Raw genomic sequence first — 144,179 nt, forward strand, 5'->3', positions numbered from 1 at the left:
AAAATTAAATCTTGATCCTTATTCTGTACATAGAAGAATAATAGAATCATAGAGTTGGAAGAGACCACAAGGGCCATCCAGTCCAACCCCCTGCCGAGCAGGAAACACCATCAAAGCATTCCTGACAGATGGCTGTCAAGCCTCTGCTTAAAGGCCTCCAAAGAAGGAGACTCCACCACACTCCTTGGTAGCAAATTCCACTGTCGAACAGCTCTTACTGTCAGGAAGTTCTTCCTAATGTTTAGGTGGAATCTTCTTTCTTGTAGCTTGAATCCATTGCTCCGTGTCCGGAGCTCCATGTCCGGAACCCTCTCAGCTCTCACCTGGGAAATTCCCTCTCTGCCCCCAGCCTCCCGCCCTGGGAGATCCTTTCTACCCTGCCCCTCACACAGGGCCTTTCATCTTTCAATCCACCACTATCCTGTGTGTATCTTCTTTAATCCAATATAAAAATCTATTTTACTGTGATTTTGTTGAAAACTTTTAATGAAAATTTATTTTTTTAAAAATGAACCTCTATGGTGGTGAAATGGACCATCACTTAATCCCTTTGGAAATTGTACTGTGAATTCGACCAATTCAAGTGCACTTTTACTGCGAACATTTTTCCTCTCAGAATCGTATAAAAACAACAGGAAATGTATGGTTCCAGTCCAGAAGTCCTTAGCGGAAAATATTTGACCTATTATTAAGATTTAGGAATAGTTTTCATATGCAAGGTGCACTGTCACCTCGCTTTTGTTTGTCCTCATATCATTCCTGTGAGATATAGATCAATATTATTTCCATTTTACAAATGGCACTGAGGGATAAGAACTTGCTGGAGGCTACCCTGCAAGTCAATGACTGGGCAAATCTCTTATAATCTTTATTCAGTGAACTCACCACATAATAACTGTCAGCCCTAGACTTTAAACGAAGGTACAATCTTTAGTCTAAACAAGATAACATAAAAATGATTGGACGGTGACTATCACAGTATTGAGCCAAAAAGTTGTCAGAAGTCTTATTTTAAGAGAATGTTTTTGATATTTTGCCATTTGGGGCAGAGCAGTGCAGCCAGGATTTTATAGGTCTGTCTCTGAGTATTCTCCACCATTTTTATTTTTTACGATGTCCACCATTCCCTGCTCCACAATGTCCAGCAACAAGGCATTATGTAGGACACAAAATGGTGGCTAGACCCTCAACATCACTGCTGCTACTTCTACTTAGAGTGGGGTGGGTGAATAAGTTTTGTTGCTGCTGCTGGTAGTGATGGGCCTCACCCCCTGAGAGAAACTCTCAGCGAATTTCTACTTCCCCTAGAGAAATTTGGTGAAATGTCCCCCCTCCACTTTCTCTCCCACAAACAGAGTGGAATTTCTTGAGGGGACATTTGCACATATCGCTTTTGTCCAGAAGTGGCTCACTGGAGTGGGTGGGGCAGAGCTGCAGGTGAGTTACGAGGAGAGTGGCAAGGCAGTAGGGAGGTTGGTGCAAACACACCAGCAGGGCCAATCCAGTACTCCATCTTGGCATAGCTGCCAAGTCTCCCGTATTCCCCGGGAAACCCCCATTTCCCCAGCCGTTTCCCGCTGGCAGCCCGGATTTTAAAAAACCCCGTAAATCCCCCGGATTCCTAACGGCCTGGGGAGGCTCCTTCTGCGCATGTCTGGAGTCTCCAGACATGCGCAGAAGCGATTTCTGGCGTGGTGGCCATTTTGGAAATGGGCAGAGCATGTGAAGAAGTGACTTCCGGTGCTGTTCTGCCCAGTTCCAAAATCGCCACAGTGTGACTTCCGGTACTGTGGCCATTTTGGAAATGGGCAGAGCATGCATAGAAGCAATTTCCGGTGCTGCTCTGCCCAGTTCCAAAATGGCTGCAGTGCGATTTCCGGTGCTGCGCCGTTGCCGATCCTGGATTTTTCAATCTGGGAGTTGGCACCTATGCATCTTGTTGCACCTCCAATCTTCCCCTCCATTCCACCTGGTGAGCTACTGCCGATTATGTGTTCTCCAGGAACAGATGCATCCGAAAAAGCTGGTAAAAGCTCACCTTAGCCACTGAGGTAACCTGAGCCTCAAATGGCAAATCTGGACCCAGGAGTGCCCCACATTGGGCAAAGGTTTGATGCATTGCAGGAGGTGGACTAAATGGCTCTCAGGGTCCCTTCCAACTCTAAAATTCAGCTGTGTAAATAGGGAGTGTAACCCTGTCCAGAGCAGGCGACTGGCCTATCTCCCAGACACAGCTTGCCAGTACAACTTGTCTAATCTAAAGACATTGAGTTTCCGTATCCCATAAGCTAGCGTTTATGTGGAAGCTGCTAAGGCAAGGTGTTATGGAGGGAGTCCTGCCATTTTCATCAGCAGTAATCCTGTGAAGCCAAGCATCCCTAGTCCAAGCCCAAATTGTGAGGGAGCCACTTATGCATCCCAAAAAAAGAAGACAAGGAAGACACCAATTTGCAAAAAAAAAAAAAAATGCACATGCTAATTTATATGCCTAGATGCAGATTTAGAATCAATTACTATAATGTAAACAGATATACTGCGTGTGCCTGCTTTGTCTGCTCTCCAGATGCCCACTATTGATGGGAAATAGGATACTTTATCTTTAAACTACTCTAGGACCAGACATCCTTGCAAATAGGGAACTGTGCTCTGTAAAGTATGGCACATGGCCGCCTTACCTTTCTGGTGAAAGTTCCACTGTGCAATGCCATGCATGTCTTTTCCAAAGCGAGTCATGCAGAATTCATTAGGATTTACTCCCAGGTAAGTGTGTAATGCATTGTAGCCTTAACCTCCTGCTCCTAACCTTTGGTTCACTACACCACGAAGTCATAAACTGAATGCCAAGCTTAGGCGAGCCATAAGACATGGTCTACTATTTCAGGTTAAAACATTTCCAGAAAGCACTCTTCTATGACTGTTTTATTTAAAACAGGAGATAAATAGGTCTTCCTGCTGGAGCAATCTTGTTCTCTGGAGTACTGCTGCCGATATCCAGTTACAAATCACTTCTTTAAAAATAAAAAACGAGAAGGTCTGTTTGGCAGAAGCGACCAGGAACGAATGGGTAACACAGAGCAAAAGCAGTTGCTCTTTCCTCTTTTGTTAAATGGGAATATGCTATCCATCAGCGGGGATGAGGCAGAAAATTCACCCCCAGGCTGTATTGGAATGAAATGGCATGTAGTGTGAATGCATCTTGTCTCTATAAAGCTTTTTAGCTGAACAAATGAATTTTACAGAACTCCAGTGGTTAACTTAAACAGCCGGGGCGGCAGGGAGGGAGAGTGATTTAATAACCTAATGCTGGGAGTTGGAATTATGGGAGAAAGATGGCTGACGGTGGTACACAATGGCCACCGCCGGTGGTGTTTCTATTAATTTATATATTATTTATTAAAGAATTTATACACCACCCTCTCATAAGATATCATGGCATTGTATAAAAACATTTTAAAAAAACATTAAAAGGAACCATCAGTAAAATGACTAGCTACTAAAGAAATGTTTAAATACCTGGATAGGCCTGTTGGCATGATGATGATGATACCTTCAAGTGATGCCTGAAAGTCATCTTGTTACTTTGCATACAGTCGTTCCTTGGAAGTCGAACGGAATCCATTCCGGAAGTCCGTTCGACTTCCATAACGTTTGGAAACCAAAGCACGGCTTCTGATTGGTTGCAAGAAACTCCAGCAGCCAGTTGGAAGCCACAGAACCCGCGGCGGATGTTCAGGTTCCAAAAGAATGTTTGAAAACCGGAACACTCACTTCTGGGTTTCGATTGTGCGGGAGCCGATTTGTTCAGGAGCCAAAGCGTTTGAGATCCAAAGGTATGAATGTGCTTTAGCTTCTGGCTCCACCCACCATTGGAATGTGCCCCCTGGAAAGTTCCCCAAGTGGGAATGTGGCCCTCAGTTTGAAAAAGAAATATTCCCCACCCCTGCTCTACATAGCATAGCTGGCATCTGTCTTGCAGGAGGGCTCCCCCCCCCCTCCAGGACCTTAGCCAAAGAAAGGTATGTCTCTGCCCTCCTAACTGTGATCATTGCAGTGAGAGATGCCAGAGGTTGAACAGAGCAGCTTCAGCATGTAGGAGGAATGAATGCACTTGACTGCTTAACTATGGTAGGAGGGAAAAGGAAGAAAGACACTGCCTTTCCCCTGACTATGTACATCAGATCCAAAGCACCTTTCTGTCAATGGATTAAAATTCATTAATTCCACCATCTCATTAGTTTTCTTTATGATAGCCTTTATATAATGAAAGTTGACAAATGAGATTAGCTGGTGCAAATGAATTTCCAGTGGCAGGTGTATGCAACGGAAGGCATAAGTACCGTACTGCTCATGACATAGACTGCAATGCTTTCTGGTGGACACCCAACAGGCGTAGTTTCTGAATATGATACATTCATTATAGGATTAGAAGTCATTTGAAAAGGCATTCTGCAGAAGGCCATTTCCTTCTAATGTGTACGTAACCTGAGCCATCCACGAGCGATGGCCAACGGCAGGGATCAAAAGTATGTTTTGGAAACAGACAGAAAGGACATAAGAATTTGATGGTTTTCCTCTTGGGGTTCTCAAGCGATTTAGAGGACCCTATGCCTGACCTTCTGCAGTGATGGATCCAGCCATGCAGCCAGTAATGGATCTGTTTGTAAGGGGAAAGCAACATCTTCTTGACAGATTAGAGAAAATGAAATTGAAATTGAAACTGCAGCCTGCTAGAGCTGACAGATTGACCCTGAGCTCTCAAGTTATCCTTGTTCTAAAGTTGAAAACTTAAGTCTTCAAGCCACCAGGCAACTGCCAGGCTCCGAAGGCGCTGGGTATTTTTTACGACAAAGAAGAGAGAGAGAGAGAGAGAGAGAGAGAGAGAGCTTGACTTAATTTCGTAATGACACGCTTTAAAATCCCACTCAGCAAATCAGCGTAGGGTGCTAAAATTGAGTCCTACCTGAAAAAGAAAGATCCAAGTATCCATTCTAAATAGAGACTGATAGAAAGAAGCAGACATATGAAAGAGAAATGGAGTATGTCTTCTTATAAAACTGCTTGTCTTCTTTATAGCACCCCGCTACATTCTTTCCAATGGTCTCCAGTTAAGAGAGACCTTCCACTTTCCAGGTATGTTTGGGGTCCCCAAGTACATCATTCACATTGACTTTTCCTCATGCATGCTCTTATCTGGAGCAGTCACAGTTAAAGAAAAGCATTTTAAAAGCAATTAAGCACATTCTTTTAAATAATAATAATAATAATAATAATAATAATAATAATAATAATATTTGTATCCCACCTTCCCCTGCCGGAGCTGGGCTCACAGTGGCTAACATCATATCGTAGGGTTGCCTGAAACAGTTCAGTTACCAAATTCCTGGGTAAACAGGAATGTTTTCAAATTCCTCCTGAAAGTTAATAATGATGGAGACCGGCGAACCTCACTAGGGAGGGCATTCTGCAACTGGGAGCAGCCACTGAAAGGGCCGTCTCATGGGCCAGTGCCAACCAGGCCGCCCCTGGTGGTAGTGCCACCAATAAGGCCTCATTTTCTGGAAGTTCACTCCCCTGCTCAGCGCCTGGAGGCCCCAATCCTGCCACTCACCACCTGGCCTGGGTGGGGCCAAGGCCTTTAAGAACTGCTGCTGCTACCAGCCAGGAGGACTCCCCTGCTCAGCGCCTGGAGGCCCCAATCCTGCCACTCACCACCTGGCCTGGGCGGGGCCAAGGCCTTTAAGAACTGCTGCTGCTACCAGCCAGGAGGACTCCCCTGCTCAGCGCCTGGAGGCCCCAATCCTGCCACTCACCACCTGGCCTGGGCGGGGCCAAGGCCTTTAAGAACTGCTGCTGCTACCAGCCAGGAGGACTCCCCTGCTCAGCGCCTGGAGGCCCCAATCCTGCCACTCACCACCTGGCCTGGGCGGGGCCAAGGCCTTTAAGAACTGCTGCTGCTACCAGCCAGGAGGACTCCCCTGCTCAGCGCCTGGAGGCCCCAGTCCTGCCACTCACCACCTGGCCTGGGCGGGGCCAAGGCCTTTAAGAACTGCTGCTGCTACCAGCCAGGAGGACTCCCCTGCTCAGCGCCTGGAGGCCCCAATCCTGCCACTCACCACCTGGCCTGGGCGGGGCCAAGGCCTTTAAGAACTGCTGCTGCTACCAGCCAGGAGGACTCCCCTGCTCAGCGCCTGGAGGCCCCAGTCCTGCCACTCACCACCTGGCCTGGGCGGGGCCAAGGCCTTTAAGAACTGCTGCTGCTACCAGCCAGGAGGACTCCCCTGCTCAGCGCCTGGAGGCCCCAGTCCTGCCACTCACCACCTGGCCTAGGGCGGGGCCTGATGGGCTTTATAAAGGACTGTTGCCGCCGCTGCTGCTGGGCAGAGAGGGCTCCATTTTGTTTTGTTTTTTTTTGTTTAAATCCCTGTTATTTTTTACCTATGTTATTTTAAACTGTATTAAGGATGTATTCTTAGTTTTAGATTTTGATTTATGTCAAAATTGTTTTCTATTAGGTTGTGTATTTTTTGATGTGGTTTATGTATTGTTTGTGACTTTTGTAATTGTACTATTGCTGTATTGTTTTGATATTCGACTGGAAGCCGCCCAGAGTGGCTGGGGAGACTCAGCCAGATGGGCGGGGTACAAATAAAAAATTATTATTATTATTATTATTATTATTATTAAAACTTCCTGGGGCCAATCCATGTAGAGCTTTAAAGATGATCACTGGAACTTTTCACTAAGCATGACAACAAACGGATGGCCACTGAAGCTGATACAACAAAGGAATGCCATGTCCCCGAAACCCCGGTTCTGCTCACAAACCTGGCTGTGGCATTTTGCACCATTTCCAAATATTCTTCAAAGGTCTCTCCATGTAGAGCTCATGACCGTAAACCAGCCTTAGTGTAACCAAGGCATGCATGGGCGTACCCAGCGAGGGGCAGGGGGGCAGCTGCCCCCCCCCAGAAGCAAAAAAAAAAAAGAATTAAATGATTATAAAGTGATGAAACGAAACAAAATTAGGTAGGGCGATGGCGAATAATCAGTTGTTTACCACACTGAAATGGTGTAAAAACCAAGAAGTATCTAGAGCCACTGGTAGAGGAATCTATGCCAGCCAGCCATTGGGATTCAAGGGAGGGAGAGGTTTCTAGCGGGCTCTAGCAGAGAGAAGAGGGAATCTTCTAGAGCAGGCATCCCCAAACTGTGGCCCTCCAAATATTTTGGCCAACAACTCCCATGATCCCTAGCTAACAGGACCAGTGGTCGGGGAAGATGGGAATTGTAGTCCAAAACATCTGGAGGGCCGAAGTTTGGGGATGCCTGTTCTAGAGGGGTCTAGTGAGTTCTGTGTCACTAAACTGAGCCGCCCACTATTGGTTTAGCTTCTTATTTACATTTAGAAGACATCAAGGCTGCCTAAATGGATATAAGAAACTGGTTCCAAAAAGGTAAGTTAAGTAATTTCTGTAGAAAATTAAATTTTAAAGGGTAAAGACCTGCCTCAGAAGTACAATGGGAGAGGACAGACTGGCTGGGTTGTGTTTGATGAGCATCCATCAGAAATTCATCAAGGAAAATCAGGACTGGATTGAAATGAAAGTTTTGAACAAGTTTTCTTCAAACCCAAGAAAAATGATATTAGTATTAGACATGTAACTAGAATAAAAAAATTCAAGCAAATAATTGTAATAACTACCGTAATAAAGCACTGCTATAATTATATATTATTTTCTTTAAATTTTTGTTTCATTCGCCTTTTCCGTGCTGAAATGTCACAACCTGAACGAACATGGCTTGCCCCCCTCCCAGTTTTGATCCTGGGTACGCCCCTGAAGGCACGCATAACTATGGACAAGGTATGTTTGAGCTGATCTGCAGTTTGGACTTCCAAGTCTGTCTGCTACTACTTTGAATTATAAACTCCTTGAAAAAGTCCTGGGGGCTGTTTGGAAAAGACGTCACCACAATCTGATTCCACAGAACACAGTACACAGCTGTGTGCCCCCCCCCCTTCATTATTCCTTCTTGATCTAAGGCAATTACACCGGGTGCCGCAGCACTTAGGAGCTCATCAGAATTTATTAACTTCCATTCTCATCCCCAACAACACAACCCTTTTCCCTTCCCTTTAAACACTGGCAGCATCTTATTCAAACAGAATCCAGGAAAGGATCTGAAGGTCACCTAGCTAAAGGCTTTTTCAAATGTTGTCAAAGTGAGCTAAAATGAAGGAGAAACCTATTTGGGTCCCTCCAAGTGTCACTAATGGCAGATAAATATTTTTTTTAAAAAAAGAGTGGGCAAGGAGAAAAGTATCAGCCTACACTATTGTTAAAAAGGACAATTGCAAGGGAGACATCCCAGCGAAGCGAAACAGCACACACAGGCACAAATAGCAGGTTACTCCTCAGTACTGACAACCAACACAACAGCACATTGTGAATTCAGGCACTTCCTAGACCAGTGAACACAGCCATAGAAGCATGTGGTACTAAATCTGTGGCAATAATCTATAATCTACTATGGAAATTGTCTCTGATAGATGTAAATGTATCTTTAAGAAGCTTACATTTTGCCCTAACAGAAATATCTGAGTATTTCACAAGGTTGCGTTCTGCGACCTCTGGTCTTTGGGAGTGTAGAGCTCCCAAAATTCCTCCCTTTCTTTCTCCCCACCCCCCAGGGCAGAGCTGAAGAGAGGGGTCTCCCCTGCAAGAAACTGGACCACCTGAGTGTTCAGGGCATGTCAGGAAGTAGGAAGCCAATAGTCAGGGATGATAAGAGTTGCAGTCAAGCAACAAGTGGAGGGCCATAGGTCCCTCACCCCTGTTCTAAGGGGCCAGGGCCTTATTTTGCTGTGCCTACCGCTTCCCAACTGAGGACCCTCTCGGTCCACATGGGACACTGATTCTCCTTTATAAACAGATTGCATTAAAATCGGTGCCAAGCAGAACACAGAGCAAAACATTGCCCACTGTACATTTTGGCATGGTATTATGGTACGAAAAGTGATGTTTGGCAATATGCAAGTATGAACTGAAAAAGAGAAAGTGATTAAGGAAGCGTAAAATATAGATGTGGGCAGAAAATGGCACTGTTAACTACTCACTATTGACTGACACTAGCCCCTGGTATTACATGTGATACCAGGGCACTGGGCAACAAGATTGGGAAAGAGAAAAGTAGCCCTTCTGATTACTTGCACAGTTTATGGCAGGCATCCCCAAACTTTGGCCCTCCAGATGTTTTGGACTACAATTCCCATCTTCCCTGACCACTGGTCCTGTTAGCTAGGGATCATGGGAGTTGTAGGCCAAAACATCTGGAGGGCTGCAGTTTGGGGATGCCTGGTTTATGGTTTTGCACACAAAAAGAGTACAGAATGTAGGGGGAAGCCGCTATTCAAAGCATCATATCTCAAATTTGCATTACGCAGGAATCAACATTTTCCATTTGAAAGTCTGTGAATCTGTTTGAGGACAAGGCAAAATGATGGTCTGATGTTGCCCCTTTGGGTGATATGTCCCCACCTAGTTTCAAGAAACTGACATTTGCATGATCCACCCTTTGCAATGGACAGGGTGCCTCCTGGCTCTGGCAGGTATAAATCTTTGGGACGCTGAACCCTCCGTGTCATACGAGTTCACTTCACTGATGCTTAACAAACACGGAGATTTTCTTTTTCCAGCTAATGCGCTCGCGCCTAAAATGTTACATGCCAGTTCTTTTCTTAGACTCTCAGTATTGTAAGACCTGTTCAATGGTGTATTTGAAGCAGCTAATTTCCTGGCTCGCAGTCAGCCCTAACAAGTCTCAATCTGTATCCAAGCAACAGAGTCTGTAAACATTTCATATGTCTTACCCTCCCATCTGCAAAGAACAGAGCAGGAGAAGACATTCCAGCAACTGCACGGCTTGCATGGGTAGGAGTGCCAAGGCAGGGGAGAATGGGGGGGGGGCAGAACCCAAAGGAGGGTGCTTATTTTATTTTAAAAAGCAAACAAGAAATCTTGAGGTTCACTAAATTTCCCCCTCCCCACCGACCCACCCATATTAGCCCTGTATGACTTTGGCTGGTGCAAAATCTACCTGATGTGACAAAGGTATTTGCACTGTTGATAAACCTGGTTGGAATGCAAGCTCAGATTGAAGTTACTTTTACTTCACTGCTCCTGTTGCTTTTCATTTCTAGTTGGAAAGCATCTTGGAAAACTTTGAGGCTTCCACTGTATTCCTTGAACTGAAGTGGTCCAGGGAAAGGTATTCTCACATTATTAATTAAAGGCCGGGTGCTCAGTTAAGCTCTGTTGTAAATACAGGGCTCTTGTTTTGTTCCCAATGGTTTCCATGGGGCTCACACAGGAGAGCTATTTCACTCATAGACTAGAGAGGAGGGAATCTGTCCCTTCTGGCTCCTCTCAGTTTCTCATTTTCCCAATCTTAAATTCAGTCGCTTACTGTTCCACATCACTTTGTGCTACCCTGAGTTCCTTCAGTAGGAAGCAGAGAATATTAATTGAAACAACAACAATTTTTACAGTCCTCATGAAAATCCACCAGCATTTTTAGTGCACATTTCTCCTAATATACACATTTTTGCATGCAATTTCACCTAATGTATACATTGTTACAAAGCAATTTCCCCTAATATAATATGTGATTTTCACTAATATATGCATTTTTACTGCACGTTTTGCTGTAGTGTATGCTGGAGAACTGCCTTGAGAAATCTGGAGAAGGATTGCTGTGTTGTTTTGGGAAGTGCGAATTAGGTAAAGGTAAAGGGACCCCTGACCATTAGGTCCAGTCGTGACCGACTCTGGGGTTGTGGTGCTCATCTCACTTTACTGGCCGAGGGAGCCAGCGTACAGCTTCTGGGTCATGTGGCCAGCATGACTACGCCGCTTCTGGCAAACCAGAGCAGCGGACGGAAATGCTGTTTACCTTCCCGCCGGAGCGGTACCTATTTATCTACTTGTACTTTGACGTGCTTTCAAACTGCTAGGTTGGCAGGAGCTGGGACAGAGCAATGGGAGCTCACCCCATCACGGGGATTCGAACCGCCGACCTTCTGATCGACATGCTCTAGGCTCTGTGGTTTAGACCAGTGCTCCCCAACCTTTTTATCGCCGCGGACCAGTCGACGTTTGATAATTTTATCGCGGCCCGCTGAGGGGGGGGGGAAACGTTGATTGTTTATATTTTATTTAGATTGTTTTGATTTAATAATTTTAATTTAATTGTATTTAAATGTTCCTTGGGCGGCCCGGTACCAATTGATCCACGGACCGGGACCGGTCCGTGGCCCGGGGGTTGAAGACCACTGGTTTAGACTACAGCGCCACCTGCGTCAAATTAGGTAGGTTTGCACAAAATGAGTCAAAGTCCTCCTCCATCTTTAGTGAAGACTGGGGGAGGCCATCTTTATATTTTGTGTGCAAAGAGAATGAGTTTCTCCTCGGCAGATTTGGTTCACATTGATTACAAATCATTCCCTCGGCTTCCAGTGTTCAGTCTGTGTGAGTGTTATGTAGCTAGACAGCATCACTCATGCAGGCTTGGGGAAAGCCCGAGATTTGCAGAAGTCGAAAAATCCACAGCAGAGGAAAACTCTACCGGTTAGTAGGGAGGAGAACCCTTAGAATAGCCCAATGAGGACTGAGCATGCTCAGCAGCTACAGAATGTGGATTAACTGTTGAGTAGGGGTAAAGGAACCAAAAACCTCTGAGAGGGGGAATGGAATGGAGTGCCTGGAACCCTGAATAGAGTGTTATCCATGCTGCAACATTTTGTTGCAGGTCCTACCCGACTTTTGTTTTTTAGTCTCCTTCTCCATGTCTCTTTCTTTTCACTCCTGGTTTAAAGGTACAAAAGGTGAAGTACTCCTGGACGGTTAAGTCCAGTCAAAGGTGACTATGAGGTTGCAGTGCTCATCTCACTTTCAGGCCGAGGGAGCCAGCATTTGTCCACAGACAGCTTTCTGGGTCATGTGGCCAGCGTGACTAAACCGCTTCTGGCGCAACGGGACACCGTGAAGGAAACCAGAGTGCACGGAAACGCCGTTTACCTTCCTGCCGCAGTGGTACTTATTTATCTACTTGCACTGGCATGCTTTTGAACTGCTAGGTTGGCAGGAACTGGGATCGAGCAACGGGAGCTCACCCTGTCGCGGAGATTTGAACCGCTGACCTTCTGATCGGCAAACCGAAGAGGTTCAGTGGTTTAGGCCACAGCGCCACCAGACACATGGGTCCAGCTTGCTTTCTCCACTAGCCTTCTAGAACAATATTGTAAATGATGAAAGACATTTCTTTCACATTTTAGGCACTCACATAATACTGGAACAACACAATTGTACTATGGGGGGGGGTGAGAGAAACCGGCAAGTGAGGGCACATTTATGCCCACCCCCAATGGACAACTCACGACATTCCTGTTTCACCTGCATCTTTGTTGTGTAGCAAGCTGAAGTTATGGATATTTGCCCAACTCAGGTTAGGTACGGAACTGGGTTGAAGACACGATCCCAAAATGCTTGTTGGAAACACAATCTCTAAATTATAGGGAAATCAGGGCCAAATTAAATGCACATAATTAGCAATTGCACATGTGAATTTTTGAAAGTAAATAGCAAGTGCGGAACCCTAATCTGGTCTGAGAACCAGCCCAAGCGTAGAGGTGGGGGCATGGGAATTTAAACATCACTGCACTTCTACGCGGTGGAGGTCCATTGACACAGATGATAGCTTTTATTCTAATAGCAAACCTAAGTTCCACTCTAAATCATGAGCAGCAGTGGAAGGCAAGGGTTAAATCACACACACACACACACACACACCGCTCTACTAAGGTACGAATCTAGATCAACACCTGAGCTTGCTCTTGTAGACTTATTCAAAAGTAACAGCGTAAAATCGTTTAGTATGACCCCACGTACTTCGTTTTATCATTAAAAAAAGCTACCGGCAGAGAAAGGAATGAAAGTGGCTGATCCGCAAAGATATTCTCATTTATTTTCCTCTCCTCCATTCTTCTCGCCTCCTTTTGCTGACTCAGAAATGTGCAGAGCAGGAGAGCAAGCAGCACAGAGCGACTAACCCTCTCCTCCTCCTCCTCCTCCTCCTCCTCCTCCTCCTCCTCCTCCTCCACTGACAGAAACCAATTACTCTGGGTCTCCTCAGAGCATGCTTCTACCTCTTCCTCACTAAGGCAGGGCATTGTGTTCCCTGTTTATGTTGCATCACAGAAAACACAGCTGGGAGACCGGCAAACTCTTTTAATTTCTCTCGCTCCAAGGAAAGTTAATTATCCCCCTTCTAGGATTTAATGAGGGGAAACACATCTTTTGCTGACAGGGCAGGGCTGCAGAAGTTCGGGCTTGTGTGTATTTGTGCGTTTTCTCTCTGTGGTGCCAATTTAACCCACCCCAAATGTGTGTGTGTGTGTGTTTAATAGAAACAAGGGAGGGAAGGACATTGTCAGTGCTTGGGGGGAGGGGGGGAACAGAACACAAAAGCAACAACAGTTAACACAACACAGTGCCTTTCCAAAGTTTGAGACGCTTTGGTTTCGTAACTGGTTTCGAAATGTTAAATACCATTACTGCAGGCTGAACTCCAGGGCCGGCCCTACCATTAGGCAGAGTGAGGTGGCAGCAGCTGTGCATGATATATTTACCTGCCCCACCTCTCAGCCGGTCTGCTGCCTTCAGGCACAGTGGAAGACGCTGTCCCATGTGGACCTTGCATTTAGAGCACTATTATACCACTTAATTTTTATTTTATTTTTTTAAATCATTTTATTAGTTTTCCAATAAGAACATCCAATTAACAAATCCATCAAATCATAATCCAATTAAAAATAATAAAAAATAGCCAAATTACCATCCAAATTATTAATTATTTTAAAAAAATTGGGCTTCCCGTAGTCTGGACCTCTGAAGTATATCTCCAATATTTTAATTTCTGCCTTCTTCTTCTTGTTCTCATATTTTCCACATTCTGATCTTGACACTTTAAAGTTCCCCATCCCTGGCTGTGCGATTCTCAATCATGTAAAAAAATCACATATCCTTTCATTCATCGGGTACAACTTTATTTGTGTATATATTTTTTCAACTGTCTATTTGCCATCGCAGCTTTTCCTGACTTCATTCCAATATTCCAATCCGGGCTGTTGTCCAAGCCTGTCATTTGAAGTTTAATGATGCAGTAACTCCCAAGTTGTTAAATTGTTTATGTTCATGATAATTCCCCAATGTTAATTTGTTAAGCATACTGTTTGCAATATTGCAATGTAAATGAACGGTATTCCACAGATATAAGTCATTTGGGGATCAATCAACTTTCCCGGAGACCATACAACCCCCCCCCCCTCTGGGCCCTAGAAGGGGGGTTGCTAGACATCCATTTAGCCTTCTCTCTCGCTCATAATGAAGAAATTCTGCAAACAGATGCACTGTATGTTGTCCCAAATTGTTATCTCAAGTCATTATAAAGTCAGCTAGCAAGTATTTCCCACTTCCCTCGAAAAAGGGAGAAATTCTCATTTTTCTGTGCTGGGTCATACTAACAAGCGCCATCTTGTTTCTTCTTTTAACTTTATCAAGTCTAAGTAAAGCTGTGCAGTTGAATACTTAATTATAAATAAAAGTACATCTGTACTCCTTTTTTAAAGGTTTCTTAATGAGGCTTGGCATAGAAAAACAATTGTAGGTATAGAAAAGAAGAAAAAAGAACATACCAATCAATCACCTCCGTAAATCCAAACACCATGATGAGAATCTCTTTGAAGTCCCAGCTTAAACACCAGGGACTGTGCAATTCTGCAGATTTTTTTCTCAGTCTTCTTCGGTCCAGACTATGTCTGTTTATTGTCCAAATCTAATTATTTTATCAAACAGATATTTCCGGCTTGTGAGAGTGAATTCAGAGAGTGCGAGCCGTGCTGTGCTCTGGGACCCAGCGCCCTGCCGCTTGCACCTTGATGCCAGCTGACAATCTTGGACGATCTGTGGGTCTACGAGACAGTCCTCCTCCACCCTGGGGAGTCTGAGAGGGCTAATTACCCCCATATCAACCCTGAATTACCGGCACGGCTGAGGTCCGACCGTGTGGGAGTCAGTCATTTCCCACCGCCGGAAACAGGAAGCCCTGTTATACCACTTTAAAGGTTATGGCTTCCCCCCCAAAATCCTGAGGATTCTTTATTCAAAACACTATTCCACTGAATTACATCTGTATTGAGGGGAACAGGGGTCTCATCCAGCTTAACAAACTACACTCTCCAGGATTCTTGGGGGGAATCCATGCCTGTTTAAAAGTGGTATAAGAGTGCTTTAAGTGTAAGGTGCAGATATGACCACTGTCTAATGAAGATACGGCTGCTAGTCTGATCAGCTTTTGCACATGGAAACAAAAATAAATTTAGTGTGTATCCAACTAGAGCCCAATCTGTACTATACATTTAAAACAGTACTGTATCACTTCAGACAGTAGTGGCTTCCCTCAATGAATTCTGGGAAGTGTCAGGGCCGACCCTATAGCCAGGCCGGGTGGTGCAGGGCACCAGGGCGCAGTGCCGCCAGGGCTCCACGCAGCTGCGCCCGCCCGCCGCGCAGCTCCACCTGCCCGCCGCGCTGGGAAACGGGGCGGATCTGTCGCACCATGGCGTCAGGGCGCCAAATATACTTAAGACGGCCCTGGAAAGTGTAGTTTGTCAAGGGTGCTGAAAGTCATTAGGAAGCCCCTTTTCCCCTCCGAGAGTTACAATTCCCATGGTGGTTTAACAACCAACCTCTCTCACTCTAGAACTACAGCTCTGTGAAGGGAATAGCGGTATCCTAACAACTCCAAGCATCCTTAACAAATGACAGTTTCCAAGATTCTTTGAGGGAAGTTGTGGTGGTTTAAAGTGGGATGCTGCTGCTTGAAATGCAAAGGTCATAGCTGTCAAGTTTTCCCTTTTTTAAAGGAAAATTCCCTTATGCTGAATAGGCTTCCTCGCGAGAAAAGGGAAAACTTGACAGGTATGAAAGGTGCAGGTGTGACCAGTGTCAAATTGAGATTCAGCTTCTAGTATGGTCAGCTTCTGCACATGGGGAGGTACTCTTTCAACTCAGGCAGCAAAATGTCTTGGGCGGGGCCTGACAGTCGTTTTGTTAATTCACTGATACTTCATTTGGTGCCAGCAAATATTAACAGATGGTGTAGAGATGGAAAGGCACATGTCTACTTTTTTGAAGCCTCTGGGGCTCTCATATTCTCCTCGTAACAAAAGTAACCAGAAAAGAAAACAGCTGTCAGTTTCTTCTAACAATAACTGGTAGCCTTTCTTTATTTAATTTTAAGTCATCTCTCTTGCGCTGTAATCTGTAATTATACAGATGTGTTTAAAATGAATTGATTAATTGGTCAAAAGGCAAATAATTAATCAACAAAATGATCTTTCGTCAATTGACAGCTTAAGTAATTATGTTTTCCAGCAGCAACAGAAGGCTATCTGTGTAATTTCAAGATGCAGAGGTCTTATCTACAAGGCTGCCAGCTTTTTAGTGGCTGTCAAACCTAAATTCAGTTTGTGATTTCTCACTAGCATTGTCCCTTTATCATCAAACCAGAAAAGGCTTCACTCCTAAATATCTGCATAGCAATCTGCTGCTAAAGGCACAACAATTCCAGTAGAAAGGCTGGCAATACCCCAGAGGACAGGATCACACTTCAAAATGACCTTAACAGATTAGACAACTGGGCCAAAGCAAACAAGATGAATTTTAACAAGGAGAAATGTAAAGTACTACACTTGGGCAAAATAAAATAAAAAATGAAAGGCACAAATACAGGATGGGAGACACCTGGCTTGAGAGCAGTACATGTGAAAAGGATCTAGGAGTCTTGGTAGACCACAAACTTGACATGAGTCAACAGTGTGATGCAGCAGCTAAAAAAGCCAATGCAATTCTGGGCTGCATCAATAGGAGTATAGCATCTAGATCAAGGGAAGTAATACCGTAGTACCACTGTATTCTGCTCTGGTCAGACCTCACCTGGAGTACTGTGTCCAGTTCTGGACACCACAGTTCAAGAAGGATACTGACAAGCTGGAACGTGTCCAGAAGAGGGCAACCAAAATGGTCAAAGGCCTGGAAACGATGCCTTATGAGGAACGGCTTAGGGAGCTGGGTATGTTTAGCCTGGAGAAGAGAAGGTTAAGGGGTGATATGATAGCCATGTTCAAATATATAAAAGGATGTCATATAGAGGAGGGATGTTAGGGAATTTTATAGGGGGGGGGCACCCAAACGAGGCTTCATTTGGGAATCAAGATTGGCACTAATGCCCTCAAGGGGACCCCATTTGATCCTACAACACCACTCTAGTATCGCACCAACACGAACCCCTCAAGATCAAGCCCTGAGTAATAAAGGCTCCCTTTCCTACCCTTTCTCTGTTGCCTGAGACTCTATGTAACCATATTTCTTTATGAATGAATACAGTGTATCTTTATTTCTAAATGAAACCTCCTTTTTGCGACTCTGGCCAAGGGCTCTCAGGGATGCAGGGAACAGCCATAATCCCTTAAGCAAGAGGTCAGGTAGCCAGGGTGGTGCTCCTCTGCATATCCATAATCCATTCAGGTACCATCTCCTGCCATTCCCAACCCTCCGAAGCCAGAGGCAATACACACAACTGGACCCATTGTTTCCCCCCACCAGGTACTCAAGGATCCCTTCCCAGATACTTACTGGTACTTGCTTAACAATGTCCTGGGACATCCTTATGCTAATCCTGCTTACCTCCTGTTTACCTGTATGCTAATGCCCCTTGCACCTTCCCCTTTTCTGACGTTTTACCCTGTCACAAGTGATGTATGTATGATGCTTTCGATGTGCATTATGGGATGGTGGTGGGAAGTTTTAAAAGTTCTTGCAGCCCTGTTCACAGTGTTCAGTCTGGCATTGAACCTGCTGCGCAGTAATAAACCTTGCTGTTTGCTCCGGATCATGGCTGGACTCCTTCCTTTTATACTCCGCAACGACCACAGGCCCTTGCCTGATGAGCTGGGTGGCTGAGCATTCTCGCACCCAGAATTTTGCCCTAACATTTGGCGCCCGAACAGGGACTTGCGGTTCTCCTGTGTGGCTGACTGAGGGCCCCAAGATCTTCAGCCGGCACCAGGCCCTTTTGCCTGGGAAGACCCCTTTGGACCCTCGGCCATCCTCCAGGCGGTAATCTGCAAGTCTCGAAGGACCCAGCCAGGGAGCAAAGGCAAGAACCGGCCGGCCAGCTTCTTCATCCCCAGGATCAACACGGAGGAGTGTGTGAGTATAAGGTTAAAACCCAGTGCACTGGTGGTAGCGGGGTGGTATCTCCTGGCAACTGAATTCTCTGCCCTCTTATCTATCGTGCTTTCTGTCCTGTCTCTCCGGACCGTGTGCCGTGCTCAACTCGAAAGGGGAGTTCTGAGCTCTATCTCTGTTGCTTCTCCACCCCCCCTTTTCCAGAAAAGAGTGGGGGTCCTTTGGTCAGCCGCCCTGGCAGGAAGGCCCTGTCCAAAAGCAAGGGACCAAAGGCTCTTTTTCAACCACTTCAGCCAGCAGGCTGAAGCCTTTTCTGTCCTGTCTTTACCCCAGCCGCACTGGTCGAGCCACGTAACACGTGTATCGTGCGTGAGCCCGCTTCCAAAAGCAAGGGGGGTATTCCGGAGCGAAAAATTCTATCCAAGGGGGTACCTGATCTGGCACCGCAAAGCGTGGGCGTCCAGTAGGGTCCCCTATTTCTCAAGATTGTGACGATAGGTAGGAGGTTGCCAGGAGGGGTAGCCTAACAGGGATTAGGCAGGACATGGCAGAGTGGTTGGAAGCACCCCAAAGAGAAACGGGAAAAGTGAGCACCAAAGGTCTGGGGAGGAAACCAGATAGCTAGGGCTCAGGAGAAACTCTGTGAAATAGCTAGGTAACTTTATTTAGGACTGAGAAACAATAGGAATGGTATATATATGTTTTCACGTTACATGTTGTCTGTTATTTGTTTTGTCTGTTAAGTGTGTGTGCATCTGTTCCTTGTGTCTGCTAGAGATCGTTGTTTCCCTTGAAATAAATAAGAAATGTAATCAAGGTTTGGGAATGTAAGGAGTTTGTGTTTAAAAATTGGCCATGACCTCTACAGACTGCCTTCCTTAAGTTAAAAAAAAAAAAAAAAAAGTTTAAAAATAATAATAATGCAAGCTTGCTTAAATAATTTTATGTTAAGGGATTGATCAACCCAAAAACATGGCAAATATTGAAAAAGGGTGGAAGTGGTGTGTGAATGTTTGTTGGTTGTAAGAGGCTGTAGAAGGCCAATCTTTCTCCAGAGAGTAAAAGAGGGTGTGTGTGTATACCTACCCCTTTCTGTACAGAAAGGGGGAGCAGGAAGGGAAAAGGGAGATTGTAACTTTGAAAATGTTTGTTTGTGAACTCACAATGTTTAAGGTCTGTGTAACAAGGGAGCCATGTGCTCTGTATGTAATGTTTCTGCTGCAACCAGCTTCATTGAGCACAACAGCTCTTTGCAAGCTAAAATGCAGTGTCTATATTTCATAAAGCCTTAGGTAGGTCTCCTTCTGAGAGAAGAGTGTTGTTGTTATGAGGAATCCTTGGAAGTATTAGGACCATGTGACTATGAAATATGGTGTTCCTTCTAGGGAAATGTTATTAAAAGTAGAGGCTCCATAGCCAGCAAATGTCTATCTGAGTCAGTTTAACCTTGGTCCAGTTGGACAGAATGGTGGTAGTGAGAAAGTAAATTCCCTCTTAAAACTGTTTATCCAACCCTCAGGTTTGCTAAAGGCCTCCATGTAAAGTTGGTACTTTTAATCTTCCCCTTCCTTCCTTTTCCCTTAGTACACATGTGTGCTTCCGTGATAGGGCATAGCCCGTGTTTCCTTCCCAGTTAGCCATCTGTACTCAAATGTATGTGTATCCTGCTTTGAAAGGGCGATGATAGTGTTGAGATCCCCATATTTCAGAAGGGATGGACTAGATTACTCAAGATCCCTTCCAACCCTACCAGACTCTTGCAAATGGGGGGGGGGAGTTAAATGAGGAAATTGTATGTTGTATGTGATATGAAAGTGCTAGGTAGGTGGAAGGAGAGAGAGAGAGAATGTGTTTGAAATTGCATTTTGTATGTGATGTGAAGGTGCTAGGTAGGTAGAAGGAGAGAGAGAGAGAATGTGTTTGAAATTACATTTTGTATGTGATGTGAAGGTGCTAGGTAGGTAGAAGGAGAGAGAGAGAGAATGTGTCTGAAATTGTATGTTGTATGTGATGCGAAGGTGCTAGGTAGGTAGGAGAGAAAGAGAATGTGTTTGTAAGTAACCTTGAAAATGCTTGCTCAATACTTTGAAAATATTTTGAAACTTGAAAATGTTCACTTCATGAGGTGTGCAAATGTTTGTTATTGAGAGAGGCTCAAAAGGGGAGTCTTTCTTCAAGTGACTAGAGGAATATTGACTAAAGGAAAATTGAACAGCTATTCCTATAAAGGTGATTTGTTTGTCAAAAGTAGAGCTTCCTTAGCCAGGAATTGTCTATCTGAGTCTAGTTTTAACTTCAATTGTGTTGGGCTCCTGATATAACCTCTTAAGGAAAAACTCATCTGCTAAAGGGTTCTGTATAAAGTTGGTATTTTAATTCAAATCTTGTGGATCCTGTATCTTAGAGGGTTAGACTAAATGACCACAGGGTCCCTTCTAACTCCCATTTTAGAGCTATGTGAAAGGCAATGTGTCTGATGTGGTGATGGGTTGAAATTCAGCCCAGCTCTGCTTTCTGGCAAGGAAAGATTATTGGTTTTCAGAGTTAGAACAAGAGTGTCTTTTTTAAGGAGTGATTATATGAGTTTTACCATTTTGTCTATTAAGGTTTAAAGTTTAAGCACATATAAAAGTCTTGACCATTTCCCCTTGTAAATAAATGGCAGAATATATCTTATGAATTGTGACCCTGTAGCCATTTTCCCATATATGAGGGGGCAGGGAATTTTAGTCTGCCCATGGCTGAAGTTATTTAAAACAAACAAACATTTGCAATTTATGAATTCTGACTGGTCATTTACCCGTACATAAGGGGGCGGGTCATTGTTCCGCTAATGACTAGAGGGAAAGCACACTAATAATAATAATCCACATTTGTGAAATATTTTGAATAAAAGTCTGCACCCCAAAAACCCTGTAGATAAAGGGGGCAAATCTAGATTTCTTTTGCCTGGGGTATGAGATGTTTATATAGTACAGTAAACATGGCTAATTAGTGCCATGACTTCATTAAGGAGTTTAATTTGACCAAACTTTTCTTGCAGCTTTCTGGTGAAAATATTGCGTTGTCTGGATATTGAAGTTTTATATATTTAAAGTTTAAGATTTATAAGCCTGCTTCCTAAGCAGCAAGGAACAGGAAATAAGAGGTCAGAAATATCTCAGGACACAAAGGCTAAAGAAATGGATTTAAACTTACCAAAGAATTTAATTTGACCACTTTTTGTTGCTGGTTTGGTGGAAGTGTAAATTGCTGGGTTTCTGGGTAAAATCTAACCTATTCACCCTTCCCTTCCTCTATTCAAATGGTGACTTAGCCAACAGCTGCAACACTTTCAATTGGTACAATGGATTTCTAAATCATGAACTCTGTACATGCACAGAGACTATGTCAGCTTGAAGAGAAAGAGAGGAGAAAAAGAAGGTTGTAACTTAAGAGGTGTCAAGGTTATACTCTGCACATGAAATATTATTCAAATTTCTTAATGTAAAGCGCCCTTCACACTTGGAAATTCATAGAAAATAGCTGTCTTCTCTTCATACTACCCTGATGGTCAGATCCACCCAGTTGACAGACAGACTATGCAAACTAAGGCTCTGTTATAAGAATTTTAAGGTCACATATATAATAATTGTTCATAAAACATGTACATGAATGTACAGGCACATGTCTGAAGCAGCACAGGAAGACAGGCCTGACTGACACCATTTTGACTCTCTGAGCAGGTGTTCCTCTGCAAGGAAGAAGGGGGTGGGGGGAACCTTCTCATTGTCTCAGGTAATCCCTGGCATCCTGATACCCGAGTGCCAGACAAAAGGGTGTGATTAACTTGGCTGGGAAACGGGGAAATGTAAATATCTCTTGTTGATTGGGTTTTGGGGGCAGGGGGCAGGGTCCAGACTGCTCAGATTACTGCTACCAGACCTCCCCTTTCATGATGTACCTATGATGAATCTAGGGAGGGCGGTCTTGGGCTACACCCCTTCTGTGACGTATGGGTCCTTTTCCTAGCTTCCATTTATTAAATCAGTTTTCCATTATTTTCCCATTCACCTTCAAATCTTTAAGGTTACAGTCCAATATTAACATGTGTGGTCTTTATAATGTCTTCGTATTAATTGATAGTAACTTTTTCCTTTTAATCTGATATCTTTGTGTCCAGTCCATCTGAAAAAAAATGTTGTTTGAGTGGTAATCTAAATATCATTTTGTTTTATTTATGCAATTTTTTTTGCATTTCTACCTTTTCTTCCTGTACATACGAATGTAGCATCTAAGTCATTCTTTCCTGTAAATAATAATAGTAATAATAGTCCCTTTCAAACAGGATACGCGAACCTCAAAGAGAATTCAGAACCACATAAGGAAAATGTTAATAACTTATCAATTGTGTCCTAATTAACAACATTTTTGTCCTTTGTTTCCTCCACAGCCAAACTAGGTGAAGTAAACTAAACAGACTGAGTAGACAATAACAGCAGTAATTAAATATAAATGATAATAATAATATTTAAATGAATAAAATGCTTAACTATGATGAATTACAAGGATATTTTCTCTCTTCGACCTCAAGACTCTGTGCCCTAGGATTTAAAAGCAGCCAGAATTGTCTCAAGCTCACTTGATGACCTCAAGACATACAACTGATATATAATTTACGTTGTGTGATATTCGACAAAAACATTGAACTACTGTACGTCTGACAGTATGTTATTTACACAAAAGGGGGGACGCCCCCTCCACACTTGTAAATTAATAGAAAATTGCTATCTTCTGGTCACTGGGCAAATGCTTCGTCAGTAAATGCTTCCTTGAGATGTACTAATCTCACATTTACCTCTACCATATATATACTGGTATTAATCCTGGTGTATTTTGCCTCTTGTTTTCTTCCACAGCAAAAAAAAAAAAAAAAAAAGAGAGGAGATACAAACAGTAATCCCTTTTATTCTTTTAGTCTTTCTTCCCTTACAGGCATTCTTCCCCCCTGCTATATAAAGTTGACTTCCCTCTGTTTTGGGCTTTGATGCTTCTTTTTAGGTTGCAAATAATCTGCTTTCATTTATTTATTTATTTTTCCATTATGTCTATGAAATTAACCTAAGTACTTCCAAATACAGTATTGTTTTGTAACTGCATTCTGTCAGGTAGCACCTTTAAGTTATCTTCATAAAGTTCTCTTTTAGCAAAAGAACCAAACAAACTTAGCAGGTAATAACAGTAGTAACTATATAGAAAGGCGATGAATAAAATACTTAAATGCATTAAGATTTTATTGTTTACAGCTTCCCAAGAAGACTCTGGCCACAACAATCACATTCCAAAAGGATATGGACTGACAAAAAGGGGGGGGGGAGATGAATTGTTCTTGCCTCAAAACCACAGATTTCCTCAAATACATCCAACTGGGGTGGAATTAATAATTGTATGTTGTGTATATTATGTGTTATTATGTAGAATTGCTGAACTATGTCTGATAGTGTGTTATTTCCATGGGGGGAGGGGGGACCACAGTTTTTGTGTAATTGTTTTTATGTTTACCATACTTTTGCTTTTACCCCATTGGAGGGTTCTCATGCATTTTTATACTTTCCAGTAGATCAGGCTATTGTTAAGACCAATTTATTAAGTTAGACCAACTTATCACCACATATTCTTGTCCCACCTGGCACTCTGCAGTGTGCCAACCTTCTCTACACATCTTTTTTAATTGTTTTAACTCATTTGACCAAAAAAAGAGGCTTCAGGATCCATGAAGTCTGGAGACTGGATTTCAGTTAAAGTGTACCAGAAGCAGCCACTTTGACCACTTTGGGAGGGACCATCTCAAGTTCTCCTCACCTCACCCACTGCTCTAAAATAGGGGAGAAGAACTCTTGGCTGCATCACACTAGGTGTAAGAAAACAGTACCGGACCTGAATCGGGACCAAGATCGGGCCCAACAGACCGGACCAGACCAGGATCTCCTCTAAACCGCTTTGGACATCTGGACCCTCGGAGATAGTTCCAGACCCCAACACCATCAAATTGCGCCTAAGACGTGAATAGTTCCTGCCGTCTATCTTCAGCCTTCCTGCCGTCGCTTCAGCCTTCGCTTCGCTCCTGCTTCCTGCCATCGCTTCAGCCTTCGCTTCCCTTCAGCCTTCATGCCGTCGCTTCAGCCTTCCTGCAGTCGCTTCAGCCTTCGCTTCGCTCCTGCTTCCTACCGTCGCTTCAGCCGCTCACTCGTCGCTTTGTTTTGACAGTTCCTGCTTTGACAGCTGTCAGCCGCTCACTCATCGCTTCGTTTGACAACTCATGCTTTGACAGCTGTCAGTTGTTTGTCGCTCCACGTTGAACTGAACATGGGTCCCATCCTTTACCTCCTTACCCTGTTCTTCTGCTCTCAACCTGCCTTGGTCCTGTCGGACCAATGCTCCAGACTGCAAGCTGACTGCCACTTCCTCGACTACCACACTGTAGACCTAGGGGGCGACCACAACCCTGACCGAATGGGGGATTTCAACTTCTGTCACCCGGGTTCCCAAACCTTACTACGTCACTCGCTGGTGCCTAAAATCACTGGGACTCAGTACTGGGAACTCTCTATATGCCAACCTTTCCATGGAACAACAATACTACCATATGGACTGTGCTAATGGATCGTACCTCCTCTATGGACAAGGTGAGGCCCTTCGCCACCCAAATTGGACAGAAATAGAGCAGGGAGGGGCTGTGCATGTTTATACTGACAAGCAACACCAAACGGAAAACCTAATGTTTGGGTTCCAGTGCCTCCTCTTGACCCCAAAACTTTCAAAGCCCCAACTACAAGGGATTTGTTTGAGGCGATTTTGCTGCCTGTGGAATCCTGGACACACAGAGGGCTGGAAAGGGGGAAGAGTACCTTGAGGGTTGGTACCACCCCATAGGCCCTTCACCCACCTCTCCAGTATGGGACCACACCGGACCACAGCGCTGCGGGGAGATTGCAAAGGACATAACCCTCTTAAACTCCTAACCCCCACACCCTACCAGTACAGCCCCATGCCAGCTCGGAGCAGATCCAACTTTTCTTGAACCTGATTTGCTTTATCACTCGCGACTTACCGGCGGGAAGGCAAAGGAATAAGGGAAAATCAAAATCCCTCCCCAAACTCTCTGACGTGGCTGCCAATAGGGAAACATGGGGCAGGGCACTATTCCCTGTGTATGGAGCTAGCTCCAACCATGTAGACATCTTAAACTTACAGGCGTACTTTTAAAATTCATGCAGAAGGCAGAACAGAACAGAACCGAATTGCTACGGACTCTTTATTGTCCAGTGAGGGCGGGACTTGTGCCCTGATCAACTCTGAGTGCTGCACGTATGTCACAGACCAGACTCTACATATTCCGGGACACTTGAACAATATCCATAAGTTGGCTGGACAACTGGAAGCTATTCAACATGAAGGACTTTCGGACTTTGACATATGGGGCTGCCCCCCCCCAACCTAGGATGGTTATTTAAAGGAATTGTTTTAGTTTATGTGTACCTGTGTTTTGTTGTGCCATGCATTGTATTAACCCTTGTTGTTCCCTGTTCCGCTTCTTCCCTGACACAAACCCCTCAAATCTCTTTCCCTAAAGAACTTATTCTCAGCACCGTACCCTCTTCCCAGAATATGTTCAGATGTGACACTTGAGGAAGGAGAATACCAGATCACAGAGCTTTGGCACCCAGGACCCCAGGGAAGGGCAGGAAGGAGCGGAGAAAAGATTCGTTGTTCTTTCAGAACTGGGTCACGAATCTATCTCCGAATGGGGGACTGTTAGGGAATTTTATAGGGGGGGGGCACCCAAACGAGGCTTCATTTGGGAATCAAGATTGGCACTAATGCCCTCAAGGGGACCCCATTTGATCCTACAACACCACTCTAGTATCGCACCAACACGAACCCCTCAAGATCAAGCCCTGAGTAATAAAGGCTCCCTTTCCTACCCTTTCTCTGTTGCCTGAGACTCTATGTAACCATATTTCTTTATGAATGAATACAGTGTATCTTTATTTCTAAATGAAACCTCCTTTTTGCGACTCTGGCCAAGGGCTCTCAGGGATGCAGGGAACAGCCATAATCCCTTAAGCAAGAGGTCAGGTAGCCAGGGTGGTGCTCCTCTGCATATCCATAATCCATTCAGGTACCATCTCCTGCCATTCCCAACCCTCCGAAGCCAGAGGCAATACACACAACTGGACCCATTGTTTCCCCCCACCAGGTACTCAAGGATCCCTTCCCAGATACTTACTGGTACTTGCTTAACAATGTCCTGGGACATCCTTATGCTAATCCTGCTTACCTCCTGTTTACCTGTATGCTAATGCCCCTTGCACCTTCCCCTTTTCTGACGTTTTACCCTGTCACAAGTGATGTATGTATGATGCTTTCGATGTGCATTATGGGATGGTGGTGGGAAGTTTTAAAAGTTCTTGCAGCCCTGTTCACAGTGTTCAGTCTGGCATTGAACCTGCTGCGCAGTAATAAACCTTGCTGTTTGCTCCGGATCATGGCTGGACTCCTTCCTTTTATACTCCGCAACGACCACAGGCCCTTGCCTGATGAGCTGGGTGGCTGAGCATTCTCGCACCCAGAATTTTGCCCTAACAAGGGAGAAAGGTTGTTTTCTGCTGCTCCAGAGAAGCGGACGCGGAGCAATGGATTCAAACTACAAGAAAGAAGATTCTACCTAAACGTTAGGAAGAACTTCCTGACAGTAAGAGCTGTTCGGCAGTGGAATTTGCTACCAAGGAGTGTGGTGGAGTCTCCTTCTTTGGAGGTCTTTAAGCAGAGGCTTGACAGGCATATGTCAAGAATGCTTTGATGGTGTTTTCTGCTTGGCAGGGGGTTGGACTGGATGGCCTTTGTGGTCTCTTCCAACTCTATGATTCTATGATTTTACTGCTTTGATTTTGTCTGTAAGTTTATTGAGAGGCAATTGAGTATATATGTTGCTGGAAATGTTGGGATGCAACTCAGCTTGCACTGGAGGCTGATGGAAAGAGCAGATAGAGAGGGGAACTGTCCTTTCAGACCTTACCTGTGAAGTCCTCTGCCTCTGAAATATATATAGTCAGACAGGACCGAACCACACTACCGGCCTACAACATCTTGTTCCTCACAGTGTAGCCATTCCCACTACTGAGAATTTGTGCTTCTTTCTACAAAAGGGAGACAAGCGGCGGACATTTGAGGAGGAAAAGTGGCAGCTCAAATATTCACAAACAACAAGCAAGGGAATGTTAACTTTGGTGCCTGCCACCCAGGAGTTGCTTGTTAAAAAACACAAAATCCAGACAGACAGGCTGAAAGGTATCCATTGGGGGAAAGCCCCAGAAGGATCCAGCGAGATGTGCTGACAAGACTCCCCTCCCCAAAGAGTTGCACCGCTTGTCAATTATCAGCTATTTAACATCCCTGTGTGATTTCCTCATGTGTGCTGAAAAATGTTCTTCACAGCTTTGATGTCTCCTAAACAACAGGAAGTCCTGAAAGGGTCGGGGATTAGTAAAGAAATGTGTTGCTAAGGAATGATTTACATTTGCCAGGATTGGGGACTGAATCTCATTTGCTATCATCCAAACAGAGTTGAAATGAAATACGGCCTCTGAGGCCCTCATCCCATTTCCTAGCTGCTGGCCTCTGTACTCTGCTTTGTACTTCAGCGACACACACATTTTCGTTCCTACACACATACCTAAATGTAGTGGAGAGCACTTCTTGGCTTCTTTCTTGCACCTACCCCTGAAGTATTGTATTACTGATTAGGAAAATTATGTCATAGCTGGGATATATCCACACTACAGACTAGAAGCTGGTTCAAGCTCTTTGAGATCTGCGTTGAACCGCCCTTAGATCTCCAGATGAAGGGCAGTATTCAAATTTAATAAATAATAATAACCAACATTCTCTAAGTCTAGGGAACCCTGGGAATTGTAGATCTATGAAGGTGTCTAGGCATTCCTTACAGAGAATTCCCAACATATCACCAGCCTATAATCCCCAGAATTCTTTGAAGGAAGCAATGAGACCTTGAGTGACATAAAGCAAATTGCTATTTTGTAGCATGATACATTTCTGTCTTTCCATTTCACTCTTAGATGCCTTTTCTGGAAGGCTTGGCAATTATGTATTTATGGATCACATATGTATTCAGCTTTAGCCAGTGCAGGAAACAATAGTGCTTTGAGAGGAACTTATTGAGATGGTCTTCAGAAACCGTTATGTTATGTACGCAGGCCAATCAGGTTGCAGATTCACTTCTGCCAGCCGCCTGATTGGCTGCTCCTGCAAGCCAATCAGGTTGCGGATTCACTTCCACCTGGAGTTGGATTGGGTGGCTCCTGCGGACCAATCAGACTGCTGATTCTGGATCCTATTGTTCTATGATTCAGCTCAGTACATAACACCTTCTCAAAGAGCTATCTAGTGCAGTGCTTTGAACAGGGCTTCTGAAGACAATCAACAAAAGGGTCGCCTGGTGTCATAATGATCTACAGTGGAAGCCCTACAGTTTTCTGAACTTCATCAGCTTCTGGAAGTTGGGAGGGCTTCTTCTTTTTCCTTCTTTTTTTATAACTAATTTTTTTTGTTTTGTTTTTACACATATTTTCCAGTATAACATCCTTTTAAACATCATTTCGAATTTTTTGGCTACCACAGCCTTTTGGCTATCAACCTTGACTGATGGTTTTCTAAAGTCTTTCTAATTATGCATTTTGTTGCTATAGTTATTGCTATAAACTCAGATTTCCAATACATCTATTCTTAATTCTCTTCACAATAATTACGCCTTACAAAAACTTCTTTTAACCCTACAGGTGATATCAATTGATTACAATTGCTTTCCAGATACGTCGAAAACTTCTTCCATTCCTTTAGGAAATTCTGGTCCTGCTAGTTCCGAATTTTCACTGTTAGTCTCGCCATCTCGTCATAGTTCATCAATTTATCTTGCCACTCTTCTTTGGTTGGTATTTCTTCGTTTCCATCTTTGGGCTAATAGTATCCTTGCTGCAGTTATCGCATATAAAAACAGTTTTTAAAATCATTCTTATTAATTTCTGTACCCACAATACCCAATAGAAGGGCTTCTGGTTTTTTAACAAATGTATATTTCAACTTCTTTTTCTTCTTCTCCTCCTCCTCCTCCTCCTCCTTCCTCATTTTCTCCCGTTGCCTCCAATGGAAGTAAAATAGCAACACCTGCTGTTGAGTTCACAATTAAAAAGTTCTGTTTGGAGATGAGGGAATTAGGGAACCTTGGTCACTGCTTCTGGACTCACCATTGGTGGAGCCCTCTCAGCATTGTTTAGAGAAGCCCTCTAACAGCAGATCTTCCACCCAGCGGGTGCATCTCTCTCTCTCTCCAGTTGTAGACACCCATGACATCCTATGACATTCTCCCAGGGAACATAGGAATTCACCCTGAATCTCTATGGCTACAGATTTTATTATGTGGGTGTCTTAGGCTAAGGTTTGCTTTAACATGCTCATGAGAGAAAGGGGGAAAAGATTACAGATGAAATCATACTTTTATCCTTCAGGTTGTCCCAGTACAGTATTTACAAATTAAAATTATTTGTTTCTCTTTCTTACAATTGTGTCTTAAGGTAGGAGAGATTTCTTAAAAGGATTTTTAAAAAACTTGTCTTGGATCCAAGCAGAACCTGTATATCCAATTAGCCCCTGATGAAGCCAGCGTGGTGTAGTGATTAAGAGCGACGGACTCGTAATCTGGTGAACCGGGGATCGTGTCTCCGCTCCTCCACATGCAGCTGCTGGGTGACCTTGGACTAGTCACACTTCTCTGAAGTCTCTCAGCCTCACTCACCTCACAGAGTGTTTGTTGTGGGGGAGGAAGGGAAAGGAGAATGTTAGCCGCTTTGAGACTCCTTAGGGTAGTGATAAAGCGGGATATCAAATCCAAACTCCTCCTCCTCTTCTCCTTCTTCTTCTTCTTGATATCAAAAGAAAAAGGAGGAGGAAGAACAGGAAGAAAGCAAGCCAGCGGTCAAGAACACAGAAAAGTGACTGCTCATTCACATTCCCTTGGAAATGAACCCTGCTCACTCCCATTGAATTATTCTTATTATTTATTAGTATTTATTTATTAGTTGCTTTTCGGGAGGCAACTTGAAGCAATTTACATAACAATGTATATAAAACATGGATATAAAAACAGTTAAAACAATTATGTATATGAAAGTACTTTTTTTTTTAAAAAAAACCCCAACTATAAATATAAAAAGCAGTATGGAACCACAATAGCCCCTATGTAAAATCAATCCAAGGCACATACCCTGTTTCTCATATTTTAAGGCATCCCCATAAAATAAGCCATAGCAGGATTTTTAAGCATTCGAGGAATATAAGCCATACCCCGAAAATAAGACATAGTGATAGGAGCAGCAGCAATGCCGGCCGCGGCAGGAGGAGGAGGAAAAAAATAAGACATCCCTTGAAAATAAGCCATAGTGTGTTTTTTTGAGGAAAAAATAAATATAAGACGTGTCTTATAATATGAGAAACACGGTACCAACTGAGATAAAGATTTTAGAAGGCTTGTTGAAATATGCATAGGGCTGAGGCCCTGCTGCAGTTTGGGATGTATTGCTTTGGCTATGAATACAGATTTTTAAAACTGCCGTGGTAAATAACTACATTACAATGGATCATAAAAAAAAAACCTGGGCGAAAGAAACTATTAAGGTCAGTATTTTCATCACACATTCTCATGTACTCACAGAATAAGTTCTAATTGCTCCAGCTGGATTTCAAAAGGCCGTTAACAAACTGTAAATAGCTGTCACTTAAGCCACAATAGATACTGATGTTCTTCTGAAATGTGCACATTATAGACTCGATCCCGTGCCTTAAACTTGTTTAAGGCAATTTCAATGAGAAAATGAACCAAACCTTGGATCTCAAACACCTTGGCTCCTGAACAAATCGGCTCCTGAATGATTTTTTTGTTCAGGTTTTTGAGCGATTTTTGGAAGCTGAACGTCCGGCACTGCTTCCGTGGCTTCCAATTGCCTGCAGGAGCTTCCTGCTGTGCTTTGGTTTCCGAATGTTTTGGAAGTCAAGCAGACTTCTGGAACAGATTCCGTTAGACTTCCAAGGTACGACTATACAGAGGAATGGGACTTTCCGGTCATAATGAGCCACCCTTGTGCTGGATATTGGTTTAATTCAATATGTTTGAGAAGGATCATACTATTAAACTGATGTGGCTAAGAAATCCAGTAATATAAATTAATGTACATGGGAGTGTTTGGAAATAATCTGCAGAACAGTGGTGGGGAACCTCTGGCCCATGGGTCAGTCTTGGCTCACCAGGGGTTCCAATTTGCCCATTTTCCCCAAACTACATCTACTGCCATGTGTGGGTTGAGGTTCCAATCCTGCTCTGCTTCTGGTGAAGCAGATCCCCTGGGGAGAGCAGGACTTGAACCCTCCACTTATCAGCTGGTGAGTAGTGAGTTCAGTTTTGCTTGGTGTTGTTTCACCTACATAACAGGACATGTGAGTTCAGGTCTCAGGCATGTTAAGTTCCCTGCCATTGCCTATAACTAGAATGGGGAATTTGTACTCTCCCCCCCCCGCCCCCACTCCAATGTTGCTGGGCTTCAACTCCCATCAGCCCAGATAGCATGGACAATGGTCAGGGATGATGGGAGTTGTAGTCTCACAACATCTGGATGACCATAGGCTTCACACCTTGGTCCACAAAGTGTGATGTGCGATGGAACAAAAGCAGAGGAGTGGGGAATGAGATACACCAGTAACTCTAGATTATTTTATCCTGCAGTTTGATGAACAGCTTTCTTATATATAAATATTTAATAACAGGCACCTAATAAATAATATATATAGCATGATGGTTTAGTGTTTTGTTTTGGAATTTTTAAAGAGAAACTGCTGTTCTGGGCTTTATGATGTTGAGTTGCCTCATGAGTCCTGACTGCAAAATGAGATAGAAATATTATTGAATATCTGCAGCAAGTTCTCAGTGAAGTTTTGCTATTGCCTCTTCACACTACTGTCATAGAATCCAAAAAACATGGGGAGCAAACAAGGAGAGAGTCCTGTGCTTGGGGCTTCTGAAGTGCCACTGATCACATGATCCTGGGCAGTTCTGCTGAAGCCCCAACGATCACCTGATCACGGGGCCTTCTGAAGCACCAGCTACCAGCTGATTGGCTTCAGAAGCTCCTTTTGTCCCAGCCCAGTCTCCTTTTTACCTGCCCACATCTAGGAGTATAGCATCTAGATCAAGGAAAGTAATAGTACCACTGTATTCTGCTCTGGTCAGACCTCACCTGGAGTACTGTGTCCAGTTCTGGGCACCACAGTTCAAGAAGGATACTGACAAGCTGGAATGTGTCCAGAAGAGGGCAACCAAAATGGTCAAAGGCCTGGAAACGATGCCTTAGGAGGAACAGCTTAGGGAGCTGGGTATGTTTACCCTGGAGAAGAGAAGGTTAAGGGGTGATATGATAGCCATGTTCAAATATATAAAAGGATGTCATATAGAGGAGGGAGAAAGGTTGTTTTCTGCTGCTCCATAGAAGCGGACACGGAGCAATGGATTCAAACTACAAGAAAGAAGATTCCACCTAAACATTAGGAAGAACTTCCTGCCAGTAAGAGCTGTTCGGCAGTGGAATTTGCTCCCAAGGAGTGTGGTGGAGTCTCCTTCTTTGGAGGTCTTTAAGCAGAGGCTTGACAGGCATATGTCAAGAATGCTTTGATGGTGTTTTCTGCTTTGATGGTGTTTTCTGCTTCTGCTTCGTACACCTACAAATTTGCTCTGTAAGCCCACATTTAGTTCTTCATACCTGTCTTGGCTTTACATCTTGTTTGCTGGGACCTGTGTACAGCTGCCCTGTGTGCCAAACCACTGAACTGCAGGTGAGAGCCTTCAATACCCCAATGAAATAGGGACATTCTATTCCATCACCATCATCATCATCCATCATCCATCATCGCCATCGCCATCATTTTATTTATACCCAGCCATGTGACTGGGATGCCCTAGCCACTCTGGGTGGCTTCCAACGTAAATAAAAGCATAATAAAACATTAAACATTAAAAAAACTTCCCTGTACAGGGCTGCCTTCAGGTGTCTTCTAAAGGATGTATAGTTACTTATCTCTTTAGCTCGGGGGGGTTGCATACCCTCCAACATTTCTCCAATAAAAATAGGGACATCCAAAGGAAAAGTGGGACATTCTGGAATCAAATCAGAAATCAGGACGGCTTCTGTAAATCCAGGACCGTCCTTGGACAATAGGGACACTTGGAAGGTCTACCCTTCTGGACCGACTCCCATCTTCCAGCTGAGGTCTGCTTATACAACAAGGTTTTCCTGAGCTCTAGTGTGATCCTGTTCTTGGGACCTGCTTCCCAATTTGTCCTCAGGTCCTAAATTTGCTCTTTGGCCCTGCCTCCTGGCATCCTCCTCGATCCTGCTTCTTGGTTTGTTATTTGCTTTTCTTTTGCCCATCCGTTCTGGCCACTGACCTGTCACGTGACTGCTGGCTCCTTATTAACATCAGACTGCTGCTCATAGCCTAGACCTGACAGTCTGTGAACAGTCGTTCTTTTCTTCTCGCCTTCCAGTCTCATTATTCTGTTTTATGAAAGGGAGGTCACGGCCAGGTACTAGGATAATAAAAATAAAACCATTTACATGAATGTCTAGTAATACCTCCTCCACCGCCTCTTCTTTGTCAACTGATAATTGGCCTTGCATGAAGGTAGCCTCTCCTTATCTTATGCACATGTATTACTGCAGATGCCTGAACAATAATGGCAGAGATAATGAATAGATGTTCGATAGCTATGAGAAATTATCTTTAGACGTATGTCAAAGCCAAACAATGACAATCTCCCTTAAACATTAAATGTTTCCAGTTCGTTTGAGCTGCCAATTCATGACAGGAAATAACTTCTTCTTTATAAGTTTGAGAGTTGTATCTTTTTTCTGTTTTTACAATTTTTTTATTGTTTGAATTGAACACCGAACTTACATCAACTGGTATTTTAACTAAGGTTTTTAATAGCAGGTTGTAAATTGGTGAGGCTCATATTGAATGGCATCTCATGCTATAAGGATGGAAAGATGTGCTCACCCTCCTCATCATGTGGTAAACTTTTGGGAGATGGGAAGTTATTAATTTTGCCTTTTAAATAGTATTCAAAGCCAGCAACTGAGTTACATTTCAAAATGCAACCACTGCGGCTTTCCGTCCAACAATATGTCAAGTTTCCCAGTTAACTCAGTTAACTCCCAGTTAACTCAGGAAGAAGAGTTTAAGGCTTATGCTTTAAGGATTGCGTGGACTGGGAATAAAATGGTAGAAATAAAATGAGAATACCTATTTCTGTTCTTAAGCCTCTGTCCTAAGTGCTGCTGCTCCTTTGATATTTTCAGCTTATTGTTTTGATCGTATTGCATCTTTGTACTACTCTCTTTGTACTACTCTATCTGCCAGTTCTCTCTCAACTTCGATTTAAGCTTCTTATTTACTTGCAAATGCCTCCCATGCCCTGGTCCACTGTCTTTTCTTCTTTCTGAATATCTTCCACTTGGATGCTTTGCTTTTTGGTGCCCATCTTCAAATGCAGTCCAAGATAACTTTCCATATTCCTTACTTATGTGCTGCTTCCTATCACTTCCTTCCCAACTGCAGCTCTAAATTGCACAGCTACCCTCCTGGGGTAGAGGAGAACCGCAGCTTCAGACCTTTGACCTCAATCAAAGGTCATATGTGTCCTCAAAAGACGCCTGCTACTTGGGAGAAAAGCAATGACAAACCTAGACAGCATCTTAAAAAGCAGAGACATCACCTTGCTGACAAAGGTCCGTATAGTTAAAGCTATGGTTTTCCCAGTAGTGATGTATGGAAGTGAGAGCTGGACCATAAAGAAGGCTGATCGCCGAAGAATTGATGCTTTTGAATTATGGTGCTGGAGGAGACTCTTGAGAGTCCCATGGACTGCAAGAAGATCAAACCTATCCATTCTTCAGGAAATCAGCCCTGAGTGCTCACTGGAAGGACAGATCGTGAAGCTGAGCCTCCAATACTTTGGCCACCTCATGAGAAGAGAAGACTCCCTGGAAAAGACCCTGATGTTGGGAAAGATTGAGGGCACTAGGAGAAGGGGATGACAGAGGATGAGATGGTTGGACAGTGTTCTCGAAGCTACGAACATGAGTTTGACCAAACTGTGGGAGGCAGTGGAAGACAGGAGTGCCTGGCGTGCTATGGTCCATGGGGTCACGAAGAGGCGGACAGGACTAAACGACTAAACAACAACAACAAATGTGTCCTCAATCAAAGGCCATTTGTCCTCTTTTTCCAGGACACATCCTCCTTTTCATCATAGCGATCCATAGTTAAAATGAGAAGCCGATTTATATCATATGTGGTGGACTTGCAGGAAGATTAAGAGATTTTGGACACTAATATGTAACGAACTGAAGAAAATGTTGGGCATCACTTTTCTCAAAAGATCTGACGTGTTTTTGTTAAGTATTGTGGGAAAAGATGTACCGAATTCAGCAAAAGAAATTTTCCTTTATGCAACAGCGGCAGCTAGGTTATTGGTGGCTAAAGGCTGGAAAGAACAGGAGACCCCTTCAATAATTGAATGGCAGGGTAAAATGCAGGAATTAGCGGAAATGGCATATTTAACAAATTCATTAAGAGGCAAGTCAATAGAGAAATTTATGGAAAACTGGGGAAGATAAAACTATATGTGCAAACATACAGTAAAGGGTTATTGTCTATGCAAGCATTTGAGTGACCTTGGAAAATGGACCAATTATGATAAAACTTTTGTTATAACCGAGACGCGCTAAGAGAAAATAATGTATTAGACGTTGGATACAGAGAATTTTATTGAGTTATGTACATTTGTGTTAAAACATAGGATATATATCAGAAACTGACAGGAAGTCGGATGGGGGAATAGGGAGGGGGAGGAAAAGGGATGGGGGGGTTGTGAAAAAAATTCTTTTTTGTTATTTGCTTTACCTTAGGATGTGGGTTATTGCTGTAATGGAATTTTCTGTAAGTTATGTTTTGTTTTGAAATTCTAATATTTATTTTTTTTAAGCTTTTTTAAAAAGAGAGAGAAGTCGGCAAATACCATATGTCCTTTTTTTGCTCTTCAAAATATGGCAATCCTAGCTTTAGAGGGGACCTGCCGGAAGAGGAGAGGCTTGACAGCAAATCCCTGCTTCCTCTCACATGTTGGATGCGAGTATAAATGCCTGAAAAGGGCTGTGCAAGTCAGGTCCCAGAAGCCCTGTTCTATGCAAAAAGCCCACAGCAAATCTCTCTCACTGTTTGGAACAACAGTCGATAGATACCATGAGTTTTTCGGTGGCTTTCATCCACGAGATAGCACTTTGACAGCAGCCTTCATCTAAGAGAGCACTCCTGATAAGGGAACACTCCTCTGGCTGTGAGTTAAAGCAGGAGTGGTGCAGATCCTGCGTCCTACCCACAAATAAAGAGTGCAAATACAGAGTTCTCGTGCCACATGGCCACTGCCTTTTCCAGGATATGCTGGAATGCTAAACTGCGGAAAGGTGAGACCTGGTGGTGGCTATACACCATGTTTAAAGGAAGATGGATTATTGGAGGCGGAGCTATTTTGATAATCAAGTAAAACTCTGCTGTTGTGGCTGCGTAGATATTTGGCCTCAAAGGTGGGGTTGGCTACCCTTAATGGGCATGCAAATGTCAGATTTTTTGTGGTTTTTAAAAAGTGGGTTACTTCTTACATCCATACTTAAATAATTCTGCCTTTGCCTCTGCTGCAGTCTATAAGAAAAGCTGTGTTTTGGTTTGCTTCCAAATTACTTTCTTGAATATTATTTTAAACAGAACGAAGCTAATCTTAAACAAGATTAAGCTAAAAACCTTACTGGAAGCCCCCCTTGACCTTAATTGGACTTAGTTCTGAGTGGGAATGTAAAACTTTGCACTGTAATTGCATTAATTTACATTATGTTGTCAATGAAGATTTTATATATCAATATATATTGACCTGGAATAGATACTGACTTAAAACCCCCCACAAACTTTACTTGTTTTGTTTTGTTTTTAATCATAATGATCTATAACAGGGGTCAGCAAACATTTTCAGCAGGGGGGCAGTCCACTGTCCCTCAGACCTTGGGGGGGGGCTGGACTATATTTTTTTGGGGGGGAAATTAACCAATTTCTATGCCCCACAAATAACCCAGAGATGCATTTTAAATAAAAGCACACATTATACTCATGTAAAAACATGCTGATTCCCAGACCATCCGTGGGCCGGATTTAGAAGGTGATTGGTCTGGATCCGGCCCCCAGGCCATAGTTTGCCTACCCATGATCTATAAGGTATTTCTTTGTATATAGAATCATAGAGTTGGAAGAGACCACAAGGGCCATCCAGTCCAACCCCCAGCCAAGCAGGAAACACCATCAAAGCATTATTGACATATGCCTGTCAAGCCTCTGCTTAAAGACCTCCAAAGAAGAAGACTCCACCACACTCCTTGGGAGCAAATTCCACTGCCGAACAGCTCTTACTGTCAGGAAGTTCTTCCTAATGTTTAGGTGGAATCTTCTTTCTCATAGTTTGAATCCATTGCTCCGTGTCCACTTCTCTGGAGCAGCAGAAAACAACCTTTCTCCCTCCTCTATATGACATCCTTTTATATATTTGAACATGGCTATCATATCACCCCTTAACCTTCTCTTCTCCAGGCTAAACATACCCAGCTCCCTAAGCCGTTCCTCATAAGGCATCGTTTCCAGGCCTTTGACCATTTTGGTTGCCCTCCTCTGGACACATTCCAGCTTTTCAGTATCCTTCTTGAGCTTTGGTGCCCAGAACTGGACACAGTACTCCAGGTGAGGTCTGACCAGAGCAGAATACAGTGGTACTATTACTTCCCTTGATCTAGATGCTATACTCCTATTGATGCAGCCCAGAATTGCATTGGCTTTTTTAGCTGCTGCATCACACTGCTGACTCATGTCAAGTTTCTGGTCTACCAAGACTCCTAGATCCTTTTCACATGTACTGCTCTCAAGCCAGGTGTCTCCCATCCTATATTTGTGCCTTTCATTTTTTTTTGCCCAAGTGTAGTAATTTACATTTCTCCTTGTTGAAATTCATCTTGTTTGTTTTAGCCAAGTTGTCTAATCTGTTAAGGTCATTTTGAAGTGTGATCCTGTCCTCTGGGGTATTAGCCACCCCTCCCAATTTTGTGTCATCTGCAAACTTGCTCAGGATGCCCTCAAGCCCATCATCCAAGTCATTGATAAAGATGTTGAATAAGACTGGGCCCAAGACAGAACCCTGTGGCACCCCACTAGTCACTACTCTCCAGGATGAGGAGGAGCCATTGATGAGCACCCTTTGGGTTCGGTCAGTCAGCCAGTTACAAATCCACTGAATGATAGCATTCTCTAGCCCGCATTTTACCAGCTTCTTTACAAGAATATCATGGGAATATCATATAAAACTATACTTTGTAGTGTAACTGTGCTGTTTTGTTACACAGGGGTTATATTCTGCATCCCCATGCACATAAGTGAAAAGTGTAAGTGGTGAACACCCTCTAAAAGGGTTCTAAACGCCCATTCTTTTTTATGTTCCCCAGCTCTCTCTCCTGCTGTGTCTCCACACAACTCTCTCTTCAGCTAGAGTTGAAGCTCCGGGGCTGCCTGGAGGCTCAAGCACATGTAGGAAAGTGGCTGTTGCTGCTGTACTACCACGCAAGCCAGCTGCTAGGTAAGTTGGCTAGCCTAAACAAAGCCCTGCTATGCCTCTGGTCTCTATGGAGCTTCCACCACCCTTACCGAAGTCCTCTTCAGGCAACCAGGGAGGGTATCTCCAGCTCTCTCCTGCCATTTCCTGGTTTGAATCTATTTATTTATTTCCTGGCGTCACACATACATGCGGCTGCGCACATGTCAATTGTGCATAAATTGTGGGGAGCCTGTATTTTATTCATATGCCAATGCACTCCTTTCTTTCTTGCCTATGGCTCCTGCACTTTACAAATACCTCTGGATCCATTTTTGACAGCGACGTAAAAGATTCAGTTGTCCCAGACAGCTGATGTCAAAACAGGCTACCGTTGAGCCCTATCACATTGAGCGGGGGAGGATGTATAAAATATTAAGATAATTCACTCTTAAAGGGTGAGCAAATACTTATAAAATATACCAGTCCTTGAGGTCACCTAGTAGCTTCTACACAGATCTGCTCTTAGCCATGATCTGAGTTGACATGTGTTGCTGAAAGGATCTTTAGAACAGTATTGCTGATGGAAGAGGACAGATTTAGGGCATATCTCCTAGCACTGTGCAAAATTTCACGCCGAAGCATTTTTTAAGATGGAAAAAATGGTTTTCAAGGGACACAAAATGCCATCCAACCCCTCTCCTAAGCTGTTTTTCCATGGGGTTTCTTTGGTGCCTGGTTGTAGCAGTTGTGATGCCATTCCTAGAAGTCTACTTAGAAATGCACGCGCTGAAATAAAATGTGTGTTTAGTGATAAAATACATATTTGAATTCAGATTTTCCCCCTGTGGATTTTTCTCTCGCTTGCAGACTGTTGCAGGCATGGCATAGGACAGACTTATGAAAGGAGGTGCATTAAGTGGACAAGGACCGGGAATGGGCTGATCCATCTGTCTGTAGCTGTCACGGTCCGGTTGGCGGGCGGTTGAAGCCCTGACTGAGGACGTCAGGACCAGAGGCAAGATGGTGATGTAGAAGCAGGAACAGGTGCAGGGCTGAGGGTCCAGCATCAGGCAGTCACAGGGTCAAGGAGCAAGGCAGAGGCGAAGGTCTGGGAGTCAAGGAGCAAGGCGTCGGCAAGGCAAAGGTCCAAGGGTCGAGGATCAAGGCGTTGGCAAGGCAAGGGTCCAAGGAGCGAGAGGCCAGAGGCAACCAGGCAGGGATAGCATTGCTGTGGTGTGGCAAAGAGCTGAAGGGAAATGCTGAACTTTTATCCCTCCCAGCTCCTGCCACCAGGTGCAGTGAGGTATCAAGTGGCCTCACCTGAGTGACCACTCCTTGCCTCTCCAGCACAAGCTGAGGCAGGCCCCAGTCCTGCAAAGCACTATAGGCCCCAGAGCCTGACTCCTGCCCATACTCCTGACAGTAGCGCTGGCAGGTGATGTTGTGGGAGGCTGCTCCAAAAGCCTGGCCTCTGTCCATTTCTGTTCAAACCTGTCAATGGGAAGGTAGGCTCAGTACGTTGGTGAGTGGGCTCATATGGGGAGATGCATTGCTCAAGGCAGGAGAGGGAAATACTTTCACTTAAGGCCGGGTGCAATCTGGCAACCTGTGCAGCCGATGCCAAACAAATTGAACACTGCAGGTAGGCCAGCTAAGTATACAGGCACTTGCCTTACAAAGCTATTGTCAGGGGGACTCCTTACAGGGACCCTCCCCCAGTCATCCTGACCAGCACTTCGCCCAGTGACAGCACTAGCAGCGGGTCAGGAGGAGGCAATGAGGAATGGAGCGGGGTGGAGAGGGGGCTCGCAGACGTGTCAGAGCCTAGGCACCGACCCAGCTGGCCAGAGGGGGAAGGACAGCGCAGCGAGGTGTCGGAGCCTCTGCAACGCTCCAGCCAAAGGACGGGAGAAGGAACGCAGCCCCTTCTTGCACCTGAATTGAGGCGTGCGCTCACACGCAGGGCTAGGGGGAGGTGCTTTGGGGTGCCCGGGCTTTTATGCTGGTCCAAGATGTGACGAAAGCCATTGCTGGGTTCTGAATCAGACTAGGCAGTCATGTTTTCTGATATCTCTGCACTGTAAATAATATGCACAATAAAACTCTGAAAGACAGAGCGGACTGGAGCGTCTTTACTCGAGAGTAGTCACAAAAATCCCCTGACAGCTATTGTACTACCAACCTTACTATATGCTTGTGAAACATGGACCACTTATAAACACCATCTCCAACTCCTTGAAAGATTCCATCAACGGTGTCTCTGAAAATTTTTACACATCCCTTGGGAAGACAGGCGAACTAATATCAGTGTACTGGAAGAAGCAAAGATCACAAACGTTGAAGCAATGATTCTTCAACATCAACTTCATTGGACTGACTGGTCATGTTGTTTGGATGCCTGATGATCGTCTTCCAAAGCAACTACTCTATCCCAAACTTAAAAATGGAAAGCGTAATGCTGGTGGTCAACAAAAGAGGTTTAAAGACTGTCTCAAGGCAAATCTAAAAAAATGTAGTATAAACACCAGCAGTTGGGAAACACTGGCCTGCAAGTGCTCCAACTGGAGAACAGCCTCTACCAAAGGTGTCATGGGCTTTGAAGACACTCGAACTCATGACGCAAGGGAGAAACATGCTAAGAGGAAGGCATGCTTGGCAAATCCACACTGTGATCAACTCCCAGCCAGAAACCAATGTGGAAGGACATGTGGATCCAGAATTGGCCTCCACAGTCACTTACGGACTCATTGTTAAAACCGTGTTTATGGAAGACAATCTTACTCGGCTACGAGTGATCGCCAAAGAAGAAGAAGAAGACAGTTGCTTGCCTAATACTATCTCATAAGCGTGGAAGCAACACTTAAACTAGGAACTTCACAGCTCACATTCTTAGCCACTATAATTCACTATATTTATCCTATATTAACTAGAGGCAGAAAGATCTGTCAGTTTCATTTTCTCTCAGGTTCCGTTTTTCCAATGTTGAGTTCAGTTTGCCACATTTACACATCGCTTTGTAATTTTTTTTAAAGTTCTCATAAAAAATAAGTGCATTTCTTCTGATGTATATCTTTCCGCAGGCAGCCCCCCCCCCATATGCACATCTTTGGTTTTTTTGTTGGAGAACTACACGGCAAAATTTATAGAAGTGTGAATTTTATAGGACAGCTGTATTTGTTTCGCTCGTTGATTTCAGAAGAGGGAATCAGAACGCGAACCAAACTAGATATTTCTTCCATCCCTGATATCAACCTTGGCACAGAAAACAAAAAAACAAAAAAACCCAGATTAAAGATTTTTCACTACCAAGGAGGCGAGGCAGGAATAAACACCGTTGTAACTGTGAAAGAAACCCTTTAAAGATTTTACCAGAGAGATAGTTTCAGCACATCCTACAACGGATTTCCACCTGAATATTACGTAAATGCACGGTATATACCCGGTGTGCCTTTTCTTTACCTTAGATTTCAACGGCGACTCACCGTATTACTTGCAAAATAAGACATGTGGCTTTCCTGTCCATGCCAAATGGGCAGGATACCAGCTGGCTCAGGTTTATAGTTAGAGGGGGTAAATGTTTGAACTGCAGATGCAATTAAACATGAAAGCATATTCTCTTTAAAAAAAATAAAAATAAGGGCCCCTTCGCTGAAGGCTTCACAATCAGATTTTCAGTGCCTATCAGAGCTAATTTTTAATGACTTCTATGAAATTAATTCAGTTGGAACCCACACAGGAAAAGAGAGAAAAGAGTTTGTGGGGGTGGAGGGGAGGAAATACCCCACTATTGAAACTTCTAGGTAACTGAATTTACTGCGTGCCATCCATATATTTCCCTGCCTCTTTCTTTAATGAGCAGTTCCCTTTATATACCACTCCTAAGGGACCCTGTCAGTTGCACCTGCAGAAACGGAGATCTGCTCTCCTGCAGCTTAGAACAAAATTATATTACACCACAGTCACATGTAAGGGACGTGGGTGGCGCTGTGGTCTAAACCACAGAGCCTAGGGCTTGCTGATCAGAAGGTCAGCGGTTCGAATCCCTGTGACGGGGTGAGCTCCTGTTGCTCAGTCCCTGCTCCTGCCAACCTAGCAGTTCGAAAGCACCTCAAAGTGCAAGTAGATAAATAGGTACCACTCTGGCGGGAAGGTAAACGATGTATCCGTGTGCTGCTCTGGTTCGCCAGAAGTGGCTTAGTCATGCTGGCCACATGAGCCGGAAGCTGTACACCGGCTCCCTCTGCCAGTAAAGCGAGATGAGTGCCGCAACCCCAGAGTCATCCGCGACTGGACCTAATGGTCAGGGGTCCCTTTACCTTTACAGTTGTATGTAACATTAACCTGACAGCAACTTCTCTGCTCTGTGGGCAATTTGCACTGGAGAAGGGGCTTCTCACCCAATTTCCCCCCAGCAGCTTTTACCTTTACATCACAAACATAGTCTGAAATCTTGTGGGCAGAAAAATGACTTTGGAGATGGGTAGATAAACACCCTGCCGCTTTGTCACCACAATAGCACCCTCTCAAGGAGACTTTGGTGCAAAGAAGCAGCCATGAAGCTAGGGTGGCACCCTGCTGCTGGGTACAGGGGCAGACTTTGGTCATATTTCAGCGGCGCCCTGTGCAAGGCAAACTTTGGCGCCTCCTGTCTCTCGCCTTCCATTCTGCTCAATGTACTACATCATCAGGGCCGTCTTAAGCATATCTGGCATCCTAGCACCGTGGTGCGAAGATCCCTCTGGCGCCCCCGCCCCATTTCCCAGCGCAGCTGCACGACGCCCCCCTGGCGGCCCGGCGCCTGGCGCATTGCGCCACCCAGCCTTGCCTTCGGACCGGCCCTGTACATCATAGTTGCGATGCCCTGCAACACCCTCTAGGCTTGATGCCCAGTGTGGTGGAACCGGCCTTTCTGCCTTAAATCTGCCTCTGCTATGCAATTTGTGCCTTTGTTGGCCCTATCAATTGCAAACAGAACAGAGCCGTACAGGTCTTCCCTATGCCTAGTTGCAGTCTCATAGAAGGCATTTGTCACTTCTCCAATATTCAGGCTGAAGAGGAGGGCAGTAAGCATGTTTGTGTGTGCACATGGAGATGTGTTCACACGTCGCATCTGGCTGGCCATTGCTGAGAACAGGCAATTTTGTTTTTCTGGAATAACTTTTCTGACAATGCAAGCTCAGTCCTGTGTTGAATCGTGGGGAGGCGAATTCATCTAGCTAGCCACTAGAATGCTAACCTTAAAATGATAGTTTTCTTTTTTTCCCCTGGAAAATATGCCCAGAATTAACAAAAGGAGCTCTCTTGTTTTAGCTTTGGATCGTCACTACTGCAAAATATGGAGGCGTGCATGTGTTTGTGTTTGTTTGTGTGTGTGTGTGTGTGTGTGTGTGTGTGTGTATGAAAGTGTATGACTGTGATATGAAGTTGAAAAGCTATTATATGTTCAGGTAGGTAGCCGTGTTGGTCTGACGCAGTCGAAATAAATTTAAAAATTAAAAAAAATGTCCAGTAGCACCTTAGAGACCAACTAAATTTGTTCTGGGTATAAGGTTTCGTGTGCATCTGAAGCAGTATCTGAAGTATTTGGTATTTGGTATCTGAAGAAGTGTGCATGCACACAAAAGTTTATACCCAGAAGAAACTTAGTTGGTCTCTAAGGTGCTACTGGACAATTTTTTTGATTTTTTAATTTATTTCAGCTATTATACATGTTTGAGTTGGAAGCTGTTTGGTAGGACAGGTTCTTTTGTTCATCTCGTGAAAAGTGAGCAATTAAAGATTTATGAATATGAAAATTTAATAGATTTTAGTCAATAAATCTTGCTAGTAATTTTTTAAAAAATCAGGCTGCACCTCCATTTTCCACGAATCAGGCATCTCCTCGGGTGGGGAATGACATACTGTACTTTTTCAACCCCCATTTTGAAATGACAGTGATTTAAAGTTCATCAAAACTTGACGCAGCAAAATCCTGACATTTAATGAATTATCTCGTAACCCAATCTTATGCATGTCTAGTTGGGATACTTACTCCCAGGTCTGCAGCCTTAATGGGATTTCCTGCATCCTCACAGCAAACAGCAATTCCACAAATAGCCGCACTTGTATCTAGATCCCTGCTTGTAGCACTTCCCAGGTGCCCCTGTGTCACATGACTTTGCAGCTGCTTCAGTGCTGCTTGGCTGGGATTTTAAGAGCTGCCATGAACTTGTGTGGTCCTGCAGAGACACAGCTTACGTGCAGCACACATAAGACACAGCTGCCGCCAAATACACTCTTTGTCCCCACTTAAGGCAAGACTTGGATGACAGTTTGGGTCATCCCCATCCCCCCATCACACACCCTTTTGTGTACGTGTGTTTTCTTTGCCTTTTCTCCAGTCTTCAGATGCTAAAAAGGAATTGTTTTCCCATGGGCTCGTAAGCTGCTGCAGATACCTGCTCTGCCTTGCATTTGAGAATTAAGCTGTGCCACAAACTGTACCACAGAACAGATTGTGGAGGAAAGCTGCGCCTGTCGTTTCGCGGTGCTGGATGATTGCAAGTAAGGAGCTGAGAGATTTACTAGTTATAGCTTTAGGAAGATTGTGCTCAGGCAGGAACTTGATACAGTGGTACCTCGCGAGACGAATGCCCTGCAAGATGAATTTTTCGCAAGACAAATGTGTCTTGTGATCTGATGGTGACTCGCAAGACGAATTCATTTTGCGAAAAATTTGTCTTGCAAATTGCGGTTTCCCATAGGAATGCATTGAAATTTAATTAATGCATTCATATGGGCAAAAAAGGGGGGGACCCAGGTGGCGCTGTGGTTCAAATCTCTGTGACGGGGTGAGATCCCGTTGCTCGGTCCCAGCTCCTGCCAACCTAGCAGTTTGAAAGCACGTCAAAATGCAAGTAGATAAATAGGAACCGCTACAGCGGGAAGGTAAACGGCGTTTCCGTGTGCTGCTCTGGTTCGCCAGAAGTGGCTTTGTCATGCTGGCCACATGACCTGGAAGCTATACGCTGGCTCCCTTGGCCAATTATGCGAGATGAGCGCGCAACCCCAGAGTCGGTCACGACTGGACCTAATATTGACTCGCGGAACGAATTAAATTCGTCTTCCGAGGTACCACTGTATTGAATCAACACAGCAAAATGGGGAGCACAATTTGCTTGGATGCTAGAATCCATTGGAACAGCTGCCATGTGCACAGATCCACACACAAACACCTTCCGGTCATCCAGCTGCCAAGAATCAGGCTTGCCAAATCTGAACCATTCGAGAGAGCATTACCACGAGGCAATGCTTTGCTGGAAAGGTTAGAAGGCTCACAGAACACTTTGCAACTCAAAGGGGTGTAATGTAAACAGATGCTTTTGTTTTAAGCATAGGTACCACCGGAGTTCCATGAATACAGGAACAAGCCAAGACAGCTGCTGTGGCTGCTCCCTGCAGTGTTAGCTATCCTAGCTAGGCTCCTGTCCAAGGCTGTCATTCGCTTGGGTTTTCCTAGACATGTCCGGGAATTGGGCAGCGAAATGGCGCCCAGGCAAAATATCCAGGAAACACCACCACCCCACAAAAGCTCCTGATTTTCATTATTGGGAGTTTGGCAACCCTACTCCTGCCATCATAGCCAATGCCTCCTAGAAGAAAAAGCGGGAGGGGTTGAAATGCTTTTGAGACCGGCCAAAGCTCTTGGTGAACATTGATGTGACTGGCACAAGGTGTGCGCGACCTGCAGAACACCGTGAGAAATGGTGTGAAATTGCACTGGGTGGGTGGTTCTACCTACAGGTGTATTCAGTCAAGTACATCTTGTGTTTCCAACCCAGCCATTTCCTGTTAGTGGAAGTGATGGTTTCTGCTCATTCCTGTGGGAAGTGGTCGTTTTAGAGCCTTTGCAGAAGGTGGAACCAGCACTGTTTCGTAACAGCCTTGTCTCAGCATTAGCAGTTCCTCTCTGCATAAAGGAAGTTATGCCCTGATCACAAGGGGTGCCAGATACACTATGCAATTGATGGCTCTGGATATGAAAGGTTAAACTTTTCCTCTGCTCTCAGGTGTGTCGATGGCATGTGACAACGGACTGCTTTTGCTGACTATTTATTTATTTATCTGTAGTTGACTGTGTAAGCTATGGTTTCCCAGTAGTGATGTATGGAAGTGAGAGCTGGACCATAAAGAAGGCTGATCGCCGAAGAATTGATGCTTTTGAATTATGGTGCTGGAGGAGACTCTTGAAAGTCCCATGGACTGCAAAAAGATCAAACCTATCCATTCTTCAGGAAATCAGCCCTGAGTGCTCACTGGAAGGACAGATCCTGAAACTGAGGCTCCAATACTTTGGCCACCTCATGAGAAGAGAAGACTCCCTGGAAAAGACCCTGATGTTGGGAAAGATTGAGGGCACTAGGAGAAGGGGACGACAGAGGACGAGATGGTTGGACAGTGTTCTCGAAGCTACGAACATGAGTTTGACCAAACTGCGGGAGGCAGTGGAAGACAGGCGTGCCAGGCGTGCTCTGGTCCATGGGGTCATGAAGAGTCGGACACAACTAAATGACTAAACAATAACAAGTTAACTGTGTATTCTGCTAATTTTGATTTCTATGAGATTCATGCTTCTTGTATTATACAATTCCTTATTGTTTTATTGTTGGTTTTAAACTACATATCTATCTGTCTGTAAGCCACGTTGGCTCATTTTTGAGAAAGGTGATGATGAGCTGTGCTCTTTATGTATTTCATAAAATTTAAAGGCCACTTGGTCGGAGAAAATCTCAATGTGGTTTCCAAAAGAATAAAACAATAGGATTATTAGTAAAAGCAATCAAAGCACTTGAAGTACAGATGGAAAAGACCATGCTCTGGGTGTTTCAACTGGACTTGCTCCAACTGTGGCATCCCAACTCTGCCCAGATTGTTGAAACCCCTAAATGAGGAAGCAGTGATAGATAGGAGAATATATTGCAGGGTATATTTCAGCCATTGGCCCTGGAGGGACTGTAGGTGTCACTTTGCACGCAACCGGTCCCAGATTCAATCTCTGGCAGTCCCAAGGAATGATGGGAAAACTCCAGGCAGAGTTTCATACATATCCTGCAGAGGTGCTGCCAGTCAGGGTAGGCACTACTATGCTTGATAGACCCAGGGGCAGAGGAAGGGGGTGTGGTGGGGGCAGGCTGTCCCAGGTGTCACCACTGAGGAGGGTGACAAAATGCCAGGCGGCACTCACTGCGGGGCCTACAGCACACCCAAGCCACGTGTCTCTCCTGGGAGTGACGCTGTGGCTTGGGTGCCCGCAGGCTGCCAAATGGTCCACCCGCTGCCTCCCCCTCACCCAGGGCCGGCACGTCCATTAAGGCAAACTAGGCAGTTGCCTAGGGCGCCAAAATGGAGGGGGCGCTGGCACGACGGGGAGCGCTGCTGGCTTCGCAAGACTCGCTCTGCCGCGCGGCCGCTGCACCCCCATGCCGGTGCAACCCAGGCGTGCCCGGAGCACCGAGGGCAGCAGCGTATGGAGGACACGTGGGGCGAGAGCAGCCTCTTCCTGCGGCGCGCGCGCACCAGAGCCGGGCCTTTGCTCCAGGCGCCGTCGCCACACTTCTCGGGCAGGTGGGAGCTGCTGCTGTTGCACCCGGGGGTCCGTGGCTGAAGCCCGAGGGTGGCCAGAGCAACCCAGCCGTCAGCGTTGCAGGTAAGCGGGAGGGGCGCTGGGAAGGGAAGGGGGTGAAGGCTGGGCCAGGCCCGCAGGGAGGAGGCAGACGCCTGGGGGGGGGCGCCAGAAGGTGATCTCGTCTAGGGTGCAAAAAAAACCCTAGCACCAGTCCTGCCCTCATCTGCAGGGCAGCTGAGTGGGAGGAGGCAGGCAGACTCCTCGGAGCATACTGCCCCTGCTCACCCCGTCCCATGGGCGGCTGGCCCAGCCCCTGGGCACAGGGCACGCACGCCACCCCAGGCGCCTGATTGACTTGCTCCACCGCTGGATAGACCCAAAGGTCTAACTCTGTGTAAGGCATCCCAGTCTGCTTCTTTCTTTCTTCCCCCCTGTTGTTTTCTCAAGGATCAAGGCAGCACTGTTTTATTTAGCTTCGAATTATCAATGAGGAACATGCATGTCATTCTGACAGTCAGAGGGTGTGCCGAGAAAGCTTAAAAATTGCCAGAGCATGTTCTCACTGCATGGATACATATTTCCCCCTCCTGCTTTAAGGCCCTGCTCAGTGTAAGTTCATTGGATAACCAAGTGTCATGCCTATGGAGAAGAAGGTTTTTTAAGATCCACTTCAGTGGTCTCCTCCCAAACGGCGTCCAGCCTGCTCCAGCTGGTGTTTGAATGAATAAAGATCTGTTTTATTCTCCTGGTACTATTTTTAGCTGCTGCTATTCTTTTTGTAGACATGTTACGTTTTACCTTACAATCTTAGGCTCATGATGCTTTGTGTTTTAATATAAGTGGCAAGTTTACTTGGTGCTCTGTAAATGATGAAATAAGCCAATGAATAAAAATGGCAGGCAGCAGTTTCCCTATCCTTGCCAAGTTTTAAGAATTCTAGCTCATTTAGTTTTCTCCAAAGAAGTCAATGGGAGCACTGAAGTCACTCCTTACCTGTGTGACCCAGTCACTGTATCTGAAAGGCTCCACCCTGCGCTCCACGTATTGGTGGCTTGGAAATGTAACAATGAGAGAAGAGTCCATGAAGTAGCTTTGGCCATGCCAAGTGCTTGGAACGAACTAATCTGGATGAAGTAATTAACTACAATTAAAGATCTCTGAATTACCGATGAAAGCAGTTCCAGTAATTTCTGGGTGAAGTGGGTGTGAATTAAATTTCCTTTGCAGCATAACTGTGGGCAACTTTCAATTCAGTTTTAATTTTAGGTCAATAATCTATCTCTGTACGATAAATCTGTGTAGGTTCATCACACTTAACTCTGTGCTTGATGGTGTGACCATTGCATTGATCATTTTTACCAATCTCAAAAGTGGTGCTGTTGAAGCATGGAGGTCATAATTGCTGGGGGAAATAAATACAACAATTGTTCACGTTACACATTGATGTTTTCTTGGTTTCTTAGCTTGTAAAATTCTGAAGGCTGGGGCGGGGAATGCTGAGGACCATGTCTGTGAATGAATGGCGAATTGAACTTGTAGAATAGTGGGTAAGAAGGATGAAGACACAGCTCTTAAAACAACCAGCTCTTTATTCTAGCTCTCAGTCCAGACTGAACAGCAGCTTAGCCAACTGGCTTATATAGTACTCAGTAACTTGCAACAGTAACAAACTTCCCCTAGCTACCCAATCTGTGAACAGCACTCTCAATCCTTCATTTGCATGTTGTGGACCTGAGTGAGAACTGCAGCCACAGTGGGCAGGGTAAGAACTGCAGCCACATTGGCCAGAAGGAGTACTGCAGTTAACTTAATACATAACAGAACTGGAATTCTATTAGTTGCTTTTTGGAGGGGAGGAACTGGAACTGGAATAAATTCATTTTTAAAATGGGCTTTCCAAGCACTGACACACCACCCATTTAAAGCATAGGGACCCTGGGAACCAAGCTACAAATCCCAGAACAACAAACTACAGTTCCCAGGATCCTTCAGAGGGAGCAGTGTACTTTAAACATATGGTGTGGGTGTGACCCAAATATATGTGACCTATATCATGTTACAGTTGGGATTGTAATAGAGCATTCAATACAGGAAAACAAAATTTGGGGGTTTAATGGAAAGCGTGCTTTTATTATTCTTTTATCATTTATATAATACATGCGTGAACTGTTTTATTGTAAATAACCATCTTGGGGCATTTCTTTTAGAAAGCAGAAGGGAAGTGTAGGAAGAAATTATTTTTAACAATGTGCAAGTCCTTATTCTTGTACTGTTGAGCAGGGAGAAATCGAAATTTACACCAAACTACACATAAGAATGGATATTGACTTAAATAACTGAAGCAAAATGGAGCCCAGTCTTCAAAGCGCTGCCAACAGATACCCCGCTGTGTGGGGTTTTCCTTCTTATCGTGCAAAAGGGTCAGCTTGCAGATAAGCCAAATATATGCTCTCCCCGGGTATAAATTATCCACCACAATCTCAAATTCCTTTCTCCCACTTGGCTTCATTTCTCTTGCTTGTCATTCTCTTCTCTTTATTGATGATCTGGGACTCCTCCTGACAAGAGTGTTTTATCAATAAAAGCTATGCCCAGGCATTGGGATCAAAGTAGGAAGTCCATTGCCTGGGTTCTTCCCCTCCTTTGACAGAATCAATCTTACCTGCTGCAACCCTTTCAACTCGCATAATTTATGACCGCGATGTGCAAACATTCCCTGTGTACCAAAGCTATTTATATTGTAACCTTCAGGGGTCTGATTCATCAGCGGCGCTCCTCCACGTAGTTTTGTATCATTAAAAACAGCCTCTTGCTCAATGAAAGATGCTGCTTGCTAATGAAAAGAAGGTAATCTGGGAGATCATAAGGTATAAATAGCAGCAACAACAACAACAAAAAGCAGTGTCAGGATTTTAAGTGTTGCTTACGCAAGCAAAGCCAGGCAAGTTAACATAATTATTCAGTGCCGTTAAGAGAAAATGGGAGCCAGTAATAAGCCCCACAGAGAGCTATAGACTGCCTTGTGTTCCTGGGAAAATAACTTCTGTTTTAACAGCTCTCATGCTTTCAGCGTTGAGTCGTAAATGGCCAAGGTCACAGGAGCTGAAGAATAAGGCATAAGGACTTAAGAAGAGGATCAGGTCTAAGGCTCTTATCCTCCAGCCTCCATGTTTTCACATGTTCATCCATATGCCTGTTGTTGTTTAGTCATTTAGTCATGTCCGACTCTTCGTGACCCCATGGACCAGAGCATGCCAAGCACTCCTTTTCTTCCACTGCCTCCCGCAGTTTGGTCAGACTCATGTTGGTAGCTTCGAGAACACTATCCAACCATCTTGTCCTCTGTCGTCCCCTTCTCCTTGTGCCCTCAGTCTTTCCCAACATCAGGGTTTTTTCCAGGGAGTCTTCTCTTCTCATGAGGTGGCCAAAGTATTGGAGCCTCAGCTTCGGGATCTGTCCTTCCAGTGAGCACTCAAGGCTGATTTCCTTAAGAATGGATAGGTTTGATCTTCTTGCAGTCCATGGGACTCTCAAGAGTCTCCTCCAAAACCATAATTCAAAAGCATCAATTCTTCAGCGATCAGCCTTCTTTATGGTCCAGCTCTCACTTCCATACATCACTACTGGGAAAACAATAGCTTTAACTATACGGACCTTTGTCGGCAAGGTGATGTCTCTGCTTTTTAAGATGCTGTCTAGGTTTGTCATTGCTTTTCGCCCAAGAAGCAGGCGTCTTTTAATTTCGTGACTGCTGGCACCATCTGCAGTGACCATGGAACCTAAGGAAGTAAAATCTCTTACTGCCTCCATTTCTTCCCCTTCTATTTGCCAGGAGGTGATGGGACCAGTGGCCATGATCTTGGTTTTTTTTGATGTTGAGCTTCAGACCATATTTTGCGCTCTCCTCTTTCACCCTCATTAAAAGGTTCTTTAATTCCTCCTCACTTTCTGCCATCAAGGTTGTGTCATCTGCATATCTGAGGTTGTTGATATTTCTTCCGGCAATCTTAATTCCAGTTTGGGATTCATCCAGTCCAGCCTTTAACATGAGGAATTCTGCATATAAGTTAAATAAGCAGGGAGACAATATACAACCTTGTCATACTCCTTTCCCAATTTTGAACCAATCAGTTATTCCATGTCCAGTTCTAACTGTAGCTTCTTGTCGTACATAGAGATTTCTCAGGAGACAGATGCAAATTGCTCCTGAATCTGGAGAAACGGCATGTTGTTGTTTGTTGTTGTTTAGTCGTTTAGTCGTGTCCGACTCTTCGTGACCCCATGGACCATAGCACGCCAGGCACTCCTGTCTTGCACTGCCTCCCGCAGTTTGGTCAAACTCATGTTCGTAGCTTCGAGAACACTGTCCAACCATCTTGTCCTCTGACGTCCCCTTCTCCTAGTGCCCTCCATCTTTCCCAACATCAGGGTCTTTTCCAAGGATTCTTCTCTTCTCATGAGGTGGCCAAAGTATTGGAGCCTCAGCTTCACGATCTGTCCTTCCAGGGAGCACTCGGGGCTGATTTCCTTAAGAATGGATAGGTTTGATCTTCTAGCAGTCCATGGGACTCTCAAGAGTCTCCTCCAGCACCATAATTCAAAAGCATCAATTCTTCGGCGATCAGCCTTCTTTATGGTCCAGCTCTCACTTCCATACATCACTACTGGGAAAACCATAGCTTTAACTATACGGACCTTTGTCGGCAAGGTGATGTCTCTGCTTTTTAAGATGCTGTCTAGGTTTGTCATTGCTTTTCTCCCAAGAAGCAGTCGTCTTTTAATTTCGTGACTGCTGTCACCATCTGCAGTGATCAAGGAGCCCAAGAAAGTAAAATCTCTCACTGCCTCCATTTCTTCCCCTTCTATTTGCCAGGAGGTGATGGGACCAGTGGCCATGATCTTGGTTTTTTTGATGTTGAGCTTCAGACCATATTTTGCGCTTTCCTCTTTCACCCTCATTAAAAGGTTCTTTAATTCCTCCTCGCTTTCTGCCATCAAGGTTGTGTCATCTGCATATCTGAGGTTGTTGATATTTCTTCCGGCAATCTTAATTCCGGTTTGGGATTCATCTAGTCCAGCCTTTCGCATGATGAATTCTGCATATAAGTTAAATAAGCAGGGAGACAATATACAACCTTGTCGTACTCCTTTCCCAATTTTGAACCACTCAGTTGTTCCATATCCAGTTCTAACTGTAGCTTCTTGTCCCACATAGAGATTTCTCAGGAGACAGATGAGGTGATCAGGCACTCCCATTTCTTTAAGAACTTGCCATAGTTTGCTGTGGTCGACACAGTCAAAGGCTTTTGCATAGTCAATGAAGCAGAAGTAGATGTTTTTCTGGAACTCTCTAGCTTTCTCCATAATCCAGCGCATGTTTGCTATTTGGTCTCTGGTTCCTCTGCCCTTTCGGAATCCAGCTTGCACTTCTGGGAGTTCTCGGTCCACATACTGCCTAAGCCTGCCTTGTAGAATTTTAAGCATAACCTTGCTAGCGTGTGAAATGAGCGCAATAGTGCGGTAGTTGGAGCATTCTTTGGCACTGCCCTTCTTTGGAATTGGGATGTAGACTGATCTTCTCCAATCCTCTGGCCATTGCTGAGTTTTCCAAACTTGCTGGCATATTGGGTGTAGCACCTTAACAGCATCATCTTTTAAAATTTTAAATAGTTCAGCTGGAATATCATCACTTCCACTGGCCTTGTTATTAGCAGTGCTTTCTAAGGCCCATTTGACTTCACTCTCCAAGATGTCTGGCTCAAGGTCAGCAACCACACTACCTGGGGTGTACGAAACCTCCATGTCTTTCTGGTATAATTCCTCTGTGTATTCTTGCCACCTCTTCTTGATGTCTTCTGCTTCTGTTAGGTCCTTACCACTTTTGTCCTTGATTATGGTAATCTTTGTACGAAATGTTCCTTTCATATCTCCAATTTTCTTGAACAGATCTCTGGTTTTCCCCATTCTATTGTTTTCCTCTATTTCTTTGCATTGCTCATTTAAGAAGACCCTCTTGTCTCTCCTTGCTGTTTTTTGGAAATCTGCATTCAGTTTCCTGTATCTTTCCCTATCTCCCTTGCATTTTGCTTGCCTCCTCTCCTCCGCTATTTGTAAGGCCTCGTTGGACAGCCATTTTGCTTTCTTGCATTTCCTTTTCCTTGGGATGGTTTTCGTTGCTGCCTCCTGTATAATGTTACGAGCCTCCATCCATAGTTCTTCAGGCACTCTGTCCACCAAATCTAAATCCTTAAACCTGTTCCTCACTTCCACTGTGTATTCATAAGGGATTTGATTCAGATTGTATCTTACTGGCCCAGTGGTTTTTCCTACTTTCTTCAGTTTAAGCTGGAATTTTGCTATAAGAAGCTGATGATCTGAGTTACAGTCAGCTCCAGGTCTTGTTTTTGCTGATTGTATAGAGCTTCTCCATCTTTGGCTGCAGAGAATATAATCAATCTGATTTCGATGCTGCCCATTTGGTGATATCCATGTGTAGAGTCGTCTCTTGTGTTGTTGGAAGAGAGTGTTTGTGATGACCAGCTTGTTCTCTTGACAGAACTCTATTAGCCTTTGCCCTGCTTCATTTTGAACTCCAAGGCCAAACTTGCCAGTTGTTCCTTTTATCTCTTGATTCCCTACTTTAGCATTCCAATCCCCTGTAATGAGAAGAACATCCTTCTTTGGTGTCATTTCTAGAAGGTGTTGTAGGTCTTCATAGAATTGGTCAATTTCACTTTCTTCAGCTCCAGTAGTTGGTGCATAAACTTGGATTACTGTGATGTTAAAAGGTCTGCCTTGGATTCGTATCGAGATCATTCTGTCATTTTTGAGATTGCATCCCATTACAGCTTTTGCCACTCTTTTGTTGACTATGAGGGCCACTCCATTTCTACTACAGGATTCTTGCCCACAGTAGTAGATATGATAGTCACCCGAACGGAATTCGCCCATTCCCTTCCATTTTAGTTCACTGATGCCCAGGATGTCGATATTTATTCTTGTCATCTCATTTTTGACCACATCCAGCTTACCTCCATTCATGGTTCTTACATTCCAGGTTCCTATGCAATATTTTTCTTTACAGCATCGTACTTTCCTTTCGCTTCCAGGCATATCCGCAACTGAGCGTCCTTTCGGCTTTGGCCCAGCCGCTTCATCAGCTCTGAATCTACTTGTACTTGTCCTCCGCTCTTCCTCAGTAGCATGTTGGACGCCTTCCGACCTGAGGGGCTCATCTTCCAGCGTCATAACTTTTATATGCCTGTTGTCTTTGTCCATGGAGTTTTCTTGGCAGGGATACTGGAGTGGCTTGCCAGTTCCTTCTCCAGGTGGATCACGTTTAGTCAAAACTCTCCACTATGACCTGTCCATCTTGGGTGGCCCTGCATGGCATAGCTCATAGCTTCTCTGAGTTATTCAAGCCCCTTCACCACGAGAAGGCATTGATCCATGAAGGAGATCAGTTGCACAGAGCTAATTCATATGCACATATCAGTGACTACAGATCCAGCATTCATATGCACATATCAGTGACTACAGATCCAGAAACGGCATAGACATCATGATTTGTAACCATTGACAGTCTTGTTCTCTGTGAATCGGTCTAATAATATCTGTCTGAGCTGGTGGCCAAAACCGCAGCTTTATAGCAGCAAATTTTGTCGTTCAACTGTGCGCCACAGTTCCTTTTGTCTGTCCCCACTACCCAGCTTCATGCATGACCCCAAGTTCCAGTATTATGACCGAGGGAGGAAAAACTGCCTCCACACTATGCATTCGTTATTCTATACAACTTTCTCGTGTCCTTAGTCATCTTTTTTTCCTAAACCAAAAAGCCTCAGATGCTGTATCTTTTCTCAACAGAATATGGTCCAGAGACTAGTATACGATGCACTGCTACTATGGAGAACTGGAGCAAAGGACAGGAAATGATGTAGTCAGGTAGACAGTCTGTCATAGGAAGTAGTATTGTGGAGGGATGGAATTGGGTTAGGAGACCATAGGCTGCCTAGGGAAGAGACTGGAGGATCTGGGAAGCAGAAAACACAGACAAGGAACGTTGCTGTTTCTGGAAAGATCACAGGGTGAGGCGGTGTTGAGCAAGTGGAAATGTGCCCTTGTTAATTCTCCTTGACCATGGTATCCTTCTGGAGTGGCTGTCTGAATTAGGAGTGGGTGGCACCAGTTTGCAGTGGTCCCAGAGGGTGATGCATGGGGAATGCCCTTCAGCCCCATGGAGCCTTCAATATGGGGTTCCTCTGGATTCGATATTATCTCCTATGCTGTTGAATATCTACATGAAACCGCTGAGTGGAGTTACTCAGCGTTTTGGAGTAGGTTGACAGGAATATGCTGGTGCCACCCAGCTCTACTTCAGTCCCAGCATCTCCAAGGGAATGTACAGCTGAAGCCCTGGAGAGCCACTGCCAGTCAGTGTAGACGGTACTGAGCTCCATGGGCCAACATAAGGCAGCTTCCTATGTTCCGAAAGTGGGAGCTGGAGAAAAAGGGAGCTAAGCAAGAGCTGGACATGAACACCGGGACTGAAGGCATTGTGCGTTTCTCCCCATTACACTCAGCAGAGGCTGCTCTCTTTCTTCGATAAAAGGTGCTATCGCTTATATTTAAACTTTTGTTCATGAGTGGCATTACTTCACAGCATGGACGTTCTTCATAAAGAATGGCCACTGATTCTGTGCTTTGTTTCCTGTAAGGGCACTCTTAAGAGGTAGGAAGTGGAGCCAAGTATTCTAAACATTAGAAAGTGCCGTTTTAAACTGAACAGATTCCATTTGCAGGCGGTCATTTTTTGGTATCTAAAACCCTTCTAAGAAAACATGCCATTCCCGGCCGACACTTTGATATTTAACATTAATTCCCTGCTCGGGGTTGACATGGTCTCTTAGCAACTTCCTGCCCTTTGCCCCCTTTCATTCTTGTTCCTGTCGGAGCACTTCCTTTTGTTGCCAGCCACTCTCTCTCCCTTTCAAGACTGCTTTGGAGAAAAGATCATAAAAAAATCCCTGAGTTGTGTGTTTGTGTGTGTGTGTGTGTGGAGAGAGAGAGAGAGAGAGAGAGAGAGAGAGAACCCAGATACAATTGGGCTATGTGTGCGTATTTATGGTAAACAGCTCACTGAGGAACAAGCTGTTCTGCATTCTGGTTTCCAACTGTAACCATAAATCAGTCGGAATAAAAATTACACATGCTGGAGGAGGAGGAGGAGAAGGAGATTTCTCCACAGTTCTTGCAGGGGTGCGAGGCCTTCACAGTGGGTTGAAAGAGCTGTCCACCGATGGCACTGGGCACCGAAGGCATGCACCTCACATTAAGATCACAAACACATGACGTTGCCACACGAGGAATCTGGTCCTCTTTTCATGATGCTGATGCTCCTTTCGCGCTGTTCTTGGCAGCAAAAAGGGATTGCATGGAAATAACCCCTCCCCACAAAAATACCCCCTGCTTAGGGGTTTAAGGAATCCATGTTAGCCCCCCCTGCCACCGCCACCATTCTTCACCCTAGTCGAAGGGAGATGGTGGAACACACCAAACAGTGGCTGTTCCTTGTTTCCCAGGGTTCATAAAGGGCTCCTGCCTGGCTCCAGAACACAGGAAATGCAAAAGTAGCTTAAAGCCACCTTAATCCCCATTCTTGTCCAATTCTGAGCATAGAGCCGGAATGGAGTAACCGAGTAGTTAGCTTGAGGAAGGGGCTCTCCTTTTCAAAAGACGGGCCATAAATTGGCTACATTGATCCTCCCCCCCCCCAGGTTCATTCATTCCTAGCAAATATCCAAGGAGGTGTTTTTTTTTTAAAATGCTCATTTGCATACCTATTTAGTATGTTGGTGCAGACCAGCATCTGTACATGCAAAGAGGCACTTGTGTCACAAATCGTGTGTACACAGTCATTCTATAAATTGCAGAAACTCTGTCCAGCTGCCTCTGTCCTCTTGCCCAAGAAATGTTGCATAGCTCAAACGAAAATTTCAGCAGACATTGCGGTAATAGTTTTGATCCTTGAAACATCGAAAAGTTTGAAGTGGGGAAGGCCACCTTGAGCGGACTTTAACGAGCTCCTGTTTTCCAATAATGTCTCCAGGCTGCATTGAGAACAGAACCATTTGTTTGTTCGTTCATACATTTTAAATTGTTGTGTATTGTTGTAGGTTCAACCCTATCCCCACCTACCTGGGAGTATGCGTCATGAAATCCCATGGGATTTACTTCTGAGTAGACATGTGTAAGATTTGAAGTATATAGGCTTTTTTTTATTACAAAATCAACACAAAATGTTTGTATAAATAAAAACTTGTTATACGATGTCTGGAATATGGGAGATACATGTGTATTGTGTGGGATGTGAAGGTGCCCACTGAAATAGAGTGAGGGAAAGCCTACATTATTCGAAAAGAAGAAAAAAACATGTGCCTTGAGAATATGTATTGTTTAAATCTGTGAGCACCCCTTTCCATCTTTTTTAGATTGTAAACCTGAGGGTGGGGCCTGTCTTATTTTTAGTGATTTGTAAACCCCGCTGGAATCTTTTCCAGCTAAACAGCCTTTGATGAATTAATTAACAAATAAATAAATAAGTACAATACATGAACACATTGGTGGCTGGTGCCGCTGGTTGAGCTAGTATGAAGTCATGGCCAGCGAAAGTTCACGTGAGCTAGTGGGGTGGGTGTCAAACACTTATGTTTAAAGTAGGATTGAAAATGACAAGAGCCCAGACAAAAGGAACAGCATCTATATTTGCATTTTGATTTCCCAAAATGTAAATGCCAAGCAGAATCAAAAGGGCACTTCTTGGGGAGAATTTTGAGCTTATTGGGGGATGGTGAGAGGATTTCACTCACATGTAATAAGTTTTTTTAATTGCCCTGCTTTCCTCTATTGCAACACACAAACTACCCACAGGCAATTTCTCCTCCTGATCCTCATACCTCCCCCCAGCCTATTCACAAAAATAAATGCAAATAGTTTGAAAGGTAAAAAATAAATACAACAACAACCAGCAGGTAAATAAATATAAGTGACATGATGGTATCATATCTTCCCAGCCAATCAGATTTGACTATGTGATGAAGTTACAAAGCTAAATAAAAGTGAGGTCGGTAAGCATTCACCTTCCTCTGAATAGGCTTGCTGATGATGCCTTTGTGTTATGTGATTATACAAAGGCAGATTAAGGGCAACCGTTCTTTTCATATATCCAAATAGGCAACCATTTGCTCCCCATTTTTTGGTCCTTCCTTTAAAAATGCCAAAACGTGAGTGCTTTTCAGAGAGGAATCTTTTTAGCTAAACATGGTCCTCTTTCAGTTCAGCCTTAAAAATAGCACAAATTAAATTGTTATTGTGAAACGAAACACAATAAGTCTTTACAGTTAGTTGGCAAGTCCACTTTGTAAGATGTCTGCAGTTTTATAAACCAATTTAGCTCAGATCTAATAGAAACTGTTCCTTCACTATAATCATATTGGCCTGCATTTTAGGTTAATGGAGATGAATATTACTGCCAGAATTTGTTCTTTCCTTGCATGTAATCTAATGCCAGATGGTTCTGAAAGGGTATTAAAACTCCCATGCTCATGACCTCCCAGAGGGGTTTTTTTTTATCATTAGAAGTGCAGCATAATTCAAGGAAGTTTCTCTGCTCGGCTCCTGATCATAAATCTTCCTAATGAGGCACTGAAGCCAAAAACACAAAATAACTTTGTTAATTTCAGTTGTTCCTTTTTCATCAGATGAAGTGAGAATTCACTATACCAGGTATCATTTTAAATAATGCTAGTGAAACACCACGGAAATTAAATAGTCAGGTCAACAGTTCAACCCACTGTGGGGAGTTAGGAAATGAAGCGGAGGTGGAAAGGACCCACCTAATACAGTTTAGTTTCTAATTTAGGACACAGAGATGCTATGCTGTGTGGTTCTAAATTGCACCGGGGTTTGCATAAAATCCAGGGGATTTATTGCATAAGCAAGGGTTAATATATGTTGCACAAAATTTGCCATATTTTGAGGATGAAACAAAATCGAGTCCCTATTGTAATGGAAGACAAATGTGGGCAACCTTTCCAAGGGACTGAGACCACATTGTGACTCCAAGCCAAAAGCAGTGATCTGACTTTTTAAGGTCCAAAGATACATCACAGTCATGTGCTGTTCTGGGGGTTCTCCTAATTCCCCCCAGAGCCAATGGCAGGGAGAGTATGCCCCGGGGAGAGGGGGACAGCCCCATTGTGCCAGCAGAAGGCATTGCATGGGTTTTCGCTGGCAGTGCCAGTTAGCTGAATCCAGTCCTCTGTTTTTAAAACAAATAATAAGACTAAATAGTGAAACTATATATTTTGAGGTTTTATAAGCAGATTTGAAAAATAATGCACCTGGAAAGTAATTAAAAAGCACAGGCAAGAATATATAGAAATATTTTTTTGTAATTCAGTATTATATATTCTGAAAAGATGGAGATTAGACAATGAGATTTAATGTCCATGGTGTGATATTTTGAAAATCCAATACCATGTCTTCTTTCAAGAGATCATTCTGCTTTTGATGATATACATTGAGTCTGGACAAAAACACACACACATTCAAATCAATAAAGGTATGTCTTTAAACCTGAACATCTGATCTACAAAAGGATGCATAATTCAGGCTAGACCATTCATTTCAAACAAAAATAAATTCTAAATCAATAGACCAATAGTTTTGCCATGGGAATTAAACTTTTGTCTGTTCAGGAAACTGCTTTCAGAATATATTTTCCTTTTGAACTGTGCTATGCAATGTTAAGAAAACACACACACACACACACACACACACACAGATTGCTAAATCCACATGAAATAATTGTAAAGGCTTTTCTCTCTGTTTATATAATGACAATGACTTGTATCCAGTGTTAGTCATACTCAGAGTAAACCTATTGAAATTAATAGACATAATTAACATAGGTCCATTAATTTCAATGGGATACTCTGAGTAAAGCTTAGTTGAATTCAATTTGAGGTCTGTATGTAATTTTTTTTTAATAGACGTGTCAATATTGGGAGTTATATTTGACCTAATTGACATTACCAGCAAAAAATAAATAATATTAAATTCCACTGAAGCAGTTGCATTTACAGTACAATGTTAGGCATGCTTACATACCCTCCAACATTTCTCTGATGAAAATAAGGACGTCCCATTCCATAATGATAATTTTACTATTTATACCCCATACATCTTACTGGGTTGCCCCAGCCACTCTGGGCAGCTTCCAACATATATAAAAATATAATAAAACAGCGAACATTTAAAAATACCCTCCCCTATACAGGATTGCCTTCAGATGGCTTGGGGGTTGGATAACTCCATACCACCCAACATTTCTCCAATGAAAATAGGGGCATCCTAAGGAAAAGTGGTACATTTGGGGATCAAATCAGAAACCAGGATGGCTTCTCCAAATCATGGATGTCCCTTGAAAATAGTGACACCGGGGGGGGGGGGTCTGTGCTTACATAAGCCCCACTGGCTTTAATGACAATTATTCCTTGGCAAGCATGTCCAGGATTACATCTGTAATCATAACTGACCTAAGTTTCATTCATTTCAATGGGGCCTGTCCCATTGAAAAAACAATAAAAAATAGCTGCAAAATGTTGCTTTAGTTGAAAGTAAATCCAACTGAGATCAATGTGGCCTACATCCAAATGTGTTTAGGACCAGACGTAATGATAATCCTAAGTATGATATTCCAGAATAGCCTGCTTTTTTCTCTCGGAAACTTGTTTATAACTAGTAGACACCTTTATCCTACAAGAGTGAATTGCCAGTGTTATCATTTTGGAGCTGGCTGCACAACATATAACCCAACAAATGTGCAGTTGTTGCTTAGTTCTGGTAGGAGAGCAAAACTCCCTTCAGCAAAGTGCTTCTATTTGAGGGCCATCTATCACATTTCTTAAACTCTTGAATGGTGGCATCTTACTGATTTTTATTACAATTGGGAATGCCCTATGGAATATTATGTGTTGGGGGGGGCGCACGTCACCTTTTGAATATCGCCAGTGGGTTACTCTTGAGGATCAACACAGCTCTGCTGATGTGCTCACCCCGTGTTTTGAACTGCACACTAGCACTCAACCTACAGAATGGGGATTCACCGCAAGAAACTGAACTATTTAAATGCAAAGTAGTACTGGGGAAACTCCTTCTTTTCATCCTTTGTACCATCTGCTTGTTGGTTCCTCTTCCAAGGATAGGCTTCTCCAGATTTTTGCCTTGATAAGCTGATACCAATCAGTTTTGGCACCTTTGCAAAGGCCCTCTGTGCAGAATGAGAATTCACAGCTTCTTCAAACATCATCATGGCTCAATCTATTTCATTTTTTAAAGGAGAAATCAGTATCAACTTGGCTAGTCCTCCTCCCGCAAAGGCTGTACCAGTCATGTGATAGTAGGACTGTTGTATAATCGCCTTCGAACAAGGTCAGCCACTTTCCCCCACAAAGACTAATACTTTTAAATATAGTTAGCTATACTTCTTACCCTCTCTTCACCATAGGGTTCCATAAGGGTAGGTTACAATACATATAAAAATGATGAAAACAGCGCGACTGTACAACAAGTAAAACTGTTCCAAGTGGAACAAGAACAATATAAATTCAGCACGAGAGGTGGGTCCTACAAAACAAAATATCTTTACTGTCAAAGGCCTAGAGGTGAGGGCTGCTTTTAATGTATTGCGTTGGAAAGCCCTAATAAACAGAGTTGGGGGAGAATGGTCAACCATGTCTCACTGCAAGCGCGATCATGAACTTTGATGATGGTGTGGGAGGGGTCAGCACTAAGCCTCCTGGACCAATCAAGGCACTCATAAAAACTGGTCTCGAACTAAGGGGAGGCTTGTAATTCCTCCCTGCTTTGTCTCCTTTATCTATATATTCCTGCCCCCCCATCTGCTTGACACTCCACTTAACTGAAATGTGAACATAGTATTCTCATCGCCCAGGCTGTTTGAAGTGGCAGCTCTCAGGATTATGTTTAGACACCCTGTTCACTTGCTTTTTTTATACTACTTCCCCAGGTCTTTTCCCCCCTTGGGTTTCCCCAATAATATTCAACTGAATTTTCTTTTCTTGGTTAGCTGGAGTTGAATAACTGCATGTATTTGGCGTCTGTGACTGGTTGAAATCACAACCTAATAATAATAATAATAATAATAATAATAATAATAATAAATACCCCGTCCATCTGACTGGGTTGCCCCAGCCACTCTGCATGACTTCCAGCCTATACAAAAACATAATAAAACATTAGACATTAAAAGCTTCCCAATACAGGGCTGCCTTCAGATGTCTTCTAAAAGTTGTATAGTTACTTATCTGCTTGACGTGATGGGAGAGCATTCCATAGAGTGGGTAATGACGACCCCTACCTGGAAAGTGTTTTTCTTTTTTTAAGTACAATTTCCCAATAGTCTTTGTTTTGGACCCAGCCTGAACCATGCACAATTTGATTCAGTTCTCATTTAAAGGCAAAACTTACCAAATCTGCATTTTCCAAAATAAAAATAAAAATACGCAAATCAAAACAAAGCCATCCTTCCAAATTTGCAAATGAATGAATTTTGTAATGCTGTTTTTCAGCCAAATTATGTGTACCAAAATGCGTATACAGTGGTGTCTCACTAGACGAATTCCCTGTAAGATGACTTTTTCGCTTAACGAAGAGATTTTTCGAGCGGAGGTTGCCTCGCTAGACGAATTCATTTTGTGAAAAATTCATCTAGCGAATCATGGTTTCCCATAGGAATGCACTGAAATTCAATTAATGCATTCCTATGGGCAAAAAAATGAAATTAAAAAAATTCAATGCATTCCTATGGCATTCGCTAGACGAATTTTTTACAAAACGAATTGACTCACAGAACGAATTAAATTCGTCTAGCGAGGCACCACTGTACTGGGATAAAGTGTGCATCAAAATGCATACACAAATGCAGTAAATCGGGGAAATTGATTTGCAAAAATGTCTGTATTAGTCAAAGTTGTGCATAAATATGTGCAAAGTAGGAAAAATTTGAACAAGAATGCTGAAGAATTTTCATGTGATTTTTTAAAAATGTATTTTTTAACTGGTGGGGAAATGTGGAGAACTAAGTTTAAGACGGGGGAAATTAGAGAAATCAAAACAGACTTGTTTCCCCATCCCTACCCTGGGCTTAATGTTCTTACGGGGGGGTGGGGGACCTTTACATAGTCAAGTGTAGTACTTCAGTTACAAAGCACACAACGACATTTCCCTTTCACACAACGACATTTCCCTCTCTGTCCCTCCTCCTCCATCATTCCATACTTTACAACTGCTTCTGCATTCTTGGTATGTTAGAATAAAAAGAAAGTGAGGGGTTTGCAATCCCAGGTTTTATTTTATTTTATTTTGAAAAAGAAGGAAAACAAATACTCTGCATAGCAGATTTTTAACTCACTTAAATTGTGGCACCGTCATGACTACGGGAAGTTAATTGAGTTTGCTTCTATTTGCTTTAGCTGATGATGAACTCATTTAATTAGGAATAATTAGGAACTGTCTTGCCGTATGAAGGAACAAATAATAAAGTGAGCATCTGTAACCACGCACATGTCTGGTTGACCGCTCCCTGGCTCTAAATTTTTTTTATTTAAATAAGAAAAAAGAAAATACACTTCTGTGACTATTGCCAGCCCTGGTGAAGCCTGGCATTATAGTGCAACTGATGTCGGGCCAGTTACCCTCATCACCTGTCATTTGGGTTGGGGGTGGCTTGGGCTGAAAACTCTCTGAGTTATGACCCTGAGGTTCAGGCAGTAGTGTAGTGGCAAATTCAGAAGTGCCATTCATGATATTCACAGCCAAGCCCTTTGTAAGATTATATAATAATCTTATAATTATGCAAAAAAACAACAAAAACAACATTGAAGAGATCAATGCACATCTCGATGGGTTTCAGATTTTCGATTTTTGCGTGCAAACTTGGAAAATGATTTGAAGTGCTCCAATTAAAAAAAGGGTAACGGACCCGTGGATAGTTAAGTCCAGTCAAAGGTGACTATGGGGTGCGGTATTCATCTCGCTTTCAGGCAAAGGGATCCGGTATTTGTCCACATACAGCTTTCTGGGTCATGTGCCCAGCATGACTTAAACCACTTATGGCGCAACTGAACACCGTGACGGAAACCAGAGCGCACGAAAACACTGTTTACCTTCCTGCCGCAGCGGTACCTTTTTATCTACTTGCACTGATGTGCTTTTGAACTGCTAGGTTGGCAGGAGCTGGGACAGAGCAATGGGAGCTCACCCCGTTGCAGGGATTTGAACTGCCAACCTTCTGATTGGCAAGCCCAAGAGGCTCAGTGGTTTAGACCACAGCATCACCCGCGCCCCTAGTGCCCCAATTATGTTGCTGTTAGAGGAGCGCAATCTCATTACCGAAGATGGTCCAAAGAGGGGAAAGTGAATCATTTGCCCTGAAGCCCTAAGAAAATTTACTCAGAAGTAAATCCTATTTCATTTTAAGCTTTTCTGCCATTTTGATTTACAGAAGTGGACCACCTTCCCATCATTGTGGGTGAAGAGGAGTTGGTCCATGGCCTGGCAAGACAGAGCCAGAGCTGAACAAGCATCTCTCCAGTTTCTCATAGAAGGGGAAGGAAGACACGAAGGAAGGGAGCATGTGAAATCTCCAGGCTGCTCTCAAATTCTGTTTAATCCAATAGGACTAATTCTTAAACAAGCAGGCCTAAGATCCCGTCCTTGCTTTGTATTTCTTCTGATTTAACCCAAGCACAGTAGCAAGGACTCAAAAGAGAAAAGCCTACCAACTAAAAAGTCTCCCTTAAATCAAAGCAGCTTCATAAAAAACCTCCCAGTTTATCATCCCAGCTCTGATAAAACTGGTGGTGATGTCTTCTGTTTGTATGCATGTGTCATTAATAAGGCTGTATTCCTGAAGCGCTGAATCCAGAGTTCAAGCAACATAGCTTTCAAACAAGACAAGCTTTCAAAAACAACAACAACCTGGGCTTTGTCCAGCAAAGCAGTTACAATAATGACACAAAGCCCGGAAGAAACTGTCACAGAGTAAAACCTTAGGAAGCTCAATCTCTTTGGCTTGTCTCTGGCAAACTGATCTGAAGCTGTGCCCAGAGGTTTTCATTGCTGTGGTGAGTTCAGTAACATCCAGATCAAGAGAGATGATAGATGGCAGGCAGGCAGGCAGGCAGGCAGATATAGCGCAAAACTAAAAGCAGCCATTTGTCATTGATTAAGACAATTTAAACTCTTGCTGCTTGAAACAAGGTAATACTCACACAGGTGATCTGGAACCTGTGTGAAGATTGCTAGAATCTGGCACAAAGATCTGCTGTGAATTAGGGGTTCTTCTCTATCTTGCATACAGCCACTGGAAAGGTATCCCATGAAGCAGAGAGTACCATCAGGCTACATTGCCAACAAGACGTGTTTTTTTAAAGCACTTTCATTTCTGGCCTTGGAGAAGGGAGTAGGACTATCCTACTGACACCTGCAGATTGTGTTAATCCGAAAACCTGTCACATTAGGCAGGATGATTGGGATAAGCTATTGTAGCATTAAGTCAATAGTACGAATGTAGTGTGATGTAGTGGGTAGGGGTAATGTAGTGGGTAGGGAAATAAACTATTCGTTTTATTGGTCCAGGGCTCATCCACTGGAAGGGACAGGACATGAACAATCTTGGGGTTTTGTTGGCTGCAAGATGGGAGATCAGAAGGAGAGCAAGAGCAATTTTTTAAATGCATTGTGCGGAAACACATTTGTACCTTTGCAGAAAACAGTTGATAAAAGCAAGCTAAGCTTGATGGTGACACAAAGTGGAGAACTTGCAAGCAGAGATTAGAAGAACTTGGAGTTCTTGGAAACTAATTAGCAGTGCAGTTGGGCCAGGATTCGTATAAAACAGGCACCCCCAAATTTCGTCCCTCCAGATGTTTTGGACTATAATTCCCATAATCCCTGACCACTGGTCCTCTTAGCTAGGGGTCATGGGAGTTGTAGGCCAAAACATCTGGAGGGCCGCAGTTTGGCCTGGTGTAAACTGTCTTGTTTTATTTCATTTTTCTGTTGTAAGCCATCCAGAGTGGCTGGGGAAACCCAGCCAGATGGGCGGGGTTATAATTATTATTATTATTATTATTATTATTATTATTATTATTATTATTATTATTATTATGCTCTTGAGTGATGTTTTGTGCTCTTGAGTGATGTTATGTACTCACTAGTATGGAGTACCATCACTTTTTTAAAAATACCACAAGCTGCCATTTTGTGGTGGTACCTGTGGTACTTTGCTATGAGTAGTGGCATTTGACTCTTTTACACACACACAAAACTACTGCATGTAGATGTATTCATACGTCATGGTAGAATAATATGGAGCCTTCTATCCACATGCCTCCATCCAACTCACACTTTGCCCTATTAATTCTAAATTTCCATGCCATGAAATTATCTGTATATTATTTGCCCAAGCTATAGGTGATATGGAGGCATGTAAAAAATACCCACTAACTCATCACAGGTGGGCTTCACATGCTCACTGCACCTGTGTGTGTAGCCAAGTTGTCAGACCCCCAAGTGGTTTGATGGGAATCAGCACTAAGAGAAATTCACAGCACCGCTGTTATTCATGGCAATCTTTTAGATACAGTCAGTGACTTAAATTTGCTATTTTGATGCCTTGGCTGAGTTTTTCCTTTACTCTTCTAGTTAGCTATTGACAGTCTGTCAGTGAATGTTGCTAAGTAACACCTTACAAACTTCTATACCCTTGTTACATGTGTAAGCTGTTAACTATGAATTCTTTATTGCTACTCCTTGAAAGCAATGAAACATAGACAATAAGTAACTTCTAAGAGTTGGAAGGAGGGGGAACCCACTGTCAAAGTCCATCCCAAGTTATTTTACTTATTTATTTGTTAGATTTTTCTGTTTCCAAAGAGCTACAGGGAATTACATGGAGTCATGCCTTTATCTCCTCACAACAACCCTATGAGGTAGGCCAGAGAGAAAGAGAGGACACAGGTCAGCATTTTATTATTCAGCAATGATATAAGTAGATCAAACTAGGAGCAGAAAGATTTGTCGATTTCATTTCTTTCACTTTCCTCTTCCTACCTATCAGTTTTGGCAGTTTTGTCCTCTGCTATAAGGAAATGAAAACATATAACTAGCACAAGTATAGGAAATCAACATTTATTTCCCTTTTCTCCCTCTGAGCTTGCTGGGTTTTTTTGTTTGTTGGTTTGCATTGTTTTTTTCTCACTGCTTGAAGCAAGCTTAACACCCAACCCACATCAAAATGGGGATGGGAGAATTGGCACTTTGCTACTTTCAGTGGTTAGCTTGGTGTATTTTAAAAATACTTATTACAGGCAATTTTCAAGAATTCAGAAATAACTCCTGTTTACATGTCTGTTTCTTGGGAACTGTTTGCTGTTGTTGCCAAACACAGCATTTTTTTTGTCCATTGGAATTTTGTTTTCTTGTGCTGCAATTATCACCATTTAAATTGTCCCAAGCAAGCACAAGAGCTTTATACACTTTCCCCCCAAAATCGAAACAAAATAAAAAAAATTCTTCAGAAACGTGTGCATGCACACGAAAGCTCATACCAGTGACAATCTTAGTTGGTCTCTAAGGTGCTACTGGAAGGTTGTTTTTTTTTTTGTTTCGACTACGGCAGACCAACACGGCTACCTACCTGTAACTAGCCCCTCCAAAATGTTTGCAAGGGCTTTCCTCAGATCTATCTGGGAGACACCAAAGATGGAATCCAAGACCTTCTGCATTCAACGCAGCTGCTGTACCACAAATATGACTGCAGTTATGCAGCAGTTATGAAGCTCACCCTGCTTCCATAAAAGGAGTACATATCAATAAACATAATCATGTTAAAGAACTCTTGAACTTCCCCACAAAGAGAGGCAAGCTTGTTTATTGTTGTTAGCGCCATTTTGATTTCCCTACGTGGCTCTTTGTTGCAAAGGGGCAATGCATGGGGCCTACCTTGAATAAAACTCATTTCTTTCCCAAAAGAAATTATTTCCTTCCCAAAAGAAATCAGATGATGGTTTGAAGGATGTACCAATTTGTAGAACACATGTTGATGATCTTAGTGAATCCTGTCATTTTCAAAAGGTCTGATGGCAATAAAAATTACATGCTGATTACTGGTTCAGAGGGAAAATTGGCCTGGCAAGATTCTAACCTTTAGAAATAACAAAAAGTTGAGGCTGAAAGAGGGACAAATCACCATTTTAGTCTGATTGTTCTAACCACAAATGACCAATTCCCTAACTTTCTCTTTTCTCTCCCCCGCCCCCAGTTCTGCATAAACTGATGAGTTACATGCCGAGCCAACAATTTAACATTTTGCATTTGGTGGTGGGGGGGGGGAGAAAAGGGAGGGATGCCCTTCAAAATGCTTTGATGTGTTAACTGAAAACAGGAGATTTTTCTGATACAAGGCAGGATTGGACAAAAAATTTAATTTTCCTCACAAATTGGGCACATAAGGGGCATGAACTAACCCCACATGAGTTCAGCTTCATCTTGGGAGGTTATGGGCTTACTTCTCAATGGAACCCTCTTCCCTTTGCCACCATCTCAAAACCGTCCTCAGGTATACAAAGTGCAGCCCACTGTTTGGGGTGGCAAGTGGGTGCATGCTTCCTATTTAGCCATCCATATTCCTCCAGGACCCTTATCTGCAGTTATTGTTGCTCTGAATATTGGCTGAGAAGGGAGAGATGAGACTCCACTGAGTCTCATGCCAATGTCCACATTTTGTTTTGTTTTGTCCCATTCTATGTACCACGCATCACTGTTTGATTACTGCTGCAGTTCATCTTCCACCCAAACTAAACTATTTGTCGCACTGCCTGCTGTGGCAAAATAATGCAACTTATGCAACTAATTACATAAATTTCATAAATTACCCTGTTACATTATTCCACCTCTTTCATTTCATTGTAAAGGAAACAGCCATGCAAACGGGGAGGAGGAAGTTATAAATTATACACCCTTTGCAGACTGGAAGCAGCAGCAGCAGTGAACACAGATCATATTTGCTGGATTGACTTCTGTTCTGCACATGGGATAAATAAGCAAACCCTGATAATTTCCATTCGCGTTCCTGCTTTTGTTGGAATTCGCTGACATCCTTCGTTTTATTATGTGTTCCTGGAAGAGAAAGGAAAGGGAGATTTGGGTTACTGTGTCTGGCAGCCACTGTACACCTCCAGTAGCTCCTCATTCTGCTTGAAGTCCCATTGAATTCAATGAGACATAGGTCTGAAGAAAACACAGGTAAGATCAAGCCAGCGGCAGAGGAAGCTGCTTGGGAACCCAGGGTGGTGTGCCCATAGGGGTGGGGCGAGCCACCCTTAGGGGCATGGCGCACCACAAAGCCTCCAGAGTCTGCCTGCCTCCTGCCACTCAGCCACCCTACAGCTGGGGGGGGGAGGCAGCAGACAGACCGTTTTGGCAGCACGGAGCCTGCGTGTGCCCCAGCCACCGTGTCTCTCCTAGGAGAGACGCATGGCTTGGGCATGCTGCAGGTCCCACGCCTGACATTTTGTCACCCCCCCCCTCAGTGTTGACACCCAGGGTGGTCCACATCCAACGCACCCCCCTTTCCTCCGCCCTTGGATCAGGCTGCAAGGTTTCCAATCCTATGGAAATGTAGTGGGGTTTCCACTCAGGTAAAAGTCACGGTATTGAACTGTAAGTGCCAGTAAAGATCTGAATCTTGCTCACAAGAGTGGAACTGGATTACAGTGGGAAGAAGGCCTGGGATGGATGTAAACAACGCTTGATTCTGGTGGGAGTTTTGCCCACATAATAATGGAAAGGTCAGGTCTATAATTACTGGGTGAGGGGAATATATCTTTTTACTATGCCGAGAAGAGTTAAAGCTAAACAAATACCTATAGGAACTTCAAAATGCCAGACTTTGTCATTAATCTCTATCCAGCATAAACAATCTCCCACGAGGTTCTAAAGTTGCGTTTATGTGAAAGCATTTCCAAACCCCAAATCAGGCTGTGTATATTATGGAGTGCCACCCCCCCCCCCGGAAAAATAGGTGCTGGTTCTCATCATGGAGTTGTTACAGTAAGTGCCACACTTTTTAGCAACAACATAAAGAGGTGCCGGTACTGCGTACTCTTGATTACCCCTGGGGGGAAAAAACCCCACTGATATTATGAGACAATGAGTTCAGAGGGCAACAGACAGTTTATGTACAATGCTTTGCCTCTTTTCAAGGGCACTCGATCTTTTCAAACAGCGGACAGTGGCACCTTGGTTTACAAACTCAAACCGTTCCAGAAGTCCGTTCTTAAACCAAAGCGTTCTTAAACCAAGGCGTGCTTTCCCATAGCACTCAAGAGGAAGCAAAACATGTTCTTATTCCAAGGCAAAGTTCACAAACCAAAACACCTACTTCCGGGTTTGCAGCGTTCTTAATCCAAGTTGTTCATAAACCAAGCTGTTCTTAAACCAAGCTACCACTGTATATAGGTTACGGAGTGAACACAACACAACACTAAATACAATTTGAAATGCTTAATTCTGTCTCTGCTGCCATCACAGTTTTGCTTGGCTGTAGCCTTCTATTTACATATTGCATTATACAAATGTTTATTTGGGAATAGGCTGTTGTAATAAAGCAATGAAAACATTAAATGCATAGTTTGTTCTAGGACAGTTGTATGTTACTAACCTTGCATTACCCATACTGTGCATTCCAGTTTCTTTAAATTAGTTTCTGCAGCAATCCCAACTAACAATAAACAAGTCGCAGTGGTAGTGCAGTTGAGGATGGTTTTAGGTTCCTTAGCACAATATTCAGAGTACTCGCCTGCATTTCTCCTCAAGGAAATTTGAAAACTGAATTCTTAACCCCATGTTGGGCAAAAGATTCCTGCAAAAGATTCCTCATGGTCCAGTGCAACGCTACGTTTCTATGAAACGTTACCTTCCCACCACCACTGGCTCCACAAATTCCAAGAAAACAGCAACAACCATAAGGCATTTCATTTAGGTTGTCTCATACTCAGAGTAGACCCATTGAAATCAATGGCCATAAGTCAGTCGTGACTAATTTGAATGCACTTACTTCAGTGGGTCATGCCATGGACCCGCTGGACACAGGAATGGTGGGAGGCACCAGCTGGGGAACCCCCAAGGGAAGATGGCTCAGAATCAGTTTGGTGGTGGGAAAACAGTGAGTGGTCAGAGGGAGAAGAGGGAGCAGAATGGGAGGAGGAGGTGTTGGAAGCTGAAAAGGCAACAGGCTTTAGTGAGCAGGAAGAGGCAGGGGAAGAGAGCAGCCCAGAATCAGAGGCAGAAGCAGAAGTAGGAGGAGAGAGAGGCCATTTGACAGGGATTTTAAAGCTGTGGTTCCTTCATTGCATGGGTTTGGGCTAGTTGACCCCTGGGAATTCCTTCCAACTTGGCAATTCAGTGGTTGTGTTAGTCCCTTTCCACACAATAGGGTGGGGTGGGGAGGTTGAACTTTTATTCAGTTTGCGTTTAAAGAAAATGCATAAATACAAAAATGCTCAAAGAATGTCGAAGGAAGATGCCTCCCACCATCTGCATACTTTACATTTCACAAATAGGCCTGTAGGTTTGGAGGCAAGAAGGCAAGGCTGTGTTTTGTGACTCGCGTCCCATGACTTGCCTTTTCCCATAGACTGGGTTACAAAGCAAGACCCTGTTCTACAATGAAGGAAAATGCAAAACACTAAAAACTAAACAACAAAAATGCTGAGGGAGAATACTCTTGAATTTTTCCTTTACTAAGGAAAAAGAGCCGTGAATGGTGCAGGAAGTTAAAGAAACTGCAATAGATTTCCTTCCATCCCACCCCCCAAAAAGAGCTAAGAGCTGAGCAGAGCTTTAGATCGCCCGTAAACCTGGGAGGCCCAGACGAGGTAAATTGACCTGAATTTATAACCCTGTTTTGAACGCAATGTAATTTAGGGCTTGAATGATCAGATAATTTGCAGAGCAGGATTATTTCTGCTGCTTCAGGCCAAGCTCCCAGCTTGAGAGTAAGCCTTGTTTTGAGAAAGCATATATGAACCAGGCTGCAGAGAGGTTTCGGCATATGACGCTACAAACGTACACTGAATTTCATGTGTGAACGCAGAGGGGAGACAGTGATTGCAAGTCCAGTTTGGTCAGAATGTTGTTCATATTTTACAAAAAATAATAATAAAATAACCTGCTAAACACCTATTAATGATAAAGGTGATAATTTGCCCCTGACTCTTTGAATGTACAGATTAAAAGGGGAAGGGAGAGCAGAGGTTTCCTAGCTCCTTGCCCCCCCCGCCCCCTGCATGCACTCAGAAAAGCTGTTCCGAATGGCTAAGGGGACCCTCTGGGATGGCATGAAGGCTCCAGAGGATGGGGGAATGGCAGAATTCAGGGAAAGCTGTTTTGCATGGAGAGATGTGTGCTTTGACTCCCACAAGACACCTTTGGAGCCTGTTAATACTTTGGGCGGTACCCTAACAACTAGGCACATAGGATTCCTAACAGTAGTGGGTTGGATCTAGACTTGAATACATACCCATTAAGATCAGTGGCTTGCATCTGATGCAGCACAAAGGAAGCATCCTGTCAGCACAAGAAATTTCCTCTTGCGCAATGGGACTTTCCCCTCTCTCTTCCCCTGCACACCCTGCGCCCGCCACAAATCTGCTCCGGAAGGTTGTGTGGAAACTCAGAAACAGATTCTAGGGGTGTGAAGGGGAGGAGAGAAGGGAAAGTCCCATTGTGGAAGTGGAAATTTCTTGCTCTGACAGGATGCCTATAGCACTAGAGAAGTTATTTAAATGCATCTTTGCTGTAATATTCTCCAGCTTAAGTTTTTATTTTAAAAAGCCCATATATGCTGGCCTAAAAATAAAATAAAATGAACAGACCAAAGTACTAATGTTACGCATGCCAGCTCAGAAGTAAGTCCTATTGAATTCACTGGGACTCACTCCCAGGTAAGTGCATATCGAATTGTAGCCTAAATAACCATTCTTACGATGGTTGTTTGCAATAAACAATATTGCAAAATGGGTATAAAAGGAATCGGTTTACAAAATTGTATATACGGCTTCCAGTGGTTTATAAACTGTTCTATTTTTGTGTATGCCTTTCCCCATCTGTTGGGATCAAACGGCGCCCCTCTCTCCTTTTACTTAAATTAATGCAACATTGGAAAATTATAGTGGTGTAGATCATATTCATTCATTTCTAGCCATTATACCATTATTATTATTATTATTAACAATGTTTAACAGAATAAAAGTAAGACCAGGTAGCAGAAACAGAAGTTAGATTGGACACATGAATTACAACATGAACAAGCTTGGAATACTGAATTTCCCTGGCAAATCAAAGAAAGGACGGTTTGTCTTAACAAATATTAAAATGCCACACACACACACACACACACACACACACCTGGATAAAATTACATAACACCAGAATGAATAAAACCATAGGACAAATGTAAAAGCCTGAATCATCCTGGCAAAAACTTATGTAAGGCAAAGGAGGGCAGGCTTATCTGTCCTCTCCCTAGTGGTCCCGTGTATTGGAAGAACATTTTTTAAACCTACAAAAGTATTTTCCAAGGGTTGTAATCACACAGGAGTGGTGATATTAGTTTCACCCAGGATGGGGAGGGAAGAGATAAGCCTTCTCTCCCTGCATTCCTGACAAGGATGCCCTCCTCTCACACACCTGCAATTAATAAAAATTAAAAAGCGAGAGGTAACGACCAGCTACAAGTGACCTATAACATGTAGATGGACCCTTTATATAATCCATCAATTTGATCGTTACTGTGTAGTCACGCATTTCAGCAATCCGTCCTTTTTTATTTTTGCTTCCAGTATTTTGCCCATGGTAACCAGGCAGCGGTTTCCATCAAGCTTGCCAATTCCGAATGTTCTTTTTTAAAAGGTTCCTTTTATTGCATCTATTTGTTAATATCAGCAGGTTTAAACTTATGTTGTAACTCAAGGTTTTTCCGTATGGAACCTTTCTTTATTCCATCCCCTCCCTACTTTTTTTTTTTTGTAAGATAATGGATACTCCTTTTTTGAAAGATGTGTCTGTGAGCTTTCTGGCATCTCCCTCAATGAAGGCTGTGCTACTTCTTTGTTTCAGATAGCATTACTGGGAAGGCACACCAGCAACCAGCCATCATTTTCAAGCAATTTCTTCTTCTTCTTCTTCTTCTTCTTCTTCTTCTTCTTCTTCTTCTTCTTCTTCTTCTTCTTCTTCTTCTTCTTCAAATAATAATAATAATAATGAAGTAACCCATTTTCCTATATGTTTGTTGCAAAAAAAAATCCCATGGGCACGATTCACCTGTCAAGAGCCTTGTCAGCACAAACCCTACAGGAGTGCTGGATTTACGTATAAGCTAAACAAGCTATAGCTTAGGGCCCCACTCTCTTGGGGGGGGGGGGCAAAAAAAAATTAAAGAAAAAAAACCTAGATGTACATTTCCAAAATATAAGAAAAAAAAACAAATAAAATAAAACCTACATACAACAACAGTGTTTTGTGCTGTGTAGGCTCCTAGGGTGTAAGTAATGGGCCCCCGCCTGCTAGCCTGCTCCCTAAAATATCACTGGTTTGCTCATTTCTATATATAGGGTGCCTACATTCTGCATGGACTGGTTGCAGGGCAACATGTGCAAATGGCTTTAGGTCAGGCATCCCCAAACTGCGGCCCTCCAGATGTTTTGTCCTACAACTCCCATGATCCCTAGCTAACAGGACCGGTGGTCAGGGAAGATGGGAACTGTAGTCCAAAACATCTGGAGGGCCGAAGTTTGGGGATGCCTGTATTAGGTCCATAAATTACCATATACCATATATCCAACACAAAAGCTAGCGACAATTTGTTGTTGACAAAGGGCAGCTGGGTATATGAAGGGCTGCATTACCTTCAGTAGCTTAGGGCCTCATCAAACCTAAATCCGGCCCTGCGCAACAGGGATTTCTCCTACTTTCTGTGTGCTCCTGTTGCCCCCTGAAATTGGGGGATCAGGAAAACCCCCAGAATGGTGCAAGGGGAGAGGAGAGGGGGGAATTGTTCCACCTCACAAGCTGCAATTCCACCCTATATATATTCATTACAGCAGGAGGAGGAGTAAGAAAGAATTTACATTATAAAACTCCAAGTGCAGAATTTTTTAAATCTTGTTCTAGTGCCTAATAAACATAGACCAAATTTCAACAAAAGGTAGACTTCCTTATCTACCTTTGTATATTTAATAATGTCTGTCCGATTTCAGCATTATCTACTGTTGTGTATTGAGTCAAAGGATTTTATATCTGTATTATTATTGTCTGTATTTGCATTAGGATAAAGTAACTGCCTTTTGGTTCCAGAGGGTACAGCTACTATTGGTTCATTTAAGCTGCTGTATTTGGATCCTCTGTCTTATTGGTTTCCTCCAAAAGGCAGCACTGTGATTGCTTGATATTGTTCCCTCCAAAATGTATCCCTTCCTAGCTAGTCCCCTGTCCCTATAAATGTAGCTTTCCTCTCCTCAGTCTTCAGTCTTGTTCACTTTAATAAAGAGCTGTTACTAGAGAACTGTCTCCAGCATGTTTTGTCAAGAGAGCTGAAATCACAAACCCCACGTCACAACAACTGGCGACGAAGGTGGGATCCGGAATGCTGAGGAGCGGTTAAACACAACCCTGCCTCAGAGTCCAGATTGCAGCTGAGAACAAGACTCACTGGCCAGCTGAGAAGACGACCCTGCCCGCTAGGACAATGGAGAGTCCAAGGGTATTGGAGCCCTTCCAGCCATCAGAGCCCCACACCTGGGAAGACTACGTCGAACGCTTCGAGTTCTTTGCAGTGGCTCAAGGGATCACCGATGCCAGCAAAAGAAGGGCCACATTCCTGAGCTACTGTGGGCCCGAGACCTTCAAGCTGGCCAAGGCATTACTTGCTCCAGCGAAGCTGAGTGAGACATCTCTCAAAGATATTCTTGCCTGCCTAACAAGCCACTTGGCGCCTACTGAGACCAAGATGGCCCGGCGGATGGAGTTCCATAAGAGGCAGCAGCATGCTGGGGAGTCTGTATCCACATTTCTGGCTGAACTCCGGAAGCTCGCTCAGCACTGCGGCTTCCAAAATCTGGAAGAGACTCTCCTGGATCGGTTTATTGGTGGTCTGAGCAGCAAGAAAGCCAGAAGACGCATCGTGGCTAAAGAAGAGGTTACCCTTGCTTCAGCCTTGAAAGAGGCCACCGCCACGGAGAATTATGAAAGAGAGGAGCTTGATGCCAGTCGCAAGGCCACTAAGCCACAGATAGAAGTTGCGCATGCCATGGACGAGCTAGAGGCTACTCCGAGCCAGAGCCCAGTCCGTGGGGTCGAGTCGGTGCGTCAGGCCTGCACAGTGCACAGAGATCGCCGAGGCAGTTGCCCAGGTTGTGGCGGAAACCATGAAAGGAAGAGTTGTCGTTTCAGGGATGCTATCTGCCGGACGTGCGGAAAGACGGGTCACATCGCCAGGGTCTGTAGATCGGCGGCGTCGGGAGCGACAGGAGCACCTAGACTGGAGCATCGCAGACCGCCCACAGCAACTCGTTTTCTAAAGGACTGCCACTACGTAACGGAGATCAACGGGAGGGCCGTGCAGTTTCCAGCGCAAGGCAAGGCACACGTCAAGGTGAAGATTGAGGGTCAGCAGTGCGACATGGAGGTGGACTCCGGATCCGCATTCACCATCGTGTCGGACCAGACCGCGAAGACATTCTTCCCCAGGGGTAAGTTGCCCCCTCTGGAGCCCTTTCCGGCAACCTTGCAGTCGTACTCAGCAGGCCGCATCCATGTTATGGGAATGTGTGCCGTGAGAGTACAGTTCCGGGACAAACAGGCTGTACTCAAACTGGTGATTGCGAAGGGCAGTCGCCCCAGTCTCCTGGGCACTGACTGGTTCCCTGCCCTGGGACTGAGTATCTCAGGGCTTAATTCAATCCAAACCTGCCCTGAGATGAGCGAGGCATTATGCAAGGAATTTGCTGGTCTCTTTAATGGAAAACTGGGTTGTTATAAAGGGCCCCCAGTTGACTTCGAGTTGGACCCCGGGGTGGCTCCAATCCGACTCAAACCAAGGCGAGTGCCATTTGCACTGCAACCCAAGATCGAGGCAGAGCTGGATAAATTGGTCAAGCAGGGAGTTCTCTCACCCGTGGACTCTGCTAAGTGGGAGACTCCAATCGTCACACCCCTTAAAGCAAATGGGGAAGTCAGGATATGTGCAGATTACAAATGTACTATCAATAAGGCACTCAGGGGAAACTCATACCCCATTCCAGTCGTATCACATCTGTTGGCTAAACTGGCTGGGGGCAAGGTGTTCGCCAAAATTGACCTGGCACAAGCTTACCAACAGCTGCCAGTAACCCCACAATCAGCGGAAGCACAGACTATTGTCACACATAAAGGGGCGTTCAGAGTTAACAGATTACAGTTCGGAGTTTGTGTGGCCCCAGGGATTTTTCAAGGGCTCATGGAACGCCTGTTAAGAGGTCTGCCGGGGGTCTTGCCATTTTTTGATGATGTTTTGATTGCTGGAAAAGACCCACAGGAACTGGTTGCGCGTGTCCGTGCAGTGTTGCTCAAGTTCAAGGAGGTGGGGTTGCAACTGAAAAAAGAAAAATGCAGTTTTGGGGTGCCAACTGTGGATTTCTTGGGGTTTAAAATTGATGCATCAGGCATCCACCCCACAGATGCTAAGATTAAGGCCATCATCGAGGCACCACGACCACAGAACAAGACGGAGTTGCAGTCATTCCTGGGACTTATTAACTTTTATCATTCGTTCTTACCCCAGAAAGCTTCGGTAGCTGAACCATTACATAGACTATTGCAGAAAAAGAATGTGTGGCGATGGGGGCGGGAGCAGCAGAAGGCTTTTGACTCCTTGCGAGGAATGCTGAGTAGCAGGAGCGTCCTTGCTCATTATGATGAGTCAAAGCCGCTGGTCCTGGCATGTGATGCCTCTCAATACGGTCTGGGGGCTGTGCTGAGTCATAGGGAACCGGATGGGTCGGAAAAGCCCATCTCTTTCTATTCCCGTACGTTGTCGCCCACAGAGCGCAACTATGCTCAAATTGATAAAGAGGCACTGGCTATTGTGTCCGGAATCAAAAGGTTCTATGATTATTTGTACGGTCGCCATTTCTCCATTGAAACGGACCACAAACCACTGTTAGGGTTGTTCAACCCAAACAAACAAACGCCACAAATTCTCTCCCCCAGAATGTTGCGTTGGTCAATATTCCTGAATGGGTTCCAGTACACCTTGACCCATGTGCCGGGGAAACAGTTGTGCCATGCTGATGCGCTGAGTCGATTGCCCCTTCCTGGCGGGAGCAATGAGGATCCTGCTCCGGCGGAGCACATTATGATGCTAGAAACACTTCCGGGGGCTCCTGTAACAGCTACGGATATAGCTGAGAAAACTAGGAAAGATGCTGTTCTCTCCCGTGTGCTCACTTGGGTGGGGAGGGGGTGGCCAGGTGGTCCGCATGAAGAAAAATTCAGGCCTTATGCGACAAGGCAGCACGAATTGTCCATGCATAAGGGTTGTCTCCTATGGGGAGATAGGGTGATCATCCCAGCACCACTGAGAAACAGGGTTCTTGAGACGCTTCACATGGGACACCCGGGAATGGTCAGGATGAAGTCGCTAGCCCGATGTTATGTGTGGTGGCCTGGAATGGACCAGAACATAGAACAATGGGTACGAACATGCAAGGCATGCCGAGAGGTGCGGCCAGAAGTGGCCAGAGCACCAGTCCACTGGTGGGAGCAGTCCATGACTCCCTGGAGCCGGCTGCACATAGATTTTGCTGGGCCATTCCAAGGGAAGGTCTTTTTGGTTATCGTTGATGCATATTCCAAATGGTTAGAAGTGGCGATGGTCCCTAGCATGGCATCAGCTGCCGTAATCAAGGTGTTGAGGCAGCTGTTTGCTACCCACGGGTTACCTGAGACCATTGTATCAGATAATGGGGCAGCTTTTGTATCCCAAGAATTCAGGGCATTCTTGGCTGATAACTTTATAAGAGGGGTCACATCCGCGCCCTTTCACCCATCCTCCAATGGGCAGGCTGAGCGCATGGTAAGAACAGCCAAAGAATCCATTGCGCGCTTAATGGAGGGTAACTGGTCGGCTCGCATTGCGCGAATGTTATTTTTGCAGCATGCGACGCCGTGTACTGCGACGGGCAAGTCGCCAGCCGAGCTGCTCTTAGGTAGAAGACTGGTAACGGTGCTGGATTATGTCCACCCAGATAAAATGCCAAACCGTAATTCAAGAGCAACCCCCCAGGCTGAGACTGACACAACAAGGTATCTCGCCCCTGAAGATCTGGTCTGGGTGAGGAACTATTCACGAGGTCCGCGGTGGGTGGCCGGTGTGATCACCCGGGCTAGTGGACCTGTGTCCTATTATGTGACCTTGGAAAATGGGCAAGTTTGGAAGAGACATATAGATCAGCTGAGGCGCCGGGTGCTCAGCAGGGAGGAGTCAGATAATTCATCCCTGGCTAATGACCCACAGCTGCAAGACCAGAGTGAAAATGGTCCAGAGGTACAGTCACCAGGGGCTTCAGCAAATGAACCAGGGTCTGCTAGTCCTCATGATGACGAGGTACAGGTCGGGGACCCTGAGATGTCTGGGACTCCATCTGTTCCTGATGAAACCCCTATAGCAGCCCCTCCACCACAGGTAACACCCAATCCAGAACCTGCAACACCTGTTGTCAGGAGATCAGGTAGAAGTTGTAGGACCCCACAGTACCTGAGGGATTACGTCTGCTGTGCTCACTAGGGGGGGAGGGGTGTTGTGTATTGAGTCAAAGGATTTTATATCTGTATTATTATTGTCTGTATTTGCATTAGGATAAAGTAACTGCCTTTTGGTTCCAGAGGGTACAGCTACTATTGGTTCATTTAAGCTGCTGTATTTGGATCCTCTGTCTTATTGGTTTCCTCCAAAAGGCAGCACTGTGATTGCTTGATATTGTTCCCTCCAAAATGTATCCCTTCCTAGCTAGTCCCCTGTCCCTATAAATGTAGCTTTCCTCTCCTCAGTCTTCAGTCTTGTTCACTTTAATAAAGAGCTGTTACTAGAGAACTGTCTCCAGCATGTTTTGTCAAGAGAGCTGAAATCACAAACCCCATGTCACAACATCTACCACATCCCAAATCATGCTTGGCCAATCTCTTACAAATGGAGGTTTTTCTGTTTCCAGTTAGAGCTGGTTGTTCATTCACTCACTGCAGCTTAGGATGGCAATCATTTCTCTGCCCCCCCCCAAACAAATACTTCTCATTTAATGCTGCCAAACTGGATAACTATTTGTTTGATTGTTAGTTGGTATCCTGTGATTTCCTCGATATTATCCAGTACTTTTAGATACTAGTGCATTCCCCCCCCCCCAAACATCGGCCATATGCTTCCACATCTCCAACATTTGTCTTCTGGATATATATGGCTCATTCTTTTAGGTGTTAGATACCATCTGCATAAGAGCATGCAAAACCGTTTCTTCAGATCAAGACATATGGCTTCCACTCCCCACACCTACAAAACAATTTCCACTTATATTCATATGTGGAGAAAGAGTACTGCATTTCCTTCTTTCCATATGCATTGTTAGGTCTGCCTTTTTTACTTGTTGCTTGTATGTTATTATGCGTTGTTAAGAAACTGGAGTGCCCATAGCATAGCTGCCAAGTCTCCTGTATTCCCCGGGAAACCCCCGTTTTTCCAGCCGTTTCCCGCTGGCAGCCCAGATTTTTTTAAAAAACCGTAAATCCCCCAGATTCTTACTGGCCCAGGGAGGCTCCTTCTGTGCATGTCTGGAGTCTCTAGACATGCGCAGAAGCGATTTCTGGTGCTGCAGCCATTTTGGAAATGGGCAGAGCATGCACAGAAGCGACTTCCGGTGCTGCTCTGCCCAGTTCCAAAATGGCCGCAGCACGACTTCCGCTGCTGCGCCGCTGCCGATCCCGTATTTTTCAATCTGGGAGTTGGCACCTATGGCCCATAGTAATATTTAAGGAGCCAGAAAACAGGGGTGAAGTTCTGAAGTTCAGTACTATCTTGTTTACTTTCCTTTGGAGGAGAGAGCACAGGTAGCATCCAATATTCACTTTATTTACAGTTGTCCAAGCAGAGGCAGCATAACGGCCAACCCTCATAAAGGTAAAGGTAAAAGGACCCCTGACCATTAGGTCCAGTCGTGACCGACTCTGGGGTTGCGGCGCTCATCTCGCATTATTGGCCGAGGGAGCCGGCGTACGGCTTCCAGGTCATGTGGCCAGCATGAAAAAGCCGCTTCTAGCGAACCAGAGCAGCGCACGGAAATGCTGTTTACCTTCCCACCGGAGTGGTACCTATTTATCTACTTGCACTTTGATGTGCTTTCAAACTGCTATTTTGGCAGGAGCTGGGACCGAACAACGGGAGCTCACCCTGTCGCGGGGATTCAAACCACCAACCTTCCGATCTGCAAGCCCTAGGCTCTGTGTGGTTTAACCCACAGCGCCACCCGTGTCCCAACCCTCATAAGTCCTCAGAAAAAGAGTGTCTATGCAGAGGACTGTCCATAGTCAACAAGGGACTCTGAGATTTACTTGTCAAATCCTGCATTCTAATCAGGTGTCACTTTAAGGCTCACTAATAATAATAATAATAATAATAATAATAATAATAATAATAATAATAATAAATTTATTATTTGTACCCCGCCCATCTGACTGGGTTGCCCCAGCCACTCTCAGTGGCTTCCAACGGATATAATAACACAGTAAAACATCAAAAATTTAAAACCTCCCTATACAGGACTGCTTTCAGATGTCTTCTAAAAGTTGTATAGTTGCTTATTTCATTGACAACTAATTCATTGACCCCTACTGAGAAGGTCCTCTGCCTGGTTCCCTGTAACCTAACTTCTTACAGTGAGGGAACTGCCAGAAGGCCCTCAAAGCTGGACCTCAGTGCCCGGGCTGAATGACGGGGTTGCAGATGCTCCTACAGGTATACACGGCTTTGAAGGTCAGCACCAACACTTTGGATTGTGCTCAGAAACATACTGGGAGCCAATGTAGATTCTTGTAAATACTAGCCTGTTGGTGGCTAGTTGAAGAGGGACTCTAGGACTTACAGGAGGGATATGGGGAGGTGTGAGATGTGGAGATCTCATCTCTGTGCAGGCAAGACTGTTGGATTGGCTGAACCACACCTCACAACACTGAGCTCCCCACTCCTCTTCCTTCCCCATTTCATTCCATTAAGCACCAGCAACCTACTGGGTTCAGAAGCTGGGAGAGCACCTTTGACCTCCCCACCACACAGGCCGCCCCCGTGCGAAGGATTGCATTGTTAGCTATCGAGATTTGCAGGAAACGAAGGTTCGCCCTCGCTGCAAACGCTCCTTCCAAAAGTTAAGCAGACAATTTAAAAAACTAATCTGATGGATTTCCACTCGGTCAGAGACGCAGCGGAAGAGCCAGCAACTTCCACAGCAGTGAACTAATCTGAACTTTGTGCAAATTTCGAGGCTTGCCAACGCCGCTGCTCAGGATAGAACTTGTAGTAACAGGACTGGCGGAAATTAGCCGACGAGAGAGCGATCTTTGGCAGCCTCCGCACTGCAGCTGTCGCTGACTTTCACTGGGTCTTCCTAAAGTTACAACATGCGAGCAGCAACTTTGCAATAAACTTTTATCTGGCAAAGGAGAGCAAAAGCAACCGAGCACAACCTCGTGCACTTCACCTCTTTCATTTTTTTCTTTGTGAGTTACTATTATTGTTGTTATTGAGGATCTGCTCAGGTTACCACAGTCATGAAACAGGACCTCGCTGTGGTGCATAGTGGGCAAATACCGAAGGGATAAACAAACCCTGTTCATAAGGAACTTGCAGCCAAAATGCGAGCCAAGTTATAAATAAGTTTATGCAACGGAAAAGAACTGCCTTCTGTGTCACAAACTACAGCTGTAACACAATTGCCTGCTTGTGTGAAGCCACCATCACAAGTCTACCAACTAAGACTATTGTTTCTCTCAGGTTGCCTTGCTGCGGAAGCATGAAGGAGATGGGGGGGAATATGAGCAGTACATGTGGAAAGGATCTAGGAGTCTTGGTAGACTACAAACTTGACATGAGTCAACAGTGTGATGCAGCAGCTAAAAAAGCCAATGCAATTCTGGGCTGCATCATTAGGAGTATAGCATCTAGATCAAGGGAAGTAATAGTACCACTGTATTCTGCTCTGGTCAGACCTCACCTGGAGTACTGTGTCCAGTTCTGGGCACCACAGTTCAAGAAGGATACTGACAAGCTGGAACGTGTCCAGAGGAGGGCAATGTATGTTTAGCCTGGAGAAGAGAAGGTTAAGGGGTGATATGATAGCCATGTTCAAATATATAAAAGGATGTCATATAGAGGAGAGAGAAAGGTTGTTTTCTGCTGCTCCAGAGAAGCGGACACGGAGCAATGGATTCAAACTACAAGAAAGAAGATTCTACCTAAACATTAGGAAGAACTTCCTGACAGTAAGAGCTGTTCGGCAGTGGAATTTGCTACCAAGGAGTGTGGTGGAGTCTCCTTCTTTGGAGGTCTTTAAGCAGAGGCTTGACAGGCATATGTCAAGAATGCTTTGATGGTGTTTCCTGCTTGGCAGGGGTTTGGACTGGATGGCCCTTGTGGTCTCTTCCAACTCTACGATTCTATTATTCTATGAAAATAACTCTCAATCCCCAGCCACCATTTTGTGAAGCAGCAGCGCACATCGATTATCATGGAGGTACCATGTATTCCAACATGCACGCATACAGAAAGGCAGTCTTTGCCAACCTGGTGCCCTCCAGATGTTTTGGACGTCAACTTCCATCATTTCTGACCACCGGCCAGGCTAGCTGGGGCTGATGGGAGTTTGAGTCCAGAACATCTGGAGGGCATTGGGTTGATGAAGGTTTCACAAAGATCATCTGAGGTGCAGTATGTGGGAATAAATAATAGACTTTTCAAAGGTGGCATTTTTCTCTGTTCACCCCAGGGAAACTCACCTAGTACTAGGAGTTTGAAATGAAAGCATTTTTTTGTTTTGTCTGGCATTTTTATTTTCGAGGAGACGTTTGTTACATTTTACCACAGTTTTCATTTCCCCACTGATTTCAACGAAGACCCAACCTGTCTATTTTTTTTTGTGCCCAAGTGGCATGGAATTTGTGGACATACTGCTAGTCTGAACAAGAAGAGGTGAATATTAGGTGTTAAAAATGTATTTATTCACAGAGGCATGCCAGGATTAATCTGACTGCTGACATTTTTTCAATTGTGTTCTTTTTCAAGGGAATTGGGGGGGGGACCCATAAAAGTTAAAACTTTTCAAAATCATTCAGTATCCATTGCTTCAAAAATACTCATTGTCACTACTAAAATTAATAAAATACATATCTTGATAAGGTAATCTGATGATCCGTCCAACACAAAAGTTGTCGAAGGAATAGACGAGGCAGCTTATGAAATAATAACAGTCTGGCAAATAATAATCTTCCCACTAAAACGGTTAGAACATAATTCCTCTATAGCACACGGACCCGTAATCAGGGCTTTGTTTTAGCTGGAAATTGCTGGCTCCTCTCAGGTGGGTGTCATTGCCATTATAAGAGAAAAATGGGTAATTTCATGGTGTTCATGGTGAGTTCCAGCAATTCTTCTTCTTGAAAAATAGTAATATTGCAGTTTGTTATTATCTGTGATATAATAACTGACTGTGTATTTTTTTTCTGGGTACATTGCAATAAAGGGGGAACCTAGTTCACTCACCAATATGATCGTTCTCAGATAATATAATAATAATAAATAATAAATTTTTATTTATACCCCGCCCTTCCCGGTCCAGAAACCGGGTTCAGGGCGGCTAACAATAAATATAAAACATTGATTGAAAACGACTTAAAAACAGCTTAAAGACAACATAAATGTAGCATCACCAGGGCTAACTGACCAAGTTAGTCCTGCTATAGCCAGCAAGGAGACCAGGGAAGTATTTAAATGTGGCGACCCAGAAAGGTTTCTTCATATAAAAAGGGGAGGGGAAAAGGAATGGAAGATCAGGCTAAGTTGAAGGCCGGGCAGAATAACTCTGTCTTACAGGCCCTGCGGAAGAAGATGAAGTCCCGCAGGGCCCTAGTCTCGTGGGACAGAGCATTCCACCAGGTTGGTGCCATCACGGAAAAGGCCCTGGCCCTGGTGGAGGATAATCTGGCTTCTTTGGGGCCCGGGACCCTTAGGCTGTTATTATTCGCGGACCTTAGGGTCCTCTGCGGGACATACCAGAAGAGGCGGTCCCGTAAGTACAAGGGTCCTAGTTCATTCATTGCAAGCAGTTTCAAAAACTCCAGAATAGCTCAGCCTTAGGATATTATAGGAACTGAGCTGGCTGACAAATATATTTCTACTTAGTAGTGGTCATTAAAGTAATGCCCCCCCCCAAAGTATTATTTAAACCCAAGCAAGAGTAGAAGCCCAATGTACTCACTGATATTAGTTAACTCTTTACTTAGGTTGACCCAGAGGTCCCCACTGGGTGCTCCTGTCAGGTGAAGCTGCTATTACGGTCTGAAATTAAAAATAATCTTATCCTAGAGTGCCAATTTATTTTCTCTCTCTCTCTTTGGGAACATGGAAAGGTTATCTTGGCAAATGCACTGTTATTTCTTTTTCAGAATTGTAACATGTGACTCTCCTTCCTTAGCGGTTTTTAAGCAGAGGTTGAATGGCCATCTGTCACGGATGCTTCAGTTGAAATTCCTGCATTGCAGGGGGTTGGACTAGATGACCCTTGGGTCCCTTCCAACTCTGCAATTCTCTGATTCTATGACAAAGCGTAAGCTAGATGTTTCGGGCAACACATTAGTAATATAAAGTTAGAACTTGTTTAGCAAGCAGCTACTTGCTAAGAGGTTTTCAAAGGTTGCAGCTTGAGTTTGCCTCAAGTGTTTATTTCGTGTTTAAGAGATTTTATTTACGATGTGGTTTTACCTTCAAGGGTAGGTATTGTGCATTAAGGCTTTCACCCTAAACATATTCTCTCTGAAGACAGTGATTTTGAAGGACTTAATTTCCAAATAAGGATGCATGGATGGATGTATCAATTTTGGTTTCTCTCAGTTTCTTATTTTTCTAGTCGTAAGTCTGCTGCTACATTTCCACAACACTTAGTGCCTTTCTAACAAATTGTCCTCGTTAAAATTCATCTACATTTTAGTGCAAACTGCACCATATGCAGAATTCTGCCTGATATACTCATTTTTGTAGAGCATAATTTCCCTAATATTTAAAGTTCCCCTAACACAATGCATATTGAATGTTATTCCCATGAATGCATGCATTTTAATGCAACTTCACCCTAGCTTATGCATTTTGTTACTTGGTTGGAGAATGGAATTGCAAAATTCAGAGAAGTATGAATTCCAGAAGACAGCTGTGTTTTGGCTTGCCTATTGTTTCAGATAGTGTGAGTTAGGTAGAGTCACATTTAAATGCAAACCAAATTGGATTTCTTCCCCATCCTGACTTCCAAGTAAGAATGCTAGTGATTGCAGCCGTATATGTGCACGTGACGAGTGTCTTACCTTCAGGACTAGCAACAGGACAGGTGGATGAAGTGATGTGCTTTTCCTACCCCTCTCCTCATGTGTGTAGGGCATGGGTGGCACTGTGGTCTAAACCACTAAGGCTCTTTGGCTTGCTGATCGGAAGGTCGGCGGTTCGAATCCCCGCAATGGGGTGAGCTCCCGTTGCTCGGTCCGAGCTCTTGCCAACCTACCGTAAGAGTTCGAAAGCACGTCAAAGTGCAAGTAGATAAATAGGTACCACTGTGATGGGAAGGTAAACGGTGCTTCTGTGAGCTCTGGTTTCCGTCACAGTGTTCTGTTACACCAGAAGTAGTTTAGTCATGCTGGCCACATGACCCGGAAAGCTGTCTGTGGGCAAACACCGGCTCCCTTGGCCTGAAAGCGAGGTGAGTGCCGCAACCCCATAGTCGCCTTTGACTGGACTTAACTGTCCAGGGGTCCTTTACCTTTAGTTTTTCTTTTTACTTCGTATGTGTCCAACATTGGGTGCTGCTTGGACCTGTAATATATCACATGATGTGTGAGAGTTCAGAAAGGAACATCAGAATAAGACAGAAAGGGGCGCAAATTGGTGACCCTGATGGGGCAGAACCCAGTTAGATGTAACAGCTCCTTTGCATGTCTTGGCAATGCAGCCGCTTGCTGGCTAATTATTTTTATGCAAACAGTTTCCAGCCCCTTGGGCTGAAGGAACTAGAATGATATTTCAATGAAGCCTACAGGTATTTCAGAATGGCATAATTGCATTTGGTGCTATCCGTTGCTGCTCCCCAACGCAAGTCAGCTTGCTTGCTGCAGATGACAAAAGACTAGGAGACTGCTTTCACCTCTGGTATTTATAAGCATTTTCCCAACTCCAAAAGTTGGTGTGTTTTTGTGTGTGTGTTTCCCTAAGGCCTATTTGTGTGCATTGCTGTGGTTGTCCTTTTACTGCTTTTTTACTCTTTAATATGTTCATTCCCCCCTCCTTTGACCCCCCTCTTCCTTCTGAAAAAAAAAACCCTCTCTTTGGTGGTTAATTCTAGAAATGTTTGTTATCTTGGATTTCTGTACGCACTGGCACAGTCTCTGGAGGAGTACTTAACCGTATATGTAATTCAACAAACTGATTGTTCCGCCAGTCTCGGAACTGTGTTGAAGGTGGCGGTGGGAAGCTTCATGAAAACGGCCACATCATGGAGAAAATCCGCTCTGCTTGTGAAAAGTACAGTGTTGGTATGAGATCATTAAAGAAAAGAAAAGAAAAAAGAAAAGAAAAGGAAAAAGAAAAGGAAAGGAAAAAGAAAAGAAAAGAAAAAAGAAAAGAAAAGAAAAAAGAAAAGAAAAGAAAAAAGAAAAGAAAAGAAAAAAGAAAAAAGAAGAAAGATGCCCTTAAAACTATGTACAATTATATATAAATATAAATAAATAAATGGGGTCCCGAAGAGTCAGACACGACTAAACGACTAAACAACAACAACTTTTACCCTCTTTGCACCCACGCCTTTTCCTTGGCCTTTCAGACCGAAATTCAAATGGGGAGGACAGAGTGACTAGGAGCAGCAAAGTTGCCCCATGTAGTCCTGTCCTGGTCCTACATTGCCTTCTGAAGTCTCTGGGCCTTACCAAATTGCTGGAGGAGCCCTCCTGTGAACTGACCCGTGCTGCTTTGCTGTTTACGTCAGTAGCTGTCAGGATGGGTTGAACAGTGGGAGGGTCACCCTTCACTGTGCTTATGCTGGCTCACCACACAGAATGTTTTTTTTTCCATGTGGCTCGACAGAAAGACTGGATGACATGAGGATTTGAGTTTCTTATTCTGAATTAGTGTGTGTGGCATTTCAATGTGAGATGGGGTGTTGGGGGGCTCTGTATGGAGTGAGGGGTTCAATTGTGTGGTGGGGTGTTATTCTGGAGAGGGTATTTGTTTGAGGTGTTTTGATTATGCAGCTTAGGACCCTCGTACCTACGGGACCGCCTCTCCCGGTATGCCCCGCAGAGGACATTAAGGTCCACAAATAATAACATACTGGAGATCCCGAGTCACAAGGTGGTTAGACTGGCCTTGAACAGGACCAGGGCCTTCTCAGTACCAGCCCCGACCTGGTGGAATGCTCTCTCTCTCAGGAGACCTGGCCCAGCGGGAGTTGTCATCTTTTCGTAGGGCCTGCAAGACAGAGCTGTTCCGCTTGGCTTTTGGACTGACTCAGTCTGACCCCGGTGTTACCCTCCCCTAAGACTTTATCCTACAGATATTTAAATGAGGTTGCACTTGTAGATTCCTAATTATAAAATTGAATTTTAACATTGTATTTAATCTGTATTTTAATTGAATTATTTTATGCTTGCTTTGATATTCTTGTTGTTAGCCACCCTGAGCCCGGTCTTGACTGGGAAGGGCGGGGTATAAATATTATTATTATTTATGTGATTGGCTGTATCTCTACATAATGGGAGGGCATTCCAAGGAGTAGGTGCCAGCACTCTAAAGGCCAGGTTCCTAAATCATACAGACTGGACTTCCTGATAAAATGATATCTGTAGGAAGCTGTCCCCTCCAGAGTGCAGTGATCAAGCGCTAAGACAATCTGTTACGTATCCTGGTCCTGAGCTGTTTTAAAAAAACGTTTTAGCTCTTCACATGGTACAAATAATTGCTTGTCTTATTTGATCAAAATTCTTAACTCTGCTCTACATTTCTGCAGTTCCTTGTGATTTTGCTCAGGTAATTTTGGAGTTATCGCCTTCTAGTGATTAAAAGGAAAGCCCTATCATTTATTTTGCAATTTTTCTGTCTAGTTTGTAGCTTTTTGTCATGAACGTTCCAGCGGAAATATTCATTTTTCTCAGTGATCAGGTCTATCCCTCCCCTTTTATCCAAAACCCGTCACCTGCCCCACTCTCGGAACTCAATAAGAAGTGACTGTCAGCTGGAATCTATTTTTAATGCTTTCAGGAAACTTTTTCAAATGAGAAATGTTTGAACATAGTTGGAATTCAAGTCACTTTTGAAGACAGGAAATATTTTCCCCATGTTAGCACAATCCTACTATAATACTGTCATCTTTGAAATTAACAATCTCCCCCCTTTAAATTGAAATTCAAATACGTTTATGCTTTGAATTATTTATTTTGCTCGCTGGAGAGGCAAGGCGCAGTCTACAGTGCCAGAACAGCAGCTGCGAAAAATGTTGTTGTGTACACCGAGGAAGCAAATGGGTATGATTGTCTCTTGAGTGCATCACAAAGCTGCACAAACCTTTGCTGGATCCCAGTCAATGAGGGTTTGTGGGAGGGAGAGAGGCTCTGAGATCAGCCCTCTCCATGTCGTTGGCTGTTAGATATCGCCGGAATTGTATCCAACAGTGTGTAAGTGCAATTTTGCTCATGCAACAGGACTTCCCTTTTCTCTGCTCTGGCCATGTGCTCCCTGGTGGGAGGGACAAACCAGGAAGCATGACTGAAGAAAAAGCCAGGTGCCATGATCCAAAAAAATAAGCAAGCGTGGCGGAACTCAGATTCCAGAATTCAAGAAGACCTTGATTGCTTGAGCAAAGCCTAACTGGATTCAATGTCCATCCCAGGTAGCTGGAGTCAGTCCAGAAGCTTGGAGAGGGTGTGGATCAGAAATGCCTCCCTCTTTAATTTAGGAGTGCGGCAGGGGGAAAAAGGGCTGGTAGTAGTACCAGGCTGACTCACTGCAGGGTGGACTCATCCAGTTCCAATGGGCTTAGAAGTCTGACAAGGCTTTTGGATGGTTTCCTGCACATGGTCTCATCCCTCTTATGCAGCTTAAAATTTATAGTTCTTGAGTTCTATTGTTCGTATGTTTTTATAGTTAATAAAGCTGCCCCAGTTTACCCCACACTTGTGTCTTGCCTCTTTTATTTCCACTTTCCTAACACAAATGAGGCTCTCAGTTTTGGATTTATATTACAAATATAAAAGCAAACATAAGGTAATCCCGCTCACTGGAAGGACAGATCGTGAAGCTGAGGCTCCAATACTTTGGCCACCTCATGAGAAGAGAAGACTCCCTGGAAAAGACCCTGATGTTGGGAAAGATGGAGGGCACAAGGAGAAGGGGACGACAGAGGACGAGATGGTTGGACAGTGTTCTCGAAGCTACGAACATGAATTTGACCAAACTGTGGGAGGCAGTGGAAGACAGGAGTGCCTGGCGTGCTATGGTCCATGGGGTCACGAAGAGTTGGACACAACTAAATGACTAAACAACAACAACAAGGTAATCCCATCATTAGAACACAAATTGTCAAACCAAAGACAGCGGCAATCAATCAATCAGATAACACAAAAAGCAGTACTCAGAATCAAACATTAAGCACCAACTAAGTCAAAATCCTTGTTTGTAGTAACGGGATGCTTTCAATTGCCTGCAGAACACATATAAAGAGGGCGAAAACATTGGGGCAAGGAGTTCCACAGACACAAAGCCACCAAGGAGAGAAGGCTCCCTCGTGCATTGCCACCAACCTTGCTGCAGAAGATGTGCAGGCTTTGAAGGCATGATCGGCAGTATTTGAGCGAAAACGAACGGTAACAAGTCATGGGTTTGGAGCTTAGGATCATCTCTGTTAATGAACATATCAGGGTCCCCATGTACCCTCCCCAACACATAGAGCTTAAGAGCGGAGGGTCAGAAGAAGAGCCAGGCTGAATGGAAGAGCCAGTGGCCCACCTAGTCAAACATCCTGTTCTCACAGTGGCCAACCAGATGCTTGGGCATGAAGAGGGGCATGCCTGATCCCAATCTCCACTCCACATCACATACAATCTCACGCCCGGGGGAATGCCCTCCATGAGGCTGTGATCTGCTGCTGGCTCAGCCTTTCCCTTGACTCCATTGGGCACCACATCAGATGCTGCCAGAGCTTCTGTTCAAAATGCAATTTATCAGCTGGTTTTCCTTGCTCCAGAGGTTTTGCAAGAATTAGATTTTACTCGTCATCGAGGAGACTCAACGCCACATTCTGGTTCTGGAATTCAGACCAAGCTTTTGAGGGATTAGATGTCCCAGGCTAACCTCAGCTGTTCGGAATTACTTCTGAATTTGGCTAACGGAGGTGAACTAAAAAGAGAACAAAGGGTTTTGTTTGGTTCTTTTTCTTGCTTCCCTCCCGCCTTCTCTAAAACAAAAACAAAAAACAAAAACAAAACCCTCCTCCTTCTCCTGCTTTGGTTTTTATTGGGTATTGTGTGTTTAACTGGTATGTTTTAAATTCAGAAATACAAATGAAAATTCCAGGAAAGGAGGAAGTAAAAAAGACCCAGAGAAGTTCAAATACAACATTCCTACTCCCATTGGAAAAAGCTACCGTAAGCAGAATAGGGAAAGGGAAATAAAAATTCAAGCACAGATCGTCCGATGTGGCTGTTGTGGCTGTGTTGATCTGCTTCACATTTGACACCTACCTGATGTTGCCATGTCAAAGTTTGTCTTCACCTCCTTTTGAAAGTGTTCAGTGTTAAATGGCTTTCTAAGATGGTATCCAGCATTTCCCCTCCTAACTTGTCTCCATGTAATGATGGGGGGTTGAGGAGGCTTTTGGTGTGTGTGTGTGTGTGTGTGTAAAAGTTAGGGAAGGTACCGGTAGGAACTCCAGCACTCCAAAAACACACAGAGATGGGAACAAAATTCCCCACAGTTTTTCAAACAACCAGATCAGGGATGAGACCTTCCAAGCAGTGCCGGATTTACGTATAAGCTAAACAAGCTATGGCTTAGGGCCCCACTCTCTTGCCCCCCCCCCAAAAGGAAAAAAAACTGGGTGTACTGTACATTTCCAAAATATAAGATTAAAAAATAAAACCTACATACAGCAACAGCATTTTGTGTTGTGTAGGCTCCTAGGATGTAAGTAATGGGACCCGCCTGCTAGCCTGCTCCCTAAAATATCACTGGTTTGCTCATTTCGAGATATAGGGTGCCTACATTCTGCATGGACTGGTTGCAGGGCAACATGTGCAAATGGCTTTAGATACCTATTGGGTCCATAAATTACCATATAGCATATATCCAACACAAGAACCAGCGACAGATTTGTTGTTGACAAAGGACAGCTGGACATATAAAGGGCCCCCATTACCTTCAGTGGCTTAGGGCCTCATCAAACCTAAATCCGGCCCTGCTTCCAAGCCTATTTGTCTGGCTGTTGTGACTCTTCCCACACAGCCACACACCCTTGCCACAACCCTTCTCCCTAAGCCACAATCCTCTGCTTCTTGTGACCTCGGACCCTCGGCTTTCTTGACCCCCTGGATCATCTGACGACATGAACTGAGATACTCCTGACCTTAGCCCTGGACTGGACCTTGTATATGGACTCTGCTTCCAGGCAAGTACCCCCCTGAGACTAAGCTGGCTGGCTGGCTTCTCCCTCCACTGAGCTCTGCTATGGTGGGCAGCACAGAGCTATGGCATTGTGCAAGCCTTTATGGTTGCAAAGAAACTTATACTGCAAGGCTGAAAGGCTGAACACCCATCAGTCAGTGTTGGCTGGTGCCCATTGGGACTAACAGGGGGAGGAAGGGACCCCAACAGCCAAAGCAATGAGCCAAGCCAATGAGAGGCAGAGCCAACTATTTCTAGTTTTGCCCCTATACTCCTCCAAACTGAATTCTACAAGGGCAACACTGGGACATAGGAGGGGGAAGCTTGCAGGCTGTACCACCCCTGATGATAATAATAATAATAATAATAATAATAATAATAATATATTTATACCCCACCCATCTGACTGGGTTTCCCCAGCCACTCTGGGCAGCTTCCAACAAAATATGAAAATACAATAGTCCTTCAGATATTAAAAGCTTCCCTAAACAGGGGTGCCTTCAGATGTCTCCTAAAAGTCTGGTAGTTGTTTTTTTCTTTTGATATCTGGTGGGAGGGCGTTCCACAGGGCGGGTGCCACTACCAAGAAGGTCCTCTTCCTGGTTCCCTTTAGCTTTGCTTCTTGCAGTGAGGGAACTGCCAGAAGGCCCTCGGCACTGGACCTCAGTGTCCGGGCAGAATGATGGGGGTGGAGATGCTCCTTCAGGTATACTGGGCAGAGGCCGTTTAGGGCTTTAAAGGTCAGCACCAACACTTTGAATTGTGCTCGGAAACGTACTGGGAGCCCTAGACTGGTTGTAAATAAGAAGCAGGGGCTGGTTGAGGGTATATGGAGGTTGGAGGGACAGTGCCAAACTTGCCCTAATGGACCAGCTGCCAATGCCATTAACAACTGATCATTAGCCTGAAGATCTCACGGCCTTTTCTACATTGGAACATATGGTTTGTAACCGCTGATCTTGTTTGGATACCTATTTTGGAGATATAGACTGCCTCTGTTAATTTGTATGTTTAATGTAAGAAGAATACAAGAAGAGCTCTTCTGCATCCAGCCAATAGCCCATCTAGTCACAGTGGTCAGCCAGATGCCCATGGGAAATCTGCAAGAAGGACCTCAGCACAAAGATAATAATAATAATAATAAATTTATACCCCACCAATCTGGCTGGGTTTCCCCAGCCACTCTGGGCGGCTTCCAACAGTAATATTAGAGTACACTAATTTCTTAAAGATTAAAAGCTTCCCTAAACAGGGCTGTATTCAGATGTCCTCTAAAAGTCTGGTAGTTATTTTTCTTTTTGACATCTGGTGGGAGGGCGTTCCACAGGGCGGGTGCCACTACCAAGAAGGCCCTCTGCCTGGTTCCCTGCAACTTGGCTTCTCGCAGCAAGGGAACCACCAGAAGGCCCTCGGCACTGGACCTCAATGTCCAGGCAGAGCGACACTGAGCACTCTCCACACTTGTGATTCCCTGGCAGCTAGTGTTCAGGAACATCTTGCCTCTGACAAGGGAAGTACACCATAGCCTATGTGGCTAGTAGCCATTGATTGCCTTATCCTCCATGCCTGTGTCTAATTTTCTTTTAAAGCTTTCCAAGTTGGTGGCCAAGTTTAAGTCAGGATCCATGGGCTATTTTTTTATTGTTAATGTCATCTCACAATTTTTTCTTTCTCCCTCCCCTGTTATATTTACAAAAATTAAATTAACAAAACAAAACAATATGAACTATGCTACACCAACAACAGAAGCACGCACACAAAAAAAACCCTTTGGAAAAGACATCTGGATCCAATGCAACAACTAAGTAACAATTTTGCAATGACTTTTCTCAGTGCAATTATCTGGGAAAGGCCCTTGCTGTACCCTAATTCTGTGATCCTGGCGTTCAACGACAAATGGTGCTTAATCTAATTTCAAGCGGTTTTTTTTTAAAAAAAAATGCTTAAATGTGGGAAGAGTTGGGCCAGCAACCAGGGTACTAGATCTGAAACTTAGAAACTTGCATTTTAATCCTCGCTCAACTATGAACTTGGCAGATAGCCCTGGCTGTTTTCTGTCTGTAAAATGGGGATGTGAGTTTCGTGTGCTTACAAACATATGTTTGCCATGATAACATGAGTGGGTAGAGGGGCATTTTAATGTAAAATCAGTGGGAGGGAAGAGTGCTGATCTTGCCCTCACTGTGTCCCCAATGGGGGCGCCATGCTGCAGGTAGGAAAACATGAACAGGTGGCCTTAGGAAGAGTATGAGCAAAGGAAAGGAGGTGAAGTTTCTCTTCCTGTGTCCATATTATCCCGTTGAATCACCCCACCCTGCATCAGTGTTACAAGCATTTGTGTCCCAAGCATTTTGCCGCCGGGGGTTAATAACAAGACGGCACTAAAATCATGGACATCTAGTGAAGCTGGACGTTAGAAAACTCAGAGGAAACTATCTCTTCCCCCAGAGCATAGTTAAACTATGGCACTTGCTCTCATAGGAGGCAGTGATGACCATCAACTTGGAGGAGGGTTGAATAAATTTGCTACCAAGGAGTGTGGTGGAGTCTCCTTCTTTGGAGGTCTTAAAGCAGAGGCTTGGCAGCCATATGTCAAGAATGCTTTGATGGTGTTTCCTGCTTGGCAGGGGGTTGGACTGGATGGCCCTTGTGGTCTCTTCCAACTCTATGATTCTATGATTCTAAATTCATGGAGGACAATGGCTGATAGCCATGGCAGCTCTGCTTCCATAGCTTCTGGAAACCACAGGAGAGACGAGTGGGCTTGCACATTTGATTGACCACTGGGAGAACAGGGTGCTGGGCTCTAGGCCTGATCCAGCAGGCTCCCCTTATGTCAGGCATCCCCAAACTGCGGCCCTCCAGATGTTTTGGCCTACAACTCCCATGATCCCTAGCTTACAGGACCAGTGGTCAGGGGTGATGGGAATTGTAGTCCAAAACATCTGGAGGGCCGAAGTTTGGGGATGCCTGCCTTATGTTCTTATTATCCCCCTCCCACCTTACTTCAATACTGATGATAAGACAGTGTCCCTCACCGCACCTGATGGCAGCAGACTAGTTGAGGGGGTGAAGGACAGGCCATGTGACACCAACGGCTCACTGTCATTCACTGCTCCCCAGGATCTGCTGCCTGAGGTCGCCACCTGATTTTAACAAACATTCGGGACAGCCCTGGTTCCATGGAATGCATCTTTCTGAAAATTGGATTAAGCCAGGGCAAAACAATGAGGGAGGCGACTGACTCCATCCAGACGCAGCTAAGCCTAGAGCTACCTAGTGACTCGAATCTCATGCAGTGAAGAATTCTCCAGACAATGAAGAAAGAAGTAAAAAAAAAAAAACCTCTTGCATACTGGAAGTGATGTGGGCAAACTACATGTTACATTAAACTATGTGTGAGAGAGTTAGGGTGGCAAGTAATATAGTGCCAAATAAAGAGAGGACAAATGAAGATGCCATTTTGTGTAAAATCTGCTTGTGGCAATTTATATACAGAGAGAGAGAGATAAACTTTAAAAATATGCTTTAAGTAGTAGAACAAATCTCACCATAGTGAGGCAGGCAGGGAGAAAGACTTCGCCTGCCTGCACAGTCTGTTGACCAGGTGTTGAGAGCTGTTGATGGGCAACTTCAAGGCCCCTCCAGCTCTCCGTTTTAGGATTCCTTATCTTTAAACCAGACTTGACCAGGACATCCTTCAGAGAGATGGCTGTCCTCCACCACCCTATAAAAATAGAGGACTGCCCTCATATGAAGTAGGAGAAATGACTTGGTGCGTGTTTATTAAATAGCAGCCAGGAGCCTTGGCCTGAAATCCTGCTCATACTTTTAGCAAGACGTCTGGGGCAGTTCTGTGTTAAGAGTGTGCCTGCTGGAACAGGACCCAAATTCTGTTCTTACATCTCAAGTTCAAAGAACTGGGGAAAGGCCCCAACTGAATTAAGGACTTGCGTCACTTGAAGAACTGTAGATCTTGTCCAGTATTAGAGCCCAACTTTTTTTTCCCTGTCTGTTTTAAAGGTCAAAGGTTGGTCATAGTACCACTCCTGCATGTTCTGTCGTCACCTATTTGAAGTCAGTAGAGCAAGGTGCTGAGGCAGATTTGGAATTCAGGTTTTTGTTTCAGTGCAATGGGGAAATAGCACAGTTGAAAAGCTCACAGATGAGTAAGATCATGGCTCCCACCACCTCCCATTTCAAAAGAGGTGCAACCCTGAGCTGTGTTAGATTTCTAGTGGGCAGAAAGATGAGCACAGAAATCCTATTGTTACAAGCCGTAATTCAAAGCACTTGTACTCCTCTAACATATAAGATAGTGACATAATTTGCTCCAGGCCACTGTAGATCACAGCATCGTCAAAAACCCTTTCAGTTACATCTAAGAGAACTTGCTAAAATTGTGAAGCCCACATAGCAGGCATCAGATGGAGAGAGAAGAATGGCTCTCGGCTAACAAGGCTGTAAATGCCACTCCACTGGGGGGGTGGGGAACATCTCGTGAACCTAGAAACATCTCGTGAACAGCTATAATGAGCTGTCTTATACTGAGTCAGACTAAACAGGCTATCTAGCCAACCCCATGGAACTGAGAGAAATCTTCTGTTCTTCTCTCCCAGACTGGCAAAAGCAATGAGGACATACAGTACCATTTGATGTCCACATCTGCAACAATCCCCCTGGCTCTAATTCACTATGGTTGTATTCACCGACTGCTGGAGAAGAACGTAGAGGCAACTTAGCTTCTCACCATCAAATCATAGGATCATCAACACCACCAGCAGCTATAGCCCTTTGGGGATATTCAAGGTGCTTCACCCTCCATTCTCTTAGTAATCCTAAAAACAACTTCGTAACACACATCAGCACTGAAACGTGTTGGGAACCATCTCTGTTATGCAACTCGTCATTTTTTGTTCTTGGGTTTTTCTGTTGCTGATATTAATCCCTCTCCGTTTGTGTTTGGATAATTTCCTGCTGAGGAATAGGAAAGCTTCAAGGAGGGGTGGACCCTGTACACTATAATATGTAAATTTAGCCCCCCGAGCCACTCACAAAAGAGGACACAAATTTGTGTATCATTCATGTCATGTGCTGTTTTGTGAAAGGCCCAAAAATAAATAAATATAATTCAAATGTCTGACAGGCGCAATGTAAACAGGTGAAGTTTTCCTCAAAATTACATTTCCATACTACAGATGTAGTATGGAAATACTACAGATGATGATGTTGGGAAAGATGGAGGGCACAAGGAGAAGGGGACGACAGAGGACGAGAGGGTTAGACAGTGTTCTCGAAGCTACGAACATGAGTTTGACCAAACTGCGGGAGACAGTGCAAGACAGGAGTGCCTGGCGTGCTATGGTCCATGGGGTCACGAAGAGTCGGACACGACTAAACGACTAAACAACAACAACACTACAGAAGGCATAGTGCCGCTTTCTCCCACTGCCAATTCTAAACCAAAGGAAGCACGAAACATGTCTCCTTTATTTGGCCTTTGGCTCAGCTGGCTAGTTTCGCTTGTTCTGATTGATTCTGCTCTTCGGTTTTCTTTTGATTGTTGCAGTTGTACTGTTTGTTTTTCAACACTGTATGGTTCCTCCAGTGCTGGGAAGACAACAGATCCTTAGGAACACAAAACCATTGGACTCCGCTTTATATCAAGTCAAACCATTGACCTTAATAGTTCAGTATTGTATGCAATGACTGGAAGCAGTTCTCTATGGAATGGGGAACATTTAGGGTTGCCAGACTCAATAGTGGACAGGACTTCTGTGCCTTTAAGTCTGGCAACCCTAGGAACATTCAAAGCCATACCTGGACAGTCTGGGGATTGTACCAAAAATAACCCAGCCCTGTAGGGTTGCCAGACTCAGCAGAGGACAGGACTTCTGTGCCTTTAATTGCCCTGCTCTCTTTTGAGTCTGGAAACCTTAAAGAGAAACCAGCAGACCCTTTGTTTAATTTCCAAGCAAAGGGTCTGCTGGTTTCTCTTTAAAGTTTCCAGACTCAAAAGAGAGCAGGGCAATTAAAGGCATAGAAATCCTGTCCTCTATTGAGTTTGGCAACCCTATACCCCTGAGCTATGGCTTGTCCATCATAATCTTCTTCTTCATTGTTGTTGTTCTGTTAATTGTTATTGTTATTCCAATTGTGAAAATGGTTTCTTAGGAAATGTCAAGGTTGCTTTCCTGACATGAAGAGCTGCGAACTCAACTAGAATGACATTCTAGTTAGTACTGTATAATGCTTGTTGTTGTTTTTTTGCAGGGGGTGGGAACATTTTGTATCTGAGTTATAGAATTACTATGTTAAAAGATAAACCAGCCATATTATCCTAACATGAGTCACTTTCCCTGCATCAACAAAGCATTCAGTAACTCCTAACAGGTGCGACTCCTAACAGGAATAATCCATAACATTACACCTGATGGAACAGTAACCTTTACAAAGGAGAGCTGTGGACGTCAGAAGAGAAAAGAACCAGGAAATGAGGTGTAGAAACTGGTTGCAGAATACTTAAATCAGATAAATACTCTCCATAGGTTAGTGACCTTGAAATAAATGGGCAACGTAGCCAATGCAGAACAGTGGTGATTTATGTGCTTGCCCTGCACAAATATTGCAAATGCTTCTTGAAGTGTGCAATATATTATGAAAAGCTTTATTGGACTCATGAAGAGAGAATTTATAAAGGAATGCTGAGGAGTTTAGACCTCCTCACGGATTTCTCATCATCAACCCTCCCCCCCCGGCCACCCTAATTTAAATCTTTTTTTTTTATTTATTTGTGTGCTAAGCAGTGGCATTTTGCCTGATAGTTCCTTGTCATTTACCTGGAACCAAATATTATACATGCCGACAGTAACGTCAGTCCCAGGTGAGAGTGCACAAGTCTGCATCCTTAATTAATTGACATAAATCTTTGTTAACATCAGCACGATGGGGGGAAATGTGCTTCTCGGAGTAACAGCTTGGAAAAGGCAAATTTCAGCAACACATGAACAAAGCAATCAGCCAGGCCATTAACAAAAATCTTCAAAAAGTGTGCATGTTTCATGAGCTTGTTAAATCAGAAGTTATGGATGCACCGACCATGTTTGGCTGATTATATCTCATCTTAATAAGCCAAAATACGAATGTGCATTGTGGCCTCACAAACAACCTTCTCACGCCATCATTTGTATGTGAACAAGCTTAGAAGTCTTTAGCTATATATTTATTTTTACCTAACAAAATTTATATGGCACTTAATTTTAAAAAAAACAACAACAGCCAAACAAACCTCTGAGTAAGCAATTAAAACCCTTTAAAATAACTAGTACTAGTTACAGGTAGGTAGCCGTGTTGGTCTGACGCAGTCAAAACAAAATTTAAAAAAATCCTTCCAGTAGCACCTTAGAGACCAACTAAGTTTGTCATGGGTATGAGCTTTCGTGTGCATGCACACTTCTTCAGATACACTGAAACAGAAGTCACCAGACCCTATGTATAGTCAGAGGGTGGGGAGGGGTATTACTCAGAAGGGTGGTGGGAATGGGTGATTGGCTGATAGGAGTGGTAAACCTGTTGATGACTGTTAACGACTGTTAACAACTGCAATTCCCCTTCATGGATCACTGCCTTGTCGTGGCGAAGGGGCTTAAATAACTTAGAGAAGTTATGTTTTGACCAAACGTGATCCACCTGGGGAAGGAATTGGCAAGCCACTCCAGTATCCCTGCCAAGAAAACTCCATGGACAAAGACAACAGGCATATAAAAGTTATGACGCTGGAAGATGAGCCCCTCAGGTCGGAAGGCGTCCAACATGCTACTGAGGAAGAGCGGAGGACAAGTACAAGTAGATTCAGAGCTGATGAAGCGGCTGGGCCAAAGCCGAAAGGTCGCTCAGTTGCGGATATGCCTGGAAGCGAAAGGAAAGTCCGATGCTGTAAAGAAAAATATTGCATAGGAACCTGGAATGTTAGAACCATGGATAATGGTAAGCTGGATGTGGTGAAAAATGAGATGGCAAGAATAAATATTGACATCCTGGGCATCAGTGAACTAAAATGGAAGGGAATGGGTGAATTCAGTTCGGGTGACTATCATATCTACTACTGTGGGCAAGAATCCCATAGAAGAAATGGAGTGGCCCTCATAGTCAACAAAAGAGTGGCAAAAGCTGTAATGGGATGCAATCTCAAAAATGACAGAATGATCTCGATACGAATCCAAGGCAGACCTTTTAACATCACAGTAATCCAAGTTTATGCACCAACTACCGGTGCTGAAGAAAGTGAAATTGACCAGTTCTATGAAGACTTACAACACCTTCTAGAAATGACACCAAAGAAGGATGTTCTTCTCATTACAGGGGATTGGAATGCTAAAGTAGGGAATCAAGAGATAAAAGGAACAACTGGCAAGTTTGGCCTTGGAGTTCAAAATGAAGCAGGGCAAAGGCTAATAGAGTTCTGTCAAGAGAACAAGCTGGTCATCACAAACACTCTTTTCCAACAACACAAGAGACGACTCTACACATGGATATCACCAAATGGGCAGCATCGAAATCAGATTGATTATATTCTCTGCAGCCAAAGATGGAGAAGCTCTATACAGTCGGCAAAAACAAGACCTGGAGCTGACTGTAACTCAGATCATCAGCTTCTTATAGCAAAATTCCAGCTTAAACTGAAGAAAGTAGGAAAAACCACTGGGCCAGTAAGATACAATCTAAATCAAATCCCTTATGAATACACAGTGGAAGTGAGGAACAGGTTTAAGGATTTAGATTTGGTGGACAGAATGCCTGAAGAACTATGGATGGAGGCTCGTAACATTATACAGGAGGCAGCAACGAAAACCATCCCAAGGAAAAGGAAATGCAAGAAAGCAAAATGGCTGTCCAACGAGGCCTTACAAATAGCGGAGGAGAGGAGGCAAGCAAAATGCAAGGGAGATAGGGAAAGATACAGGAAACTGAATGCAGATTTCCAAAAAACAGCAAGGAGAGACAAGAGGGTCTTCTTAAATGAGCAATGCAAAGAAATAGAGGAAAACAATAGAATGGGGAAAACCAGAGATCTGTTCAAGAAAACTGGAGATATGAAAGGAACATTTCGTACAAAGATTACCATAATCAAGGACAAAAGTGGTAAGGACCTAACAGAAGCAGAAGACATCAAGAAGAGGTGGCAAGAATACACAGAGGAATTATACCAGAAAGATATGGAGGTCTCGTACACCTCAGGTAGTGTGGTTGCTGACCTTGAGCCAGACATCTTGGAGAGTGAAGTCAAATGGGCCTTAGAAAGCATTGCTAATAACAAGGCCAGTGGAAGTGATGATATTCCAGCTGAACTATTTAAAATTTTAAAAGATGATGCTGTTAAGGTGCTACACCCAATATGCCAGCAAGTTTGGAAAACTCAGCAATGGCCAGAGGATTGGAGAAGATCAGTCTACATCCCAATTCCAAAGAAGGGCAGTGCCAAAGAATGCTCCAACTACCGCACAATTGCGCTCATTTCACACGCTAGCAAGGTTATGCTTAAAATTCTACAAGGCAGGCTTAGGCAGTATGTGGACCGAGAACTCCCAGAAGTGCAAGCTGGATTTCGAAGGGGCAGAGGAACCAGAGACCAAATAGCAAACATGCGCTGGATTATGGAGAAAGCTAGAGAGTTCCAGAAAAACGTCTACTTCTGCTTCATTGACTATGCAAAAGCCTTTGACTGTGTCGACTACAGCAAACTATGGCAAGTTCTTAAAGAAATGGGAGTGCCTGATCACCTCACCTGTCTCCTGAGAAATCTCTATGTGGGACAAGAAGCTACAGTTAGAACTGGATATGGAACAACTGATTGGTTCAAAATTGGGAAAGGAGTACGACAAGGTTGTATATTGTCTCCCTGCTTATTTAACTTATATGCAGAATTCATCATGCGAAAGGCTGGACTAGATGAATCCCAAGCAGGAATTAAGATTGCCGGAAGAAATATCAACAACCTCAGATATGCAGATGACACAACCTTGATGGCAGAAAGCGAGGAGGAATTAAAGAACCTTTTAATGAGGGTGAAAGAGGAGAGCGCAAAATATGGTCTGAAGCTCAACATCAAAAAAACCAAGATCATGGCCACTGGTCCCATCACCTCCTGGCAAATAGAAGGGGAAGAAATGGAGGCAGTGAGAGATTTTACTTTCTTGGGCTCCTTGATCACTGCAGATGGTGACAGCAGTCACGAAATTAAAAGACGCCTGCTTCTTGGGAGAAAAGCAATGACAAACCTAGACAGCATCTTAAAAAGCAGAGACATCACCTTGCCTACAAAGGTCCGTATAGTTAAAGCTATGGTTTTCCCAGTAGTGATGTATGGAAGTGAGAGCTGGACCATAAAGAAGGCTGATCGCCGAAGAATTGATGCTTTTGAATTATGGTGCTGGAGGAGACTCTTGAGAGTCCCATGGACTGCAAGAAGATCAAACCTATCCACTCTTAAGGAAATCAGCCCTGAGTGCTCCCTGGAAGGACAGATCGTGAAGCTGAGGCTCCAATACTTTGGCCACCTCATGAGAAGAGAAGAATCTTTGGAAAAGACCTTGATGCTGGGAAAGATGGAGGGCACTAGGAGAAGGGGACGACAGAGGACGAGATGGTTGGACAGTGTTCTCGAAGCTACGAACATGAGTTTGACCAAACTGCGGGAGGCAGTGGAAGACAGGAGTGCCTGGCGTGCTATGGTCCATGGGGTCACGAAGAGTCGGACACGACTAAACGACTAAACAACAACAACAACAACTGCAATTGGTCTTGCAGGAAAAAGCAAGGGCTGAGGTGCTAAAGAAAGCTTGATCATGTATAATGAGATAAGAATCCAGTGTTCTTATTCAGACCAGGTCTCTCTATGGTTTTAAGCTTGGTAATGAGTTGCAATTCAGCAACTTCTGTTTCTGAAATGTTTCTGTAATAAAACAGCTACTTTGAGATCTTGTATAGAATGTCCCGGGAGATTGAAGTGTTCTCCTACTGGTTTCTCTGTCTTGTGATTCCTGATGTCAGATTTATGTCCATTTATCCTTTGGCATAGGGTTTGGCCTGTTTGTCCAATATAGATAGTGAAATATAGATAGGTATCTGAAGAAGTGTGCACGCACACGAAAGCTCATACCAAAATAAAAACTTAGTTGGTCTTTAAGGTGCTACTGAAGGATTTTTTTTATAGATAGTGAAAGAGACTCATACTTAGCGGGCCATTATCAAGCTATTCCAGCAATCAAATCTGCACTCGATCCAGGAATTAGAAGGCTTGATAGTGGGTTTTTTTAAACACTTGGATCCCGGAGGTACCCCCCATCCCATAATGCTACCTCCTTGCAAGAGTCAGACATCTGCCCCTAGATGTACAAAGAAACAGCAAAATACAGCTTCCCTGTGGAAAAATAGCAGACAAGTTAGCAAAGGCATTAGAACACACATAATAAAATACCAATAATAAAACAGAAGCATATTTAACCCAACACCAGTGCAGTGACAGCTTATTGCTTTCAAGCAAGCTCCAGCCCATCAGAATCTCTTCAAGCCTGCCTCTTTCTCCTTGGCGCATGCTCCCAGTCACAGCTCTGCATCCCAAAGGGGAGCCTTTAGCTTCGGGCTTTGCCCACCGTCAAAATGCGACCCCCAGAAGGCTGCCCATGAGGGAATGCGGCCTTCACGCTGAAAGAGGATCCCCACCCCAATCTAGACAGAGTCAGTTGGGTTTGGAAAGGCTGTGGAGAAATATTTGTGTTTCTGTTCATAAAGGGAAGTCTAGGTTGGGAGTGCCTTGTTTAGGACTGCATTACTAAAGCGCGTTCTCCAATCGGGGAGAAGGGTTGCGGAAGGGTTAAAAGACATCTCCTGGGTTGGGGGTGGTGTCGGGTGAGAGGGAGTGTGTGTGATAGGATCCTTTGGGGTTGCTGGGGTAAAAAGCATGTAGCCAATTTTGATTGACAGAAAGTGACCCTTAAAACCTCAGCGTCCAGCAGTTAGTTTCACTTTTGCAAAGTGCTTCCCATCTCCCTCCCGCCCACCGCCTTTTTCTAATGGTTTTTAGCCTGACCTTGCTTTGCCTTTCATGGGGTCGCTTGCTTTGCACGGGCCCAGTAGGAATTTTGCCATTTGGCTGATTGGCTGTTGCCATTGGTTTTTGCTTACTGCTTAGCAAATCGTCACAACTTGTTAGGTTGGCGGTTAGGCATTGGTTATAAGTCTGGTTGGTGGAGGGGCATGGCATGGAGGTGCCTACCCCTCAGTAAAATGCTGTTCCACGTAGAAGTATTCCATTAAAGGAATCCTGGGGCTCCAGGGCTCTAGTCCATACACCCCCACAATGGGCGGGGCTGGGGCCATTACAGAGCACGAGCCTTGGGGAGCATTTCTGGTCGAGGGGAGAGTGCCTGGACACAGCTACCTCCTCTCCCATGGGGTGTTTACTTGCCTTCCCTATACGGCTAGGGAAGTCGGAGCTGATCTGTCCCAGGCGGGGGACAGATGGATTAACCAATGTCTAAGCCAACATTCACATTTAATTGTATTTAAATAAAGTTGTGGCCAAATTAATGCCAAAACCCAAGCCAAAATTCTCTGTGTGGTGTGAGTTATTCAGGGGGGGATGTCTGGCAACCTTGATACGCAATGCTGGAGGCTTCACAAGGTTATGGTTAAATATTGTAGATAATGGACAGCTCAGGGATAGTTGAGGGTGGGTATCTCTGATATAACTAGGGTTGCCAGACTCAATAGAGGACAGGACTTCTGTGCCTTTAATTGCCCTGCTCTCTTTTGAGTCTGGAAACCTTAAAGAGAAACCAGCAGACCCTTTGTTTAATTTCCAAGCAAAGGGTCTGCTGGTTTCTCTTTAAGGTTTCCTGACTCAAAAGAGAGCAGGGCAATTAAAGGCACAGAAGTCCTGCCCTCTATTGAGTCTATAACCCTCCCATCCTCATCTTTTTATTTTTGTAGATTGTGGAAGAACTTGCCCACCATGGAAGATGACCAATGAGAGTAAGAACTTGCCAGGAAAAGAACAACCAACCTATCAATTATCTGGGGCTTAGATGCCTGAAGAAAGGTAACTTTAGTCTTCCACTAACATTGCTCACCCATGTTCATTGCTCACCCTTCTCCTAGTGTCCTCAATCTTTCCCAACATCGAGGTCTTTTCCAGGGATTCTCCTCTTCTCATGAGGTGGCCAAAGTATTGGAGCCTCAGCTTCACAATCTGTCCTTCCTACAATTCTATGGTTCTATTATTCTCCTAGGTGGATCCATTGAGTAAGGAGACAGAGCAAACTACACCCCCCCGCTGCTCCTTGGTGTTAATGAACACAACAGATGAACATCCAAGCCTTCAAAATGAGGCCGCCGCCACTCAGGCCTTTTCATTTGCTATGTCTAGGGATAGAGGAATCTGTTGTTTTTGGGTATCTCTTGGTTTCCAATTTTTCCAGTTAAAAATTCAGTTCTCCACAATTCTACCACAATTTGTGGGTTTTCTTTAAAAAAAAATTAATGCTAACAAAATCTGGCCGGCATTTTAGTGCAACTTTCTCCAAAAATATACATTTCTGTTTGCAGCTTTGACTAATTGACACATATTTCTTCTAATATAATGCATTTGTGTGTGTTATTGTTAATCACGTGTGCATTTTAATGTACCCTCCCCTGTTGCATGTGCATTTTTGTACCCATTGTTTGGTTGGAGCACTGCATGCGTTTCAAAGGGTACTTGTGTTTGCGTATTTGTTCAAGAGGTGAAAATGAGGTAGTTTCTCATTAAAATGCTAGGAAAAGAACAACCAACCTATCAATTATCTCGGGCTTAGATGCCTGAAGAAAGGTAACTTTAGTCTTCCACTAACATTGCTCACCCATGTTCAAAGCTGAGGTATTTATCAATTTCACTTTTCTTCATCCCTTAGGAGAAAGCTGCCATTTATATATAGAAGTGGGCAGGATAAATAAACAAATCCCAGAAAACATTTGCTTGATTCCATGAGGCTTAGCCCACACATGATTGGCGTTTCAGTCCCAGTTATTAAAAAAATAATAACCATCAGCAGAACTCTCGATGAGCAAGCTCAGTGGAGCAACTCATTAATAGCTAATAAATTGTGGCAGCGGCCTAATAAATAAATTTAGCCAATTAATTGGTATCATAAATAAGTTCCATAAATACTGCCGTGAACTTACTACTTGTTATCAGTCTGGAGGGGAGGAGGGGAGGAAGTTGATAGAAGTAAGAAGGGCTTTCCATTCATGTGGAAGATTACTGTTACATGCAATACGGTGAAATGGAACGATTTAATTTTCTTCAGTTGAGGGAATTCTGGAGACTCAAGCCTTCTATACAAGAAGAGATTTATGGAACCAAATGGGTTCCTCAAAGCAAGCAAGCAGCAAATCTTCCAGATAGCACCCACCCACCCACACATTTTAAGCTACCTCTAGGTAGAAACTCCAAAATGACTGTTTTGCTTACCTGTAGGTGTGGTGTGTGAAAAGTGCTTTGCTTGAACATTTGTGCATAATAGCAAATGTTACCAAAAAGGCACATCACCACTGCTGTCCTTCCTGGAGGAAAACTTAAGCCTTGCAGTGTTCTCACTGACAGAGAAGTGGTTTGTGTGTGCATTGATAACGCTGGTAAAAGATGTTGGGTACTGTTTCCGTGAGATGAGAAAAGGTGAACTGGTGTGTTTGAGCTCGCATGGGGGAAATGGTAACAATGTTCCTTGCAGAAATCGCAGCATTCCAATAGCAAATGCAGATATTCGGATTGAACCTGAAGGAAGAGCACGATGCAACAGTTAAGGGGAGTTTGGAGCCTCAGGCTTAGAGCAACAATGAAGGGACAGCTGATGAGCTTTGATGGTATAGCATTGTAATCAGTAGCAGAGAATCAGCAGCTTTGTCTATCGAAAGAGCCTGGCAGCAATAACGGAGATGAAAAGCTGCAAGAACCTTTCACAGGAAAGAAGAGAAAGTAAGAGGAGTCCCACAGCATCAGACCAAAAGCCCATCTAGTCTAGCATCCTGTTTTCACAGTGGCCAATCAGATGTGGCTTTTCTAACCAGCAGGGCTCGTCTCGTGTTTTTAATGGCTGGGATGGTGGAGAGAAAGGGATTAATAGTTGGGTCAACTCTAGACACTGGGTCAGACAATTTGTCTAGCTGGCAGAAGATCTTTGTAAAGTGCTTTGAGGTCTTGTTTTGTTTTTTGTTTTTTTACAATAAAGCAATGTTTAAATTTTATGGAATGAAAACTTGACATGAGTCAACAGTGTGATGCAGCAGCTCAAAAAGCCAATGCAATTCTGGGCTGCATCAATAGGAGTATAGCGGGATCAAGGGAAGTAATAGCACCACTGTATTCCGCTCTGGTCAGACCTCACCTGGAGTACTGTGTCCAGTTCTGGGCACCAGAGTTCAAGAAGGATACAGACAAGCTGGAACGTGTCCAGAAGAGGGCAACCAAAATGGTCAAAGGCCTGGAAACGATGCCTTAGGAGGAACGGCTTAGGGAGCTGGGTATGTTTAGCCTGGAGAAGAGAAGGTTAAGGGGTGATATGATAGCCATGTTCAAATATATAAAAGGATGTCATATAGAGGAGGGAGAAAGGTTGTTTTCTGCTGCTCCAGAGAAGCGGACACGGAGCAATGGATTCAAACTACAAGAAAGAATATTCCACCTAAACATTAGGAAGAACTTCCTGACAGTAAGAGCTGTTCGGCAGGGGAATTTGCTACCAAGGAGTGTGGTGGAGTCTCCTTCTTTGGAGGTCTTTAAGCAGAGGCTTGACAGGCATATGTCAAGAATGCTTTGATGGTGTTTCCTGCTTGGCATGGGGTTGGACTGGATGGCCCTTGTGATCTCTTCCAACTCTATAATTCTATGATTCTATAATGAGCTCACTAGACAGAGACCATGATTTTCTACTTACTCCTTTTAGCTGGAGATACCACGGACTAAGAGTGGGATGTTCCACATGCAAAGCATGAGCTCTACAGCTGAGTTTATCACTGGACCTTAGATGAGCAGTTTAGATCATGATACCAGCCGGAGTAGACCAGGAATGCAAGAAAGGAAGAAAGGGGTACCTTATGCAGAAGCGGTCAAATACATTTGTCAGCATGGCACATGGAGATACTCAAAGCAAGGCCAAAGACCACGGAGAAAGACCACTTCACTGAGATTGGAGATTTGATTGGATCTTCTCATTAATTTTTCTCTAGATTCTTTGCTGAGCAGCAAAAATCACTACAAAAGTGAGGTCTTCCTCTGCAGTCTCTTGACAAAGAGAAATGTGGCTTGTGAAAGAGAAGTATGTGTTTTGACAATGTGGCTGCAGAATTACGTGTTTAGTTTTGATAACTGCTGGAGTTGTGTGACGTTATTGGATATTTGGAATGCCTGAAAACAGAAATATGGAAAACCTATTTTAGATGGATAATGAAAATGCCTTAGAATAATTAGAAGAGGCGTCTGTTTTGGGGTTTGGGGGGAAGTAATGTGTAGCAAAATAGCATTCTTTAAATCCTTGCCCTACCCATTTTAGTGAAACTCCATTTATTTAGAAATTGCCTATGTAATAGGAGACTCTGGAGGGGGTATGGCTGAGGAAATTCTAACTGGTGTTTTGTGAAGAGCAAGAAAGAAGCTGGTTTGCCAAAGGGGTGTCTGGTTTCCTGTAAATAAGGAGACACTGGGGACTGGGGTTTTCTTAAAGACCTAAAGACGGCATTTTTTGTCTTCCACTCAAAGGAGGAGTCTCCATTTGGTTTTTGATGGACCCCCCCCCCTTCCTATCAGTACCCACCCCAGGCCACTTCATACAGGAGTTCCTTTGACCCTCAAAAATAGGAGATGGGGGAGAACTTTGTTGTGTTTGCATTTTAATGTGGTCTTCCTAATTTCACACTTCCCAATAAGCAAACCAAAACACAGCTGCCCTTCGAAATTGGTGCTTTCCCCCAAATTTTGTGATGCAATTCTCCAACCAAAAACGTGTGCAGAAATGTATGCATTTGCGAAAATAATGTACGAAAATGCAATGCACATGAGATTTAAAATAGATTCTTGTGTGGATTAAAAGAACAACAACTGCAAACTGAATTGAAGGGCGAAAAAATGAGACACTGGGAGAAACTGAAATTTTTAGATTCATCCATCTCTACTCAGAAGAGACACTTCTCTGTATCCAAGCCCCTGGTGATCAGATATGAAAACAACACAGCAGCTGGTGAATGGTTGGCAATACATCATCTTGTATGTCCTGAATCTTGGCAACTGGCTTCTAGTGATACCCGGACCGTCCGTGGGCCACATTGAGAAGGCGATTGGGCCGCATCCCCGGCTTTCCGCCGTTCCAGGTGTTCACCCTTGGCTGACCTACGATAGAGCTCTGGGTCAGCGCTACCTGCAATGGTAGTCGAACCAGAGCCTATGCAACCGCTTACTTGCTGTAATCAATAAAGTTGTGGCCTAAATTCTGCCAAAAACCAAACCAAAAATCTGAGTCTTGTGTGAATTTGTTTAAGGGGGAGGTTTAAAGGTCTGAACAAGCAGCAAAATGTCTTGGTCCAGCCCTGCTCCTAACACAAAAAAGGAATGGATGGGGATTGTCCTCACCTCTTAAGCAGTCACAGCCGAACCATTGTTGTTCCTGTCTCCAGAGTTTCTCGACACAACTGGAAGTGGGGGACACATGGCTATCTTCTGACTTTGGAATAAGCCCTTTTTACAGATATGGGAAGCAGTGGTGTGAGTTAGGGATATGCGATACGAGGGACCTTTCTTGCAGCAACATCACGGAATGAAAGTTATGGCCAGAAGCGAGGACACTCACCACAGCCAAGTGCTGCCAGGTGCCTTTTGTGCTCAATGTGGATGAAATATTAAGTGAAAGTTGTCTGGGCAACGTACTTCCCAGTAATGGAAGCTATTCATATATGAGCTGTTTATATCAGTGACAGTGATCTGGTCTGGAAGCTACAGCTACCTGGGGCTGTGGTTGCATTTACCCTACGTCTTTTTTACAAAGCATTGTCCAGGTCAGGAAAGTATTCAAGGCATTTGGCTGACAGCTCAGCATTCTTTATTTAGAACCCCCCTTGTCTTTCATTCGCCATCCATTATTTAGCGTTTTTGACAATGTCATGAATATCTTAATGGAAAGCAAATTAATCGGGGGGGGCGGGGGGCGGAGGCCGATAGGGCGGGGAGCAGCACCTTCTGCTCTGAAAGGAGGTCCTTTGTGCTTTTAGGGCTAGCAATGGGAAACATCTCCCCAGCTGCTTAGCAAGCTTATTTTCAGATGACACATTTCCCTGGCAGTGCTGGCAACGGACGGACGTGGGGTAGATTGTAAAGCTCACAGCTGCCTTTCGCTCCTTTTGGATGCTGTGCATAGCTCAGAAGTATTGCATACCTCCAGCACTAAGTCTGGATGCACAGTTGCACTGGGGGACCAGCAGAAGGAAGGAGGGAAGCATAGATCCCACCTCCTAGGGGCTGGGGTCGCTTTGCCACCCCCCGATAAAATACTTGAGGAGGCCATTCCCCCAAAATTGATGGACATTGCCATTCAAATGATATGCTTGCAGTGTGTCATTGATCAATTATGTTGGGCAGGGCTTACCTGGAGGGAGGGCTAGCAGCAGTGACAAAGGCCTCATATTTAAAGCATGGAGCTTCCTGAATGTGTCTGGGAATGCCCATTTCTCCCCTGTAGAACACAGAAGTTGTAGTTTTCCAATCTCACACGGTGCAATGGGTCAGTGTGTCTGCCTGTTAACCAGAAGGTTGGTGGATGAAGCCCACCCGGTGATGACTTTGGTCAGGATTCCTGACCCTCAGGGTCCCTTCCAACTCTACAATTCTGTTGTTGTTTAGTCGTTTAGTCGTGTCCGACTCTTCATGACCCCATGGACCAGAGCACGCTGGGCACTCCTGTCTTCCACTGCCTCCCGCAGTTTGGTCAAACTCATGTTCGTAGCTTCGAGAACACTGTCCAACCATCTCGTCCTCTGTCGTCCCCTTCTCCTTGTGCCCTCAATCTTTCCCAACATCAGGGTCTTTTCCAGGGAGTCTCCTCTTCTCATGAGGTGGCCAAAGTATTGGAGCCTCAGCTTCACAATCTGTCCTTCCTACAATTCTATTGTTCTATTATTCTCCTAGGTGGATCCATTGAGTAAGGAGACAGAGCAAACTACACCCCCCCCCCTGCTCCTTGGTGTTAATGAACACAACAGATGAACATCCAAGCCTTCAAAATGAGGCCACCGCCACTCAGGCCTTTCCATTTGCTATGTCTAGGGATAGAGGAATCTGTTGTTTTTGGGTGTCTCTTGGTTTCCAATTTTTCCAGTTAAAAATTCAATTCTCCACAATTCTACCACAATTTGTGGGTTTTCTTTTGAAAAAATAATGCTAATAAAATCTGGCCGGCATTTTAGTGCAAATTTCTCCAAAAAATATACATTTTTGTTTGCAGCTTTGACTAATTGACACATATTTTTTCTAATATAATGCATTTGTGTGTGTTATTTTTAATCACGTGTGCATTTTTATGTACCCTCCCCTGTTGCATGTGCATTTTTGTACCCATTGTTTGGTTGGAGCATTGCATGCGTTTCAAAGGGTACTTGTGTTTGCGTATTTGTTCAAGAGGTGAAAATGAGGTAGTTTCTCATTAAAATAGTGCCTAGCTATAACCACGAACCTCTTCCCCCCCCCCAAAAAAGGAAAATTTTGGGACATGCTATCTGAGAGAGCTTATTGGCAGCAGGGGAGCCAAGTTCTGGGTGAACTCAACACAACCTGTGTCGGTGTCAGAACTGCAGAGAACTTTGGGCTTGGCTCACAATGACCCAGTCCTTTCTGCCTGCTTTGGGGAGGAAGCCAATGAAAACGTCCCACTGCGGCAGTGCAACACTCACAGATTTCAGTGGGGCTGTTATACCTATCAAATGTATGTGTACCCTTATGAGAAGAGGGAGCCACCTTCTGGATTTAGCTCTGTACTGCTTTGCTTAGATGACTGACTCTGTAAGTACCTGGATTTCAGCTACTTTCTTTAAAGTAGTCCTATTGAAGTCAACTGGGACCCAGGTGGCGCTGTGGGTTGAACCACAGAGTCTAGGGCTTGCTGATCAGAAGGTCGGAGGTTCGAATCCCTGCAACGGGGTGAGCTCCCGTTGCTCGGTCCCAGCTCCTGCCCACCTAGCAGTTCAAAAGCACATCAAAGTTCAAGTAGATAAATAGGGACCGCTCCAGCGGAGAAGGTAAACGGTGTTTCCGTGCGCCGTTTACCTTCTTTTTGCTCTGGTTCGCCAGAAGCAGCTTTGTCATGCTGGCCACACGACCCGGAAGCTGTCTGCGGACAAACGCCGGCTCCCTCGGCCTATAGAGCGAGATGAGCACCGCAACCCCAGAGTCGGACACGACTGGACCTGATGGTCAGGGGCCCCTTTACCTTTACCTTTACCTATTGAAGTCAACACAATTATAAGGGTCTGGTTACTTCTGTTTCAGTGTATCTGAAGAAGTGTGCATGCACATGAAAGCTCATACCAATGACAAACTTAGTTCGTCTCTAAGGTGCTACTGGAAGGAATTTTTTTATTTTGTTTTGACTACGGCAGACCAATGCGGCTACCTACCTGTAACTAGAACTCTGAAGCAAGACATCCAAGGACCGTCACCAAAGTGAGGATTTGTGTTGACCTTTTTTAAGAGAGAGAGAGAGAGAGAGAGAGAGAGAGAGAGAGAGAGAGAGAGAGAGAGAGAGAGAGAACAGGCAAACACAGGGACTGCAGCAGGAAATCGTAGGGGAAAACCCCTCAAAACTCTCAGTTCTGGTCAGTTATTTACTGAAGAGACAGATGCCGGAAGCCTTTCGAGCTGCTACTGCAAAAAGCTTTTATGCAAAACTCTGTAAACGGCATCACTCTGAGTTCTGGCTGAAATTGGGCAGACCAAATAGACACCTTACAAGGGTCCCCCCCTGCTTATTGCAGCGTTTTTGGATGAAAGTGTTTCCCAGCTTTTATCCTTCTCTAGGAGGAAAGCCCACTCAACAATGCAGAGGGCACCCAATTCCCCAATAGATAGTTGGCACTGACTGCGGATCGCTTTTTAAAAGACCCGTTGAAGCAATTGAGTCCCCTTACATTGAGCCATTTAACCCCATTAATATTTATTATGCACAGAACGCCTCAGACTCACTGCGCAATTATGAAATTAAAAAGAGCAGATCCTGCCTGCAGGCTTACACTCTCTCTCTCTCTCTCTCTCTCTCTATATATATATATATATATATGAACAGAGCAAACAATAATTGCTTTGCATTATCTATACAGAACAAACAGTGGAGGCATGTTTGGCGGGGGGACTCCTCTGCTTCTTAATTAAGAAGCCAAGCCTGCAGCCTAATAAAGACTGTGATAAAGCAAATTGGTCCCTAGTCTAAACCTTCCCACACTAGCCCTGGAATATCAGAATCAGCAGAAATGTGTGCATAGTCCCCGAGACAAGGACAATGTTGCGGAAGGGTTTTTGGGGCACTCCAGTCGGAAGTTATACAAGCTATACAAGTTATGCACGCCACCCCAATTTCCGCCAAGCATTACAGGGGTTCCAGGAGCTCACCCAGGGTCATAGAATCATAGAGTTGGAAGAGACCACAAAGGCCATCCAGTCCAACCCCCTGCCAAGCAGGAAACACCATCAAAACATTCTGTGTTTCCTGCTTGGAAATCACAGGGGGTTGGACTGGATGGCCCTTGTGGTCTCTTCCAACTCTATGATTCTATGGGCGGTGGATACAGATTCAGTCGTTCTGACTCTAGGAACGAGGCAGTTGAGCAGCTCAGCAGGAACAAGGCTGACTGAGCAGCCCTTTTTAGGATCCACTCTCTTTCTGAAGCAAGAACAGCACATCCAAAGGAAATGCCAGACTCCACCAAGATGCAGTTAGGTCCAATACCATCAGGTGACTCAAACATACTATGGCACTTTCCATGCAGGCAGTGGTAAGTCATAAGGACATAGGAAGCTGCCTTGTTCTGAGTCAGACCAATGGTCGATCTAGCTCAGCATCTAATGACTCTCCAGGGTTTCAGACAGGGGACATTTCCTGCCCTACATGAAGATGCTGGGGATTGAATTTGGGACCTTCTGCATGCAATTTGGCTTAACATTGGAAAGTTATCCTCCGGCGGCAGAGCACTGTGGGCAATGAACAATATCCTTGTTTGCTGTGACTATGTTCCAAGGATGTGGGGAAATTTGGGCTGATTTCTGCCGACATTGTCTGAGCAGCAAAGGTTAATTTGCCCTGAAATCCTGGAGTTTTATTTGGGTTGCTTATCAAACAAGCAATTACACAATGCTACATCCCATGAGGCATCCTTCATTGACCTTAACCGGGGGTTTTTATATAAAAAAGGTTTCAGATCTAAATGATGTTCCGTCCCTTACAAAGACTCAGACCATCTGATTCAGAATCACTGAATCATTATTCTAAAACCAAGGATGTTCTTCAGCATCAACTTTTGTCTGAAAATTGATTTCCCCCCCTCATTCCACACATTGGACAAATTGGGGTTCACAAGCCAGATACAGCCCTGTGGAATGGTTAAAACGTGGGCTCCAAGCAGGGGCAGAGGAAGGGGGTGTGGTGGTTGCAGTCCGCCCCGGGTGTCACCACTGAGGGGTGTAACAAAATGCCAGGCGGCACTCACTGCGGAGCCTGCAGGATGCCCGAGCCACGCGTCTCTCCTGGGAAAGACGTGGTGGCTTGGGTGTGCGCAGGCTCTGCGCTGCCCAAACAGTCTGCCCGCTGCCTCCCCCCCAGCTGTAGGGCAGCTGAGTGGGAGGAAGCAGACAGACTCCGGAGGCCTCACAGTGCACCCCACCCCTATGAGCGGCTTGCCCCGCACCTGGCGCCCGAGTGTCTTCCTCCGCCACTGGCTCCAAAATGAGGGACTGCCAGACTTCAGCTTGAAGAGTTGCAATATCCCATCTGCACTATACATTTAAAGCATCATCATCCCACTTTAAACAGTTCTGGCTTCCCCCAAATAATCCTTGGTTGGCTAAAGGTATTGAGTGTTTTTAAGAGTCACAGAGGTACAATTATCAGAGTGGATTAACCACCAATGCCTCTTCCCAGGAAACTGGTAATTGTAGTTTTGTAAGGGGAATCCTAACAACTCTCAGGGGACGCAGGTGGCGCTGTGGGTTAAACCACAGAACCTAGGGCTTGCTGATCAGAAGGTCGGCGGTTCGAATTCCTGTGACGGGGTGAGCTCCCGTTGCTTGGTCCCAGTTCCTGTCAACCTAGCAGTTCGAAAGCACGTCAAGGTGCAAGTAGATAAATAGGAACCGCTCCACGTGGGAAGGTAAATGGTGTTTCCGTGTGCTGCTTTGGTTCGCCAGAAGTGGCTTTGTCATGCTGGCCACATGACCTGGAAGCTGTACACCGGCTCCCTCAGCCAATAATGCAAGATGAGCGCCGCAACCCCAGAGTCGGTCACAACTGGACCTAATGGTCAGGGGTCCCTTTACCTTTAACAACTCTCAGCACTCCAACAAACTACAATTCCCAGGATTATTTTGGGGAAGCCATGACTATTTAAAGTGGTATGATACAGCATTAAATGTGTAGTGCAGATGTGGCTGAGATAAGTCAGCCCAAAGCAATCTCCACTTACTTTGCAAGAGAGGAGACCTAGGTCCTTCTTACTCATTTCACAGAGTCAAGATGCCCAGCTTTCCCCAGTGTCTATTAGATTTCTTACTTGGCCTTCACCACAAGGTGCTAGTGTGGATTGCAACAATAAAATACACCATTAGAAAGCAAATGAAACAGTTAGAAACCTAAAGCAAGAATAGTGTAAAAATGCTTCCATGTAAAGCATAATGCAAAGAAAACAAAAAAACAATTCCATGTAGAACAATAGTTCTACCAAATTCCACCAAGTTCTAACAAATCAGTTAGTCCATCCAGTTCATTATTGTCAACACTGACTGGCAGTGTCTCTTCTAGGGTTTCAGGCATGGGTCTTCCCCAGACCTACAAGAAGACACCAAAGATTCAACCTGGGACTTTCGGCATGGAAAGCATGTGCTATGCAACTGATAGAGGTGGTCTCAGGCATGGTGTAGTTTGGGCAGAGTTTATCATTACCTGTATTAAGGTTTTGATGCATGTCAGGACTCATCCATACACATGTTTGGGGGAGAGGTTTCTTTGCACCCATCATCAAACTTCTCTGTAGCAGCAGCCACACTTTGGAATGCCCTACACAAAGAGTTCTCAATCCATTTCCCTCTGATAACATGTCATTTCCAGTTGACAATTGTTTTGCTCGAATGTGTATTCAGGTTCAGTTGAATTAGATACAGTTGCCTAGATTTATATTTTTTGTGTTGTTGTTGTTGTTGTTGTTGTTGTGTGTTTTTAAATAAATGTCCATGTTATTTATTTTTTTAATATATGTTGTTGCTGTGTTGTATTATCGTGTCACTTGTAATCCAACTTGGAAATGGTTATTTGGTGGGAAATGCAGGGTATACGTGATTCATCCAAGACATTCTTATGAATGTGCCACAGTAAGTAGCTGCTTCATTAACATCAGTGAGCAGCTAGTTCAAATAGCCATTTGGCTTGTCAAAACACTCAAAATATGGCGGCTTCATCACATTGTTTGGCTTGTTAAGTGAATGAATAAATAGATACATTAAGGCCGGTAAAGACTTGTTGAGCTCTAGAAATGAATTCAGGAAACCATTTTAATATGTCAGCTCATATTATTATGCAACCTTCAACTTCTATACAGTTAGCCCTATTAACTCCTGCAGAACTGATTCACCTTAAATCTAAACTCCAATTTAACTAGTATTGTGAAATGGGTTGACAAATGGCGAATTCCCAACATCTGCAAATAGCATATCAGCAAGCGGTAGGAAGCAAGCTGGAGAGCCAGGCCAGTAAATATATTGAGCTAACCTCCCTGCACAATATTCTTTACTACACTGTTAAAGTCTTCTTCCTTGGGCTTTTGTTTTCATAAGAACCAACACTGCTGGATCAGACCGTTTTACCCAGCAGTCACTCTCCCAACAGTGGCAAACTAGATGACTCTGGGAAGCTAACTGGAGAAGCAAGATGGAGACAGCCTCTTTGCTTGCCATAGCATCTCGTAATCAGAAGCTAGCTGCTCTTGAATGTGGAGGCTTCATTTCACTATCACTCATGGGGGGAGCAGCAACTAAAAGTTTCTCCCGGAGCTGGATTTAGATACCTTGCCCTCGCCAAACAGCTGACTGGCACTGACGGAAGTTTTGCCTGCACGGCCCTGGCCACAGCATGTAGCCAGGATTGGATCAGGGCCCAGAAATAACAGAGAGGGCAGGGTGGCAATTCCACCAGACGTCCAGGGCGATGTGGTATGCCAGGGATTCCTACAGTGATTTATAGCAGATAGCAGCAGCAAATTCCTTACCAACCCGATTTGACATTCAGCTCGGCTCCCCTGACGAAATGCATTGTTAGGGAATCAGTGAGGTGGCGAAACTAATCAGGATGCCTCTGCTAGCTGGATATACTTCACCTCATGTGTGGGATGGAGGATTGAAGGAGAGGGGAAATGAGCTGACAGCAGAGAAATGGACAATCTCCAACCCGTACAGAACTGGCCCAGGGTAATCAGATTCCTCACTTCCTCCTTTGTTCCTGGCTTCCGTCCCGTTCCAGCCTGATAAAACACACCCCAAGCACAATGAGCAGCAGCGCCATTTAAAGCCAGCAAAGTGATGGATCATCCTGGCACTACGAGCCGTCAGATTTATGAAGAGATGCTGTTCCCTGACTCCCTTCTGGAAGCTTGGGGTGATGGGAGGGAAATCTGGATTTCACTTTTACACTGCACAAGTTATTTGCAGGGTGTGCTTGATTTTCCAGCAAGGTAAAAAGGGGAGAGTGAAAATGCATGGTTTTGTTCTTGGTTGTTTTTTTTAATCTCTTTCCAAAGTGATTCTAAGCCTTCGTTTTAAAATACAGGCACATTGAGAATCTAGTCCTTTTATTTTAGCCTCCCCGTTTTTACTCAGGTCACATCCTGAAACTTTATGAGGGGTCCATCAGGTTTTGCATTGCTAAAAAAAAAATCCTGATCTCTGTGGGCTGAGGTCAGAAGGGCTGCTCCCTGCCTTATTCCTAAATAAATTATTCCATTAGTGCTGAAGAAACCAGGAGCTGTGGGGCTCAACCGCCTGTGAATCACACAGCCTTCATTTACGAATCATTTGCAAATCTTGTCCACTCACACTCAGCAGTCAGAGACTATTCAGCAACCCACTTCCTGTCCAAGCATGTCAGCATTAAAAGGACAATTAGTCTTGGGCTGTCATGTGCACACTGTCCCCTTCCTTGACTTCATCCTGCCTAGAATCTTGCTTTTGTTTTACGGTCCCATCTAGCCTTGATCTGCCACCTCATCTCTGGCACCATGTGGCACAGAGGAAGTGGTCTTCTATTGAGCTAAGCCATCTGGCCATTTGCAGTGTCTCTCTAGGGTTTCAGACAGGAGTCTTACCCAGCTCAACCTGGAGACATTGGAAACTGAACCTGGGCCTTTCTGTGCTCTGTCACTTTCTCAGGTGGTTAATTACTGATTATCCTCTAGTAGGTCAGGCTTCTCCAGTCTGACAGCATCCAGATTCCCATCAGTCCCAGACAGCATGGCTAATGCTCAGGTATGATGGGAGTTGTAGTCTGAGATACTTGGAAGGCACCAAATGGGGGAAGCCTGCTTTAGGTAGTCTCCAATCTATTCATCAATACAGTAATTTCCAAACTTCCTGCTTTCAGGAGAAATCCTTCTTCAGTGTTGACTTATCTGCCAAGGTACCGCTGAATTCTACCATAGAACAGCATCTTCAGTTCACTGTGTTCAGCAGTGGTAGACTTTGGGCTCTCAAATTTCAGTGGTGTCCCGTGTGATGCTAAAATTCAGCACCCCCCACCTCTCATGCTCCATTCTACAGCATTGTTGTGGTGCTCCCTGCAGCATGGTACCCAGTGTGGTCGCATCGGTCGTGCTACCCTAAAACCTTTCTCTGTGTGGAACCTCGGCATTGCCCTGTGTGAATTGGTATAACTCCCCTTAGCTAGAACATATAATCTTGAACTCAGGACGCATGGGAGATACATGCTAAGAGGAAGGCACGCTTGGCAAATCCACACCATGATCAACTCCCACGTGGAAATCAATGTCCACACTGTGGAAGGACATTTGGATCCAGAATTGGCCTCCACAATCACTTACGAACTCACTGTTAAGATCGTGTTCATGGAAGACAATCTTACTCGGCTACGAGGGATCGCCAAAGAAGAAGAAGAGAACATATCATATTCTATGGATGCACGTTGGTAGTGGTGAGCTAGTGGTTTTTCATGGAAACTTGTCCACATTATTATGGGTGCTCACACTGAAGAACTCCCCCCCCCCCTGACAAGCTTCCAAGTAAACCCCAAGTTTGTTCCCTGGCACAATCTGAAACCGATAGGTCTAGAAGCATCTGGAAGGGAACACAGTCAGCCAAGCTCTATTTAGCAGTACGTTCAAGGGCATTTATTGTTGAACTCCTGAGGTGATTTATCAGAGTAAACCATGAAACAATCCTGGGCCTGTGATTTATTGCTTATGTGTGCTCTGTGTGTTTGGAACAGATTGGGGCTTATTCCCAGGGGAAATACTAGTAGGCATTTTTAACACTGCCCGAGCATGGACAGAATGGCAGGTTTCCACAGGTACGTATCCTTTGAGTGCTCTAGTAGTCCAACTGAGTTTCATTCCCAGAGCAAGTTCTGAGGGTGATGATTGTGATAGCAGCAAAGAGGAATGGATCATTCAAAGACTTGATAGAATATCATCCTAGTTAATGTTAATGGAGCTGTGGGTTAAACCACAGAGTCTAGGGCTTGCTGATCAGAAGGTCGGTGGTTCGAATCCCTGCAACGAGGTGAGCTCCTGTTGCTCGGTCCCTGCTCCTGCCCACCTAGCAGTTCGAAAGCACATCAAAGTACAAGTAGATAAATACTTACCGGCGGGAAGGTAAACGGCGTTTCCGTGCTCTGCTCTGGTTCGCCAGAAGCAGCTTTGTCATGCTGGCCACATGACCCGGCTCCCCCGGCCTATAGAGCGAGATGAGCGCCGCAACCCCAGAGTCGGACACGACTGGACCTGATGGTCAGGGGCCCCTTTACCTAACATTAACGTAGCTTCCTCTTGAAACCAAGATCATGCCATTCCCTCACCATCTTCAGTCCATTTCCACAGCAAGGCAGTTTACAATCCATGGAAACGACGAAATGTGCAGCAATAGCTATGCTGTCATCTTATAACAATTCGGGGGGGGGGGACAAAAACAAATTTACAAAATTCAAAACCACAGGAGGCCCCAAGGGCTGCCAACTTGGACAGCTTTAAAAGAAAATTTGACAGATTCATGAAGAGTAAGGCTAACAACAGCCGCTATGTTTTACCTCCACTGCTGAAGGCAATGTGCCTCTGGAGGCCAGTTGCTAGGAATTACAAGTGGGGAGGCTGCTATGCGCTGCTTTCAGGTTTCCCACAGGCTTCTGATTGGTCAGTGTGCAAACAGGAAGCTGGAAGTGTGATAACAGGAAGATGGACCATTGGCCCAATCCAGCAGGACTCTTCTTAATGTCCAGTAGTATCTGAAGGACCACAGGTTCCCCATCCCTGCGTTAGTCCTCCTTCTCCAAATAGGATCTCCTTCTTTCACCCTTGTTTGTTGCCTCTTTTCTTGGCATGTCCCTAACATTTTTTTCCCTTCCATCCAGCAACAGCTGTGCATAGTTGGCCAAGCAATCCAAGTTGTTTTCCACATTCCCTCCCCCCACCCCCACCCCGCGTCCCGGCTTTTCATCTCTTCTAATATGAGAAAACCGAATATAAGTCGATGTGTTGCCTTTTACATAAGCAGATTAGTTCAGAACCCAAACATGCAGCCTCAAGCTTGGCAGAGGTTTTTAGCAGCTAGAGTGTAGAGTTCAGAAGAAGCTTGTTTCCAAGAAGGGGTGAAGGTGTGGCAAATATTTCCCGATTAGCATATTTGAACTCGGTTGCAGTGTTGCTTACAACGCCAACTCCTTTCCAAACAGAAATGTGCAATTTCCTATTGGATGGTGGATCGGCAGGTCACAGGCCTGCAGCCAAAAGGTTTCGCAGACATAAAAGGCGGTTTGTCAGAAGTGACATTTCCGAAGGGAAGCCTCTACTTTCAACATCCTTTTAACTCAGAATTATTTCTCCCTTGTTCCGTCAATTGGCGCTGGACCAACAGGCACGCTTTCTACACACGTCTTTTCCTATGGCACCAGTGGCTCACTTATATTGCACTTTCTTTCCAGCCTCTAACATTTATTGAACATACATATGGGTTTTATTCAACAAAGTTCTACTTCGAGCAGACAATTGGAATTAATGGACCTTAGTCGTGTCCATTAACTTGAATGGGTCTACTAGAATTGACTACCACCCAATGTTTGCCCCATCCCTCAAATAATCATCTGCCTTCATGTCACATGTGTCCTTTATCCTTCACTAGAGACCAAATAGCCATTTGCTTCATATATCTTAGTCTTACCATCCTGGTGTTCTCCAGATGTTTCATACCAAACTCCCTTCAGCCCCAGATGGTCAGGGTTGATGGGAATTGTCCAAAACATCTGGAGGCCACCAGGATGAGAAGGCTATCTTAGATTTCTATCTTAACTCATCATCTTCTTGGCCAATATGTGTAATACATATGATCTTCTAGTCCAGGTATGAGGAAATGATGGCCCTCCAGATGCGTTCCTACTGCCATCAGCCCAGCATGGTCAATCGTCAAGGATGCTGAGAGCTGTAGTCCAACATCTGGAGGGCCCATCCTTGTTCTCGTCTTCACAGAAAGCTTTGTACGGCAGAGACCCAAAGCTAGAAAGCCTGAATTAAATTGAAGGAGTTTTGGCAGACATGGCAGAGTGGCTCAGCAGCAGATGGTGAGACAGGTCACAGGTGGTAGCAAGAGGCTTTAGGCCAGCCATTGACTAGTAAACAGGGGAGGAAATGGCTTCGGTGCAGGAGGGTGCTGTGGGAGGTGGCATGAGGCTAGCAGTGTGGTTGAGAGGTGCAATGCAGCTTTGAAAACAGCAATGGAATTGGCAACATAATATAGGAAATATAGTTGTGTGTATAAAGCTAATGAATACAGTTCTGGTCTCCTTACACACACACACACACACACACACACACACACACACACACACACACACAGTGTAGAGTAAGAAAAATGGTACAATACACAATACATATTTTAGCCAGTATTATATTTGATATTTTCATGCCAAACAAATACCACCAAGTACACTTGAACATAGATTGTTCATAGATTTCATGCCATCCAAATACCACCAAGTACACACTTGAACTTTGTTCTTACTGAAATCAATAGGACTTCAGGACCAACTTGCCCCATTGATTTCAATAGGAACTAAACTCAGCTTCCTCTAAATCCAACCCAATGGTTTGTAGAGAGGAAAAGCAAGTTTTCTTAGGAAGGCACTCTTTGCTCCCATTGCATGCCCATTTTACTGCCAGCCTTCACTAATTGGTGTGGTGGCGCTGTGGTCTAAACCACTGAGCCTAGAGCTTGCCTATCAAAAGGCCGGCAGTTCGAATCCCCGCGACAGGGTGAGCTCCTGTTGCTCAGTCCCAGCTCCTGCCAACCTACGGTAGCAGTTTGAAAGCACGACATAGTGCAAGTAGATAAATAGGTACCGCTCTGGTGGGAAGATAAACGGCGTTTCCGTGTGCTCTGCTCTGGTTTCGCCATAAGCGGCTTAGTCATTCTGGCCCCCATGACCCGGAAAAACTGTCTGCGGACAAACGTCGGCTCCCTCAGCCAGTAAAGCGAGATGAGCGCCACAACCCCAGAGTCGTTCACGACTGGACTTAACTGTCAGGGGTCCCTTTACCTTTACCTTTTAATAGTGTCAGAATGGAAAGTATACTTTTAGATGTGTGACCTTTTGATGTGTTTATTTTTTCTTTCTGTCCAGGGCAAAAATGACTGTTGTCAGATGGACCTCTGTTGTAGGGGCTCTGTTTCATTTTTTTCCCTTGACTCAGGGAGACGTCCTATTGATAACCTTGGAGCCAATATAGGAAAATATTCCGTCCACTTCTGGCTAAGGAGAGCTTGCTAGCAAACCCAAGCCTGAAAGTGTTTGGATGGAAAAATCTACTGAAGAATTTTGATCAAACACATGGTGTGGTGGAGGTTTCAGGGAGACATAAGGCTTTGATTTCACGGTTCGAAAAAAGGTCACCATCACATATCAAGCCAGAGCCAAAAAACAAGCTTACATTATTTGTTGCAGGAAGAAATAGTAACCTTTGGCAGCGTACTCTATTTAATTGAATTAAAATTTGCCTTCATCTCTACAATTGGACCAGCCACTATTAAAAAGAAGGGCAAGGCAATAATAAAAGGAGGGCTGAGAATTCAGTTTCACTGTGGCAGTGGGGGGAGAACTGTAACCCAACAGGGTTGTTAGCTCTCAAGCCTTTAGACACTGTCTTGTTACATTCCTGGAAAGAGTAAGATGTAGAATCCAGGTGTCACCTAATCCAGTGCTAAATGACAGGCATATTCTTGCTACAATCATCTGCATCCTGACAGGCCCGATCCAGAATTTTAATTTCAGATCCATTAACATAACTAGCAGGTCCATAAATGTCATCTTTCCCTTACCCCTACAGAGTTCTGCTGCACTGGGGTTCCACATAGGACAGAGATCACATCAGTCCAGAAATCTGATGAGACATTCAAAAATACTCCTGCCTTGCCTCTTTCATATTCAACGTGGAAACTTGTATACAAGGCACAGTGTTAATGCATTTGTTGTGGTCAGATGCCTGCAGATTTGAGCAAATCTTACAGCAGAGCTTTCCAAACTGTGTGTTACAACATGTTAGTGTGTCCGCTGCAGTGTGTAGGTATGTCGCTTGAAAGCTCCCCCACGCTCATCCCGGGGCTGGAAAGGGGTTAGTTTGCTAGTAAAACTGATTTACTGTGTCACAAAATGATGCATGTCTAAAAAGTGTGTCACCAGCATGAAAAGTTTGGAAAGCTCTGTCTTACAGCCTTCTGAACTGGGCTTCTTAACAGTAAGTTCTTGTGAATAATTCTTCTGGTCCTATATTTGGAGTAGAATACGATTAGATTAGCCAAGGTTATTTAGCATGACTTGGCGTGTTTTGCTAAGAGATAAAAAGGGGGAAATAACTTTGATGAGCTACACTAGCATACTTATCTTTGATAGGTTGCACCACATTCGACAAGTTAATTCTTTTAATCCTCTTGTACCATGTGGAGATGACTAATTCAAGTATCTCTCCTCCTCTTTTTGTTTCTCGGTTAATAACACTCATTTTTTTGCTAGCTATGCAATATTTATGCTGATTGTCAGGGTATGATTTGCTATTTCTTTCATCCTCTTTCTGCGGGATGGGGGGGGGATAAAAATAGCGCAGCATTTCCTTTTATCTCAAAGGATCTTTAATCTTCAGCACCTTTCCCAGAATGCACCCCACCTTTGCACTCAGTCCTCAAATCTGCCCTGTGTGTGGCGTAGTTGCAAAAGAACGTAATGCAAACAAACCCTGATGCATTTGCCAGCAGACTTAAAGTTTGCCATCTACTCCCACCAAAATCTAAAGTTCTATATATACAAACAGAAGAAGCCTGCCGGAGCAATTTATTTTCTCCACCACTCCATTCAGTATTCCTTCCACACACTGGTCATTTCTCCCTCTCATGCTGGCTTACTGCTTCTGATGTTCTTCAGAAATGTTCAAGCGATTATTGATGGTCCCCTGTTTAAACAGTGCCATTCTACTGCAGCTACAGTGGCGCTGGTGAAAGAGTGTTGGGCACGAGAGACCTATGTGTAAATCCCTTACCATATATCATATTGTCACTTTCTACATCAGGAAATAATGGCTCCTTCTTTCAAAGAAAGGCACAGGGTTTCCAAACCAACATCAAAACTTGGACCAAAATCTCTTTTTAATCTTATAGTCTGGGGCCTGATTTATGAAAGGCTCTCAAAGAAAAGTCTGCAATCCCCAAGCCGAGACTCAGAAGAATCAATTCATAAAATCTTGGTCAAAGTTCCATAAATACAGGCATCTAAAAGAAACCTTCTCCTGTCCAAGCTTTTCATCAGCACTTCCCCTAAACCTGCCCTTGTTACAGTGCAACCTGAGTTGGGTTTGCACCCAGGTAAGAGGACAAGATGGTTGGACAGTGTTCTTGAAGCTACCAACTTGAGTCTGACCAAACTGTGGGAGGCAGTGGAAGACAGGAGTGCCTGGTGTGCTCTGGTCCATGGGGTCACGGAGAGTGGGACACGACTAATCAACAACAAAGTGTGTAATGTACAGGATTAATGCCTTAGAAGGTTTAGTCACATTTATAGAAAGCTGGTTATTATATGGGAGATGAGTCATGTTCTCTGATCAAAGCAGCAATTCACTGGCCTCATTTCTGGCATATTGATGTGGCCATTTTTGCAGGACTTTTACAAGCCCAGATCTTCATTGTGTGCTTAATTGGGTCCATTTAGTGCCTGTCAGTTTATGAGTCAGTACAAATGTACAGTAAGTGTAAAAATGTCACTTTGACAAGATTTATTAAGTCTACCCTTTCGCTGACTCACATTTTTTTTATTTCATGCTACCATTTCCAGGGCTCTGTTTTTGTTTGTTTTTTAATATAGACATTTCCCCACTTACATGTGTTCTACTCATGTTAAACCATGTATATGTGCAGCACTAGTAAGTAAGTAAGTAAGTAAGTAAGTAAGTAAGTAAGTAAGTAAAGAATCATACCAGTCCTATTTGTTCAGGCCAGTCCTGTTTGTTCTGACACTGACCCTTAGCTACTACATTTACAAAGGACACTGTTTGCCTTCCAGAACCGCCAATCCCACACTGCCATTTTGAGCAATGGCAGAATATCACACCTTGAAATCTAATGTTCAAATATATCTTCAGAAAGCATTCCTTCTTGCAACCATCCTGTTCCTCCACCTTTCATGCCCACTCAATTTTTGTATCCACCACTGATAAAATAGAATTCTTTACCAGAGTACCAGAAACAACACTTCGGAATCGGATATTTAATTGGACAAAACTTGGGATACATTTTTCTTCTTGCCACCTGGTAACCTTTTGTTAAATGTTTTTTTTCACCCTCAAAAATAAAACATTTCTCCTTTGTGGGTGCTAAAGCTCACCTATTTCAGAACAACTCTGCTTGCTACAGTATGTCTCTCTGTCATGAATAATGGAATTACAGTTGCCAAATGTCAGACTCATTTTCTGTCATATTATTCTTTTGTAGACATTTTCTGAGTGCACATTATGTTTACTTGGCAATTTATCTGCCCAAATACTTAAAAGAAAATCAAACCTTTCCCACCACCGTCACCCTCCTCTTTTGAATTATAGTAACTAACTGCCTTAAATATTTTGCTGTTCTTTTTCATTGCAGCAGATGCATGGAAATGAGTTGCCATTTTTGAATTTGGATGTGGTGCTTGAGAAAAATGTCTACTCTTCTTTCTGAAAGGAAAGAGCCAGAAGCTCTGTGTAGACATTTTGCTCACATGTAAAACCTGCCTGTGTCCTGTTGTGTAGTCCTGCTCTTTTCATTTCGGCCTGAGAAATACCTTCTTGCCAACACTCAGTCCAATTTCCCTATCCTAGCTTCCTCAAACTTCTCCATATTACCAAATGCGCTGCTCTCTTACTTTATTGCTTGTCCATTGACAAATTCGTCCAACGCCGTTGCAGCTAATTTTTTGTTCCTTCCAATTTTGGGGAGCTTTGAATTGGGATGAATTGCCAAACATACTGAAGTGTATTCCTAGAGTGAAAGGATTAGGTGGTTTCTGCTGTAGTTTTGAATGAGATGGTTCATTTCAGGACAATTTTCCCATAATGATCTGCTCTATTATGAGATGACCACCATTAGGAGGCCATGCTAAAAACAAATATTTCTGACCCGAGAATGAGTTCAACAACATTAGAGCCCATTAGTTTCCCTGTCCTTGAAACATCAGTTGATAAAGCAGTGCCAGAAATCGAACCCAGAATTAATAAACCATTTGTCTAGAAAAACAAATTCTACATTCTAGCAGGGTAGAAAGTTCACCAACCTCATGCACTTTGTGATCTTTTTGTTGAGATTTTGGTCAAGGTTAGCTCCCAATTAGTATCTGGTATAGGGATGGAATTTATTTTCTATAGGGATGTGTCAAGTACTGGATGGAAACAAATGTTTTATTTCTTAAGTTTTCTGTACTTAAAACAGATACCACCCCTAATCAGCTTGAATGACACATCCTGGATTTGTCATCCTTGACTGGATTTCATCCCAGTCCTATTTGTGCACTGTCAAATATATATTTTAATTAAGAGCCTGAGATTTTTCACATGTGTATGTTGACCGCAGTCACAGTGCACAGATTTGGTGACCTTCAGTCTACATAAACAGTTGGTAGTAGTTGAGCACGATATCCTGAAGCTACAGAGAAAATGAACTAGGCAGTAGAATTCGGTATACACATGAAGGAATATTGGGCGTGGACTAGCACAAAAAAATACTGGCTGCGTTGCCATTTTTGTCCCCAACATTTAAGTCTGCTTTCCGATTTACTTAAGGACTCCTATAAATCCAGATGGCTCCAACTCATACACAGCATAATTAGATCTATTGGTATTGACCTTCGAATTATTGTATAATTCTAGTGAGGAATATATTTATTGAAATATCCAAATTAGATTAAGGGATATTGAAAAAACAAAGCATTGAGCCAGCTCTAAATAAAAACTGCTCCCCCAAGTTCTGTGGTTTAAATACAGCCGATAACAGGATCATTTATATCTCAAAGTTAATAACTCCAGCCCGACGCAGGGCATTTATGTTAGCCCGACTGAACGTTTCCCCCTCAGCTTTCGTTAAGACCAGATATTTAAATGATAGACATTGCAGGTGTTATTTGAATGTGCCGGACACTGTAGAACATATTCTTTTCTACTGTCCACTGCACAACCAGCTATGTAAATGTGTGTTATCCTCCTTTTTGGGTAAACATCATGGCACAATGAAAATACCATATTCTGTTGTTGTTTAGTCGTGTCCGACTCTTCGTGACCCCATGGACCATAGCACGCCAGGCACTCCTGTCTTCCACTGCCTCCCGTAGTTTGGTCAAACTCATGTTCGTAGCTTCGAGAACACTGTCCAACCATCTTGTCCTCTGTCGTCCCCTTCTCCTAGTGCCCTCAATCTTTCCCAACATCAGGGTCTTTTCCAAGGATTCTTCTCTTCTCATGAGGTGGCCAAAGTATTGGAGCCTCAGCTTCACGATCTGTCCTTCCAGGGAGCACTCAGGGCTGATTTCCTTAAGAATGGATAGGTTTGATCTTCTAGCAGTCCATGGGACTCTCAAGAGTCTCCTCCAGCACCATAATTCAAAAGCATCAATTCTTCGGCGATCAGCCTTCTTTATGGTCCAGCTCTCACTTCCATACATCACTACTGGGGAAACCATAGCTTTAACTATACGGACCTTTGTCGGCAAGGTGATGTCTCTGCTTTTTAAGATGCTGTCTAGGTTTGTCATTGCATATTCTATCTGTCTGATATTAACCCGGAGGTAACTGCAAGGGTGGCTGAGTTCCTGTCAATAGTATCTCTTAGAGTGGTGAATGGCACGGTTTAGCAGGAAGACACTCCAATGAAAATTTCTGTTACTGTATATCTTATATGGCTGTTTCTTTGTATGTTTGGGGGGGGGGTTGTTGTTGTAAATTGATGTTTTAAGATGGTCTATATCTGTAGTGCCTAAGAGAGAGAGAGAGAGAGAGAGAGAGAGAGAGAGAGAGAGAGAGAGAGAGAAGGAACCGTGGATAAATATGTAACAGCTCTCACTAAATAGGATTTTAAGGCTTCCTCAGCTTTTTGCCCAGAATTCTTCACTAATGAAACCTTGTATTTTATAGGAATAATAATAATAATAATAATAATAATAATAATAATAATAATAATAATAATATATTATTTATACCCCACCCATCTGTCTGGATTTCCCCAGCCACTCTGGGTGGCTTCCAACAGAAAATAAAATAAAATAATCTATTAAACATTAAAAGCCTCCCTAAACCCTATATATAGTAAGTGATTTCCTTCCAAGTGCCAGGGCAATGAGACACTGCAGTGAAATAATGTCACATTGGATCAGGAGGAATTGTCCAAGCAGCAGCAGCAGCAGCAGAATAATTTGAAGGTGACTACCAGATAGCATGGGTTCTGTAGTTTTATCGTCCTCCCAGTCCAATTAAGAAAGAAGAGAAAATTACAAATCAATTGATTGTGTGTGTGGAAGGATGCTGTCGAGCATCGGTTCAGTAGTGCCATTTCACTTAAGGAGAGGGCTGGCTGGCATGGCCTTTCCTCTCCCAAGCAATCCCGCCTTGCTCCCTTTTAATCCTTTAAGCCAGTGTGGTGTAGAGAGCCAGTGTGGTGTAGTGGTTAAGAGCGGTAGACTCATAATCTGGGGAATGGGGTTCGATTCCCTGCTCCTCCACATGCAGCTGCTGGGTGACCTTGGGCTAGTCACACTTCTCTGAAGTCTCTCATCCCCACTCACCTCACAGAGTGTTTGTTGTGGGGGAGGAAGGGAAAGGAGAATGTTAGCCGCTTTGAGACTCCTTAGGGTAGTGATAAAGTGGGATATCAAATCCAAATTATTATTCTTCTTCTTTCTCCCATCTTAAAAAGTAAGAGGGTTTTTCCCTGCAAGTATTCTCAAGCTACTCTTTCTCAAAAAAAGCTGAGGCTGAATTAAATTTCACAGTTCCTCTTGCCCCCTCCACAGCCACTTCCCTGGGAGCAAAAAAGTGCCATTTCCCATGTGACATTTCAGATCCAATAGCACCATGACCATTAAATTTTAGATGTTTTCCAGTTCCAGTCTTGTTTATCATAGTTGTCTAATTTACAGAGAAATGTAGATAAGCGAAATGTTTTAAGAGGCCTGCAACCAATAAACAGAAATCACAAGACCACAGTTGCATTTAATTTACAACTTAGTGTGGGTTTTGCCTTTCTCATTTCTTTTTGCTGCGTTGGCCAAAATGTGCTGTTTAGATCGCTTTATTACTGCAGACTCAGCATCATATTCTGCCATGTATTACAATGTTTTAAAGCCCTTGCTATTGTTCTGGTTGAGAAGTGCCTTTAATAATCCGATAAACTGTTTTTCTGGAAGTGCATTTCCTTGACGTATTATTGTCTAGCAGCAATAAGGAAAGCGCGGTGAGCCTGTGGAAGGTTGAGATAAAGTAAGGGACCCCTGGGCAGTTAAGTCCAGTCAAAGGCGACGATGGAGTGCGGCACTCATCTCACTTCAGGCAGAGGGAGCTGGCAGTTGTCCACAGACAGCTTTCCGGGTCATGTGACCAGCATGACTAAACCGCTTCTGGTGCAATGCGACACCGTGGCGGAAACCAGAGTGGACGGAAACACCACTTACCTTCCCCAACACACCTATTTATCTACTTGCACTGGTATGCTTTCGAACTGCTAGGTTGATAGAAGTTGGGACAGAGCAAACTTGACATGAGTCAACAGTGTGATGCAGCAGCTAAAAAAGCCAATGCAATTCTGGGCTACATCAATAGGAGTATAGTGTCCAGATCAAGGGAAGTAATAGTACCACTGTATTCTGCTCTGGTCAGACCTCACCTGGAGTACTGTGTCCAGTTCTGGGCACCACAGTTCAAGAAGGATACTGACAAGCTGGAACGTGTCCAGAAGAGGGCAACCAAAATGGTCAAAGGCCTGGAAACAATGCCTTAAGAGGAACGGCTTAGGGAGCTGGGTATGTTTAGCCTGGAGAAGAGAAGGTTAAGGGGTGATATGATAGCCATGTTCAAATATATAAAAGGATGTCATATAGAGGAGGGTAAAAGGTTGTTTTCTGCTGCTCCAGAGAAGCGGACACGGAGCAATGGATTCAAACTACAAGAAAGAAGTTTCCACCTAAACATTAGGAAGAACGTCCTGACAGTAAGAGCTGTTCGACAGTGGAATTTGCTGCCAAGGCATGTGGTGGAGTCTCCTTCTTTGGAGGTCTTTAAGCAGAGGCTTGACAGGCATATGTCAAGAATGCTTTGATGGTGTTTCCTGCTTGGCAGGGGGTTGGATTGGATGGCCCTTGTGGTCTCTTCCAACTCTATGATTCTATGATTCTATGAACAGGAGCTCACCCCATCACACAGATTTGAACCACCGACCTTCTGATCAGCAAGCCCAAGAGACTCATGGAATATTTTCCCCAGATGCAGGCAAGAAAGGAATGCTCAAAAATCAAAAGATGGGAGACTCTCATTTTCACACATGACAGAAGGATCAAGAACTTGGCTAGAGTACGTAAGAACACCAGAATACAAAATGACCATAAACTGTGTCCTCTCCCTTTCCTCCAGGCTTTTCAGAAGAGACGACTTGGTCTGCAACCTTTCCTTAAAGCTAGAGAATCTTGCCACAACTGGTTACCAGGCTTAAGTCCTGAAACTTGGCTCGGCCAGAGTTCAGCTCAGCAAGGGCTCAGCCATCTCAGCTCAGCCAAGTCCAGTGGGAATTTCCAAAAGGTGTGTTACAGGGGCATGGCAGATGGGGGACTGGGGAGGTGGTTCCTTATGCTGGTTCCTAAGCCTGTTGTCATGTGACCTGACAACCCAGTAGAAATTATGCATATTACACATTGTCTCTCTTGATTGGCCTTCTGCCTTTCCTCTTTCATTATCGTGGCTCTTTAAACAAGCCCCACTCCCCCTCTGCCCGGAGCATGACATTTAGCACTACAGTATGTAAATAAATACTCAGACAAAATTGTGCAAATTCAGCATTAATGAAGACTTAAAGAACTGATCCTGCACTTGGCGGGGGGGGGGCTGGGAGAAAGTGTGTAGGCTTGCAAAACAAGCAAAAGCTGTATCAGAATAACAAAAGCATGATGCAAGTTCAATTAAATGTCACAGATTCTCGTCTTGACACACACCATTTTATAGCCTAATTGCAGATAATCCAGCTCCCTAAAAATGGTAGCATCTCTTAGAAACTCAACTAATTGGAATATAGCCTGGTAAACTATGATATTCATAGACTTTCTCTCTGTTAAATTGCACCAGTGATCTTGGATTGACTGAGTCAATGATCCGAAGCAGAGTTAAGTGAAATTTGCAGGGTGGCTATGCTGTTTCCTTTACCTCATGGGAAAGCCTCACTACACTTATTCCCACCAGATTCACTGTTTCAGAATCTGAGCAAGTCAGGATTCAATCTCTTACTCATAACAAGGTAACTTACGGGAATTTGGAAGAATTCTGGGTCCTTGAGGGCTAAGGCACAAGCCTCACAAGACTTTCCGCTCCAGACAGAAGCTGTAAGAAGGAAGAGTCATAGAGGGAGGATGGAGTCTGGGAGGAATGCAACACTCTAATTGCAATAAAAGCTCAAATAAAGTGATTCAGCACATTGATGGACTGGGCACATAGGAGCTCATTGTTAAAATTCTGCCTCTTCACTTAGAGGAAGCCTAGACCATTTCCCTGCCACTAATGGAATTCCCCTCATTGCTTACCCTGAAGAGATTACTTATCCTCCATACAGCTCGTAAAAATATGCCCTCGTAATGGATCTGATAGCATCATTTAGTTGAGGCTTCCTCCCCACCATTATGACTACTTTTTAAAGATATCCTTTCCAGAAACGGATATGATGAAGCAATTCTCTCTTGCAGATTATGTCACCTTTTGGCCTTACATTTTTAGATGGCATTGAGGAGCGGGAAACACAACATTTTGAGCAAAACTTAAAGAGAATTTAGTTGAGGGGGGGGAGAGTCTCACAGTTAAATGGGAAAATATCACACTGTTCAACACAGGAAGTCTAGCTTTACCATTAATATCTCTGCCTCTGCAGAACACATTACTACCTCAACAAGCAGCACAAACAGATCCTTCCAAAATCCCCTACCTTAACACATTGCCTGTTCAGCTCAGGAGCGAGGTCATATAATATTGTGCCCTGCACACCGTGTGACATGTTCCTTTTCACTGGGGTTTTGTAAGGCCGCTTGCCTTCCCAGGTTACATTCTTATCATACCTGCCAAGTCCTGGACGGAAAGATCCGGGATCGGCAGCCCGCGACACCGGAAGTTGCGTAGACGCAACTTCCGGTGGCGCTTTGCCCTTCTATGGGCACCAGAAAATGGCGGCGCCAGCGCCGGAAGTCGCTTCCACGCATGACCGGAAACACGTAAAAGCGACTTCCGGCGCCGCCGGCGCCATTTTCTGATGTCCATAGAAGGGCAAAGCTCCACCGGAAGTTGCTTTTACGCGTTTCCGGTCATGCGTGGAAGCGACTTCCGGCGCCGGCGCCGCCATTTTCTGGTGCCCATAGAAGGGCAAAGCGGCACCAGAAAAATGGCCGCCGGCAGAAGCAGATTTAAGGGAGAATATCGGGATAAAAACCTAAACGGGAGACCGCCGGGAAACGGTAGGAAAAAAGGGGTTTTCCCAGTGGAAACGGGATACTTGGCAGCTATGATTCTTATGCTGCTTCAGCTGTGTCAGAAGCTACACAGAGCATGGGAGATCCTGTGCTGTGTCATAAATTGTGTGATTTGTGAGCGTGATCAAACACAAGGGAATAAATACCCAGGAGGAAGAACAAGTTGCTAGACATCTCAGGGAAAAACATGGCATCCTCTATGAAAAGTACCGAGGCGTAAGCTATCTATGGTTGCATTTTCCCCTTTTCCATATCAGGGGCTAGGGAACTTGTAGAATGCCCTGAGGGTCTGAGGGTGGTGGAACTATCAAGAGCTTAACACCTGAGAAAGTCTCTGGACAGGAATAACCTGTCTGCAGTATTTTATGCTGTGGTAACCTCAAGACTGGATTGCTGTAATTTGCTTTGCATGGGACTTCCATTGAAGATGATGATGATGATAATAATAATAATAATAATAATAATAATAATAATAAATATTTATACTCCACCCATCTGGCTGAGTTTCCCCAGACACTCTGGGCGGCTCCCAATACAGCTATTCTGGAATTCTGAAACTGCTTGCAGTGGATGAACTAAGACCCTCGTACTTATGGGACCGCCTCTCCTGGTATGTCCCGCAGAGGACCCTAAGGTCCACGAATAATAACAGCCTAAGGGTCCCAGGCCCCAAAGAAGCCAGATTATCCTCCACCAGGGCCAGGGCCTTTTCCGTGATGGCACCAACCTGGTGGAATGCTCTGTCCCATGAGACTAGGGCCCTGCAGGACTTGGTCTCCTTCCACAGGGCCTGTAAGACAGAGTTATTCCGCCTGGCCTTCAATTTAGCCTGATCCTCCATTCCTTTTCCCCTTCCTTTTTTCTATGAAAAAACCTTTCTGGGTCCCCACTTTTAAATACTTCCCTGGTCTCCTTGCTGGCTATAGCAGGACTAACTTGGTCAGTTAGCCCTGGTGATGCTACATTTATGTTGTACTTTATTTTTTTTAAGCTGTTTATTATTATTATTATTATTATTATTATTATTTATTATTATTATTATTTATACCCCGCCCATCTAGCTGGATTTTCCCCGCCACTCTGGGCGGCTTCCAACAAATACCAAAATACATTAAAATATCACAGATTGAAAACTTCCCTAAACAGGGCTGCCTTCAGATATCTTCTGAAAGTCAGATAGTTGCTTATTTCCTTGACATCTGGTAGGAGGGCATTCCACAGGGCGGGCACCACTACCGAGAAGGCTCTGTGCCTGGTTCCCTGTAACCTCACTTCTCGCGAGGGAACTGACAAAAGGACCTCGGCGCTGGATCTCATTGTCCAGGCTGAATGATGGGGGTGGAGATGCTCCATCAGGTATACAGGACCGAGGCCGTTTAGGGCAGGCATCTCCAAACTGCGACCCTCCAGATGTTTTGGCCTACAACTCCCATGATCCCTAGCTAACAGGACCAGTGGTCAGGGATGATGGGAACTGTAGTCCAAAACATCTGGAGTGCCGAAGTTTGGGGATGCCTGGTTTAGGGCTTTAAAGGTCAGCACCAACATGAGGAATTAGAATCCAAAACCTCACTATACAGACCACAGATTCAGATATCCAAACTGCCAGAACTGTGTTTAATACCCTAAACAAATAAGCTGCCTCAAATAAGCCTTACTTTTTGTGTTTTGCTGGTCTGAGGCAGCCATTTTGCCAAAATCCATGGTGGGAGTGGAGGAGGAAGGGGAAGAGAACAGACAAATAAGAGAACTTTTCCTCTTCTTCTTTGCCTTTTGCAAGGCTTCTTTTCCGGGGTTATTATTATTATTATTTTCCATTTTGTGGTCAGGAACACACTAGCAATTTCCCCAAAGGAATTAATGGAAATCACTGACTTGTTGTGCAAATGCTCACCTAACGAACCATTTCCTGAGGACGCATTGTGTTTGGATAGTGAGATCTGGGTTTATTTCTGAATACAGTGGAAATTACTTAGATCAAGATGCTGAATCCTAACTGGGAGATGTGGCAGACTGTTGCTAGCTCAAACGGACCAGCAGGATTGATCAGCATGTGTGCATCTGTATTGTAAAACCTGTGATCATACTGTGCAGGTACCGATTCACTGAAGTGCTTCCTACTACTACCTCCCAGTCTGGTTCATGAACCATGATAATCATAGAATCATAGAATCATAGAGTTGGAAGAAACCACAAGGGCCATCCAGTCCAACCCCCTGCCAAGCAGGAAACACCATCAAAGCATTCTTGACATATGCCTGTCAAGCCTCTGCTTAAAGACCACCAAAGAAGGAGACTCCACTACACTCCTTGGTAGCAAATTCCACTGCCGAACAGCTCTTACTGTCAGGAGGTTCTTCCTAATGTTTAGGTGGAATCTTCTTTCTTGTAGTTTGAATCCATTGCTCCGTGTCCGCTTCTCTGGAGCAGCAGAAAACAACCTTTCACCCTCCTCTATATGACATCCTTTTGTCATATGTCTTATGTAACTAACAACAACAACAACAACAACAACAATACTGTAGACCATCCTGATTTTTCCCCTTTGTTTTGTGTACGTTGAGCAATAGGACCAGGCATTAAATGTTTTTTGATTAGTTACAAATGTGGTGCAAAATGTTTATACCATATTTTTTTTCCCCTTTAAATCATCTAAAAAGAATAGTGCATGCATTGGGCATAGTTGCATGAAACTCAGTCAATTGTTTCTTCCTTTTTCTTACACACACAAATAAATGAATACATTTTATTTACCACTGATTAAGATTTATTATTTAACTCTAAGGAATAAGCATACCATCTAAAAGCAATTTTGGCTAACTTGTTGATGGTTTTATACACAAATTAAGAAATGAGTTATGACAACAGCTTTGAAAAAGACAGTGATTTACGCTGGGTTTCCTGGGATTGAAATATTGTAAAATTATTGTGAAAAAAGGAATTGTGGTTTTCATTACAATTCTAACAAAAAAAAACCATTCTAGACCACCAGCAGATATTTCCTGATTCCAAACTAACCTACCTCCAAACAAAACTCTACCAGAATCTATTATCACTTATTTAGAATAATTGCAGCCTGTTTTAGATCCCCTAAGGGAAATTTCTTTTTTTGCCCATAAAGGTAAAGGTAAAGGGACCCCTGACCATTAGGTCCAGTCATGACCGACTCTGGGGTTGCGCACTCATCTCGCATTATTGGCCGAGGGAGCCGGCGTATAGCTTCCAGGTCATGTGGCCAGCATGACAAAGCTGCTTGTGGCAAACCAGAGCAGCACGTGGAAACGCCGTTTACCTTCCCGCTGTAGCGGTTCCTATTTATCTACTTGCATTTGACGTGGTTTAACCACAGCGCCACCTGGGTCCCTACATAGGAACGCGTTAATTAAATTTCAATGCATTCCTATGGGAAACCGCGATTCGCAAGACGATTTTTTTGCAAAACGAATTCGTCTTGCGAGTCACCATCAGATCGCAAGATGCATTCGTCTTACAAAAATTTCGTCTTGCAGGGCATTCGTCTTGCGAGGTGCCACTGTATATGCAGGATTTCTGATCATGCAGAAACAGTCCTATATGTACAGTCATACCTCGGTTTAAGTACACTTCTGTTTTTGTACTTTCAGTTTAATTACTCTGTGGACCCATCTGGAACGGATTAATCTACTTTCCATTACTTTCAATGGGAAAGTTCGCTTCAGGTTAAGTACGCTTCAGGTTAAGTACAGACTTCCGGAACCAATTGTGTACTTAAACCGAGGTACCACTATATGTAACTTTGCATGCACATACTATGTATAGACTTTCCCCAACCTGCAATTCCTATCAGACCCAGCCAACAGTCAAAGGTAAAGACGACGGTGTTGCAGTCCAAAAATATCTGGAGGGCACCAGGTTGGAGAGGCCTGGTATAGACCTTCAAATGCTTGAAGCAGGACCTGTCACTGCAAGGTCGATCCTCTAACCATTTTACCCTGCATATTGTCTGAAAAAGATCACAAGTTAATCTTTAAATCAAGTAAAGATCAAGATACGCTAAGAATAGAGTAGTGAGTAGCCCACAAAATATGGTTTACCAATGTTGAATGGAAAAAGATTATTTTTGCTTTGCTTTTTTTTTCTCTTTTTCTTTTTTCTTTTGTTTTTTTCTTTTTTTTTCTATTTCCCCTTTTTGGTATGAGAATGGATGGTTGGATGGACGCCTTCCTGCTCCCTGCCCTGATCCCATGGAGCTCTCTGGTGGCAGGGGGGGGCTCTGGGGCGGGGGAGGGGGAGGAGGACAGAAACCCAATTATAAAATGGACCATCTTTGACTGCTCACCTGCATGGGTTACTCCAGTGGCAGGGGAGGACCCATGGGGGGGTGGGAAGAAGGTGGAAATGTGTCTATGTATATACCGTGTTTTTTTTGTAACTTGTAAAACTAATAAAAAATATGTGTGTGTTTTTTTAAAAAGAATAGAGTAGTGAATGAACTGTTGCTTATAATATACAGTGATGGAAATGAGCAGACAATCTCCTGGAAGCGGGTGAACTGGAAGATGAGAAGTTGCAGAGAAAAAGTGAACTCAGATGTCAGAGCTTCGAATGTTTGGATGAACTTATCCAGGGATATAATTAGAATCAAATCTTAAAAGGACCCCTGTTGGTGATCTTGCACAATAAATGTTGTTTAGAAACGCCATGGATCTATCTACAATGCAAGAAGTCACTGTAGATGTCTAAAGGAGCAAAGTGGAGGGAGGAATATATTTATGGACTCATTATGCGATAATTGTATTCTTATGTTCTGAAATAACTCCGTTGAAATGCAACAGTAAGAAAAATACCACCAGTTATTTTGTTTAAAAGAAATTGCAAACTTACAATGAATGCAGGGCAGCCAATTCTCATTTTGTATTTTTAGCAGTATTTCATGTAAAGGTTTGCAAGAAGCAATTAATCATCCTTGATTTAAACAGCATGCTGTACATTCCCCATGTTTGATCTTCCATTGTGCTCTCTTCTTACCTCCCAAAACATGGCTTTGACATCAGAAAAAGGCCAGAGAAAGCCTGTCTCACAGGCCAAAACTCATGTTGTAAATGGTACCAAAGCTCAAAAATAAATGTTAGTTGCCTCCCAGTCTGTGTCTAGACCCTTTTATTTTGAGGTTGGCTCACTCCACAGTCAATTTCTTTTGAATGTGGAACTGCCATTGAAGTTAATGCCAACATGTGTCTAATATTGCCAGCCACAAATCAGGAAATTGCACCAAAGCTGAGTTCAAGGCATTAGATTATTCCCATTTTGCAAAACTTTAGGGCACAATAGTTAACAATTTTGGAGCCCTTGAATAGGACTGGCACAGAGAACCTATTCAGGGGAACAAACTAGAGAGTTGTGTACAATTGTTTTCACAATAGGCAGTAATGGTGCCATAATTCCACACGGAAATCACGATGATAGCCAAAAGTTACAGTTGTACTGTGGCTGACTTATTTATTTACATGTTGCTTCTTTCGGTCATCTGCTGGAACGCACTGGGGAATTTTAAAGTTTCATTAGTGACTGGTATGATTTGATAAAGATATTGTTCAGCACTGTTTTCAAGGATATGCCCTGTTTTTTATTTCCTTTGGGGTTTTGCTGCTCCCTCCTCTCTTCCCCTTTGTCAAAAGTAATAGATGACTTGCTCTCAAATACAGAAGTCACACACACTTGAGAACTGGTGAAACAATGACAAAAGATGCAATGATAAAATGGGCAAAAGATTTTGGGTATAATATTGAATACAATGCGTGGTTGAAATTATGGAATCAAACATTGAAATTTACTGCATGTACTGCACTGAAAGAGAATGTTTTGAAGATGATGTACAGATGGTATTTAACACCAGTAAAATTGGCTAAGATGTTTAGGATGAGTAGCAAAAAATGCTGAAAATGTAAAGAGAAGGATGGTGAATTTTATCATATGTGGTGGACGTGATATATAACGAATTGAATTTGTGGATTTTATGGAGAAGAACTGTAGAAGTTTAAAGACACTTGCAGGACTGAAATAAATCCTATGAATTGACTTTAGATAGAAGGAATAAAGAAACTGCAAACAGGAATGGACAAAAAAAGGCGATTGGGGGAGGGAGGGAAGTCAAAGCTCGGCAGAGCAAAGAAAATTGAAATAATTGATAAGATGTTTAGAAGAAAAAAATGTGTTTATTATGTTTATGTGATGTTGTGTTTGTTGTTGTTTGTTTTGTTATTGTTTAAATGTGTTTAATTGGAAAATTTAATAAAAATGTCTTTTTTAAAAAAAGAGAGAGAGAGAGAGAACTGGTGAAACAAATCTTTTAAAAGAAACAGTATCAATGAATAGAAAACTCAACATAGGAGAAAACAATAATTTACACTTGCCATTACTGGGTTTTTGAACTACTGGTAAAATTTTAAAAATACTATGAGCAACCTTAAAAACAACAACTATTCTCTGACTATTTAAAACACCTATAGCCCTTTCTTAGTTTGGTAGTTTGTTTTCTGGGCACTCATCAGCATCAGACTTGGGCAGCTCACACAAATTCATTAGATCCAAAACCAAAACCCTGCGACATTTATTTTGCTTTTGTAAAAAAGATTAACCTAATTTAATCGATCCGAAAGGAAAGATGGGTATAACCAAAGGCAGGGTGCGAGAAAAATAACTTCCTTTCCTCCTTTGAGTTCTTCCGTCTTCTTTCTTCTGACAGTTTGCAGAAATAGCTTGCCCCTGTCCCTGTGAGGCAAGACCTTTTTCCAGAGGTGTCATCATGGTCCTGCATATAAATTTTCACATTTGAAATAAAGCGAAGCCCCATATATTGCACATAGCTTCCAGTTTCTTAGAACTGCAGGTTTTTAGAGTCTTTCTAGAGTATCGTTCATTAATGCATCTTAGTTGTCTTTCTTACTGTATCTTACAAAATGCACGCACACATCACCCACAGAGTTTTGAGCAAATATAGCCTGAGACATCTTAGTATGAGTACAGTTTGGTTATTAATATTGAAGGAAGACACAGCAGAGTGACCTATTATCCTCCAAATCTTCCAATTAAAATGCAGAGGAAGGAAGCCGAATGCTTATGTTTGCTAAGTAAATTCCAAGAGAACGTCGTCTTTCCTGGATCGTTTATATGTTGTGTGCAGCTGGAGCTTCCACATAAAAATGTCCAAAAATATTAATCCCATATTGCTGCTTTTAGCCTTTTGGGGGGGCGGGGGGGGGGCACACAGCAAGTTCAATCTATTTACAAGTTACAAGATGAGGGAATATCCTACTCCCAGCCTGATGTGTAATTAATCCAGGAAATTATTTGGATTAATATTGTTTCATCAGTTTAATTATCGGCAATCTTATAATTCATTAGACCTCTTCTTAAACCCAGTGATGTCATCACAGTTATTTCCTCTCCACTCTACCTACCATAAATCCATATGCTGTTTACCAAAGCAGGTTGGTGGGCTGGCAGGATCCTTTGCATTGTGATTCGTAGGATCTATAAGTATAATTGGTTTAATTGACACTGAAATGGTAATGGCTATGTGTATTAATGAAGGCTTTAACATGGGGATTTCCCATGGGGTCAT

The sequence above is a fragment of the Zootoca vivipara genome, chromosome 2 (genome assembly GCF_963506605.1).
Source record: "Zootoca vivipara chromosome 2, rZooViv1.1, whole genome shotgun sequence".
Lineage (NCBI taxonomy): Eukaryota > Metazoa > Chordata > Lepidosauria > Squamata > Lacertidae > Zootoca > Zootoca vivipara.